This window comes from Balaenoptera musculus, chromosome 4 (assembly GCF_009873245.2).
Source record: "Balaenoptera musculus isolate JJ_BM4_2016_0621 chromosome 4, mBalMus1.pri.v3, whole genome shotgun sequence".
Lineage (NCBI taxonomy): Eukaryota > Metazoa > Chordata > Mammalia > Artiodactyla > Balaenopteridae > Balaenoptera > Balaenoptera musculus.
The window spans coordinates 115,705,758-115,849,936 of record NC_045788.1 but is presented as its reverse complement, the minus strand read 5'-3'; the positions used below and the strand labels follow the sequence as shown (position 1 = coordinate 115,849,936).

The 144,179-nt window shown below is 35.6% G+C and overlaps 2 protein-coding genes across 3 annotated transcripts; one reads left to right on the top strand and one right to left on the bottom strand.

The window, feature by feature from the left end:
• The first annotated feature begins 27,890 nt into the window (after positions 1–27,890).
• HSPA13 (heat shock protein family A (Hsp70) member 13) lies at positions 27,891–38,629 on the top strand. The gene is made up of 5 exons (XM_036850902.1): positions 27,891–28,087; positions 29,654–29,994; positions 32,408–32,621; positions 34,353–34,520; positions 35,470–38,629. The coding sequence occupies exons 1-5, from the start codon at positions 28,063–28,065 to the stop codon at positions 36,135–36,137; spliced, it is 1,416 nt and encodes a 471-aa protein (XP_036706797.1). The 5' UTR covers positions 27,891–28,062; the 3' UTR covers positions 36,138–38,629.
• Positions 38,630–45,831: 7,202 nt separating this feature from the next.
• LOC118893927 (multidrug resistance-associated protein 1-like) lies at positions 45,832–130,185 on the bottom strand. Of its 2 annotated transcripts, XM_036849587.1 has the most exons (29): positions 129,984–130,185; positions 124,834–124,895; positions 116,298–116,445; positions 115,405–115,547; positions 109,929–110,106; positions 98,257–98,511; positions 96,051–96,116; positions 92,687–92,775; positions 92,561–92,588; positions 91,086–91,232; positions 89,287–89,371; positions 89,126–89,192; positions 88,610–88,736; positions 84,617–84,793; positions 81,321–81,488; positions 79,983–80,145; positions 76,116–76,191; positions 69,354–69,414; positions 68,682–68,901; positions 62,252–62,406; positions 60,203–60,358; positions 56,954–57,153; positions 56,080–56,206; positions 54,593–54,694; positions 52,199–52,342; positions 49,479–49,637; positions 48,026–48,192; positions 46,853–47,047; positions 45,832–46,515 (listed from the first exon to the last, which is right to left on the bottom strand). In XM_036849587.1, the coding sequence occupies exons 1-29, from the start codon at positions 130,053–130,055 to the stop codon at positions 46,377–46,379; spliced, it is 3,876 nt and encodes a 1,291-aa protein (XP_036705482.1). In that variant the 5' UTR covers positions 130,056–130,185; the 3' UTR covers positions 45,832–46,376. The 2 variants fall into 2 exon arrangements, with proteins under 2 accessions (XP_036705482.1, XP_036705481.1); XM_036849586.1 differs by lacking the exon at positions 92,561–92,588 and having other exon boundaries at positions 92,638–92,775.
• Positions 130,186–144,179: the final 13,994 nt, after the last annotated feature.

Below are 144,179 nucleotides of genomic sequence, written 5' to 3'. Positions count from 1 at the left end.
TTACTATCTAATGCTTTTGTAGTAAAATTTACCTAAAATACTTAACACATTTTACAAATGTTCTTATTCATTTTCTCAGTGCTCCTATAAATTCAATAAATAGTATGATTACTTCTCCCTCATAGAGAAAATGAGGTAAATTCATGAAATAAGCAAAGAAATTAGAACCACCCAGATTTTCCAATTATTTCAAATCAGATAACGCTCATTCTTATTCAGTGATTCTCAAACGATTTCCTGGCACAGTCCACATGGCTTAAATCAGCCTCTGCACCTATTTACACAGGCACATAAACACACAAAACAAATGACAAGGGGGAGGGAAAAGTTATAATTCTAGAAGATATCACACACACACACACTCACACACACACACACACACACACATACACACACAGCACTCTTCTCTCCACTAAAGATTAACTGGAACTGATAAGTGATGGGAGACCTAGTAAAGAAGTCATGAGAAAAGGAAGTACAAACTGTTAAGAAGAAGAAAAAGCTGCCGGGCAATTTTAGGAAAGTACTTAGTTCCACTAACTAAGAATTAGTGTTTCCGAATTCCACATAAAGGAATGCATATTTGAGACTCTGTATGTGTTTTTACAAGAAAGGATTAATACATTACATATTGTTTTAATTTTAATTTAACTTTATCAGTATATCATGATTATTGTCCAATGTCAAGAAATAGTCTTGCACAACTTCATTTTTAATTGTTCATTTGTATTCTATTAGATTGATATAATTAATCCATTAATCCTCCATTGCTGGATATTTCCATTTTAAAGTAGTCTATGTTCATTGGTTTCTTTCTTATTTTTAGTCTTCCCAGCTTCATTCTCTCTTCCCAGTAGCACCCTAATTTCCAACTAGTAAAGTAACTGTTTTCCATTGTTTTAAGTCTTCGGGGAGAAAAATTCTAGGAGACTGTCTTCTATTCCAGATGCCAAAAGAGAGAAATTATCTCTCCTGGTCCAATAGCCAGGCGTTGGTATGTGACCTAAATCTGGTCAGTTGGAGGTCCTCTCCTGGGACGTAGAACCTGGAACTTTGAATTAAGTACAGAAAGAAAATGCTAGAGTTTGTTCATCCCAACAGTGGTAATGTCTGCTAGAGTTGTGATGGCATCTGGACCAGATCTGCTAGCTACAGGACAGTAACTGCTTCCTTCCCCTTCCTTCTTGATAACTTGATCCTCATCAAATCAGCTTCCCATTCTTCTGGAGATGCCCAAGAAGCCTCAGAGGAAACAAACTTTTGTGGAAACCTGATTCTATAACATTAAGAATTTCAATATTATAAAAGTCCCTAATAAAAACCTTGTAGATATATTTTGCACTTATCCATTTTTATGACTTTGTATCTTAGAAGTGCTAAGCCAAGGGGATGCAAAATTTTAAATAAAAAAATACATAGTGTCAAACTACCTTCTAAAAATACAGCATAGAGGTTAAGAATGCTAGCCAACCTCTTACTGCAGAAACTTTTGAAACTTATCTCTAAGCCTGAGCTTATTCACTTTAGTATGAGATTCACCATAGCACTGACTACAGCTACAGTAAGGAAAAAATGAGGGAATACATACAAAGTTTAGCACATAATAAATTATTGATAAATGTTAGATTTTTATTTGAAAGAATGTACAAAGTACACTCCCTCTGGCAATGTCTAGGTGCAGACATTCACTCCTCCTCTGCTTTCATTTGGCTCTCCCTTGACACCCTTTATCCAGTCCTGTTTGTCTGATCCATGAAAACTCCTGGCTGAGGCCTTTTGCATAATCTACAAAGCAATCTACAGATTCAATGCAATCCCTATCAAACTACCACTGGGGGGGCTTCCCTGGTGGCTCAGTAGTTGAGAGTCTGCCTGCCAATGCAGGGGACACGGGTTCGAGCCCTGGTCTGGGAGGATCCCACATGCCACAGAGCAACTAAGCCCATGAGCCACAGCTACTGAGGCTGTGCATCTGGAGCCTGTGCTCTGCAACGGGAGAGGCCGTGACAGTGAGAAGCCCGCGCACCGCAATGAAGAGTGGCCCCCGCTCGCCGCAACTGGAGAAAGCCTTCGCACAGAAATGGAGACCCAACACAGCCAAAAATAAATTAATTAATTAATTTTAAAAAAAATTCTATGAGAACAAAGTTTAAAAAAAAAAAAACTACCACTGGCATTTTTCACAGAACTAAAACAAAAAATTTCACAATTTGTATGGAAACACAAAAGACCCCGAATAGCCAAAGTACTCTTGAGAAAGAAAAACAGCTTCAGGAATCAGGCTCCCTGACTTCAGACTATACTACAAAGCTACAGTAATAAAGACAGTATGGTACTGGCACAAAAACAGAAATATAGATCAATGGAACAGGATAGAAAGCCCAGAGATATACCCACACACATATGGTCACCTTATTTTTGATAAAGGAGGCAAGAATATACAATGGAGAAAAGACAGCCTCTTCAATACGTGGTGCTGGGAAAACTGGACAGGTACATGTAAAAGAATGAAATTAGAACACTCCCTAACACCATACACAAAAATAAACTCAGAATGGATTAAAGACCTAAACGTAAGGCCAGACACTATAAAACTCTTAGAGGAAAACATAGGCAGAACACTCTATGACATAAAACACAGCAAGATCCTTTTTGACCCACCTCCTAGAGAAATGGAAATAAAAACAAAAATAAACAAATGGGACCTAATGAAACTTAAAAGCTTTTGCACAGCAAAGGAAACCATAAACAAGACAAAAAGACAATCCTCAGAATGGGAGAAAATATTTGCAAATGAAGCAACTGACAAAGGATTAATCTCCAAAATTTACAAGCAGCTCATGCAGCTCAATATCCAAACAACAAACAACCCAATCCAACAATGGGCACAAGACCTAAATAGACATTTCTCCAAAGAATATATAAAGGTTGCCACATGAAAGGATGCTCAACATCACTAATCATTAGAGAAATGCAAATCAAAACTACAATGAGGTATTGCCTCACACCTGTCAGAATGGCCATCATCAAAAAATCTACAAACAATACATGCTGGAGAGGGTGTGGAGAAAAGGGAACTCTCTTGCACTGTTGGTGGGAATGTAAATTGATACAGCCACTATGGAGAACAGTATGGAGGTTCCTTAAAAAACTAAAAATAGAACTACCATATGACCCAGCAATCCTACTACTGGGCATATACCCTGAGAAAACCATAATTCAAAAAGAGTCATGTACCACAATGTTCATTGCAACTCTATTTACAATAGCCAGGACATGGAAGCAACCTAAGTGTCCATCAACAGATGAATGGATAAAGAAGATGTGGCACATATATACAATGGAATATTACTCAGCCATAAAAAGAAACAAAATTGAATTATTTGTAGTGAGGTGGATGGACCTAGAGTCTGTCATACAGAGTGAAGTAAGTCAGAAAGAGAAAAACAAATACTGTATGCTAACACATATATATGGAATCTAAAAAAAAAAAAGAAAATGGTTATGAAGAACCTAGAGGCAGAATGGGAATAAAGACGCAGACCTACTAGAGAATGCCCTTGAGGACACGGGGAGGGGGAAGGGTAAGCTGGGATGAAGTGAGAGAGTGGCATGGACTTATATATACTACCAAATGTAAAATAGATAGCTAGTGGGAAGCAGCCTCGTACGTAGCACAGCGAGATCAGCTCCGTGCTCTGTGACCACCTAGAGGGGTGGGATAGGGAGGGTGGGAGGGAGGGAGATGCAAGAGGGAAGAGATATGAGGATATATGTATATGTATAGCTGATTCACTTTGTTATAAAGCAGAAACTAACACATCATTGTAAAGCAATTACACTCCAATAAATATGTTAAAATATTAAAATAAATAAAAATGAAAAGAGCAACTTTGTCAAACTTCCTTAACATTACTTTGCAGTTTACTATATTTTGATTTCTTTACATATGTGAAGATGTGATATAACAATCTTTTCAGTGCTGAGGGCTTCTAAAGATCTTAATCCAATCCTCATTCTAAAAGATGGTACAAGATAAACTTAAAGAAAGAAGGCAGAAGTTGGGCACTAAAAAATGAATTTTGTATACAGCATCTTAAGGAAAATAAAAAGCAGAGCCATGATGAACGATATAAGGAGTAAGGGTTTCTTTAAGTGGTGTGGAAGAAGAGAGGAAATTTAAATGTAAAAACTGAAGAGAATTTAGTTAGATGTAAAATAGGGTCAATGTTAGAAAAGCCTCCAGAATCTCAACTACATTGTGTAACAGAGACACCTGCTGGTCACTATATATTTCACTGTTCAAACCTTCAAAATACCATTTGTTCTTTTACTCTGTAACTTGTTCTCCAGATCATCTCTAAACCATTAAAATTCCACAGCATGAACACGGTGAGAGATTCATATTAAAAAGATAATAATTAAATAAATGGAGTGCATTTTTCCTCGAATCTGGGAACAAAATCTGGGCTAGCAAGACACCTTTAATTACATTAAGCCTGCCTTATGTAATGTATAATAATATCCTACTGAAAGTTAAAGTATACCATACAACTCTAGTAAAATAACTAGTTTTGCTTTTTGAAAGTACATAATAATAGTATGGTTAATGACAAAGATAAAAAAAGTATAAAACAAATATATCTAAGACATTAAATTAGGATTCTGTGTTAGAAAATGAATGTAAGCCATGATTATGTAAAAATATTAAAAGTTTATCTTATAGTATTATAAACCAGTAAAAGAAACTGGTTTATTTTCTCTCACTGCTATAAAATTCTCAAGATAGATGTACCCATATCAACTACAGCAGTACCTAAAAGTCATCAGACATAAGCATTAATCAGCTGATTGTGACTGATAAATTGGGACTCCTATCCCTAAGAGCACTTTGACTCAGTGGAAATATATCCCTTTTCCTTAAATAATTCAGGTTAATTAAGATACTATAAATATACCTTTGGCTAACAAAATATAATTTGCATATTCTTTAGCACCCTCAAATGTCATGCTTTGAACCCTGAGATTTAAAAAATATTTCAAAAACCGAGAATTGCAATCAGAATCTTAATTTGCTTGTACCATAAATTAACTCAGTATGTTAGATATTATCCATGGCTAAAGTCACAATGTGGGCAAATATAAAAATGCTAATTATAATCAAATAGTTCATCAGTTAACATGTATCACCCCTCTGTGTTCAATACTATACTTAGGATTGTAAGAGATGCAGAACTATAAGACAATCTATTTTCAAGGACCCCATATTCTGATTGGATAGACCACTTTATTTCACATGAAATAATATTGTCAACAAAAGTCAGCATTAAATTATGAGCTAAATTAAGTCATGTAAAAGTTCCTGCATGAGTTTTGGGATTGTTAGAGACTAGTTTGGGAAATGCTCATAGTGGAAAGGCACTGAAAGGGTATATGAATACTGGTCTGGATCTGAGAAGGCAGAAGTCTTAGTGAACGTTGCATCAGGCAAAGAGAACAACATGAGCAATGGGAAGGGAGCAAAGCCTGGTAAGAATCTGTTTGTGGGCAGGGAGTAGGTCACCCTAAAGCAGAGAGTGGAGTAAGGGAATAGCAAGGAATACTTGGCTTGAGAGTGAGGGGCCAGTATAGGGAGATTCAAGCTTTCAAGCTTGGCAGAAAGTTTAGATCTGGTGAATCAGGACGTAAGAAAGATGAGTTGTGATAAATTCAAAGAGAGTGACTTGATAAATTCACTGTTTAGGGAAGATTAGTTTGGCAGCAACCTTCACCATAAGTGGTCTAAAATAGATTGGCTCTGCTTGAGTTACTTTGCTAATAATATTTGGATTTGAACTTCAGCTACAGGGAAAGCAGTTCATATATAACTTCATACATTCCATATGATGATTAAATTATTTACTTGATGTCTATGCCAATAATAAATGAGGAAGACAGTTAAGCAATAAATTTGATTCCTATTGATGACCAACCTAGTAAATGAGATCTCCATGCTCACCCTCTTCTACCTCCTTTGCTCCACTCCTTGATTAAAGGATAAATATTGCTTAAGAGGAAAGAATAATTATCATTCTCCTCTTATTATCTAATCCTCATTAGGAAAATGTAGATTTGTCCAAGACTAGTAAGTACATAATAATTATAATAGGGAATACAGTCTATGCTACTATTAATGAATGCCTATTATTTGTCAAGTATAATATACATATTATTTCACTTCATTTTCACCACAGCCCTGCAAAGAAGGAACTGTGATCATTTTTCCAGCTGGGTTGTCTGAGGCTAACAGGGTCTAGAACTTCCCTCGGATTGTGTGTTGGGATGTGAAGTCAGGTCTGTCTGGCTCCAAAGCTTGTGCTCTCAGCATGCTTTTTCCCAGTCTCTCTGGTGAGGAAACTGCTTGAAACATTGAAATGACTCCTTTCCCCCTTCATCCTCATAGAACTAAGTGTCAAAGTTAAAGGTCACTTCAAACTACATCCAAATTATAGCATGCCAAAATGTTAGTGAACTGCTACAGCCATGATCGTGGAAAGCACGAGTATTGATAGTAAGGTCTGGCTAAGAACTCAAGTGGCAGACTTTCAATTCATAGTTGTAAAATTAATTTGAAGTATCTGAGAGTCATAATGAAGCCTGACATTGAATAAGAGGTTAACAAAACAATCTTCTGGTTTTGTTTCTTTGTTTCAGATACTTAGTTTTGGGAATACCATCCAGGCATATCTACATTCTGGACTGTTTTTTAAAGTTCTTAAACTATTGATATTGAGATTTTCTTGACTATCCCTCTCATTTTGGCATGGCTTTTCACTATTATTGATTCATATAACCCCCATCTGGAGAGCAAATAATCTCTGGTTTATAGTTTTTAAATAAGAGAGAAAGAAGGTTAAGAGTTCTCAGCTATCTAGGTACACAGTTCTTTCCAACTTCGGTAATAATGTACAATAGAGAAAGAGGATATGGGTCCAGGTCAATTGATTTTAATAGCAGAAGTTAAGGTGTGTGGTCACTTTCACTGGCCCTAACTCACAAGTAAAAATTGCCATTTCAGAGGTCATCAGTCAATTTAAATTATGCCATTTTTAGCTCAGAGTTTTTAAGGTTGCAACATAAGAAATCTGGAGGACTTGCACTTCTGGAAGAATTGTATATTAGACACATTAGAGTCCTCTCACTAGGGGAAAAAAAAAGAGCTTCAATAAGACATTATTTTTATTGCATGCCACTGAAAATTTGAGAAAAATCTCTAAGTGACTAAAATATATATATTTTTAAAAGCTTGCTGAAATTCAAAAGGAAAGCCAAAAAAGAATCCTCAGGAGGCAGAGATGCCCTAAGGGCAAACGCAAAAATCATCACTCCAAATCCTTGCTAGTAGCAAGACAGAGAAAATGAATCTGAGACTCGTGGATTTAGCTAAGGTCCTTGGACAGGACTAAAATGGTTCCAGATCCACTGTTCTGATCAAAGTGGATCACCCAAGTGCTTTTTTTTAAAAAAAAAAAAAAGACAAGTTTTTTAGAGCAGTTTTGGGCTCACAGCAAAACTGGGGGGAAGGTACAGAAATTTCCCATATACCTCCTGCCTTGCACATGTATAGCCTCCTCCATTATCAACATCTCCCACGAGAGTGGCTACAACTGATAAACCTACATTAACAGATCATAATCACCCAAAGTCCACAGTTTACCATAGGGCTCACTCTTGGTTTTGCACATTCTACAAGTTTGGATAAAGGTATAAGGACATGTATACATCATTATTGTATCATACGGAATAGTTCCACTGCCCTAAAAGTCCTCTGTTCTTTGCCTTTTCATCCCTTGACTTGACTCCACTTTAACCCCTAGAAACCACTGATCTTTTTACTATCCTTTTACTATCCTCATAGTTTTGTCTTTTTTAGAATGTCATATAGTTGGAACCATATAGTATGTAGCCTTTTCAGATTGACTGCTTTCACTTAGTAATATGCATTTAAGGTTCCTCCATGTCTATTCATGGCCTGATAGCTCCTTTCTTTTTAGCACTAAATAATATTCCATTGTCTGGCTGTACCATAGTTTATTTATACATTCACCTACCTAAGGATATCTTGGTTGCTTCCAAATTTTGTTAATTATGAATGAAGCTGCTATAAACAATCACATGCAGGTTTCTGTGTGGACCTAAGTTTTCAACTCCTTTAGGTAAATATCAGTGAGCACGACTGCTCAATCATATGGGTATGTTTAATTTTGTAAGAAACTGCAGAACTATTGTGCAAAGTGACTGTACCATTTCGCATTCCCACTAGCAATTAATTTGAGTTCCTGTTATCCACATCCTCACCAGGATTTGGTGTTGTCAGTGTTCTGGTTTTGGGCCATTTTAATAAATGTGTAGTGGTATCTCATGGTTGTTTAATGTGCATTTCCCTGATGACACATGATGTAAAGCATCTTTTCACATGAACATTTGGCATCTGTATATCTTCTTGTTCAGGTGTCAAGGCCTTTGGCCCATTTATTAATGTGGTTGTTTGTTTTCTTATTGTTAAGTTTTACTAAGTCTTTGTATATTTTGGATAATAGTCATTTATCAGATGTCTTTTGCAAATATTTTCTCCTAGCCCATGGCTTGTCTTCTCCGACGTTGTCTTTTGCAGAACAGAAGTTCTTAATTTTAATGAAGTCCAGCTTAACAATTATTTCTTTCATGGATCATGTCTTTGGTGTTGTATCTAAAAAGTCATCATCATAACCAAGGTCATCTAGGTTTTCTCCCATGTTATCTTCTAGTTCTACAGTTTTGTGTTTTACACTTAGGTCTATGATCCATTTGGAGTTAATTTTGTGAAAGATGTCAAATCTGTGTCTATATTCAATTTTTCACATGTGGATGTCCAGTTGTTCCAGCACAATTTGCTGAAAAGACCACCTTTACTCCATTGTATTGACTTTGCTCCTTTGACAAGGATCAGCTGATTATATTTACTTGGACCTATTTCTGAGCTCTCTATTCTGTTCCATTAATCTATTTGTCTATTCTTTTACCAATAACACACTGTCTTCAGTACTACAGCTTTATAGTAAGTCTTGAAATCAGGCAGTGTCAGTTAACCAAACTTGTTCTTCTCCTTTAATATTGTTTTGGCTATTCTGGGTCTTTTATCTCTCCATTTAAACTTTAGAATCAGTTTGTTGATATTCACAAAATAACTTTCTGGGATTTTGATTGGGATTTCATTGAGTCTATAGATCAAGTTGGGAAGAACTGATATCTTTACAATATCGAGTCTTCCTATCCATGTATAGAGTATCTATTTATTTAGTTCTTTGATTTCATTCATCTGGATTTTGTAGTTTTCTTTATACAGATCTTGTGCACACTTTGTTAGATTTATACCTAAAAATTTCATATTCTGAGTGCTAAGGCAAATGTTATTGTTTTTAATTTCAAATTCCACTTGTTCATTGCTGATATATAAAAAAGTAATTGACTTTTGTGTATTAACCTTGAATCCTGAAAACTTGTGAATCACTTATTAGTTCTAGGAGTTTTTGATGTTATTGTTAATTCTTTTGGATTTTATACATAGACAATTATGTCAACCACAAAGAAAGAGAGTTTTGTTTTTTCCTTCCCAACCTGTATAACTTCATTTCTTTTTCTTTTCTTATTGGCTAGGACTTCCAATACAATGTCAAAATGAGTGATGAGAGGGGACATCCTTGCCTTGTACTTGATCTTAGTAGGAAAGATTCGAGTTTCTCACTATTAAGTATGTTGTTAGCTAAAGGTTTTTTACAGATTTTTTTTATCAAGTTGAGCAAGTTTCCTTCCATTCCTAGTTTACTGAGAGTTTTTATCATGAATGGTTTTTGGCTTCTGTCAAATGCTTTTTCTGTATCTATTGATATGATCATGTGTTTTTGTTTTTGCTTTTAGCCTGTTGATATGATGAATTATACTAATTGATTTTTGAATGTTGAATTAGTCTTGCATATCTGGGATAAATCCCAGTTGGCCATGGTGTATAATTCTTTTTATACATTATTGGATTTGATTTGCTAATATTTTACTGAGAATTTTTGCATCTATGTTCATGAGAGATATTGGTTTGTAGTTTTCTTTTCTTGTAATGTCTTTATCTGGTTTTGGTATTACAGTAATGTTGGCCTCATAGAATGGGTTAGAAGTATTTCCTCTGTGTATACTCTGAAAGAGATTGTAGAGAACTGGCATAATTTCTTCCTTAAATGTTTGACAGAATTCACCAGTGAACCCATCTGGGCTTGTTGTTTCCAGTTTTGGAAAGTTATTAGTTATTGATTCAATTTCTTCAATAAATATACATCTGTCCAGACTATTTCTTCTTGTGTGAGTTTTGGCAGATTGTATCTTTCAATAAATTGGCCTATTTCATGTAGGTTATAAAATTTATGGGCATAGAACTGTTCATACTATTCCTTTATTATCCTTTTAATGTTCATTGGGTGTACAGTAATGTCTCCTTTTTGATTTCTGATATTAGTAATCTGTATCCTCTCTCTCACTTTTTTTTCTTAATTAGCCTGGCTAGAGACTTATTGATTTTGTTGATTTTCAAAGAATCAGCTTTTGGTTTCATTTTTTCTCACTGTTGATTTCTTGTTTTCAATTTCATTGATTTCTGCTCTAATTCTTGTTATTTCTTTTATTTGCATACTTTGAATTTAATTTGACCTTTTTCTAGTTTCTTATGGTAAAAACTTAGACTTTTTATTTTCCATCTTTCTTCTTTTCTAATGTATGCATTCAGTGCTACAAATTTCATTCAAAGCACTACTTTTGTTGCATCTCACAAATTTTGATAAATTGTGTTTTTATTTTCATCTAGTTCAAAATATTTTAAATTTCTCTTGAGATTTCTTCTCTGATCCATGTGTTATTTAAAAGTGCCTTGTTTGATTCTGTATATATTTTGGAATTTTCCAGTCATCTTTCTATTATTATGACTTCCATTGTGGTCTGAGAGCAGATATTGTATGATTTCTATTCTTTTAAATTTGTTAAGGTGTGTTAACAAATATAGCCCAGAATGTGGTCTGTCTCAGTGAATGTTCCATATGTGCTTGCAAAGAATGTGTAATCTACTACTGTTTGATGAAATGGTCTGTAGATGTCAGTTATATCCAATGGATTGATGAATTATTGAGTTCAACTATGTCCCTACTGATTTTTCTACCTACTGGATCTATTTCTGATAAAGGCAGTTTTTGCCTCACGTATTTTGACACTCTGTTGTTAGGAACATATATGTTAAGGATTGTTATTTCTTCTACAAGGATTGACTCCTTTATCAATAGGCAATGCCCTCTAAAGAGGGCATCCCTAACGTTCCTTACTTTAAAGTTTTCTCTGCATGAAATTAATATAGCTAGTCTTGCTTTCTTTTGACTAGTGTTAGCGTGGTATATTTTTCTCCAACCATTTACCCACCTCTCTTATGGATCCTAAAAGAGTTGATTTTCCAGTCTGTTCAGCTTTTTACTTGTTGTAGGACAGAATGGAGGCTTCTAAGTTCCTTGAATACAGAAATGGAAACTAGACTTTTTTTTCTAATATTTGTATAAAAAATAAATGGAAGAAAAATAGCCAACACACTCTTGAAGAAAAGGAATAAAGCAAAGGTATTTGCCCTGATAAATAGCATGATCTATTATAAAACTATAATAATAAAAATGATATTAGATCAATTGACTGGTAAAATAACATAGCTCAGAAACAGACCTATAAATATTTAAATCTGATGTATAATAGAGATGGCCATGCAAAACATAGAAATTATGGACTCTTCAATAAATAATATTCAGCTAATAGTTATAAATCTGAAAAAAAAATAGTATGGGATCCTTACCACAAACCACACACAAATCAATTCCAATTTGATTAAAGACCCAATCTCAAAGCTAACAGAGTATAGGAGGATATATTAATGACCTCAGAGTAGGTTAGGTGTTTTAAAACAAGATATAAAAGGTATTAATCATAAAAGATTGATAAAATTGACCACATTATATAGTTAAAGTTTATGTCACTAAAAAACATTATAAACGTAAGCTAAAGGTAAAGATAAGCCATAGAAATATTTGCAACATATATTAGTACTAAAAACTGCAAAATATAATATTAAAAACATGTAAAGAACTCAATCTCATTAACAATCAGGAAAATGCAAATAAATGTCACAAAGAGATATCACTCTACTTTTATCAGAGCAGAAAATATTAACCAGTATGATAAAGCCAAGTGTTGGCAACCATGTGGTTCAATTAAAACTCTGTATGGCATGGCTATGAGTATAAATTTGGTAAAACCACTCTAACAAACAATTTGGATTTATTTTATAAAGCCAAATATTCATGTATTCTACATTCTCCTATTTCTAAGCCATTGAGAAATGCTTTTATAATTATATCAGGAGAATGTCTACAGCAGCATTCTTCATAACGACAATTATAACTGGAAACAAATGAAATGTCCATAAAACAGTAGAATGGATAAGTTGTGAGGTTTTTTCACATAATGAGCTATTATATACCAATAAAATTAAGGATATATAACTACAAAAAATAACTCAGAAAGTAAATATTGAGAGAAAAAAGTCACAGAAATCTATAAAGAGTGGATAATTTTTCATTAGGTCGATTCAACTAATTTGAAACTACGTGCCCTAGAGTCCCCCTGTCTCTGTGCTTTTTAGTTAAGGTTGCTACAAGAGAAATTTATCTGAGATTTGGAAGGTGAAGTTTTTAACTCCCAGAATATCAGTATCATTCATGTGCAGTTGCAGTTCACAAACACTGTGACTGATCTTGGCAAAGGACAGCAGCCAGGCCAACAGCTCCCCCCCAGATACCTCCAGGTCTTGTTCAGCTTCTCTGATTCTGGCTGTGGTTCAGCTCCAGGGTCAAGAGAGTCATCTTATCCTGCAGGTCATCTGCCTCATCAAGACTGGAGGTCATGGGAGGCAAATATGTTTCCAGTTTGTCCTTGGTCTCTCCCACTTCATGTACAGCTTCACTTACAGACCCAGGCCTAGCTGACTTCTAACTGAGGGGAGCAAAAAAAAAAAAAAAAAAAGACCTACGGAGACTCCATATTTGGTTCTACAATTGCCTAAATTCTAACTTCTATGATAAATACCTAATTCTATATCACTCATATGGGTTCTGCTTCCCCGAGCAAACCCTAACTGATGCCAACATGTGGCCAAATGTTTTACACAGCTCAAAACTAAAACTAAATAATGTATTGTTTTGGTATGCATCATACTGATAATTTTTTAAAGAAAGGAAATGGCTAACACAAAATTTACTTCTAAGAGGAAGGCAGGAATAGGAAAGGATAGGAAAGAAACACATTGGTAGATTCAGTGGTATTTGGAATGGCATGGGTAAAGTTCTTAGGGTAGGAGGGGGGATTCATCAGTGTACATTTTATTATTTTGCTTCACAATTTACACATAGATTATATACATAATTTTGTGTACCAAATATTATACAAGAATCATAAAAAATAAAGCACTGAGATAAGAAGGGCATGAAAAGAAAGAAAAAAAAAAATCAAAAGTTCAACAGGAAAAGAATGTAGTATCCAGAGCAAAGGTGCACCAATTTTCTGAATCAGTGCTAGGAAGAAACCCATCAGCAGAGGTTGGAAACAAGAGCAGGCCTGGGAGTAAGCAACAGGGTAATTGGAAAAATTTAGGAGAAAAGCATGCCTTTATAATACTCTGGAGGTACTAGCTTGTCTGTCTAATGAACGAAGGCTGCAACCGGTGAGGACTCCATTTTGGACAAAGTTAAAGCAGGTTCCTAACACGGTTCTCAAAGCCAAAGAAAAAGTGGAGTAGTATCCCCATATAGCACTGCTCCATACAGTATAAATAAAAAGAAAAATGCTTCCACACATTTGCAGGGAACTCCTTCACTATTTCCTCACTCCACAACAGAAGTGAATTACCATTATTTAAAGATGATAGCTACTCAGAAAATCAGAAATAAATCAAATGAGAATTAAACTGATTAAATGTATCAAAAAATCAGTAGTCTAAGAGTTTTAATTGACAATGTAATTCTAACAAAGACTGCATAATAATACCAACAAAGGCTACAGATTACCTTTGAATAAACTTAACAGGGAATGCGTAAAACCTATTTGAGGAAATTAAAACTGTACCACTGGACATAGAAGTCCTCATTAAATACAGAAATACATCTTATTCCTAGATAGAAAATCTCATTGCTGGAAAGATGTCAATTCTCCTCAAACCAATACAAAAAATTAAAGTTTTAATCAAAATCCTAATAGAATTTTTTAGAGAAAAAAGAACTAAGTTGATTCTTCAATCCATGTGGAAAAGTAAGTCAATGAAAAGGGGCAAGAAATTGTCAAAAGTGAGTAATAAATATACACTTATCCAATCAGATACAAATATTTATGATAAAGCTTCAGTGATTAAAACAGTATGTTACTGACTCCGATAATTGGATTAATGAAACACAATAGTCAAGCAAAGACCCATGAGCATATGGAAGTTTTGAACATTATAAATGAATCATTTCAAACCAGTGAGGAACAGAACAGCCTACTTGGTAACTATTATTTAACAACTGCCTGTATATTTAGGAATAGAATTGGAAATCAATCTCACAAAATATGTTATAATAAATTTCTATTAACTTTAAGATTTGAATATAAAATATTCTTTTAAGATAAGAATAAAATGTGGGAACATTATTCAAATCTTAATTTGGGGAGTTCTTTCAATGAATGACACCAACCTTAGAAGCCATAAAAGAAAACACTTGACTATATAAAAATTTAAAACTTCAACATGACAAAAGATGGCATAAACAGAATAAAAAACAAACAACATACTGGGAAAAACTACTACAGCATATAAATGAGAATTTTGATATGAATATTAATAAGAAGTATCCACAAAATAATAAATAAAAATGACCAACTAATGAATGAAGGATATGAACAAAATAAAATATAAATGAACTATAAACATTAACAAAGATTTTTTAACATCACTAATAAACATATAAATGCAAAAATAAAGTAACTGTAATGTAATCATCTCCTATGAGATTAGCAAATATTGATAATATGCAGCACTGGCCAGAAGGAAGGGAGGGGCAACTACACATACACATTTATATACAGGAGTATAAATTGGTACAGATTTTTGGAGGACAAATTAGCAATACTTATCAAAATACCTATTCAAAATTAAAGTTTTTAACTCCTAATAAGTGATACGCAGAAATAATTACAGAAGAAGGAAAGACAGATGCAGAAAGATTTCAGTGCAGAATTATAAGAGCAAAGAGCTAGATATGACACAAGTGTCCAATAGTACCCAAGTACATATCTGATTGCTTAAATAAATTACAGTACATTAGTGTAGTGGAGAATTACATAGCTATTAGATTGGAACAGAATTTTTCATAACAACATGGAAAGATATTTACTATATATTATTAAGGAAAATATGCAAAATTACATAATAATATATATCATATGAGCATATTTCTGTTAAAAAAAAGTATAGTTACGTTATGTATGTCTGCAGAAAAAAAAATTCAAGAAAACACACCATATGGGGAAGTTGGATTTTTCAAAGGGGAAAAGTTTTCTAATTTTACATACTACTGCATTGTTTAAATTTTTTACAACAAGCTATATAAAGAAAATGTTTTCAGCTGGCCTAAAATTTGCAGAAAAAAATTTCACATAAAAAATGAGAAATCTAGAGCAACAGTATATTTCACCTAATCCTCTGAGCTCATCATCTTCATGAATAAAACAACTCATTGCCAACATTTGAAATTCTTAAAGTATATGGCACTGAAATAAGTTTAAACCTATTTCCTAGAATACTGCAAAAGAAAAATTATAGGAAAGTACAGCTAATTTTGTTTAAAAATATATTTAAAAGAGTCCTAAAGTTAGTCTAAAAGAGACCTAAGTAGACTGCATTATCAGTATTATCTTCTTTATAGAAATTTTGGCCCATTAGCAATTAAATCTCTCTCTTTCATTACAGTAAAAAAAAAAAAAAAAAAAAAAAAAAAGGCTGAATGCTTCCCTTTAATACTTGGAAATAACTGTTGGGAAATAAAGACATAAAATATTATCCAAAAAGTCCCCTCTCCATTAAGGTAAATCTTTCTCTGAAGCAGTTATCACACTTAAAATTGTATGACTATTTTAGCAAGTAGTTGTTAAATGTCTGGGATTCTCCAACCAAGTTATAAGCTCCTTGAGCTCAAAAGTTATTTCATTCTGGTTCCTTACTGTAAGAAATGGTAGGTGTAAAATAAATATTTGTGGAAGGAAGGAAGGAAGAAAGGAAGGAAAGAAGGGAGGGAAGAAAGGTGGGAAAAGGGAGGGAGAGAAATCAGTTACAACATTTTAGAACAAAAATGAATCTCCAAGGCCATGTCTGTTGAAGAGATGTAATCAGTGTCACAGAGCTGGCCCTGGAACTCTCTTCTAATAGTTGGCCCAGAATTATTCCTGTTCTACCAGGCAACATATGCTATTCTGTTTCAAGTTTATAGATTTCATCCCAATCTCAACCAAAAGAGTATCTTGATATACTTAGTACAGACAATCTGGTAAAAATTAGCCAAACCTTTCAACACTTATCACTAAAATCTCAGATAGGTTGTTGTTAAGATATTTAAGTCAGACCATTTGAATAGGACCTAAAGATTCTGAACATTTTACATCCCTCCCCTTCTCTCCTCTATCTTCAGCCTGTATGTAGTTAAGGCTAGAAAGCTATTTTATTTTGCACTTCTCTTGAACTTCTTCTTTATGTCAGATAAAAATTTAAGGCCAAAACTTTTTGTTATGGAAAACAAATAAATACTTTGGAAAAGACCATGTTTCTTAAGGCTTTCTTTGTTGAAAAAGAGAAAACCACCTGAAAATTGATACACACTGCCATATTCTAGAATCCATATTAACTCCCCACGGAATGTTCCAGCTATATAAAATAATTTTTAACCATTGGGACAGTTTTATTCATGTGCTCCAAAACCATATCTAAAATATAATGATCTTGCTGTGGCTACATACTCTTTTGATGGGCTGAGGAACAATGACGGTGGCAAAGAGGATTAGATTGTTGAAGTGCCATATCGTAAGGCATAATTAAATTTAGGAAACCAAAGATAGTTTAGGTTTAAAACCATTCTCTAAATTCTAGAGCTACTAGGAAGAATAATTAAAGAGTGTCATTTGCATTAAAAATAATGTATAACTTATACTTTGGAGAGAAAAAATTGAAAATCATACAAGAACACAAATGTATGACCATAAACTTGTTCTTAGGAGATAGAATTCATTCATTAATTCAACAAATATTACTATGTGCCACAGAGTTATTCATGGAGTTATTAATTGTAGGTCACAAAGCAAATTACACCCAGAAGACGAATAAAATAACTGAAAAAAACTCAAGATATTAAATCATTTCATCCTTATTTAAAAATTATAAATAGTACTAATTACAAAATTGTCTATTATAGTGTTGAAGAACTGCCATGGATTGAACATGTTCCACTAAAATCATATGTTGAAGCCCTAACCCCCAATGTGACTGTATCTAGAGATAGGGTACTTAGGAAGTAAGTAAGATTAAATGAGGTTAGAAGGATGGGGCCCTCATCTGAAAGGACTGTGGTCTTAAAAGGAAGAGAAAGAGATCTTTCCCTCTCTCTCTCTCTCTCTCTCTCCCTTTCTCCCTCTCAACCATGTGAGGATACAATGAGAAGGCAACCATCTGTAAGCCAGGAAGAGAACTCTCATCAGGAACTGAACTGGCTGGCATCTTGATCATGGATATTACAGCCTCCAGAACCACTATGGGAAAATAAATTTCTGTTGTTTAAGCCACCCAAGCTGACTAAGACAAGAAGATAGTTTCTTTGTTTGCTTTTAATAAGACAGACTTGGTTTCAAATTCTGCCTTAGCTAACTCTCTAAATCTTAGTTTCCTGTCTGTAAAAAATTATTAACCTATCCCAAAATCCATTTTTAGAAATACAGCTTATAATACATATAAAGCAGTTATTATAGAATTTAAAAAATGATAAATATTATTATTTTGTTTTATTCATCATTTAAATAAATTGTTTAGCAAATCATAGACTGTTGTAACTTAAAGAGAACTTAAATAATACATATTTATATACAAATTCATCATTAATAAATGGCTTTTCAGAAAGAAGTGATTTATCTCTCATGAGTAGAGTCATTTGTTTTGATCTTCAAGTTCAAGGTAGTATAATCTTTGAATGACTAGCTTCGTGGCAGAAGACACTAATGCTCATTAAACACGATAAAAGACTACAATTATTTTAACAGGTTGTTGAATACACTGTTTATGTAGCATTTAGTGAAAAAAATTTTAAGATATTATCTTATTGTTTGTATAAATTTTCATATTTTTATTACTTCAAGTAAAAATTGTCCCAGTATATGTAGAATTTGACAACAGATAGGCAATCAGTAAAAGTTCATGTAATGAATGGATAAATCCAATTATTTTAGCAACACTAAAAATATATATGATGACCTGCTCCAATACACATTCAATCACTCATTCAAAAGCATCTAATCACCATGTATGTCATGCTGTGGAAATACTAAGATGAGCCAGACATGATCATAGTCTGCAAGCAGCTGGGTCCCCAAAATTCAGGAAAGGGTCTCACGTACATCCAATTATATCCACTCCATATTTACTTCTCTTACTTATTCATTCAGTTAATATATTTTAAGCAGCCACAGTGTATTTAGCACTCACTGTTTCAGAAACTGGGAATACAATGGAGAACAAGACAACAAAGCCCCTTCTCCCATGGAGGCTCCATTCATAGTCTATAACGTACATGCCTCTTTCCGTCTTTATCTTTCTTTGTCTTAGGCACATCCACCACCTACCAAAGTTTGTAGCACACAGTAATAAATAGTGCAGTTAGACATAGGACTAGCATATGTGCCACACTCCCATATCCAAACCCATGGTAGAAATTGTTAATTAATTATGGCCCTCATTCCCCAAGAGTCCGAAGTTGATGTCAAAATCCTTTTCATCACAGTATTCATATCAGCCATGACTAATCAATTAGACTTAACAAAAAAGCTAAAATATCTATTTAAACTGCTGAGTAGAATGCAGAATACAGGTGCAAGCTATAACTCCCCCCAACCATGTTAACAAACAGGAAAAAAATGCATGCATCCATAAGTCAAATTTATAAAACCAGAGCAGTGAGGAAGCAAAGAGGAATGGACAAACTATTTCTAGAGATGGAATATCTCTTCTTAGGCAAGATGAGATCAGCAGCGATTAGCTTCATTAGGAGCATTTGTCAAATCTGTGATTTGAAGATCTAGTTAAGACTTAAGTAGAGGAACTCTACTAGGAGAAAGAGAAACTAGCAGAGCTTTGGGGAGTCACTGGAAATGGAATACGAGTGCTGGGGTGGTGCAAAAAACTCTTGCTTTCTTGCAATGCTTAGGAGACAAAGCCCTTCTAGAGGGAGGGGCCTGTGAAAACAAAAGAAATGTCTCTACTTGAAATATATGAAACCCGAGAATTACTAAATTTATCTTAACCTACAATTCAGCACCCATCACGCTAAATTTCCAACTGAACTGAAGTAATTTGCCCTCAGTCTATGTGTGTAACAGAGAAGAGCAAATACTGACTGAGGGAAAATAAGATCAACCTCTCTCTCTATGGTTTTTGGCATGCTAAAATAAATATGAGATATCTGAAGAAGCAGGAGAATGTAACTGAAAATAAAAAGAAAAAAAACAAGATGATATAAGGAGATTATCCACCCTCCATCATGTCATTGGAATAAACAGATGAGAGCTTTAAAATAAATAACAAGAATAATTGTAAATAAAGTAAATAATGGAAAGAATAAAAGATTTTCAGTATACAATTAGAATCAACATAAAAATTAAATGAGACATTCTAAAACTGAAAAAAATACATATATGAGTTTAAGAACTCATGGAATGTGTTTAACAGCAGACTAGACACAGTAAATAGCAGACTGACACAATAAAGACATTATTAGTGAGCATAAAAATAGAATATTCAAATGGAAGTACACAGAGAAACAACTTGGAAAAAACAGAACTGCATATTAGACTATAGGGCAAAAAATAATACAGGACATGAATATATGTGTAATTGGAATCTCAGAAGAAGAGAAAAGGGATGGAGACAATATTTGAAAAGATATGGATGATAATTTTTCCAAACCTGATGGCAGGCATCAACCAGAGATCCAAGAATCTCTGCCAACCGCAAGAAGGATAAATACAAAGAAACTATATATGGAAAAACACAGTTAAAATGCTCAAATTATAGAGAAAAATAACATTTTTAATCAGGCCGAGAAAAAAAGACACATCACCTTCAAAAAGTAAGAATGAGATTTATGACTGACTTTCCAAAATAAATAATAAAAGACAAAAAGTAATGGAATGACATCTTTAAAGCACTGAAAGAAAAAATTAAAACTGCCAACTAAATCCTATATCCAATGAAAATATTCTTCAAAAATGAAGGTGAATTAAAGATGTTTTCAGCCCCTCCTTGAAAAACCTGAAAGAATGTGTTACTAGTGAACCAGCACTATAAGAAACATGAAAGGAATATTTTCAGGTTGAAAGAAAATAGTCAAAGATGAAAGAAATGAACACTATAAAAGTTAAAGTTAAATCAAATGCATATTTATGATTTAAAAGTAATAATAAGTAATAAGTATGCTTTGTGGGGTTAATAACATACTCTATGTACAAAATATGACATAGCAATAGCTCAAGGATAGGAGTGGTAAATGGAAAGAAACTCTAATCACATTTAAATAATGTAAATCAAAAGAGTAACATGACTTTTTGCTATCTGTTATAAGTTGAATTGTGTCCCCCTCCCCAAAAAAGATATGCTGAAGTCCTAACCTTCAGTACCTCAGAGTGTGACCTTATTTGAAAATTAGGATTGTTGCACATGTAATTAGGTAAAATGAGGTCACAATGGAGTAGAGTGGTTTCTCAATCCAATATTACTGATGTCCTTATAAGAAAATGGCCATCTAAAGATACACTGAGACACACAGAGAAATGTCATATGATGATAAAGTCATGTTCTGTTACTGAGAGTGGTATGCTAATATGTCCATCTATGGTTCTGGGTTTTACTGTTTTTCCTGTATGTGTTTTTAAAGCTATGTCAATTTTAGCTTTATATATTTCAAAGCTTTTTTTTTGGCATATGCAAATTTAAGATTGCTGTTATCTTTTATTATCATGAAATATTCCTTTTTACATCTAATAATCTTTCTTGCTTCGGAGTCTACTTTGTCACAGAGCCAGAACCAGAGTGCAAAATTTAAGGAGACACTGTTTCTCTGGTGTGGACTCTGCACTTGCATTTTTATTTTCTTTCTATTAATTGGTTATTAATAACTTTTATGATATTTTAATTAGGTTGTAAATATTTATATTTAGAGGAGCTCTCTGTAAAGTAAGGAAGTTAATCTCTCTTGTATCTCATGTATGTTTAATATTTCCTCAGTTTGTCATTTGTCTTTTGACTTCATATATATTTATATATGAATAATTTAAAATTCTATATAATGAAATTTCTCTTTTTTTGTACAGTTTTGCTTTACAATTTCTGGGTTTTAAGTTTTAATTTGAAATACCTCTTCAAATCCCAATTAATGAATAAAACCACGTATACTTTTTGAATTAAATCTTTCATCCATCTGGAATTTATTTTGATGTTGAAGTAAAATATCTCTATGGTTAACGACATAACCAATTGTTCCAATAAAACTTATTGGATAACCCATCTCTCCCTTTCTCCTAATTTTAAAGGAAATGCCACTTTCTTCTTTGGTCTATTTTCTATTTCCTCTATAGTATAAAGTTGTTTTGATTTTTGTAGCTTTGTCATTGATTTTAACATGTGAAAGGGCTTTCTCATTAGAGTCTTATTCCTAAATATTCCAAATGAGTTTTATTGTCATTTTGTCGAGTTATAAAATATCCTTCTGGCATTGTATTTGATATTTCATTGAAATTAAAAATATAAGGAGAACTGGCATCTTTAAAATAGTAACTCCCTATCTCACAGATTATGGTCTCTAAATACCAAATCCAAGCAAAAGGTGCAGGGATCCTTGGAGGTATGGCTAATAATAAATATGAGGCAAAAAAAAAAGAATAAGGGGATCCTGAGGCATCTTTTCAGAGCAAGTAGCAAGGAAATAAGTAAAGCCTACTAGGGTTGTGGTAAAAGCACTCAACAGTGAATTTTGAAGAGGCTGCCACTGGCCAACGTTAAGAAAATCTAAGTATTAAAAGGGTAATAATTAAAATAGGTTGGAACATATACCACCACACAACAACAATAACTATAACAACAAATTAACTGGTCACCATTGGAGGATGCAAGTAAGCTAACTGATTATTTTTAAAAGTAGAAAGTAAAGAGAACAAATCAAGGGTTAATCTTGCCTTTTTACATAAACTATGCCACTAGGTAATCAAATAGTAAATGAGAGAAGTTCTTCTTTATAAATATATTCCACCTAGCAAAGAAGGAAAAATAGAATATCATTGTTTTGCAATGCTTAATAAATTAATGAGCTTGGGCATTAATCATCAACTAAAAGGGAGACAACCAAGTATTATTTGCCTTCTAATAGAAAAACACATGACCAAAGACAAAATAGTCTTGCAAGAACAAAACAAAAAAGAGCCTAAATTAGATCAAACCTCCATATCCAACTAACAATCTTTACTAAATACACAAAAGGAACAAACATGTTTATACCATAGAGATGCAATCAGCAAAATTCAGACTATACAAAACCTTGGAGGACAATTTTTTTAAAACTGCAAGTTCTAGACTTTATTTGAATTCTAAGTCAATGGACCAAACTGGAAAACGATAAAATATTTATGAAGTAATTGGAAATTTGAGTACTAACTAGATTCTTAATAGTAGAGAATTATTTTTAATATTTGGGTTTGACAACATTGTGTGTGTATTTGCAAATTATTAATTTTTAAAGATATTTATTGAAATATTTAAAGATAAAAAATATATCTATTTTCTATTAGCTTCAAACTAATATGGAAAGAGGGAATGGGTGGAAATAGATATGAAACATGATTAGTCACTAGTTGATAATTATTGAATCTGGATAAAGTATATGTAATTAATTTATTTTATGTATGTTTAAAATTTTCTATAATAAATTTATTGAGTTTTCCTATCCAAGAAGGTTTTTCTTTCATTTACTTAAATATATTGTTCTAGTCTTAGGGGAGTTTGAAAGTTTCTCCTTTTATTTTTAAATTTAATTCTATGGGTTTTACCTTTTTGTCTCTACATTAAACAGGATCTTTCCTGCCATATTTTTCTAACTGGTTATTGTTTGCATATAGGAAAATTATTTGTGCACAGTATTATTAAAGGAGCCCCTTATTCAATTCTTATTGTTTCTCAGATATTTTTGGTGTGCTAATTTTTCCATGTATATAATTGCTATAGACTGAATGTTTGTGTTTGTGCCCCTACCATACATATATTAAAACTTAATCCCCAATGTGATGGTATTATGAGGTGGGACCTTAGGAGGTGACTGGATCTTGAGGGTGGAACACTCCTGAGTGGGGTTAGTACCCTTATCAAAGAGACTCCAGAGAGTTCCCTTGTCCCTTCCACTCTGTGAAGACACAAAGATAAGACAGCTGTCTATGAACCAGAAAGCAGGTTCTTCCCGGACATCAAATCTGCCAGTGCCTTGATCTTGGACTTCACAGTCTCCAGAACTGTGAGAAGTAAATTTCTGTTGTTTATGAGCTACCCAGTCTATGGCATTTTGTTACAGTTGTCTGAATTAAGACAATAATTATATAATTAGAAAAGAATCATAAATTTTCTTCTTTATTCTTTCTCCAAATTTATACTTCTATTTTATTCTCTTGCACTGGCTGTTAACTCCAGAGCAATGCTCTATAATAGTTGTAAATGGGTATATTTATTTCATTCTCAGTTTTACTGGTAATAATTCTAAGTTTTGTCTGGTTTATTGTTTGGGATATATATTTTTGATCATGTAAGAAGTATTAATGCATTCTTATTCCTTTAAGTTTTTATTATGTTTTGCTTTGATCAGAAAGAAGTTGTGGCACATATATACAATGGAATATTACTCAGCCATAAAAAGAAACGAAATGGAGGTATTTGTAGTGAGGTGGATGGAGTTAGAGTCTGTCATACAGAGTGAAGTAAGTCAGAAAGAGAAAAACAAATACAGTATGCTAACACATATATATGGAATCTAAGGGGAAAAAAAAAAAAAGGTCATGAAGAACCTAGTGGCAAGACGGGAATAAAGACACAGACCTACTAGAGAATGGACTTGAGGATATGGGGAGGGGGAGGGGTGAGATGTGACAAAGTGAGAGAGTAGCATGGACATATATACACTACCAAATGTAAAATAGATAGCTAGTGGGAAGCAACCGCATAGCACAGGGAGATCAGCTCTGTGCTTTGTGACCACCTAGAGGGGTGGGATAGGGAGGGTGGGAGGGAGGGAGATGCAAGCGGGAACAGATATGGGAACATATGTATATGTATAACTGATTGACTTTGTTATAAAGCAGAAACTAACACACCATTGTAAAGCAATTATACTCCAATAAAGATGTTAAAAAAATAAAAATAAAAAAAATAAAAATAAATATATTTTTAAAAGACAACATGTTACTTATTGGGGACATATGTAATATATATTTCCATTTAAATTCATTTGAAACATATAGGCAATATCCAAAATAAAAGATATTTTCAAACTAAATAGCAAATACATTTATCAAAGGTTCTGAAGTGTAATAGATTCTTTGAAAAAACAACATTGGTATCAGCTTTTTAGTTACAAACCAAATTTATTACTTACCTATACCTTTACATGAAAAATCTTCATGTAATAAATGTTCAGTCCCCAGAAGATAGAAATATATGAAACCATACTAGTAAAAGAAAAAAAAGTACACATACTCTGGTTCATTAAATGAAATTTGTCCTGTTATGGCATAATTTTAACAAAGGAGTAATTTTTTATGTTCAAATATTATAGTGTTTCATACAGTCTAACAATGTAATGCACAGTAAGTTGTAATTTCAATACACTTACTCTTTTAATGAATGTGCAGAGAACTGGATCAATTTTCCATTGAATGAATTTTTCTTAAACAACAACAAGGGCAATTTGTCCTCTGAATTATATTGATATGTTGTAAGATTTTAATTATTTGGCAATGAGTTTCCTAATGAAGCACATTTCTGAAATAATGTGAATTACTGGGATATATAGTTAGACAATTTTCACTCTACCTACTATTTTTAAAAATTACCTACCTCTAATCACTAAATTGAAGGTGAGGTTTAATTTATTAAGAGAATGAATGCTAATTGAGAGCATAATTTTCTTGACTTCTCTTGGCCTTTTATTTTTCTCTCTGTAAATAAGGGGTAGGTGCACCTTGCCCTCTAGGATATTTTCAAGCTATGAACTTCATTTACTTATCCACTCAAAAGTCTCTCATAAATAGCTACAACTGCATTAAAAAAAAAGAAAATCTGACAATGTGGCAGTTTTTAGTCTATCCCATTTATATTTATAAATATAATAAAAATTGATCTTAAATCTGTCATCTGATATATTTTTTGGTTTTACTGCTTCCTTTGTTGATATATTTTGCTATATAGATTTTAAAAGTTTAACTTTGAATTATGTATACCGACACTCCTCCATGAAAAACTGAAAAAATGTACATTTTAATTTTATCCCACTTATTCTTAATAACCTATTCCTTTTTCTATACGTTTTATCATTTTTTGGTCCTTCAGGAAGTTGCCTTCATAAACTTAAATGACCTACTTATGTTTCTATTTCTTAAATTCGCCATTCTACATAATACCTATTAACTCCCTGCTAGGAAAAATGAAGAAATCAGTATATCCACATTTCTTACCATATCCCTGCCCTCATCCTTATTTCCCAACTCTGGTGTTTTCTGTTCTTAATAACATTACTATACCCCTGAGAAATAACTGGGATAGTCTTACCAGCAATCTTTGCTCCTATTAGCAAGGGAGGAAGGGGTGGGTGGCAAGGAGAATGGCAATGACCAGTGCCTGCCACACATGGCTAATCCTCCTGATTTGGTTTACACATCTAGTTCTATCTCTGAAACTTCCACCTCACGCTTTATGATCCAGCAGCCTTCTATGAGACTGCCTTCTGCTTCCACACTCTTGGTAATTCAGTTTCCTCTTCCTGGAACACCTCCAGCCAACTGCTTATTATCCCATCAACCCATCTCGAGTCTCCCTTTTAGTCGTCAAAGTACTGCTTAGACGTATTATCTTCCACTAAGTCTTCTCCTCAAGATAAAATTATACAGCCTTTATCCAATCCTGTTTCTGCCCTATGGCCATACTGCAATTATGTTGCACACCATAATAAATTACATTTATGTGTTTATCTTCTGTCTCTCCTTCTGGTTGTTACTAGTGGCTAACACTGTGCTCAATAAATGTTCACATGATCATTATACCCAGTAATATTAAGGAACTGAGTGTTTGAATTACGCATTCTTCATAAGGAAATGGTAGTGAACACTACTCACTATAGGCACACACGCTTTTTATTCTTTACATTATGAAACATTTAAAATATACACGAAAGTGGAGAGCACATTATAAAGAATCCGCATTAACCATTACAGCTTCAATAACCATCAACATTTTCATACACATTTTTATAACGGCTAGAAAGCCACTGGCAGGTTATTCTCCTAGCAGGTTGACCTGTTGTCAACAGGAATTGTTTGACTTATATCTAAGGCAAGGAAATAGATTTCAAGTCTCCGGGATCATTGTTCTAATGAACTTTAACAGCAGTAACGGACGAAACACTTTCAGAAGGAGCCATGAAGTACACTAGGGACCAAGAAGCGAGAAAACTCGGGTCTATTTAAGACTAGAACCAGAAAAACAGTTCACAAGTGTCCTAAATGGCCATTGCATGTTAAGGGATTTGTGCATGAAAACAATTCCTGCCACTTATAACTTAATTCAAGAGAAAGTTAAGGTATTTCGTTTACGTTTTTCTTTTCAACGGCCCTCTTCAGTGTTAGCAATAGAGGAAAATGTGTCCCTGTTCCTTTGGATAAATCTCATTGGCTGAGGATTCCTCGAATTCATTTTTTCCAAAACGAAAGCACAGGAGTGAGGATCGTATCCAAGTTCCAGGGTCGCCAGCCCCTGCCTCCCTCTACGCCCGCACTGTGGCAGGGGCTCTTCTAGGGATGCTGGGGCGAGAGGCGGGGGGGGGGGGGATGTTTGGGACCGCCCCCCCCCCCAATCTGGAATCTAGATCCCCGGCAAACGAGCACGCTTTAAAAGGTAGAAAGAACGAAATAACAAACGCTGGAACCTGGGCCTGGTTAGGCACATCACCCCAAAACGCAATAACCTAATGGTGCTCACTGCCCCTCAGGCGAATGGGGGCAGGCCGGAACTACACTTCCCAGAAAGCAAAGCGGCGGGGCGGTGCTAAAAATACTGTGTTTTTACCTCAAGTTCGCTCCAGGTGCTTCAGGTTTGCTTAGAAACTCCAGTCCCTCTTGCTAGCGCTCCTCCGCCCCAGCCTAATTGGCTCTGTAGTCCGTTGCGTGGGAGGCGGCTCGGGCGCCCCTGGCAGCGGTTGAATGGGGGCCCTCATGCCCTCGGCCTCACGGTAAATGAAGTCCTTTCTCTGGTCCGAAATGTAGCTTCTCGGGCCGCGTCAGAGCAACAGGACTACATTTCCCAGAGGAGCGCGGGGCTGCCGGGCGGCGTGGGGGCGGTGCCTCACGTCTGGTACAGTCATCCTAAGCTTCTTCGGCTGGACTGTGATGGCCGGAGAGATGACGATCTTAGGTCAGTGACCAGGAGGGTCCTTTGCGCTGTTGCGGGCACCGGAGCGGTTGAGGGAGGCCGGGGTGTTGGGGTCGTTGCATCTGCTGGATCCCGCTGGCGCAGCGGGTAGGGCGCCAGAAAGGTGACTTAGAGGCGGTTTTGGGCTGTTCGCGACGCCGGGTTGGGGGTCGCCTCTAGGAAGGCCCGGGCCGCAGTAGGCCCGGGTAAGGCCGGCGGCGACCTCTGCATACCTCCCAGGGACGTTGGGCCTCGGGAAGGGTTCTTTCCTACGCAACGTCGATTTTTGAATCGTTGGTTGAATTGGGGCCTTTGAGAGGCCGCCAGAATGTGCATCTCCTAGACCCCTAGCCCCTTTGTGGAGGAAGGGGAAGGAACAGCAGCAGCATCCCGAGCTGTAGACTCAGGGGACGCTGGATTTTGAGAGAGCCAGATACCTCTTTGATGTACAGTCCAGTGTTCTTTCCACCAATCCGGGTAGGAACTACCCTCTCCGGCGGAGAAGGTGATGAAATGCTTCTGAAAATGTGTACGTAGGAGCAAGAGGAAGCTGGGATTGGCACCGGATGTCATTTCATTATGTGTTGATGAGGATGACCTAATGATTAGTAAAGCCGACTCCTACAAATTGGTGTTTTGAGTTGTATGTAACATGGATGGACACAGGTGTATAGCACAGCCTCCTGAAACCAAATAACAGATTAGCTGTAAATTCGAATTGACTTCTTTCTCCATCACTTATGTTTACAGTTTGCGTGGCATTTGTTCGTATTTGGCTTTTTCAGCAATTGGTATTTATTGAACAGTTTTCTAGTGGCTAGGAACCATTGGTGCAGGGGACACAGCGTGACTAAAACCTGACTTCAAAGAGCTTCCATTTATGTTATCATCAGGGTTACACACTTTTAATTCTTCTCCGAAATATCACCTCTGCAAGATGTCCTTAATTCGTATTTAATACAGAAAAAGTTAACTATGTTCTGTAATGAAGGGATCGTTTAAAAATATCTAAGCAATTTCCAAAATTATTTTAATCCAGTTTATCCATTTCATCCGTTTGAAAGGAAAAAAGAGAGAGGGGATAAAGAGTTTTACCCTTACAATAACAGAGCTTTTGCTGTGGAAATTTTAATGTTAGTTTCTTTTTAATAATGACATCTAAAGCTAATTATAAAACTATAAAATCTAAATATCATTTGATCAAGAATTGGATTATATTCTGGCTTTTGCTCCAGATGAATGACTTCTCCTGTCAGCATTAGCACAATTATTATCGAAATGTTTTTATTTTTTATCCCTTTACTCACCCATAAGTGAAGCACACAAACATACAGGGGGTTTTTTGTTTGTTTGTTTTTGTTGTTACTTCATTTTAATTGTATTATAGTCAGTTTGCATTATGAAAAACTTGATGTTTGAGAAACGTTATCGTGAGTACTGTAAAAGAAAATATTTGGAGACTATTTTTAGTCTAGCACGGAAGCGTGATAGTAAAGGGATTTTACTGTTGTAATTTCGCGCATTGTACTAGTTTGATAAGACGCAACTTGTAATTTGCCTGTATTTCAGGATCAGCTGTTCTGACTCTCCTGTTGGCTGGCTATTTCGCGCAACAGTATTTACCACTGCCTACTCCTAAGGTGATTGGAATTGACCTTGGCACTACCTACTGTTCAGTTGGGGTGTTTTTTCCTGGAACAGGAAAAGTAAAGGTCATTCCAGATGAAAATGGGCACGTCAGCCTACCCAGCATGGTGTCCTTTACTGACAACGATGTTTATGTGGGGTATGAAAGCTTAGAGCTGGCGGACTCAAATCCTCAGAACACAATATATGACGCTAAAAGATTCATAGGCAAGATTTTTACCCCAGAAGAGCTAGAAGCTGAAATTGGCAGATACCCATTTAAGGTAAGTGAAGCCAAAATCTATTTTAACTCTAGTTCAGCATACTGTTTCAATTAATGCTTTGGCTTCAAGTTACAAAACATTCTATTTCAACAGACTCAGTTTGCCTGGAAGTTATATTATCTCATATAACAAAGAATCCCACAGCAGCTCCAGGGTTAGCTAATTCAGTGGTTCCGCAATATTACTGAGGACTTAGGATATTACCATCTCCTCACTCTGCTATCCTCAGAATGTCTGCACAGCTCTTTCATTGTAGCCGGAGGCTAATGAAGCCCCATGTACCTATAGATGGGTGGATGGATAAATACATACTCTTCCTGTGTTTGTGTGTATACATATTTATATACATAAAAAGAGATCACAGGCATGCTGTGTAATGACTTGTTTGAAACTCATCAGTATATCATGGACAATTAGTCAGTGGGCTCACATCATTCATTATCTTTCATGGTTGTGTGAAACGACTGTTCCGCCAATTAATTGTCCAGTCTCAGTGTAAGTTTTATTTTTTCCCTGGTTTTCCACTATTATTGGAGCTTCAGTGAATATCCTTGTACATGTATGTTTTTACACTTCTCTGATAATTTCCTAAATTTGAATTCAAGAACTGGAATTGATAGGCCAAATGATTGCATGTTTTTAAGGTTTTTGATTTGTATTGCCAAATTGTGCATCGAAAAGTTTACGTGCCTTTATCTATTTTTTAGAATGCCTATATCTTCACTAGTTATTGTTTTTCAATCTTTGCCAATAGATAAATAAAAAATGGTATCTTGCATTAATTTGCATTCCTGTGATTTCTGTTGAGGTCAGACTTTTAAAAACGTGTTTATTGGCATTTTAATTTTCTTTAGTGATCCACTTCTTACCCTTTGTCCTGTTTTCTTTTGGGGTGTTTGTCTTTCCCTTGATGACTATGAAATACCTTTGTGATGTGTTTTCAGTATTTTTTCCTTTTTTTAAAAAAACTGACGTATAATTTTATTTTTGAACTGTCAAGACTTAAATTTTTATGTGGTAAAATCATCTCTTAATAATTTTTTTTAAATGTTTTTGGACTCTTACCATGCTTACGGTGGCCTTTCCCATCCTATCCACTTGTATTTTTTTTCTAATGCTTTTATATAAGTATTTGTAGGTTTAGGTTTTGCTGGGGTTTTTTTTTTTCTTTTAAGCATTTAAATGTTTATTCCATGTAGGGTTCCCCCCCCCCCTTTTGGTTAATTATGAAGTGAGATTCTAAATAAGTAGATTTTAAAATGGTATCAGTGCTGCTTATTGATTAACCCATCATAAAAATTCTCAAATTTTTATTCATTTTCAAAGGAGCAAAAAAAGAATCTCTCCAGGCATTTCTTAGGTTTACATCTTTGTTCTTTTTTAGCTTCTTTCTTAAGACCCTTTACTAATTTGTAATTTTTCTTATGTAATGATAAAATCATATAAAGCTATACAGTTTCCTCTAAGTTACAGCTTTGGGTACATTACTTATTGATCCAAGAGTTATTTTAAAGGTTTTTTTGGTTTGTTTTAAGTTTCTAAGTGATCTGATTTTTTTGTTGTTTCTGTTTCATGATCACTCTGAAGGTACTGGTACATTTGGGTCTTATTTTAAGGACCTTATTTTAAGTGTCCATAGCTTGTTTTTGTTTTCCCCAGACAGGTAAAATACTTTTTGGAAGGTCAGATTTTCTTAATTGAAAACTAATTATGTAGTCTTGAATGATTGGGGTAAACTTCTTATAATTTCTTAGAACAGACTAATTCCCTTTTACTGTTGATGTTAATACAAACTATTGGTGAAACTAGTATGTTTTAGAATTAGTCTGATTTTTTAAATGTACAAATGTACAACTACATTAGCAGGAAAAAGATGCTAATACATGTTTTCATGGAAACAAGAATGTGAGTGATATTTGATTCTTAGATAAGAACATAACAAAGCACTAAAATTATTCTTGTTAATATGTACCAGGACATTCTTTCAATTATCTGTTACTTTTGGAAATAAGTTAATTTTTTAAAAAAGAAGATCTTGGGTCACAAACATGACTTAGCCACTGTTATTCCTTCTACTTCATCATTCATCTTTTCTTTCATTTAACATATATATATTGAGAATCTTCTATGTTTCAATTATATGCTTAGTGATGAATTTTATTTTTCTGCTCTTATTGAGAGCTATGGAGTGGATTCATTTTATAGCTTTTAAAGTATGACTTTTAATAACCTCTAATCTTAGTAAATGCACTTGCTAGATAACAAATGAATTTTATGACCCTTTAAAGGTAAGTTTTGATTGAATACATTCCATATGTATGTGTGTTAGCGTATGTGTATGTACGTATATGTAGGTATATACACACACAGTTTTATATATATATTTTTTTATCTTTGCAAATCTTATTCACAGGTTTTAAGCAAAAATGGAATGGTTGAGTTTTCTGTGACAAGTAATGAGACCATCACCGTTTCCCCAGAATATGTTGGCTCTAGACTGTTGTTGAAATTAAAGGAAATGGCAGAGGAATATCTTGGAATGCCAGTTGCCAATGCTGTTATTTCTGTACCAGCAGAATTTGATCTAAAACAGAGAAATTCAACAATTCAAGCTGCTAACCTTGCAGGTAATATCACTTGCCTGAGTTACATTTTGCTCAAAATTTTGTTAGGCTGAAAATCTGTAGTAATGTGTATCATTTTGCAAACCACCTAACTAGGCACCTAGACAAACTATATGGTAGATAAATCAGATGGATTTTTATATAGGTTTACAAACAATTTAGAAAGCTCCATGGTACAATGTAAAATGTGTATATTATGACAGCAACCTATCAGGCATATGAGAAAGGCTGAGAAAGAACATGGACACATGTTAGCAATGAGGAATTTTTTCTTCTAAAATTCTTTTAATGTTAAGATGAATGTAATATAATGTTTTTTAAAAATCTGAGGTGGGAGAAAATTAATTCAACACCATTCAGCAAATATTAAGTGCCTAGGTAAACAAAACAGATAAATCCATTTTCTCATGGAGCTTATATTCTGTTGGAGGGAACAGAAAATCAGCATTGAAGATAAGTATATTATGGCATTTCTTACTTAGCATTATTAACATTTGGGGCTGGATTATTCTTTGCTGTGGGGAACTGTCCTGTGTATTATAGGGTATTTTGCAGCACCCCTAGCCTGTACACACTAGAAGGTAGTGGCACTCTCCCCACCAAGTAGTGATAATTTTATGTCTCCAGACAATGCCAAATGTCCCCAGAGGAACGAAATGACCTCTGGTTGAGAGCCTTGATACAATGTATGTCAGAAAGTAACGTGCTGTAGAAAAAAAGACAGGATAAGGGGACAGGTGGGTGATCAGAGAATAGGGGGATTTGCAGGTTTTAAAGAGAGCGGTCAGGTAGACCTCATTGAGAAAGTGACGTTTAAGTAGATTTGAAGGAAGCAAGGTAGTGACCCAAGCAGATATATGGAGGAACTGTGTTGCAGGAGAGAGAGTGCCAGTGTAGCAGCCATAAAGGGAGAATTTGCTGGTACGTAAGAAGATAGGAAGTTGGCCAGTGTGGCCAGAGCAGAGTTAGTGATGAAGTCAGAGAGCTAAGGGGAAGGGTATTAAGGTCTTTGAATAAATTCTTCAGAGTTTGACTAGTTTTTATGGCTTGTGATACATAAAGCCATACTACTTTCACGGCCGTTCATTATATGTGGCAGTTAGTTTAAAGCAGGAGTTTTGCTCAAGGAAATCTGATCTTTTGCTTGCACATTTACTGTTTAACTTTACCTTGAAGTCAGATTTTGCTATGTATTTCAGATTTGCAAGGGTCTTGCATTTTAAGTACTTTTTTGAAGTGTCATTGTAGCTATTGTAGCTACTGGATTTTTCATTTTATTATCATTTCTTCTCTGTTTATTCATGTGTTCTTTTTATCAAAAATTCATTTTTCAAAGAAGAGCACACTAAACTTACCTCATTTCTATAGCAATTTGTTACAGTGCATAATGACTAAAGTTTATTTGCTCATATATTCCCAAGTAAAATAGGAAAATTAGAAGAGGCTGAGAGATTTTTTAAAATTAAGTATTAATAAAGAATAGAATGATGTATTCTGCTGAATCTGGGCCTTTATTTCTTTATATTATAATCTTCTTTTAGAATAATTTTAATGACACCCATTTGGAAGAACCTATATTTATCCTTCCCATTTCATTATTTTTACTGGGTTTGTGACTGTGTACTCAGTGGAGTTCACTTCAGAGAAGATACTTATGTGTTGTAAGATTAAGTGAGAAGAAATTTCTTAATAGTGTCCTCTCATGATTGTTCTTCCCTCCAACCAATTTTATAGGACTGAAGATCTTAAGAGTAATAAATGAACCCACAGCAGCAGCTATGGCCTATGGTCTCCACAAAGCTGATGTCTTTCACGTCTTGGTGATAGATTTGGGCGGAGGAACTTTAGATGTGTCATTGCTGAATAAACAAGGAGGAATGTTTTTAACCCGAGCGATGTCTGGTAAGAAAAATAGAGGGAGCGTTAAAGAGATTAAGGCACGTTAACATATCTAATGTGTAAAGTGTTCATTTTTAAATTTTTCCGTATTCTTTGCGTTCATTTTGGTAATCTTCTGTACATGTAATCTTATGCCACCACTTATTATATTTATAGCAAAAAGTTAAGTCTCAAAAAATGACTGGACATCCTGTAAGTCAAATAAATATACTGCCATTTGTAGCTGAGCCAGTAGTTTTCACCTCCATGGTAAAGGGAACAGAAGGAAAGAAATTATTTTAAAATGAAGGATGATCAGTTTATTTCACTTAATAATCTGTTTCACAAAATAGATATCTTTAGGAAATCTAATAATAGTATTTTGCATTCTAAATTTTTTTTTAAGGTTAATTTAGTTTAAGGAATTAAGCCTGTGGAGCTTAAGTTACAGGTGGCCTAACTGGACCCATTTAGAACCAAGTTCAGTGGTGGGCATTTATATTGCATTACTCTTTTCCTAATTAAATTATTTTTTCTACTTTTCAGCTCTTAATCATTTAAACAAAAGGATTTTTTAAAAAAGAGAAAATGCTTACTGGTACTTCTTAATTAAAAGGAGGACTTCCTTCTGTTGAGAATAATGACATTTAGTGTTTTTAAATTGCTACTTAAAAGCCGGTCTGTGTTCTCAATTTCTTAATTTCTGCAAAAGTATTTGATATCACTGAGATACCTCCTATTACATCATTTAAACCCGGATGTGCACTGTATTTTAATAGTACACATTTGAATTAAAATCATTTTAATCCAGTTATTTTTAATCAGTCTTTGTATGAATAAAATCTTAATACATTAAATAAGGATTTATTATTCCCAGAATATCATTTATACATACATACTACACAGACACACGTATATATGTACACACATAAACGTATATTCATAAATATAAACTTTGTAATTTTTAACTTAGGAAACAATAAACTTGGAGGACAAGACTTCAATCAAAGATTGCTTCAGTACTTATATAAACAGATCTATCAAACATATGGCTTCCTACCCTCTAGGAAAGAGGAAATCCACAGATTAAGACAAGCTGTAGAAATGGTCAAATTAAACCTGACTCTTCATCAGACTGCCCAGATGTCAGTATTACTAACGGTGGAGGAAAAGGACAGGAAGGAACCTCAGAGTAGTGACACTGAACCGCCAAAGGACGAACTTTCCCCGGCAGACAGCCCCCATGTGAACAGCATGTTTGGAGCTAGCCTTCCTGAAAAGAAGAATGGAGAAAGTCAGGTTTTATTTGAAACAGAAATATCACGGAAGCTCTTTGACACCCTTAATGAAGATCTTTTCCAGAAAATACTAGTACCCATTCAGCAAGTGTTAAAAGAAGGCCACCTGGAAAAAACTGAGATTGATGAGGTGGTTTTGGTTGGGGGCTCAACTCGTATTCCTCGAATCCGCCAAGTCATTCAAGAGTTCTTTGGAAAGGATCCCAACACATCTGTAGACCCTGACTTGGCAGTGGTGACAGGAGTGGCTATCCAAGCAGGGATTGATGGAGGCTCTTGGCCTCTCCAGGTCAGTGCGTTAGAAATTCCCAATAAGCATTTACAAAAGACCAACTTCAACTGAATTATGGAGGGATGGTCATTTGAGATCTTGTCTGATGATCTCTTCCTGTTTATCAGACCACCTCTGTCCACTAAATAAAGTCTCTAAAATGTCTCACACATTTACCTAAAAGGTAACATTTATATATATGAAATTTTACAGAACATTTTGTTTTAGAATTGAACGTGACCAGATTGATCCTTGATTTTGGAGAGATCCCATTCCAACAAGTACTTCTAAAGTGAAAGAATTGAGGTAAAGCTCTTACAGGAGCATAGGTGACTGTATTTTCTGGATTCTGGAAGTAGATATCCATGTGCACTTAAAACTATATTCTATAAACATTGCCTAGTGCCAATTATAGGATTCCCAGTTCTTACTAAATTATATTAGCAGGAGCTGGTAATTTATTTACTTGGTTATCACATGTAACTCTTAAATTTGAACTATACTTGAAGGACAGTGTTGATGTCAGGTACTTACAGTGGCTGGGAGATAGCAGTATTATTAATATAAGCTGCATATATAATATTCAATAACTGCCATATATAACAAAATTACTTTCACAAATTCCGTATCCCATTTTGTGTCCTATTCCTATAACCTGCATTCTCCGGATTTTCAAAATATATTTATTGGATCAATTTATTTTCTTTCTAAAATAGCTACAGATTTATTCAAGTGTTTCATTACCAATTTATATTTTAGTTCTTCATCTGCTATGTGTCATTCTCTGCTTGGATTTCCATGATTCTGCATGGTTTGAAAACAATAGAGAATTATTAATTACATTTTAAAAATGTGTTAATGTCACAATAAAGCCGTCATTACTATACATTTTTTTTGTTATTTAAGACCTTTGTAGACATTGATAAACAGCAGTAATTAGGTACAGTATTTATTTATTTTATGTTTTTGTTTTTGTTTCATTGTTTATTTTCAGTAAGCCCTGGAGAATTTAGCTTGCATTTGATTCAGTTTTACCAAGATTTTTTCCCCGTATTTAGTTTTAAATGAGGAAAATTGTACTCATTTGTAAAAACCTTGTTATTGTTTCCTACCATCATTTAAAAATAATCAGACTTGGACTGTTTTTAGCCTTAAGGTTAGTGTGTGATGAGAGCAAAAAATTTGTGAATACTGGAAATAATGTGGAAATCTAATGTGGAAGACGATGTGAAAAAAATGTCCACAAATCCGTATTTGTAGTAGTTTTGGTTTGTTTCCTTTTAGAAAAGATGCAGGAACCAAGAAAGAAAATACAGTAGTTTTATTTATGTGATGCCCCTATTATTTGAAGATTTTCTTTTTCCTTAATAGAAGCTACTTCTTATCAATACTCAAAAATTAAACTCTGGTCAGCAGTTTTGCTAATATAAAATATGTCTGCTTTATCCATTGTTGAATTTGAAAGGATGTTGAATTTCCAATCACTGAAAAAGAGAAATAAGCAAACTCATTTCAGCAACATCAAAACATTTCTGCTTCTCATAGTAAAAATCTGAGTGTTTTTTGCAGATCTTAAAAAAAAAAAAGTTTCTTAGCAATGAAATTGCTGTTAAAACAATTTCAATCAAATACTTTTGTGTACAGAAAATGTCTGTAGTAGGTAAATAGAAAAATATAAAACGTTGACATGTTTTATTTTAGAACTAAATGGAGAAATGCCAAAGAGGAATCCTTCACTGCGTTATGAAAATATTCAAGTGTTCTTTTGGACTTTATAAAAATCTTTACTAGATTTTAAAATTGAAAAATATCTTTTTGCAAAGGTCTTTAAGAGAAAAGTGTTCGATTTATCAAAATCTCCATAGATAGTAACCAGCTTTAACCTAAAGCATTATAAGATTTTTTTTAAAAAGCTTGAATTTCTCCAGTATATGAGATAGTTCAGGACAATCTGTTAACAGTTCTTAGAGGAAACAATTTGCAAAACAGGGCAGCTAATCTCATATTCTAAAATTGGAATTTAAATAATTTGATTGTTTCTGAAAAATAGGCAGTGTTGGAATTGGGGGACATTAGCATATTAGAAAAGCATAACTATTCTCTAGTATAGTTATACCTTTAAAAAAAAATTAATGTCTGTCTTCAATCATATTAAGGGGCTATATATAAATAGTTTGAAATCGATGTAGTTTATTTAAAAGGTAAAAATGCATTCTGAAAGGGATCATTTATGCATAATAATCTGAAGACATTTTTCATAAAACAAACAATACATTTTGGTTGTACATCTTGCTAGTGTTTTTTGAAGTACATAACTTTTAAAATATTAACTGTCTTGTATGATTAGAATATGTGAATGAATAATTTATTTTGTGTCAGGAATGTTTTGGTATTTACTGTGTTTTCACTGGAACCACTTACATATCAGCAGATACTATTGTGTATAACATGTTCTGAAGATCATAGTTATTATGCATAACAGATTGTGCCTCTTAGATTTGTGTGTATACAGGTATTTCACATTTTAATGTAAATAAATATCACTTTGCAGTTTGTTTTTTAAATTGTGTCCTTTATTTTCTATTCTGGACTACGCCCAGAGTACATTTTTGAGGTATGTAAATAAGAAAGGAAATGGGAATAGAGCTGATCTGAAGCTCATGGCATGTGACCTCAGCAGCTATTACCTAATTCCCTACATCCTGAATGCCCCTGGAGTTGCTTAGTTTTCTACTTACTTCTTTCTTTTTTTTAAATTAATTTTTATTGGAGTATAGTTGCTTTACAATGTTTTGTTAGTTTCTGCTGTACAGCGAAGTGAATCAGCTATACATATACATATATCCCCTCTTATTTGGATTTCCTTCCCATTTAGGTCACCGCAGAGGATTAAGTAGAGTTCCCTGTGCTGTACAGTAGGTTCTCATTAGTTATCTGTTTTATACATAGTAGTGTATATATGTCAATCCCAATCTCCCAGTTCATCCACCCCTCCTTCCCCCCTTGGTGTCCATATGTTTGTTCTCTACGTCTGTGTCTCTATTTCTGCTTTGCAAATACGTTCATCTGTATCATTTTTCTGGATTCCACGTATAAGCAATACACGATATTTGTTTTTCTAGATTAGTTTTGGCTCCGTTATAGTCAGAAGCCATGAATTGGTATTTAGAATTTTGAGTATACTGTTCATGATACAGGAAATGTCTCTTCTAAATTAAAGAAATATTTCACTCTATGACATATTTCTTTGACATATTTCTTTAATTTAGAAGAGACATTTCCTGTATCATGAACAGTATACTCAAAATTCTGAATACCAATTCATGGCTTCTGACTATAACGGAGCCAAAACTAATCTAGATAGTTAATAATCCTGCATAATAGACTACTGTAATCCTTTGGTTGGTGATTAATACTTTCTAGTTCTCTAATAAAGTTTATTCTTTGGGCAAGAAACTCAATACAATTTTTTTTAAAGTTCATGTGATAAATGTAGTCTTTTCAAATAAGCCCTTAAATGGAAACAGTAGATTTGACTCTCTAATCACTAGTTCCTGTGATTCCTTCATGGTTATTTTAACTACTGCTGCTGGGAGATTCAAAATATATGAGGAAATATAGTGATACATCCATATTTATTTCACTTGACTAACAAATACACAGTGCCCTACTGAGGTAGGCAGCTTCTTATGTGACTTCCAATGCTTCGACCTGGTATTCAAGGCTTCAAGTGATGTAGCCATACTTCAGATTTGAATGTAATCTCATGAGAGACCCTAAGCCCGAATCACTGAGCTAAGCAGTTCCAGAGTCCCGATTCACAGAAACTGAGATAATACATTTTTTGTTGTTTTAAGATTACTAAATTTTTATTAATTTCTTATTCAGCAATAGATAATAGTGCTTACTATGTACAGGAGTGTTCTAAATGTTTTAACAATATTAATTAGTTTTGTTCTAAGAAACTTAAGGGTAGTTACTCTTACCCCATTTTCAGATAGGGAAATTAAGGCACAGATGTGTTAGGTAATTTTCCCAGGATTATACAACTAATACGTAGCAGAGTTATTCAAATCCAGTCCATGTTCAGCCCCAATGCTGTGCTGCCTTATCCATCCCATAATGCAATCCTATAGGACCATTTTTGTTCAGTACTAAACTGGATAGTATCCATGACAGACCTCTTGTTTACCAGATAATGTTACAGATTTAGACAGTGCTATTTAATTCTTTACATTTCTGAGAAACAAATTTGAATTTACAGATTTTTTTAGATACGAAATGAAGATAATAGTACCTAATTCACTGGGGTTTTGTGAGTGCCTGGCACAGAAAGTGCTAAGTATTATGAATGGAGATGATGATAGAAGGAGAATGAACAAAGTTCAGTGACTTGCTAATTTTATGAGGGATTATAAGAAAATGCCACAAGAAAATAGGTTATTTTCCGTAATATCCTCAAGATGCTGACACTATGAGTCAAAAACTTCTGCAGAATTCTGCAGAAATATAAAAGAAAATAAATTTGCTGTGGTAAAGCATTTATTTAGTTTTGGGAAGAATGAATAGCTTGCCTCACATTAAGTTTTTTGGATGTTAAAAAACTAACAAATACAGTCTGTCTTACACCTCATTGAATTAACTATTTTTTGGCTTACCTAAAAGACCTCCTGAAATGTCTTAAATGGCATAACACAACTTTATAACTATAGCTATATATATGTGTGTGTGTGTGTGTATATATATATATATATATATATCTACACATACATACACAACATAAATACATAAATACACACACACAAACACAAAAAATTCTGTTGAGTTCATCCAACCACCTTAAATTGCTTAACATAGCCTATATAGTATTGGAAACTGGAAATTGGATCTTAATGATTAGTTGTAACTACTACCCTTCCTTTGTCTCCCAAGTAACTAAATTAAGAATATTTTGTCATAGTTGAAAAATACTTTGCGACAAAAAGTAGTGGTGGCAGACCTTGCTAAATGCTACTGCAATATCTTTTCTATTCATTCTTACTTTCAGAACCCAGTTTTTTTGGAGTGGCAACATCCCCTACTTTAAAAATTATTTTGCATCTAGGGATGGGTATGTGACATAATTCTGCTCTACCTTCTTGAAATGCAGACATGATGCTGGAGATAAAGCAATGGGTTTGCAACTACCAATCAATGGACATGTAATGGTTGGTTGAGCCAAAGGTAGAAGCGGCCAGTGGTGTTACGGAACTGCTCTGGCCAGCTTTGTCCTTTCTACCTTGGGACTTCTTTCTACCTAGGAAAAACAAGTCCCTTAGTTGTTTACACTACTTTCTTTGCTTTCCTTCTTTCCTTCCTTGTGTTTTTAAACTTTTGACCCTTACTTTGTGGTTAAACATTTGGTCAAATTGCCATTTGTTGGACTTCTGCTTCTGGCCAAGATGGAACAAAAAGGAACTGATTCAACTAAAAAGTGGAAGAAAATACATGAAACAACAGTTTTCAAGACCTTACGCATCATGGCCAACATTAATTCTTGTCTATTACCTCTGTAAAGTCATAGCTATAGCAATAAGGGAAAGCAGAGGCTGTTCTGTAATACCTGGAAATTGTTGCACAAATGCTCAGAACAGAAAGCCAGAAGCAGATGTTCAGACAGAATTAGTGTTGACTGAAGCTGGATTAACATTTATGCCTAGTTCCTGTGGTACTCCACTGTCACATATTCTAAATCATTCATTTAGTCTTATTCTCTGATAACCACATTACATTTTCTATCAAGAGTTGAAAAATAGCAGTAAACCAATAATCATTCACAAGTATATTAATGATAAGCTGAGTTTTATAAACACGAACTCAAAAATCAATCTTGTATCTCTTCCCTTGACACACAAAAATGCACATGTATCATTTTCCTTGTGTTTTGCAAAAATATTTTTCAAATTTTTCACAAATATTTTTCACAACTATCACAAATATTTTTCAGTTTATGATATATTTTTACACTTTACTCGTATGCCTATTCATTTTTATTTTTCTCTTTGTGCCGCCCTCAAGAGATAAAATGTTGCTATCTTTGATCAACTATGATAACTATTGAGCATGTGCAAAATCTGGTCGATCTGTAAATAACCTGGTTACCTAGTCAGCAGTCATCGAGAGAAGCCAGTCAGCCTTTACTGGGTTCACACCCGTTACCTTGGCCCCATTAACCCAATAGCAACCACCATACAAACTACCAAAATAGTATTCATTTTCATAAAAAGATTTAGAGAAATGTGGCTCATAATGTAGCCAGAAGTCCTGATTTCTGTATTCCACAGATGGTCTACTTGCTTGGAAAATGACAGCTAGAAAAGTGGGAACTAGGAGAACTGGAAGGAACTAGGAAGAGATCTGCCCTGTTTCTGCCTTCTCAACTTTGCTTAATCTCACTGAGATCAATCACATTGCACACCACTGAGGACCGTGTCTTATTTTAATCTCCAATTATCCCCAAGTTGCTGTGTATAGAATAGCCTTTCATAAACATTGGCTCAGTTTTGCCCTTTTTGTTTACTTCATACTATGCCCTATGATGTGATTTTGTTTGTAAACACAAAACTGCTAACATGTTACTGAATGTTTTGTATATTCCAGGAAGTATTTTATCTGTCCTAAATGTTGTGTTATCTCATTTAATTTTCAAAAAAAAAAAAAAACCCTTAGGAGGTAGATAAAATTCTTACACCCAAGTAAATCCAGAGAAATAAGTTAACTTGCCCAAGTTTACACAATTAGAAAGTGGTGGAGTTGAGATTTAGCATAAGCACTTTGTCACTAGATCCTGAACTCTTTTAACTACTATAATATTTTCTTATTTTAGTTTTCTTGATTTTTTTTCCTAGAATAAAAGCCCTCTAGATCAGTTAGAACTATTTATTATTTTCACGTGTATTAAAATACTGTATTACATCTTCTTAACACTAACTTTGATATCAAAGCTATATTTAAAAGTATATGAAATTGCCCTTATTCAACAATTTTTTTACCTACAGAAATGACTATTTCATATGGCTCAAACTAATACTATATTTGAAGAAGCACCCTACCCCCAAGGTTGAATTCCATTTGTCTACACAGCTATTGGTTTAAAATTCTTCTCCCCCCCATTCTGGAACTATGGACTGTTTAAGTGGCTCTTCTAGGCATGAGACATCTTATTAGAGAACTGAAAAGAGCATCATCATCGGTTTTGTAGTCATGTGGGCCTGGATTCTACATTTTATTGGCCAAGATCCTCTTGGTATCTTATCATATTTGGTAAAATAGGGCGGGCGGTAATAACTTTCATATATTCTTTATTGAGAATTGAAAGTAATAAATTATTCCAGTGCCTTGCACATTACTTGGCATATAGTGGGCTTTCAGTAATAAATATTCTCATCCTAAAAGAATTCAACTTAATGCTTCTTAGGATTTTCCTTCTGTCAGCTAAGGTAAATATTTCTGCATATCCAAATGATAATAATTATTTTCTTAATATATTTTGAAGTTAAAATTTTGAAATAAGTAAATCATTGAATTAAAAGGTTTTTTAAATTCAAATTTACTACTTCTCTATAGTCCAGTCATTTTAAGTATCCTGCACTTTGTTTCAAAGAGCACTTCAGTGACTGAACAAACTTGATGTACATAATAAAAATGAGAATGAAATATTGATTTTTTTAAACACAATAATATTATATTGAGTAATTTTGGCTTAGTCATTTTAAATGACTATTTTATTTTATTTTTTCTTTCTTTTTACTCTTTATTAAACTATATTATACATGAGATATTTATGTATATATATATATATATATATATATATATATATATATATATATATATATATATAGCTATAACTATCTATCTATATTTTCACAAATCCTAAGTATACAGATTGATGATTTTTACAAATTGAACCAATACTCAGACCCAGATCAAGAAACAGAACATAACCATTTCCCAGAAGCCTACCTTGTTCACCCATTCAATCATTACCCAATACCACCAAGAGTAGCCAGTATCCCAACTTCTAGGAGTATAGTTTCTCCTTTTTTTTAAAAAAAAACCCAAACCTTTTGTATCAATAGAATCATAGAATCATAAAAGAATATGCTTTTGTGGTTGACTTCTCTTATAGTTTTTTAAAAAATTTATTTATTTGGTTGCATGGGGTCTTAGTTGTGTCAGGCAGGCTCTTTGTTGCAGCTCGTGGTCTCCTTAGTTGCAGCACACAGCTCCTTAGTTGTGGCACATGAACTCTTAGTTGCGGCATGCATGTGGGATACAGTTCCCTGACCAGGAACCGAACCCGGGCCCCTGGCATTGGGAGCATGGAGTCTTATCCATTGTGCCACCAGGGAAGTCCCCTGTGTTTTCTTTTACTCCACATTATGTTTGTGAGATTCATCGGTGCTGTTGCCTGTAGCATGTGTTCATTCATTCTCATAGCTGTATAGAATTCCACTGTATGAAGATACCACAATTTATCCAGGTGACTGTTGATTTCCCATTAGATTTCTAAATTATGCGGTGTCTCTGATTGATTTACTACATATGTAAAGAGGCCAAAACATAAATTTTAACTGATATTAATGAAATATCCAGTTCCCTTTCTTAATGGATTTCAACATATTTTCTCAATGCCTACTGAGTACAAAACATAGTGGTAGGTACTACAGGAATTGTAAAGACAGGATAGCACTTTCAGTAGCTTACATTTTAAGGAATGAAGCTTTAGATAATATAGGGTTTTATAATTTATGGTACTTTTCATAAACAGCCTTAGGGGATGAAGCAAGGTTGTACAAAGTTGTGGCATAGGAAGGAGAAAAAGAGGATAAAAGAAATGGCTGATGAGTCTTAACATGTTAAAATATATTATTAAAATCATCTTGAAAGGAAAATACCATTGAAGTTTGAAAACTTCAAATTTGAATGGCAATGCAGAGAAATAATGTTGCTTCTATTACATAAAACTACCAAATGAAAAAGCCCTTCAAAATATAATTAGTACTACAAATCAACAATTACTTGTGAATGTATACCATCTGATATATAACTCACTGAGGTTAATCAAGCCAAAAAATGACATTCCATAGAAAATATAGGTTTTTTACTCAAAGTAAATAGTAAAAATATTATAAAATATTATTTTTAAATAAAGCAAAATTTTATTTTATAAAATTCAGTTAACATATAATTACTCTTTCCAAAAAGCAGCTGAATAACTCAATATGTTTCTCTGTGATTCCTCCATAATTTTATATACTGTAAAATAACTCAAAAGTTATTACAGGGCTTCCCTGGTGGCGCAGTGGTTGAGAATCTGCCTGCTAATGCAGGGGACGCGGGTTCGAGCCCTGGTCTGGGAAGATCCCACGTGCCGCGGAGCGGCTGGGCCCGTGAGCCACAACTGCTGAGCCTGCGCGTCTGGAGCCTGTGCCCCGCAGCGGGAGGGGCCGCGATAGTGAAAGGCCCGCGCACCGCGATGAAGAGCGGTCCCCGCACCGCGATGAAGAGCGGTCCCCGCACCGCGATGAAGAGTGGCCCCCGCTTGCCTCAACTGGAGAAAGCCCTCGCATGAACCGAAGACCCAACACAACCAAAAATAAAATAAAATAAATAAATAAAGTAGCTATAAAAAAAAAAGAAAAGTGCTTTAAAAAAAAAAAAAAAAAAAAAAAAAAAAAACCACTTAAGGATCCAGTGGTTTATAAAAAAAAAAAAAAAAAAGTTATTACATATGTATATAGGTGCCTGTATAATATTACTCTAAAATGCCTAATCATTCTACAAACGTTTGTGGAGTGTCAACAACCTGAAAGGCACTATGCTAGGAACCTAACACACAAAAACGATAAACTGGGCACTTGCCTTCAAGTAGCTTTAAGGAGAGGAAGACTAAAAGAATTTAAATAGAGTATGGTCCCTGCCATGATAAAAGTATGCACATAGGGCTACTCAGAGGACAGAAAAAGGGCATGTGGATCAGACAGGGGAGCGAAGGGAAAAATCAAGAGATGCTTTGTGCAGAAGATGACTCCTGAACAGGGTCAGAGACTTAAGGGATAAATGGCATTTAGCACTTTGGGCAATGAGGAAAAGGCAGATATTCTGGAGGGAATGAATGGAAGAAAGAAGGTTGGGTACAGCCCATTATGGTTAGAGCTATGGTGCTTATCGCTGTTTCTGTTAACATGTAGCTAGGGGCCTGCTTTTTTGCATTTCTCCCCTGTCTTTATTTTTTCAAATACTATTTTATTTGGTACAATCAATATACAACTAAAAGTATTTACTTTTTATCCCTGAGTCTTGTGTTATTCCTGCTTCTGTTAGCATGTCAAAGAAAAGTCCTTTCTGGTGTATCAAATTCTGTGGTGTTTCAAATTCTGTAATCCTTCCAGAGTCTAGAACAAGCACCCTGCAATGTGAAAAGAATCCAGTCAGGTAACCTATAATCAGTGTTTCAGTTCACCCTTCTTGTTCTTGCTACCGTAAAGTTTAAATTACTGTATGAGTTATGTCAGTACAAAATAAAGGTACTATTTAACTCAGGAAATATATCAAGTTTTCTAATATTCTTTGAGCATTAACAAATTCCTCTATTTTGGAAAATATCTTCCATACTATTAGGGGACATTTTGTATCTCTCAGCACAGATAAAATCCTTTATTAGTGGCAAGTAATTAATGTGTTTCGTATGTTCAATAGGTAGCTCTGTAGAAACAGTTTTATTTCTGAAAACAAATAAAGCATACCTGTCTGAATCAATGATAGAATGCAGTCTGTGAGCAATCATCAGGATGGTACAATCAGAAAACTCCTTCCTGATTGTGGTCTGCACCAAGTTATCAGTCTCAAAATCGATGGAAGCTGTTGCCTCATCCAAGATGAGAATTTTTGTTTTTCTCAGCAAAGCGCGAGCAAGACAGACAAGCTGTCTCTGTCCAACGCTGTTATAAAAGATAGTAAAATGATTTCCACAATGGAATTTATGGTCATACACTTCCTGTTCTAAAATTCTAATTATACTGTTACTCTCTTCCTAACCCACACATTCATTCATTCTTTTCTTTAAGAAATATTCACTGAGTGATTACTATATGCCAGACTCTGGTCCAAGTTCTGCAAATAGAACAGTGAATTAAACAGACAAAAGGCTCTGTCTGTGTGTTTACATAGGGAGACAAAAAATAAAGATAAATGAGCAAAATGCATAGCAATGAGAACAATTCGAACGTACAGAAAGGGAGGGTGTAAAATGTGGGTACGGGGTGGGCATTTTAGATGGGCATGCCAAAATAATCCTCACTGAGAAGATGTCTTTAAATTCAAGGCCTGAAGGAAGTGGAAAGTGGGTCCTGAAGATTTCCAATGGGAACTTGTTCCTGGCAAAGTGATTGGCAGATGTAAAATTCCTGAGGCAGGCAGGAACTGGCCTGGCATCTTCATGAAACAGCAAGGAACCAAGGAGGCCAAGGTGGCAGAAACAGAGAGAGGGAGGGGAGAGTAAACAAAGAAGAAGCTGAGTCATACAGGCTGTGTCTCTCCAGTGCAGAGAGGGCCTAACTGATTTCCCTTAGGTCTCTGATCACATGAAGGGACTATCCTAAGACATCAAACATCAAAGTAGCCCTACAACATTTTTTTTAGGAAGAAAGCTATTAGAGTAGGAGTCTTTGCAAAAGAAGATTCAATTAAATAGTGACTTTTCATACTGCATTGTTCCTCTTTTTCCCCTTTGTTTCCCTTCACCAGCAGTTTCCCAGCCAGTGGCTATCATTTTATTTATTCCTTGTCTGTCTTCCCTAGAAGAAATCAACAATGGTGTGTTTTGAACAGGCCAGACAAAATCCATGGTAGCTCAGGAGTGACTTCCTTTTGAGGCCCTGAATGAATAACCTGGGCAAGCTCTGTTCTTAGCAGCTTACCTGAGGTTTTCACCACCCTCTGAAATTTCATGCAGCAGCTTCTTGGGAAGGGACTGCACAAACTCTTTTAAGTGACATAGTTCCAGCACCTCCCATAGCTCGCCATCAGAATACTTGTCTAGGGGGTCCAGATTCATTTGAAGCGTTCCAGAAAATAAAACAGGGTCCTAGAGAATAAAATAGTCACCAGTAATCTTACTGTCACATGAGGCATGCATACATTAAATAAGGAAAAAACAAAATGATCAAAACTAAATAGTTATCAAATTCATTTTATATTGAACCCAAAAGCAGAAGAAAATCAGAATAAGTTGCAAGTTAGATTAAATCATTATAAGCTTCCTGATTCTTTCTCGTCCTCTTATTAATAATGTTGATCACAACCATGATAATAATGACGATGGTAGCTGCCCTTTAGTCAGGGATATAATATAATACAGAAAAGAATTGAATAAATGTAATCTATACTATGTATATAATATTATCTATCAGCTCACCAACCCAGAAAGATAGAAGTAAATATCCTCATTTGACAGATAGTGAACTGGAGGTTTTAAAAAGCTCTCATCCAAGGACACACAGAAGGTAAGTGCTCAAGTAGAATTCAAAGACAACAAGTCCACGCTCTTTCCAATACACTGACATGTCTAGTGAAACTGTATTTTACTACACCGGTTTTGATTTATAAGAGAGGAATGACTGTTTCTTTTCTCCAGTCAATTTTATCCCTGTCAGAATTTCAGATTTTACTCAAATTAGTTTTGAAGTGAATTCATGAATGTAAGTATGTGTTTAAACACTATGACAAAGAGATGATAGTATTTTAAGATATTTTTAAAGAATAATATAAAGGTATTTCATAAATGCTCAGCTTAAATCTCTCAAACACAACTGAATAAAGTCATCTTTGACTGCAGGCATATTATTGAGGCAATTTGCATACTTGTTAATGATCAAGTTCCTTTGATGCCACAGATGGAAAAATCAAAGGACTTGAAAAAAGATCTAACTGCATTATTGTTCTTTTCATTTTTTCAATATTTTTAAACCTCAAGTCAAAAGAATCAAAATCCTACATTCAAATTACCAACTAAGCAAAAGCCTCAGTAATTGTTTTTTTCTTCCAAAAAATACCAATGTGTTGCAGCCTGACCTCTACATTTGAATTTTATTTGTATTTACTATTATGAAGGAAACTTGCAAAGCAACATACCAGTTTTTCAAACAGATAAATGTACGTAGGGAGAACACTTCAGATTTAGAGTGTTTAATGGGATTTAATTACATAGTTATTTTTCATAATACATTTAAAATAATTTGGTTCCCCAAAATGAATGTATATGCTTGAAAGGAATATATTAAAAAAAAAACTAAAACAAAAACAAAATAAAATAGAGCAAAAGAAGTTTCCCTAGAGGGAGTTAAGAAAGACTAACGACAAAACAGTCTTTACCTGTGGAATAATATTAAGTTTGCCACGAAGGTCATGAAGCCCAATTGTAGATATGTCAATTCCATCAATAATAATTCTGCCTCCTGATCTTTCTACAATTCTAAATAGGCAATTTGATAGTGTTGATTTGCCTGCTCCAGTTCGTCCCACAATTCCAATCTATAATGAAATTATCATAAACAGTTTACATTGTATTTTTTGTAAGGGAAGGGGACCTTGGTACTGACAACAAATACATTACTTGTCGGGTCAGTAGAATCTAATTTTGCCAACCAGAATAACATTGACTGTCATGGAAGACTTAACGTGACTTGCAAGGATGAGTCTTTATCCAGACACTCCTTACTCACTGGAAAGGCTTGGGCTAATATGTGTGTTTCCTCCAGTTTTGTTTTTTTTTTAATTTTTATTCATTTATTTCTTTCTTTATTGGCTGCATTGCATCTTCGTTGCTGCGCACAGGCTTTCTCTAGTTGCGGCGAGTGGGGGCTACTCTTCCTTGCGGTGCGCGGGCTTCTCATTGCGGTGGCTTCTCTCGTTGCGGAGCATGTGCTCTAGGCGCACAGGTTTCAGTAGTTGTGGCACGCGGGCTCAGTAGCTGTGGCTTGCAGGCTCTAGAGTGCAGGCTCAGTAGTTGTGGCACACAAGCTTAGTTGCTCTGCGGCATGTGGGATCTTCCCGGACCAGGGCTAGAACCTGTGTCCCCTGCATTGGCAGGCAGATTCCTAACCACTGAGCCACCAGGGAAGTCCCTTTCCTCCAGTTTTGAGTAATTTACTTACCACCTAACTAGAGCACATTAGCAGTCCCAGGAAGAGTAGATCATCCCTGAACCATCCCTAAACTAGCCATTAAGGGTGTGGTTTAAAGAGAGACTGATAATGGGGTTGTTTTCCTGAGACTTTCAAAATGAGGCTTCTCTACCATCCCTCCCTCAAAACAAACAAGCAAACAAACATAGGGGACTGGAACCCTTTGCTTAGCTAGGTTAAAAAATCTAAAGGAATGCCTGCAAATTTCCTTGGTGTATCAAAACAACTACTGCATCAAAACCACTAAGGGTGGTCACAGATAATGTCTGAGTATTTTGGATTCTTGGACAAAATAATCAGCTTGTCATAAACATCCAGTGATTGCGTGTGTTCCTTTGGCCATGAGAACTAAAGCAACCTCTTTTGGGTGCTGATTTGTGTCTTGGTGTTAGTAGAACAATGGGCAGAGAGAAGATTATGGTGGCTGGATAACCCTAATTAAATATCTTAAACCTTAAATCTGACATACTATTATACGTCAGAAAAACCCAGAGTATGTTGAATTAATTAGAATAATTAAAATTCCACAATGATTTCATTGGTCCAAAAATATTTTTGTCCTTGATGTCACTGCAGTGGACCTGGTTTAGAGGGTTAGAAAAGGAGGTGTTTGGAGATACCAAAGGCAGGTTTCTGAAAAAGGGAAAATGGAACATTGTTGTTAATTAAAATGTTTTTTTACTTTTACTGATTTGTAAAATATCAATCTGATTAGGCAGGATAATAATATGTTTTCATAAAACATTTTGAAAAATGTGGGAAAAATATAGAAGCAAAAATCATCTAAAATCCCATCACCTAGAGAGAATCAGTGTTTATGCTTTGTAACTGTTCTTCTAGGATTTCTGCTAATGTGTATATGTTTGCTTGTTTAAAACACAAAAATGATATACTATCAATAGTTTCGTATATAGTTTTTATCAACTAAATTACATCTCAAGCATTTTCCCATGTCACTAATGGTCTTGGAAAACATGATGTCACTGACTATACAAATATTCTTTCCTATGTATTTACTGTATAGGTAACTATATATTATCTTACTGCCTTATTGTTGCACTTCGCTTACTAGAGGACGTAAAAATAAAGTATACTACTACTGGGTATACAGCCAAAGGAAATGAAATTAGTATGATGAAGGGGAATCTGCACTCCCGAGTTCATTGCAACATTATTCACAGTAGCCAAGATATGGAACCAACCTAAGTGTATGCCATGCATGAATGGATAAGGAAAAAGAAAAAAATATGTATGTATATAAACATATATATAATCCTGCCATAAAAATGAAGAAAATCCTGCGATTTGTGGTAACATGGTGAACCTCGAGGACATGATGCTAAGTAAAAGAAGCCAGACAGAGAAAAATATTGTATGATCTCACTTAAATGTGGAATCTAAAAACGTCAAACAAAAGGTTACCAGGGATTGAAGGGTGGGGAAAATGGGAAGACGTTGGTCAAAGGGTACAAACTTCCAGTTATAAGGCAAATAAATTCTAGGTATCTAATGCACAGCATGGTGACTATAATTAACGATACTGAAATTTGCTAAGAGAGTAGATCTTAAGTGTTCTTAAGGTTATGGTAATCATTTCACAATACATGTATATCAAACTATCACACTGTACACCCTAAAAAATACAATTTTTATTTGTTAATTTTACCTCAATAAAGCTAAAAAATAGTAAAATCATGTTTCACAACAGATTATGAACAGCTTAAAATATATATTTTTGTTGATAGAGGAAAAACTTATTCTGTACAAACTAACCACATGTCTTTATTACTTTTATATGAAATTTGAACAAATGACCATCTTATATTCAATATCACAGTATACTTTGGCCTTAACAATAAATATATTCAGATGAAAGGTAAAGTGAGACTTATGAAATATATATGGTACCTTCTCTTCCCCATGAGTCTGGAAAGTGATATCTTGTAATGCTAAACCAAGATCATCTCGGTATCGAGCCTGATAATTAACAAATTCCACTATCCCTTTATTGGGCCATTGTGATGGAGGCCTTTTAGACATTATCCAGGGTGCCTTAAAACAAAGAAATATTTTTTAAACTATAATTACAATAAAAATATCTCCCCCCAATAAAAATAAAACAAAAGTGATAAAACAAAAATGATGAAAGACATTTGTAAAAATTATGATTTTTCTGAAAACACTTTTAAAAAATACCAAAATCTTAGAAATAAATTTTTACACATAAAGAGGCTTTCCATCTTCTATTAAGTTATTAAGAAAAATCTAAAACCTTATAAAGGAGCTGAAGGTAACCTGAAATTTTAGCTGAGAGGAGGACAGTTTGTCATTTATTCATTTCCCAAATACTGAGTGTTTACTGTGCCAGTTAATGCTTTGGTTGTTGGTGATTTAGCAGTGAGAAAAACAAATAATTCTTGCCCTTAGGAAGCACGCATGCTGGTGAGGAGAGACAAAAAGCACCATATAGCCTATGCAGAATGTTAGTTGATGATAAAGCTTTGGAAGTCAGGAAATAGGCAGGGTTGGTGTAATTTTAAGCAGGGTGGTTAGAAAAGGCTTGACTGGACACGGTCAGGAAACAAATCACGTGGATGTCAGAGGAAACCCTTTCCAGGTAAAGGAGACTAACTACATATGCTGAGGACCTGAGACTGAGGCCTGGCTCTGGAACACTGGAGGAATAGCAGGAGGTAGATGAACACGCAGAAGAGTGTGGTGCCCCGCCAGTGAGGTGAAGTGTTTTCATGAGAGGGAGTGATCACAAGTGTCAAATGATAGGCCAGGTAAAGTGAAGACTGAGAGGCTACCATTGGTGATCTTGACTAGGGCAGGCTCAGTGAAGTGGTAGGATTTAAAGCCTGTGTGAAAGAGGGTCCAGAAAAGAATGAGAGAAGAGGAATTAGAGAGAGCAAGTACAGGAACTATTCCCAAGAATTCTGCTGTAAAGAGGAGCAGAGAAATGGGGCTATAGAGGAGTAAATAGGGGTCATTTGGACACATTTACTTCTTTCCACATCAAGAGTTTTTGCAATGGTGTCTGTTACAACTTGCATCAAATTACATAAAGATGATTTTTTTTTTAAATGTGTGTGTGCTTGTGTGTGCACACACACATTTTATTGTCCTTTTTTCAAAATGAAAAAAAACATATATTAATAGCAAAAGATTTAGAAAATATAGAGAATGATACAATTTTTATATTAGTCATTACATGGCAATAAGCTGAACAAACTAAATATTGGTAACTGTGATTGTGATTGTGAAGGTAGACTAATCTTTCGTGAAATGTGTACGAAAAAGGAAGGTAAGACCCAGGGAAGAATCTAGAGGAAGATTCAAAGTTTAGGTAGGAGTTGGAGTATGCAGAATATATTTTAGTATATTTATAGGCTGAAAGGAGTAAAGGGGTTGGGGTGCTGAAATTAGGAATTAGAGAAGGTGGTTAATGGAATAAGGTCTGAGAAAAGATATGAAGAGATGTTTCCAAAATACAACTGGAAATTTGTAGGTTTTTATTTGGAGGAGGAACACTTCTTCCTCAGAGTTATGAGCAAAAGAGGAAAGTTTCACGAAGATTTAGATACCTTTATAAATGGATTGAAGAAGATACAGAAATTCAACATATACCCTTTATCATGTGCCCTGTTAATTCACGGAACTGGGAGACAGAAGTACCCTAGATTAGTAAAATATGTAGATAATGCAAACATTATACTCTGTCTAGAGTCTAATTCTTCTCTCTCCCAAATTATAGCTAATTAAAGGGAACAAAGCAGATTGATTTATTCTCCTTCTCCTTCCCATTCACAGAGATGTTAATGATGAGTAAATGGGACAGAAGGTATAAGCAGTAAAGGCGTAGTTAATTTTAAAATTGGACAATCAGACAGTAAATAATTATGAGGTGACTGCATTAAGACACTTTTCTCAATGTAAAATCTTTACAAAGTTATAATCATAGGCTGCATATTTTACTTTACATTGGTTGGGGACAGATCACTGTGCCTCTTAATACAGGTGCTCATATTTCATTTTTATAACAATACTGAAATGGGATATCTTATAATTTATGAACAGTCCTAATTTAATTAGCAGTGCTTTCTTTCTACTTTAGTGATTATATAAAATAATGGTGTATTTTACAATAGATTGAATTTTAATTTTGTCAAAATGCAAAATATTACAGCATAAATTTGGAAATGCAGGTTTTGTTCAAAATTGATTTTTAAGATGTCAATTCAAGGTGTATTACAATACCTTAATTCTGCATCCATTTATTAGTTATTTAGGAGTGCTTACCTCTTTATCCATATTTTCATATTCACAAACTCTTTCAATGGAAACTGCATTGGTTTCAATTTCACATGCTTTCCTTACCCAAAAATTGAGAGACTGAGTAATCTGGAGGTGAAAAACCAAGAGCTTAATGAATGAGCATCAGTCTTTTACATACTATTAATAATACTTTATAAAGCTTCATTTTTCAGAATTTTCATATATTTTATCTCTTAGAATTATTTAACAACTTTAGAAGTAAGCATATTTATTCTTAGACACACATATATGCTTCTTTAATTTTGTTAAATTCATTAATATCATAAACAATGGTTATTTGTCAGAAGATGGAATGAATATAGTTCAACATATATTAAAGGAGACCATAGTTGGTGTAAGAAATGATGAATACCAAGATTGATGGGATATGCCTTAAGAAATGTACATCCTAAGTGAGGAAAAAATCTGTACACAATGTTACCGTTGGCATTCTTTACCAGCTTCCATTAGAAGGAATTTTCTGACTACTCCTGTCTCCTTTTTTTCCCCAAACTCTACTTTCTTCTCACGCACCTTACCCCTAAATATAAGTTCCCCAAGGTTATAACTTCAAATCTAGTTCTGAAAGTCACAAAACTCTCACGATTCAGATTTTTCTTGAGTTTGGTGCTAAACCATTTGATGGCCGACCTGACTGAACTGATGTGGGTCTCCTTAAAGTGTTGATTTAACCCACTTAGGATGTACATTCACATATTTCACTGCAGAACAAATAGTTTGATTACAGACTTCTGCCCCAGGCCCTGCATATATACATACATACATACATACATATGTATATATTTATCTGTGTGTGTGTGTGTGTGTGTGTTAAATGTATTATATTTCCTTTATAGAAGCCTAAGTTCTGAATTCTGAAATGCAACTGACTTGAGGCTTTTAGATAAGGGACTAAGGGCATGTATCCAAATCATGTAGACCCATCTTTTAAATAATATGGAATTAAATTAAGCAGTTTGATACATTTTCTATTTTACTAAGGGGACTTGCACACAGTCATACCACTAGCACTTTGCAGTATCATATAAAATAGGGCTTAGGAAAATAATTACAAGCAGAGAAGAAGCAGAGCTTGCATTATCTCTCTGCTTAGTTTGCGCAAACTGGATGAACAGGCCACGGTAGAGAGGGGCCCTATTCCTGTTATACTTTATAACTCTATAAGGATAGGAGAACAGGAAACTTCTGGGTAATGATGCAACAGCAGGAGTTTCCGGGATCCTCTAGCACCGAGCCTTGGGTATCAGCCTGTTTTCCCTGTGGGCTAACTTAGAAATACTGAGCTAGCTCTTTTGCTAGTAGCAAAAGAAAGAAATGAGCCTCCAGGGTAATCCAGATTTGTCTCTCATTACTTAGTTAATACAATCTATAATTCAGACAGGAAAAGGAGAAGAGAGCTTAATTAATTGGATTATAAACATATCATATACCACAAAATCACTATTACTTACATTTAGGGCATAGGATATGGACAAACCAACTATTGCTGAATCCATAGAATTGCCAGCCAGCACAGCAAGCAGTGAAGCGAAGAACACCATTAAATTGCCAAGAAATTCAAGTCTAACAGACAGCCACCTGTAATAATGGAAAATATTCCTGAACTGAGATGCAGAAGTTTTGGTGCACTTAGTATGAACTCTCCTCTGAAAAATGAAGAAGTAAACATCAATAGCTGCGTTCTCTTTTTTCACACTTACTCAGAACTCAATCAAACTGGATTTTTGCAGTGATGATAGAGTAAAGGATTTCTCTGCATAAAAATACACTTTACTTTTGCAGAACGTTGCTTTAAAACTTAATCAGAATTAAAAATCAAAAGGAAAGAACATCAGCTGAAATGATGCATTTATCTTAAAATCCCATTGGAAAATCACTTACCTTTCTGATTACATACACGTTTTTTATATGATAAAATTAGTCACTAAAAGTTAACATGTACCCAACTACTATTTAATGTTTTATTTTTTCTCCTCTATGTGAAATGTATAGCTTCAAATTCAAAATATTATAGATTATTGCTTGCAAAGAAAATCCATTCTACAAATATAAAATATAACAAAGAGTCACATCTTTACTAATTCTAATAGCATCCTGTATAACCTTCAAAAAACGTGGGACCTTATTTTCACGTAAAGTAGCATGTACTATTCATACGGACGTAAATAGATACACTTTAATTTAAATGTATATTAAATACTAGAAATATTTAAGGCTTTAATATTTTTGATGAAATATCATTAAAAACACTTTCTGTTTAGAAGTTAGTGAACAAAATATCCAAGAAGAGACTAGTCCTGAACTGGGTATGTGGATATGACTTACCTGTTCGAAATCACATTGTTGTAGAAACAGACCAAATTCTCATTCACCACCTCTTTGTTTTGCTGGATGAACCTCTGTTCATGTCCAAATGCCCTGATAGTGGACACCCCAAGTAGAGTCTCGCTAAAGTGGGAAAGGACAGGAGAGCGAGATGCTCCTGCCAACCGCCGAATCTGCCGAGAGCTTGCCACGTAGTATCTCTAACAGGAAAACAGAAAGAGGCGGTTGGGAAGATGTAGCCAAAATTGCTTCAATAGTTTGAAAATGGCAAGGTACTTGTGTAGTGGATACTGTGTAACTAAAGAGCAGCCCCCAAAAGTTAAGTTCAAGTTCTAACCTCCAGTACCTGTGAATGTGACCTTATTTGGAAATAGGATCTTTGCAGATGTCATTAAGGTTCTTGAGATGAGATCATCCTGGATTTAGGGTGGGCCCTAAATACAATCTGAGTGTCATTATAAAAAATAGAAAAGGAGAAGACACAGACACAGGGAGAAAGCCGTGTGAAGATGAGACTGGAGTGATGGACCTAGGAGTCAAGGAAAATGCCAGGGGTCTCTGACAGCCACCAGAAGCTAGGAGAGAAGCATGCAACAGATGCTCCCTCAGAGCCTCCAGAAGAAGTCAACCCTGCCTACTCCTGGATTTTGGACTTTTGGCCTCCAGAAATGTGAGAGAATAAAGTTTCTGTTGTTTTAAGCCACCAAGTTTGTTACAGGAGCCCCAGGAAACGAATGCACCTTTGTAACAGTAAAAAGCCCAAATTCTGGAGAGCACAACTAGAACATAATTGGGCAAAATTTCACTTTGATAATGCTCTCAAACACCCATTATTGAGTACCTACTGTGGAAAAAGCTCTATGTTACCTGTTGGAAGTGTGGCCAGGTGGTTAACCCATTAAATGAAGGAAGCCAACCAAATGTACAAACAATAATATTTTTGTACCTAAATATAATTATGGAAAAAATTTTCTTTATTTTTTTCTACCAAAAAAACCAACGTGGCCACAGTTAGAATTGACTACTTCCCCTCTAACTTGGACTGAGGACAGCTGCGATGGGTGGAGACTGGAGAGCTGGAGGGAATGTGCCCTGAGTTAACTGGACCATCCTTCATCAGCCCCACGTAATTGCTACTAACTGGAAATGAAAATAAAGAGTTTGCTACATCTTGCAATTTTTTTTTCATGAAAATCTTCAGATCTGGAATTTTATGTAAAATTCCTAATTTTAAAAATGTCTTCATTTTGGTAAAAACATTGAGCAAGCTAAGCTAAAACATATCTGAAGCTACATGTGGCCTGTCAGCTTACAGTTTACAAGCTCTGCTCTATGCTAAGTGCTCTAGAGAATACAAACGATTACGGCATTCTGAGCCTGCAAGGGGACTTAAGAGATTGTCTCAAAGGTAGTTTCATAAAAGTTCAATGAATTGTAGAAGCCCTGGGGTCCTTCCATGAAACTGTCCAGAGCATTGAGCTTAAGAACCTTTGATTTAGATCAGTGCTTCTCATACTTCAGTAAAAATTACCAGAAGGATTTTAAAAACACAGACTTCTGTGAGAAATTCTTTATTTCCCCCTGCTCTATTAGGGTATGATTAACAAATAAAAATTGTATATATTTTGGTTGTAAAATGTGATTTTTTTTAAAAGAGATTCTGATTCTATAGGGCCATGGGTCCAGGGACCACACTTTGAGTAGCACTGACCTAAAGCAAACCTCTTATTTTACAGGGGAAAGAAATGAAGCCTGAAAAAGGAAGTGATATACCAGACACAGGAGTCAGGAAAGTAATTTGAGGCTCCTGAATCTTCATTCAGGGCTCACCCTATAAAGTTCCCCCTAACAAGACATGGTTTCTAGACTCTTTTCCACTCCTAGACACCCTGTTATAGTACACCAACCACAAGACTATCACTTGTGACATGTTTTGTTGTTTTTGTTTTTCTAAGCAGACACAATTGATCCTCAACACCATTCCTCAATTTCTTGATTTTTTTTTTCCTAACTATAAGACATAGTGTCTGCCCCAGAGGACTTACAATCACATTGAGGAGACAATTTTTGGTCTAATAAATAAATAAATTAATTAAATAAGTAAATAAATAAATAAAATGACAACAAGAACCACAAAAAAAACAGCCTATAATACTAGCAGTATAATAAATCCATAATACCTACATGAGTCATATCTCTTTGCCCTACTTTGGTAGAGAATGCTTCACACAGAAAGTAGAATATAACCTAGACATGAAAGGTAAGTAAGATCCAGACAAGCAGAGAGAAGAGGGATGACATAGGAAGTAGGAGGAATATGATAGTACAGGTGTAGAAATGAGCAAATGATTAACATGCTGGTTGGACAAATTAAACTCCAATATGAATTTGAAAACTGAGGTTGAGAAAACATTAAACTACAAGAACTGCATCCTTTTGTATAAAGAGCCTCAAAAAACTTTTATATTTAATTTAAATATGTGTTAAGAAATTTTGTTTTTACACTATAGCCTCACAGTGACATACTTTTGGAATTCAAATTGGTTGACCACATTTTAATTGGAATATAAGGATATATACATATCATGAGAGATCTGTTTAGTTCTTCCAGCAATAGTTTGTTGATAGCAGGGATAACAGGGCAAAAGGCAATATGTGCTTCTCTCTTGGATCTTCAGGCAAATTAACTTTCTGCTAAAATGTAAACAACACCTAGGTTTTATGGTGGCCATAAAAATGCACAACTCAGTTCTCCTGTTGCAGGGCCCATAGCTGACTGACAGCCCAGCCGCTGCCCCTCCAAATCCACTACTATAGTAGAATGAAGGCCATTTTTCCACAGGTGGCTCCCAGGCAAAGACTGAGCATGGCAGGGGTGCTAAAACAGGCCCCTTCAGGGGTCACATGGGAGCATCCAATGAGCAGTGTTGGTTGTGGACTTCCCATTCATTCAACCAAACCTCTTATGGAACCGTTCTGCAGTCCAAGACTCTTCCTATCCAATCCTCTTCCTTCTCCCTCTAAGGGAGCAGACCTGCCTCACTGTCTAAGGGCTCACCCAGCCTTCTCCTGCTCCCTCTCCTTTATCTTTTACAGGCATTTCCCCCAGCAATTCTCTAGTACATCTAATCCTTTCTTGATGTCTGCTCCTTAGAGAACCTTAACTAATAGGCCGTCTAAGTGGGTCTGAAACTATATTTGACTGTGAACTTATAAGTTATTAATACACATAAAAATCCATGTACTTACTTGTATAGTGAAATAGAGGAAAACCAAAGGAATAATTCCCAGAATGAAGAGTGGTAAAGCTCCCACAATGACCAAAACTGTTCCAATAACATCCAGCGTACAATTCATCCAGGTCCGTAAGTAGTAATGGAAACGCATATCAATTATAAACATGTCCTGAAAAATTTGATATCGAGTCACTTTATTTTTAACTTTTCATGGTTTAACATGAGGGGAAGAAGACATATATCATTCAATGTAAAAATAGAAACATTTACCCAGATGTGACAATCTGATTATTAAATATCTAACTATTCAATATATGATCTTTGCCCTCCCCAGCCCACCCCCACGTATTTTTCAGCTGTAACAATTAAGAGGGTGTTCTAGTACCAATATGTCTATGATCAAGCAATTTGTACTTCCCAATGACAACTACATGGCACTTAATTTATATGACTGAAATCAGACTCTTAAAAAAAAAAAGAGTCCAAACCCCGGTAGTTGGGTATTCAGGGGCATTGGTCTACCATTATTCACTACCTAAAAACTGTAAAACACTCCTGGGCCATTCTTATCCACTGAGAACATGTCCAGTGACCTTCTTGGATAGCTGGATCCTGCCAATATCAGAAGAAACAGGAAAACAAAATAATCTTCATTTACAAAATTAAAAACTGAAAGATAAAGGTGGACAATGGGACTGAGAAAACGACATGGGAAGGTCATGCATCAGTTCACATGTAACTTAAAGCTGTTTGTGGTATAAGGTACGACCTAAGAGATCCCAGGGAATAGGAAGGCACTCAACCTTGAAGGGATGGACTATTCAGTTTAGGACAAAACTGATAAAGAATGGAGATAGAATTTTATTTATTCTCAGCCTTGCTTTGGGACTTTCCTGATTATCTCACATACCAAATAGTGTAAGAGCATCATATTCATATGCAACTTCCTGCCTGTCTTTAAAATACACCTTCTCATATTCTCATCTGTTCAAGACCCAATCATTTGTCATGTTACTGTATAATAATCAGAGTTGTTTAGTAGGGTCATAGAGATATGTCCACTGGGAGACAAAGAACACTGGTGATCAAGTTCTTCTATAAACTTTCAAAGAACAGTGTGACATTGGTATGATTAAGCAAGATTTAATACTCCATCAAGAATTGATTATGTTAGGTATTTTCATTTATATTTTGATGTTTTATCTTCATTTTTCCCCATACCACACCAAATGATTTTCATATACACGAAAATATATTGCCATATTTTAAGGTCATGGCTATGCACTGTCTAATACAGAAGCCACTAGCAATATATGGCTATTGAGCACTTGAAACATGGCTGCTGCAAACTGAGATCTAACAGAAGTCTATTACACAAACCGGATTTTGAAGACTTTGTAGGAAAAAAATAAAATATTCAATCAATAATTTTACATTGATTATACTTTAAAGTAATGTTTCAGATATTTTCTGTTAAAATATATTATTATAAATAATTACTTCAACTGCTTCTTTTTACTTTTATATTGTGGCTACTAGAAAATTTTAAATTACCTCTGTGGCTTGCTTTACATTTTATTGGACAGTACAATTATAAGTACTTAGTAGTAAACACAATGGTTAAACCCTATAGGTTAGCAGAGACACTCTGGGAACCTCTACCCATCCCCCATTTGCCATTAGTGAGTTGATAGTTTTTTTAAAGGCAGAATGCTTAAAATCTGGATATGTCAATATAGACTTACATTTCTCCCCCTCCTCAGCCTGAACCACTGATTCTCAAACTAAATATGTATAAGAATTGGAGTTGTAGACACCAGAGCACATGTACTTCTTGGATTCTTTCAGCAATTTTTAAGGGTTATTTTAAGAATGTGTGTAAGATGTGACTCTGCTATACATCAATTATAAATGTCCCAAGAATTAGAAATAAAATAACAATGAAATCTACCCTAAACGTAATCTCATCTTTTTAGAATGATATTTTTTACAAATGAGATAATAAGGTACTAAATGTGGATCATTTATACGTATGCTATTTAATAAGGTATGGCTTACTTACCTTGGTGAACCGATTGATGATCTGGCCTATGGGATTGGTTTCAAAGAACTGGAGTGGGAGATGCAGCACATTATCCAACAGTTGAGCATGCAAAGTTCGAGAGGCAGCCAAGGATCCTCTGGTGAGTACATAAGCTCCAGAGCAAACAAAGAGACCTAAACACAAATTGTTATCAATGACATGTTAACAGCTTAAACTCTAAATTTTAACTCTCAAAAGATTGCTTGTAATAGCATTTATTTTTAATGGAAAACTCAAATATCAAACTTAAAAATGTATCACTGTGGACCAAACTAAGTATAAATGCATATGGTGCATGGAAAATAAATACAGACACTCTGGTGCGTTATCAGAGCAGGGCTCTCCTTATTCATGAACATAGGTTCTAGAGAAATGCTCTAAAGATAAGAGATCAACCGGGTTGACAGAATTTTAGCAACCTATTAACTATATGATGTCCTGAAAAGACAATGTGGTAGTCACTGGTATTGCTAGACAAATAATTTCAGTTCTCCTAGCTTCTAGGTCCATGGTAGAATTGCACTTTCTGACCTCCTTGTGATTGATGGAATCAAATGAATAGTTTTGAACAGTAAGTTGAGATACTGCACATGATACTCCCAGGTTAGAGCATTTTGGTGTCAGACCTGCTAAAGCTCCTATTCCCTTTGCACAGTGCCTGCCAACATTTAAAATAGTGATTGGGGCTTCCCTGGTGGCGCAGTGGTTAAGAATCCGCCTGCCAATGCAGGGGACACCGGTTCGAGCCCTGGTCTGGGAAGATCCCACATGCCACGGAGCAGCTGGGCCCGTGAGCCACAGTCACTGAGCCTGCGCGTCTGGAGCCTGTGCTCCGCGACAAGAGAGGCCGCGATAGTGAGAGGCCTGAGCACTGCGATGAAGAGTGGCCCCCACTTGCCACAAATGGAGAAAGCCCTCGCACAGAAATGAAGACCCAAGACAGCCATAAATAAATAAATAAATAAAATTAAAAAAAAAAAAAATCCCTTTAAAAAAAAAAAAAAATAGTGATTGGATTGCTTCTTCAACTTGGGCCCTAGAATCAGAAGAGTCCCTTTCCTGACCTACAGTGGACAAGTGGTATGGGTCATGAATAAGCTATTTTTGGTCTGTCAAGCTATTACGATTCGGTTGGTGAGAAGGTTCTTGAAAAAACTAAAAAGTTAGAAAATATAAATAATAAACATGTAGCTTTAGTGGAAGAGGTTAAAAAATAGTTAATAGCATCTATTGACTATTGTTAGCTGTGTTTGGCAAAAATATAACAAGAAAGAGACAAGCTCAGAAAAGAACTATCCAGGTGTGTAAGAAGAAATGAAAGGACAAAGAATCCCCAAACTGGGGAACTTGTAGGTGTGGAGGAAGAAATGCTTGGTTACACTGATTGATTGGTTCAAGGGTGGATATGTGACTCAAATTGTTTCAAGGAGAGTAATTTCATGGATTTCTATGGAAAGAAGTTCTTTGAAAGAGAACATTTTCATCACCATGTGAAGCCTGAGAATGGCTCAGGAAAAGAGGAAAACGAGCAGAACTGAGAAAGCATGGTGGACACTTCGTTTGAGCCCCTGGATCAAGTGTGTTTAAAAACTTGTGCCTGGACTTTTCCATTTGAGGCATCAATAAATTTCCATGTTATTTAAGCCATTTGCTCTTGAGTCTTCTGGGATACATAATTGCACCACTGATCTCTACTATACAAAATTGTTAGTAAAAGTGTGTTGCCAACATGATTCTTGTTCCATTGTAGGTAAAATGTCTAAAACAAAACAAAACAAAAATAGTTAACCCTGACCACTTCAAATTCTTTTAGCTAGTTCCTTTATATTTTAAATAACATCACACACTGCCCTTTAATAATTTCTTACTCTTAAATACTTTCTATTATTTTCTTACCTCACTCCCCCATACTTCCTTCTAGCCCTTCCAAAAATAGGTTGTTGCCCTTTTGTTCCCAAATATTCCGTGTTTACATTACTACTAAACATAATATTCATGAAGTTCACTAAATTTATAATGCTTGTACCACTATTTTTCTATGCAACAAGCACTAATCTATTCCCAAACAATTCAATAGTCAGCAAATCTCTTTGGAATATATTTAAACTCAGCAGATAGTCTATTATTTCTTTCATCCTATTTCACCCCCTCGTCCTGCAACATAAACTACTCTCTTGGAACCCTCTGTATTTCTGCTGTAAACTGGAAATTTTTGTGGGAACAGGCTTTAGTATTCTTCAGTTACAGAAAATGTTGTTAAATATTATGCACTTGATAATTTCCATCTGCATTTCTGTGTCTTATTATATGGATGTTGAACATCTTGGATTATTCCTCTAATTTTTCCTTATTTATCATTTGCCATCTATGTTTTTGATGTTGTACATCTGGGACAATTTCTTCTGATTTATCTTCTCACACTTGTACAATCTTTTTAAATTCTTTAAATTTTTTAAGAACTTTCTTGTTCTTAGATTGAACTTATTTAAGCACATTCTGCACTTGCTTTGCTTCTGCTTTTGAATATCTGAAGATACTAATTTTAAGCTTCTCTTATATATCAAATATGACTATTTTACTTCTGGGCTCCACTGCTCTATTTGTTGGCTCTTATCTATACTGCTCACTTGATTAAAATCCATGACCATCCATCATTATCAGTTACAACATGCAAGATTAAGACATGATTAATTAAGAGGTACCTGGTGTGGCTTTCTTCTGCCAGTGTACACATTAATTTCCCCCAATCTCCTCTGAATGGAAATTCCACTTAAGTGGGTGTGACACTGGAAGTCTCATATGGTGATCTAGACATGTAGGCTGGAACTTCTCCAAAAGCCACATAAGGAGGCTTTCTTCTATGTATGTCACACACACTAGTAACCCTAATTTCCTTTTTAAACATCAGCTTCCTAGTTTTCACTGTACTACTTCTGTGCCAGATGGTAACATGTGAACAATGCTCTAGTGAATCACTTTGATTATTTCGACACTACTCAATCCTACTCGCTGTACCTGAGTTCCTCCACAGCTAGACTGAACCGCTCCCTATTCTTTTACAGCTTCTTCTAGTATCTGTTCCTGGTTACAGGTTCTTCTACCCTTGATTATCAGTATAATCGCTTATGCAGACATTTATCACTCTGAAATCCCCTGAACCCTTTACTTTTATATTTATCCACTGTCATTTCAGTGGAATTTTGTGAGGTAAGTAAAGTAAATGATCCACTCACTCATCTTAGACTGGTGTACTCCTTAAGCATTGCACTTTGAAAATAAGGCGCCTATATTTTACACTTTTGGTTGGAAAAGGAAGTTCCTAACAAGGGGGTATAAAACACAATAGATTAGGGATGTTCAGAGTGTCCTAGAGATTCTAAAGGAAATAACTGGGAACCAGGAATAAAATGTTCAGGGCTATTTCTTTTTCAGAACATAAGGTAAGATCTTTATTATTGTTATAAAATATAAATGCAATGTTTTCTGCTTCAGTACTCCAGTTTTCTTTGAATGTTAGCCCTCTATATTATTCATAGCCTCTGGTATTAACATGTGAAAGTGCTATTTATGTTTTAAAGCTCAAAAAATAATGGGAGCTTTGATGATATCATTGAATACAGCCTGCTCTTGATTGAACCAGGTTCCATAGGACACAGCTGTGGACTACTAAAAAAATCAGAAATTATATATTTTCATTTCTTAAGAAATAATTTAAAATTTATAATAATTTATAATTGTATTTAATAATAAGTCAAAAATTTAAATGTTTTTAAATGTAAAAAACAAAAATCCAATCAGGAAAAAATCTTTTTGATTAAACTCTGAATAATCTGTTACCTTTACTACAAAATACTTTCTATACCTACTGATAGTTAATTAAAAGTAAGACTTTACACAAGTAAAATTTTGAACACTAAACTTGCATACCTTGTCTAGTATAGGAAAAACAGTATTTGCTCACTTAAAATATTCTCCGAAGGATACTGAATCTCCCTTAAAACTGTAACATGAGCTCACTGGATTGGTAAGAGTTTAACCCTCCTATATATGTGTGACAGACATAGTTATAGAGATGTATATGGGACATTTCTTTTGCTGCTCAGCATTCTAAATCTCTATATCTACTTTTTCCTCGAGTTGCAAACCACAAGCCAAAAAACTTGATTCGGTGACTCAAAACCAAACACATTCTAAGTCCTTGTATCTCATTTTAGTTGTTAACGTAACAACTCTTTCCTCAATGAATGTTGTTAACAGAATGACAAAACAAACATAAATTTGCCTCACAAAATTTGCTTACTTTCTGATGGAGATACTTATAAGAAGTACTATGGTCACACAGTAAAAATAAGATAGGAGAGGAGAAAACAGAAGCAAGGCCCTAAATCACAAATTTTTAAATGTTATCTTCATTTTCTGTTACCAAAAGCATGCATCTCTGTTTTCCTTTACGCATATCCCTAGATAGCAAGACTTCCACGTAGATGGCTTTGTTATTTCTTATTTGAATTTATCACTCTCCTTCACTTTGTCTTCCTTTCTTCTTATAAACACATCAAAAATAGTCTATTTAAAAAATCTTCCCTTGGGCTTCCCTGGTGGCGCAGTGGTTAAGAATCCGCCTGCCAATGCAGGAGACACGGATTCGAGCCCTGGTCCGGGAAGATCCCACATGCCGTGGAGCGGCTGAGCCCGTGCGCCACAGCTACTGAGCCCGCACTCTAGAGCCCGCGAACCACGACTGCTGAGCCCGCGTGCCACAGCTACCGAAGCCCTTGTGCCTAAAGGCCGTGCCCCACAATAAGAGAAGCCATCACAATGGGGAGCCCGCGCACCGCAACAAAGAGTAGCCCCCGCTGGCCGCAACTAGAGAAAGCCTGCGCTCAGCAAGGAAGACCCAACGCAGCCAAAAGTTAGTTAGTTAATTAATTAATTAATTAATTAATTAATTTAAAAAATCTTCCCTTTAATTTTTCTACACTTTTGAGTACTATACTTTTGAGTATCTTTCTTCTTACTCTTTCGTATCACCTAACTTCTTGGAAGGACAACGTGTATCTATTCTGCTACTGAGGAGAAAAAAAAAACAGCAGAAAAATATGTATCCACGCTTCCCATTAAACGTGCTCCAAATTGAATTAATCATTTCTCTGCTCTACCAACTGACCTCCCTCGTCCCTGGTTTCTTTATTTTTGTCTTCATTGTTCTCTCAATTACCCAAACTTCAAAATCATGAGTGATGTTCTCTTCTTACCCACAAATCAGCAATTCTTATATATGTTTTCACTGCAGTGTCTTTCCTATCTGCCCCTTTTCTCCAGTCCCACTGCAGCTCTCTGACCCTTCCTCCATTCATACTTTATTCAAATCTTATTCCATTCCCTACCCATTGGTTAGCACTAGTCTAGATGTTTTGTGTGACAAGGAGATGCATCAGATAAGAGATCTTTTTGTACTAGATTATCTCCCATCTAGACTCCTGAAGATCCTTGATTATTTTTTCCCTACTCACCCCAACTTCTCCCTGGTCTCTGACTTTAGTCCCACCAATAAAAATCCATCTTTTTTCATCACTGAAAATTTATTCTTATTCTGAAAAGTAACTCCAAATTCTGTCACTTCTTTTTCCCCAAATTCTCAAAGTTTTCTACTTGCCTTTCCAACTATCATCTCCAAACTACCTTTCCACCTCTAGTTCCCCTACTGCCCTATCAATAACCTAAAGACTACTCAGACTGGCATCCTCACTTATGCCTATATCCCCCTCACCTTCCCCATCCGTCTTTATTCACATCTTTCTCTGCATCTATCAGCTTTTGTCCTCTGTGATCCCTGACAAAATTCCATCCATCTTTTTTGTGTCACCTCAAATGCCAACTATGCCTTGGAAATTACCTTAATCTCTCAACCAAATATGGCTTCCCCCTGCTCTAAATCCTCACAGTGTTTTCTTTTACTACTTTTACATGAATATTGCTTGCAATGTAGTTTTAAGCTTTACTTACAATGCAGTTTTTAAGACTCACTTACTGATCTTCACATCAGTCACAAGCCTCACACATACAGTGGACAGCCATGTATTCAAGACTTCTGAGTCCTGACTGACTTAACATATGAGACTCAGTTTCCTCAGCTGTAAAATGGGGATATTGACACCTTTCTAAATACTTATTGTCAAGATTAAGTGAGACAAATTGATAATATTCAGTGTGGGCCATGTAGTTGACACATACAAGTTTTTGTTTACTCTTGCAAATATGGTGAATTAAAAACTAGGCATTTGAATTATCCCAAAGTATTTGAATATTATGACATAGATTTTTAAAAAGTAAAACTATGCCCTACGTTTGCATCTGAATCAATTAGGTTAGAAAGAGAAAAGAAAAGCAGCTAGGCTTTTTGTTTAACCTTGCATTAATCCCAATAATCCATAGATGTTAAGTTTATTGCTTCTTATTCGTTTCCATTCTGTGAAATCGTTCATGTGCTTTGCTTCTTTTGCCCAGGCACTAAGCCATAGATTCTGTCCAATTCCCACCAAATTCTGACCCAGGTAAGTGGCCACATTCAGCCACACCCAGAGCCAGCCGAAGGCTTGGAGGTACTTCAGAATGATTGAGAACTTCACCTAAAAGCAAAATTGTTTAAAAAAACATAAGTTACTGTACTTAAAAGTCACACAAGCTAGATTTAAATCCTGCTCTGACATATCCTAAGCTTTATGATCTTGGTCCAAGTTACTAACTACTCTAATCCTCAGATTACTCATCTGTAAATTGGAGTAATACTAGTAGCCACCTTATAAGTACAAGCAAAGTGCCTGCACAGTCCTGAGCACTTAAAAATAAAAGTTGAAATAATGTTAGTTACTATCATTAGTAAACCAGAATATACATAGCTAAGTAACATGTAATCCTAATTAAACACCACTATAATGTCCAACTGTTGCATTTAATTCAATTTCTTCAAACTATTATAGAGCAACCTTCCTCAAATTCAATGAAAAATATATGGTATTTATTAATAACGTTTATATTTGAGTGGTTAGTAACAAATAACACTAGTTATTCTGGTGCTTACCCCACCAACAGGGACCTTTTCTTTTCTCACTGAGAACTGTTTTCCTTGATCCAATAAGGGCCTGATAAAGCAAGACGATGTACATTTTTTTTTAGGTTTTTAGATCAACTAAACATTTTTTTAAAAGTTATACATTCTCAACCACTTTGTTGCATATTCTTCTGCTTCATTAACAGAGACCTGACTTGCCTTGATAATAACATTGTTCCTTTAATCTTCTGGAAGGGAGATTGTTTATTCTTTTTTACCCCATATATTTTAGGGCCAGGGCATATTGTATGATTTTCTTCACTGCTTCTTCTAGATAATTACCCTTCAAACTTGAGCCAAATCCCTAGACTGTGTAAGCCAATGCCATCTGGCTGTACCATAATCTGTGCCTCCTCATCTACTTGCCTCTTGCCCTATCAGAAGACTAGCATCAGGCTAATTCATCCCACTTCGTTCTGCCACCATTCTGGGTGATGTCACAGCTGACAAGGACAACTGTATTAAACTCAATCTCTTTTCACCTTCATGACCTTCATACTTCCAGAGTCCTCCATCTGCATTCTACATTGGCCATCAACTTTCATGACCACAAACCATGAATCTTATTACCTGGAACTAATCTACCTTTGAAAACTTGACTCCAATTGTTTTAGTCCCTGGCCATAACATAACCTTTTTCTATTTCTAAATTGTACATTCAGTTACTTTCACTGTATTTGGTTTTTATTCTACCTAGACTCCCAGTTCCCAAAGGTAACTTTCTATCATCCTTGCCCCCTAAGATGATTAACGATCCTGGTTTACCTGGGATATTCCTGGTTTTAGCACTGACTGTCCCACATCCGGGAAACTCTCAGCCCCAGGCAAACCTAGGCCCTGTCTCGATTCCTTTTATTATCCAGCCTGTACTCCATGATTACCATGTCATCCAAACTGTGGTGACATTCTGAACTTTAATAGCTTTCCTTCAATTAAATTTCAACATTAAAACTCACAGGTTAGCCTTTGTCACACTTGCTGCCCATCTGTGGAGTGCTGCTTCAAAAGATCATAGAGCCCAGCAAACTGGCTCCACCATAAATCAATATCTTCCTTCCACCCGGGTTTTTATAGTGCCTAGAAATTCTTGCATCTCTCTCAGAAGGGACCCCCATGTCCTACTTGATGGAGAAAGTCAAAGCAGATAGGGAAGTCAGTCACCACACTTCTACTTTTATCTGCATCTCCACCCAGCCTTTTCTAATCCTCTTCTGTAAAAAACAAAGGTAGTTTTCTCCTCAGATCTAAGGATAACCTTATGAGCTGAATCCCATTCTGCCCCATTTTCTCAAAATACATTTATTAAATATAGCGTTTCCACACTTTCCTGTCGATGACACACTTGACACTGTTTTTTAAAAATGCAGATTATAAGATTTCCCCTCTAGAAATCTGTCTTTTAAACAAATGATGCAAGGGATTCTTAGCTTAAGGCAAATCTAGGAGACCCCAAATTGTTTCCTCTCTTTTCTAATCTTCACCTTCTTCCTTTCTAGCGACTCCTTCCCTTCAGCCCACAGAGAACTCCACATTTTTCTCATCTTATAATTAATACCATCACCACAGAAATGATTCCACCCTCAACTCTATGTTCAGTTACTATCCTACTTCTTGCCTTCTTTCTGTAGCCAAACATTTTTCTGCCAAACCACCTTTTTCTCCTCGAACTTTCTGGCACCTGGCTGAAACGGTTTCCATCAACGGGGCCTTGATAAAATAAGTACAATACTTAATTGCTGTATTCATGGGATACTTTAAAAATTATTTCACTTAAATTCTCCACAGCATTTAACATCATTGACCGTTGCTTTGTTGAAGAGACATTTCCTTTTACTTCCCTACCATCACACATTTGTGTTTTCTCCCGCCTCTCTGGGCCTCCATTAGTTTCCATCTTCCTTTAACGTTTATATTTCCTGAGGCTCAGTTCTAGTCATTATTTCCTTTCTATGCTCCACACTCTTTTCTGAGCGCTCTCATCCATTCCCGGTTTCAACAACCTTCGTCTTTGTGGGTGACTCTCACATGGATTTCTCAAGTCCATACCTCTTCCTTGAGCTCCAGATCCATACGGTAAAAAACCTACTTGCCACCTACTTCGTCTCTGCTTGATTATCTCAAACGCGCCCTACACGAAACCAGTTATTTCCTACCTCCTCAAAAGCTTTCTCTGGCCACGACACTTCCTCTGTCTCAACCTTGACACATTTCCAACCAATCACCAAGTAGCTGTCAATTCCTCTGGAATTGCGTTACTGAAGAAATATTTGGAAAATACAGAATGGCACGAAGAGGAGCAAAGACAACAGAGGAGAGAGAAGAGAGACAACAGACGAGGAAGACAAGCAGAAGCAAAATACTCATAATGCTATATTCCAGAGATAGTTGGTGCTAACACGCTGGAGAGGATTGCTATAGTCTTTTCTCTATATGTGTGGTATCATAATTCAAATGTTGCTCTATAACCAGTCTTAATTTTTTAAAAAATTTACCCATGGTCTTTGTAACTCAGTATATAATGAACCTCAAATATTATTCTATTACAGCTTTATATTTTGTCATATGGCAACATAATATTTTATCATTTTACTATATTAAGACTTATTTAACAAAATCAAATTTTATACTGGTTGCAGATTTTTCCTGCTTTAATTATTGCTGTAATGATAATTCTCTTTACACATCTCTCATGGTCCCTTGTAGGGACATAGGAGCATGAGATATGCTACATTCTAAGTCATTTGATATATCTAATATCAAACTGACCTCTAGAAATTCTAAACTGAGGTACATGCCCCCATTTCTCCACGTTTCCCATTTTGTTTACCAGAATAAGACATGGCTATTTGATCAGTCCAGTAGTTCTTCCCTTTCCGTCTCTGGCACTAGTGTCAAGAAACATTCTGTGGGAGGCTGCAGTACATGCATGCCCTTTGTAGGATCAGCTTTACCATCAGGAAAAGATACACTATTTAACAGACACTTTCATTGGAATAGCTCCTGGTATATGATTTGGGTTAATTACTGTCATCATCCTTCAAGCCCTTGGCATGGCTTCTGTTTGGATAAGCAAATTTAGCATTGGTGTCAAGCCAAAAAATTAATTCTTAATGTAGCTGGATATAAAATGCTATGAACCCAACTGTTAAAAGGGAATTAAAGCATCCTAATTAGACATAACTAACAAAGACCAATAATTTACTGGCCACTACACAGGAGGGTACTGTTTTTCCAAACTACAAAGTTAATTATCCTTTTTCCACAAAAGTACTGCATTTGGTCCTGGGCACTTTGTTGTGAATAACAGGTTTTATTTGAATTTTAAAAGAGCAAATTTTTTTATGCTGGTAGAGAAGTTTTAAAAATGAGTCTTGCTCTGTCCTTCAGAAACCCTTGGGAAAGTTGGCATAATACCCGTCTGCATATTTTTGTATAAAATATATAAAATTAACATACTGAAACCATTATCCCTGAACTGAGCATACAGTTGCAAAGTATAGAGTATGTATGGGAGGATTAAAGTGATTAATAGAGTCTGACATGAAAGCCAGAAGGGGGGGCAGTCTAGATACTAAAATAGCATTTCCAGTTTATTTTGGTCAGGGAAGATAGTAATAAATATTTAAGGAAATGAAATAATATATACCATATAAATTTAATCCAAAAAATGAAAAACAAAATATTGAAACAGTTCAACTTATTTTAGTCCCCATTTGAAAACAAAACTAACATCATAATGTAATTCTAACTCTTAAATTTCAAAGGGAGGGACTCTCAGACATTATTCGGTCCAACTTCCTTTCCACCTCCCTCTTGATGGGTAGTTTCCCTGTGAACCCTTCCATGAGGAAGATTCATTGTTCTATCTCAGTACAGCCCACTGTGGAGAGTCTCCATTGTAAAGTTCTTGTCTGTTTGTATCTTCCAATCTCTAGTCTATCTTAATTCTGCATAAATTGGAAATAATTGGGTAAGGTTAAAAAAAATTAGGTTGAAAGTCAGGAAAATTTTCTCCATGTAATGTTATCTTACCAAATAGTAAAGCAGATAAAAAAAAGATGAAAGCTAGACTAGGAATAGTATAGAAAGTAATAAACTAGGAAATACATGGAAGTAGGCAAAGATGCACATATTTCAGAGAAATGAAAATAGGTCTCTGACCTCTTAAACAAAAGATAAAAATGATATAATTGCCATGCATAAAAACAAGAAAAGATTGGTATGCGGGGATTCACGGACCTCCAGTAACATTTTTATCACAGTCATTAAAAAGTAAGTTTGACGCTGGGTTCTGTTGACATGAATGTGCCATAGTAGAATTGAGGTGATCTTTTTGATGTACTCGACTGAAGAATTAAGTTTCAGCATGCTGGCTTCTGTTTGAGCCACCAGAACTTGAGAAATGTTTAGAAAACAGTTCTGTAAACAAACGTTTATAGGGATTCGGGTTCTTTTTTCAAGGAGAAATTTTGTAAAAGTGGTTCACAAAAACTTTAAGAGGTTCAATTTGGATATGACTAACCGTGACTTATAAATAGAAAAAATGATTTATTACAGAGGAAAGGGTATGATTATGTTTATAACAATACTTATTGATTTTTAAGATTTAAGCCTTAAAGCAAGCTACTTATTGAGTGTATGGTGACACTATACACAGGTGAAAACTCTCTTTATAATTTAGAGATTTGAAGATCCCACAGCCCAGAAATTTCAAAGTCTGTTTCAGTGTTTTTTTTGCTTTTCTTGGACATCCTTAAAAACTGACACTCATTTAAATGAAACTTATTGTTATAATGGTAAGAAAAATAAAATAAAATAAATGATGGATTAAAAGTTCCTTGAGTGTGCTTTCTGTCTCTAGTTATTCATCCATTCAAAATACTTCCTGAACACATGCTATTCAGTGTTTAGTTGAAATGTGTTATGTAGATGGCAATAGAAGAGTGAACAAAAAGACAAAAATTCCTGCTCTTATAAAGCTTATAACCTAGAGGTAAGAGAAAGACAAAATAAAAGTAAGTAAGTATATTTTCCAGTATGCTGATAATTAGTAAAAATTGTGGGGGAAAAAGCATGGAAGGGGTAAGAAGTATTGTGGTATAAAATAGGGTGGCTAACTAAGTCTTCATTGATGAGGTGACATTTGAGCAGAAGACCTGCAGAAGATGGGCGAGCAAGCCATATGGATATCTGGGAGAAATATGCCCTAAGCAGTGGGATCGGAAAGTGCAAAGGCCCCAGGGGAGGCGCATGCCTAGTCTTCCAGGAACAGCAGAGTCAGTCTTGCTGCAGTAGAAGAGTGACATGAGCTTTAGGAGGTTCTGAGAAAGGTAAACAGGTCCAGGTCCTCCAAGGCTTTATATATAGGTCATTGTGAGGACTCAGGATTTTACTCTGAGATGTGAATCCTTTGGAGATTTGGGGGCAGAAGAATGACCTGATCGGACTCATATTTGTAAAACAAACCACTCTGGATGTTATGCTGCAAACAGACTGTACAGGGCAAGGCTGGTGGCAGGAAGACCTGTAAGAAGACAATTATAATAATTCAGGGGAGAAATGATAGTGATGTGGACAAAGGGAAGCTGTGAAAGTGATGAGTAGTGTTTGAATTCTGGATTCTTGGATATATTTTGAAGATAGAGCCAATGGGATTTGATGATGGATTGGATATGGAGTAAGAGAGAGGTCAAGGGTGATCGCAAGATATTTTATCTAAGCAACTGGAAGAACAGTGTTGCCATTAGCTAAGAAGATTAGACATCAAAGAGGAGGGTCCAACTCGGGGGTTCAGAGAACATGTTGGGCTGGGGATATAAACCTGGAGTAAAGGTCATTAAAGTCATGAGACTGGATGACAACACCAAGACAATAAAGAAGAAAAGCAGTCCAAGGTCTTTATGATCCAGAGGAATCATTTAATTTACCTCTTCAGTCAGCTAAACCTGGCATGTACACAAAACTGCAAGCTGCAACATCCACATCGTCACACAACCACAGGAATATCCAACCCTTTCAAAAAAAATAATAAATTCAAGGCCCATTCTTTTACTCAAGGTCAAAACTACAAAATTCTGAGCTATTGGATCCTGAAGTATTTGCTTCTCTCTAATCCATTCCAATTCTCCATTTTAGCAACTTTGACCAGTGGCAGCTCCCTAGAATTCTAGCCACTTACTTTTTAAACCACTTTTTGCTATTATTCCTTTTTTTTTTTTTTTTTTTTTGGCTCCTCTTTGCAACTGTTGGAGTATTAGGGCAAATAACTGATTAGGTTAATTTGCTTCGATCACTGTTCATTTTAGTTACTTACAAAAATGAAAAAGAAGTATAATATAACAATCCAATCAGGGTCAAAGTTTTATTATTTTTATTTCTCTCTTCCTTTCCCTTATCATTCTTTTCCTCCCTCCTTCCCTTCCTTCCTTTTATTTTTCTAAACAGATTCATTTGGGGTATATCTTTAGCTCACACACACACAAATCCCAGTAGATTTTTTCTAGTGCTAGAAATTACTGAGAGTTACTATGTGTCCCAAATTAAGTCACATACATCTCACTTAAAAACTTAGATACAACCATGTAACTTATAGTATAAAATTTGGAAACCACTAAGTACATTTTGTATCCATCATAATGTACAGATCATTTTTATAGCATGCACTTTAAATGCTAAAAAATGTAATTACTTAGTCCATAATCCCTATGAGCCTGGTATTACCCTAATACTCACCTATCATTTTGCTCCAGGATTTGTTCTTTCAGTACAGTTCTGGAGTTGATTACACTGACTCGCTTTAAAGCATGAGCTGCAGAAGAAGATGGTGAGTGCTTTTATATCCATAAAAGCAAACAATGCACAAAATAGAGAGAAATATGATGAAAGATTATACAAGTTAGAGAATTTTTTGTGTTCTGGATCCATAGGTATACTGGGAGCCTTTCATTTTCCCCTTTATTTCCCCTTCACCTAAAATGTTTTGTAATGTCTTGATAAAACTAAGATTCCATAATGAAAAAGCCTACAGAGAAGTTCTTTCTTAGAGATTAGAGAGGAGTGCTAACTTGTTTTGGATCTTCCACAGAAGGTTTAAGTATTTGCCCAAGAGGAACATGACTCCAGTCTTTAAAAAAAAAATGCAATATCATCAAGTCTTACAGACAAATGTTATTATAGTGAAAAGTATTAAGAGCATGCAATGGTAATCCCCGAATCTCTGTCATGTTCTTACTAATGTCACTAATAATAGCTTCCTACATGGCAGGCAATGTTCTAAATACCTTACATATTTTAACTCTTATGTTTCAAAACTACCCCTGTGAGGAAGATGCTACGATTATCCTTATTTTACAGATAAAAAGCACAGAGAAGTAAAGCAGGTAGCATTAATCAAAGTCACACATCTAGAACTACAAGACTGAGGTTCAAGTTACTGTTAGTGAATTCGATGGGAAACATCTCAGAGCTAGGCAGATTTTTGTCTTTTCCCACAGTGTAATACTTAACCTCCTTGAATTTCAGACTTCTTATCTTTAAAAAGAAGGAAGTGGACTTGGAGATTTCTAAGGTCTCTTATATGAGCTCTATGTTTTCTTATTTCTAGAAGTAAACATCTGGTCCTTAAAGGAAGCCTCTGATTTACATCAACTACCTCTAAGAAACATGGGATTCCATGTCTCACAGAATTAAAATTCAATTTGGGGATGTTTCATCCTCTCCTGTCTAAGGCACATTTTCATCTTTATAGCTGATAATAATAATGTTTACATTTATATATTTATAATTTATAGAATGTGTTCACATACATTATACAATTTGAGTGCCAAAATGAGCTGACAAGATAAAGAGAACAGGTAAGTTTACCCATATCTTGCAGGGAAAAGTAAAACTCAGATAGGATAAGTGACTTGCCTGAAACCCAAAGTTGTCAAAGAGACAGAGAGGGAGAGAGAGAGGAAAAGAGGAAGACAGAGAGATGGAGAGAGCAAGAGCGAGCTGAGACCTACACTCAGTTTGATTGGCCTCTGGCATAAAACAGAGGCAGTGATGGATTCAAATTTTGCAACTTACAATCTATCTTAACTTGGGCAAGATGTATATCCTCTTTGCCCTGCGAGTTCCTCTGGGGAATGCGGTAGTCCTGGGTGAGGTGGTCAAGGTCCTTGCTGGGTTTTCTCCCACCCCAGCTCCACTCCTCACCATGTCTGTAGCCACCTCAGCTACATGTCCCTCCTCCAAGAATAAAAACATCCTTTCTCCAAGGAGTAGTGAATGCCAGTAGAGCAGTCGACCCTTAAGAGGATAGAACTAAAGAATGAGAGCCCAGGTCCTTGGAGCAAATTTATGTCATACGGGCAGAGAACTCTGGGACTCCAAGTACCTGGAGTGGTCAAGGAGTGGGGGGATGGAAAGAGGACCCCCGATGGGCACAATCCCTAGGCCTTGGCCAGAGAGCCAGCCAGGGAAGGCAGAGCGGAGACATAGTACAGGACTGGGTCAAACTGGCCCAGGTCTAAGGGCAATACTGCAGAAATGTGACTAAATGTAACCAGGTTTGACGTTGTTATTTGGGGGATGTTTTATATCAATTTTATATCAGTTAATCTATTTTTGTTCTGCTCTGTGTGGCCACTAATAAAATTATAATATATATGGCTGACTTTTTACAAATATCTATCTAGTATTAACATGAGTAATTTTATGCCTGCTTTTAAAAAGACTTTATATATTTTTTACTCAGCATCCAAATAAATCAGAATCCCAGAAATATTCATTGCAAAAAGCATATTCTATTTCTAGTACAAAAATGATTTCTACTCACCACCTTTATGAATTTTAACAGAAAAGACACAATACTGAAGTAATTAGAAGAAAGTTCAGTTTACATTTTCCTAAATCTGTCATATTTCTGTTGCTGAGATAGTAACATCTATTAATGTCAGCTCAACTTCAAGATGTTTTCCACTTGTTACCACAGAGGACTGGTGTACATGAGATATATCAATGGAGGGAGGTATGATATTTGTTTCCAAAACTGGAGACTTAAACAAGAGCAAATTCCACAACTTTCAAAATTGTGTTCCATATTTTATGGTAGATTAAATATTGAACTTAAAACTTACACATTGCCTGCTTTCAGAGCTATATTTTCCAAAGTAATACAACTTATATTTCATGTTGCCTTTAAAATAAATAGCAAAAAATATATACTGGCTCGTAGCATTACAAATCATCCCATTAACTCTGAGGAGACACATTTTTGGTAGAAAAAATGGAGGCAGATTCATCTGTTTAACAAACAGCTACTGAGTACCTGTTATTTGCCTAACATGAGGCTACCTAAGTGCTGGGGATAGAGAAAATGACAGACCACATCCTCATTGCAGCCCTCAGAGACACTCATAGATATATCTTTCCTACACACTAAATATAAATTATTACTTAGCCTGACCAAATAGGCAAGGGCTCATTTCCAAAACTTCTAACCATTAAGAAAAGACAAGGTGCTTCTTTTATTAAGAATGATCACAGCCACCTGACAATGGATCAGGTATTTCTGAATGCATCTACATATAGAATGTTTAGATTTGAGAAAGGAGTATAAACAAGGAATAAAAAAAATAGTAGTGCATACCTAATGTGTATTAGCTTAGAGAAACACATCAGCAAAATGGCTCTGCTTTTTGATTTCATGGCATTAAAATATTAAATTGCACTGATCATGTTATAAACTGGTTTCATATCTTTCTGACTTTTATATCCAGGTAAAGTGTAAAGTGAATGAATAGATACCAGTTCATGTAGGAAATACTAAAAATAACTCTATATGTCTTCTTTTAGCCTGCAATTATGAAATAGTTCACTGGTTATACAGCCGTCTCTCAGTGGTGTTCTGGAAAGGTATAGAACAAGGATCATGATGGTGGTACACATGAGAAAACATCTACAGCTGGAAAAAGATAATGGTACATCCAACTTTCAGAGTTGGAAAATGACTGATCTCTGGAAAATTAAACTAATACTAGATTTCAAACATCCTTATGTCCTAATTAGATAAAGATCAAACCACTTCATTTACACAAATATCTATGAATCTTAATTTAAAATACTAGGACTATAGTAACAAAAATTAGTAGTAAATAAACTCAGTTATTATTTTGTAAAAGTTAGACAAATATCATTCTCCTTTGTCATTCTTCAGATTTTCTTTTCTTTTGTTTCTCTCCCACAACATGCAGTAGTATGTTTTAAATATTTATTATTTATTTGACATGGATTTAATTTCAAAGAAAGTAGAATGTTTAGACCCATTATATTCTAAACCTGCAACAGAGCTTATAAATCATCTAATCTCTTATTTCATAAATGAACAAACTGACCCTGGGGCATAACATTTTGCTTAAAAATCATAAACAAGGTTGATTTTTAGCTGATGTGTCCCAACGTATTCGTTTCTTTTCTAGAGAAAGGAAGACACCCAGTTCCTGACTTAAGTAGCATGAATGAAGAAAAATGCATAGTAAGAAATCAGGCAATTAATGGGCTTTCAAAATGGGTAAGCACACTGTATCTTAGGTTTATTTTTCACTGTGTCCTCACCTTTTCCTTGTTCACTGAAGGCCTGAAGCAAATTCGTGAGATTTTTGGTTTTAGACAGAAGTTCCTGGTATGTTCCCATTTGTGCTACTCTGCCACTTTCCATTACAACAATAAGATCCATCAGGGGTAGAAGTGTGAGGTTGTGTGTCACTAAAATTCGAGTCTGCAAAAGAGTATTTTATTCCCTGGGTTACAAAAGATGGCAAAAATAAGCCATTTTAAAGAGAGCTGCAATCATTATTTTTTGTCTTTACTATTTTAGAGTATAATTCTTGGTAGGTGCCAGTTTAAGGCAGCATATATGAATATATTTCACAATGAATGATGATGCACTGCTAGACACAAAAAAAAAAAGAAAAAAAAAGTCAGCAAATGTTTTTAACCCATTAGTTCAGGTATTCTTCATTCATTAAAAATGAATCAAATTTACAGCAAATTAAAAACAATCTTATAACTGTCATTCTTGCTTCCTTTTTCTGAGGTCCTATAGCATTACAAAAACATGTTTGATTCAAGTCTTTATTTTTAAATCTTTCCATATTATTGTATACATATACATAAAATTGAATGAGAAGATTTATCTTGGTTTCATTTCAATAAGTAAAGACACCTGTCTATTCTTTACTTAAATATCTATTTTATTATTTTATACATTTATTTAATTTTTCCAGAATTCTCTATATTAATAAATCTGTAAACACATATTGTGAATGGATGAGTGTGATTTTGTGGTCAGTCTTTTAAAAATCTCTGTGGCTCTTAAATTAAGCAAGCTACATCGAGTCATTATAAGCCCTGAGTTTCTTCATGTATAAAATAGGAATAACGATAATGCCTATCTCAGAGACTTGCTATAAGAACTAAATGAACTAATTTAGTGTCAAACATAGTATGCACTTGGTAAATATTAATTCCTTTCTTCTTGGTTCCTTCACAAAACAACTGAATTGTTATGAATGCTAGATTAATAATACCAAATTTTAAGTAATAAATAATAAAGTAATACTATTTTTTATAAAAGTACTATGCATCAAAATACCACTTTTCAAAAAAGTCACCTAAGCTAAAAACAACTCATTTTGGCATGTAAACCACCTTCGAATATGGTATTAGTCAATGAGGTAATAATCACGTAAGTTGTGGTCAGAGTAAACTTGTAAAAAATTTTAAAACATTCATTAAAGTGTGTCTGTAAAAGAGCAATATAACATCTCATTCTTTATGTGAAATTTCACTACTCTGCTTCAACAAATAAACAAAATATTAGAATTTTGGGCACAATGCTACATAGATTATCCTCTCCTTCCCTCACTAAAGCAAAAGTGAGGCTATGGCTACCTTGTTTTTCAACATGCCGGACGACCCAATCACCTTTTCAAAAAGTTGCTTTCCAACATGAACATCAACTGCAGACAAGGGATCATCCAGGAGGTAGATGTCTGCCCCACTATAGACAGCTCTGGCCAGACTGACTCGATGCCTCTGACCCCCACTTATATTCACACCCTGAAAATGAAGCAGGAGAAAAAAGAACAAAACAAAACCAGAGGAAAAATGTGTAAATCTCAAAGCACATAGAGTTATGTCCAAATTCTCTTCTGTAGCAGGGATAGGTAATAATTCAGGGTTAACACTCCAACCTTTCTTTATCCTAAAATTCCAAAAGCCTCTATTTCCTAGTACCACTAATTTGTGCAAATTAACAGATATATCTGCTTTCTCTTAATTGCTTGCTTTCAAAAGTAGATACTAACAGTTATGGAGAAAAGAATTTCCAGTTCCCTAACTCTGAAAAGTTGTGTCTGTGGAACGTTAAAGAAAACTTTTGGCTGCCAGCCGTGTACTGACACTGGTGATCATTTTTAAATTGACACATAGGAGACTGAGAATAATAGCTAAATTACCAAAGCAGCAATCAACATGTCCTATTTTCTTCTGTAGAAAGATTAGTACAAGTCTTGTTGGCAAAAGTACAACTCTAAGAAGCAAGAATAAGGAATATACATCACTCTGTGTGAGAATTAAAGTCGACATGTACAGCCATGTATGGAGAATTATGGGGCCAGGCCCAATTTACTTGATTTATTTTATATTTAGTGTTTACAGATCTGGTTTAAAAGCTCTCCATGCAGCACAGAACTTAGCCAGTGCCCTATAATTGTAAAATGTCATTGCTTCTTTGCCTTTCTCATCCTCCTACTATTCACAAATATCTCCTATATTCTGGGTGCTGTGCTAGCACTTGGGATTTAAAGATAAATGAAACTGAGCCTCTGTCATGAGGAGGTCACATTTTAGCAGGGGAGCCAGGAGTGAAAAAAATATATACAAAGTAATACAATACGTATATGTGTGTGTGTGTGTGTGTGTGTGTGTGTGTGTGTGATTATAACAGCCCCCAACTCATGGGCTTGTCATGAGCATTTACTGAGTGTAAAATATTTAGGACAAAGCCAATACCGAATACAGACACAATCAACGTTAGCTATTATCATCCAATCACCCCTCTCTCCAATCCATCCTCTGACTTGTCATCATGTATCTTGTAATTATGTTATCATCTTGCTTAAAAATCTTGTACGCCCATATCTCTCTCTTCCCATCATCCATGAGCATCAGCAAATTCCTTAGTAGAAACCTAAGATACTTATATTCTGGTATTAACTCATCTTTCAACCACTCACCCAATGCTGCCTTCTCAAGTGACTGTGACCCACAAGCAGACTAGCCTGCCTTTTCATATCTGGGCAGAGCCTATACACTCTGCTTGGGTGCCCATATCCTCCCTTTTCAACTCAAAAGATACTCACTCTAAGTCCTCTTTGAAATCAATCTTCTACCCAGAGTTCCAAGTAAAGTGATTCATTCCTTCCCTTCTTGTCTTGCAGTGTCCTGTTTACTCACCCATTGCTAGAAATGACAATACCCATGTCCGGGTCTCACTCTCCTGTGAGCTCCTGCCTAGTTTATCCTTGCATTCCCAGCACATAGTGTCCAAATAAATACTGGTAAAGACAATTGATAATATCACTGGCAGATATCCAGTTGATTGCAGTCCCTTGAAGACTGGGTGATTGATAGCTCTTTTGCTCACCCTTATATACCCCATTGCAGAATAAGGGCATATAATAGATTAATAATTATTTGTGTTCAGTGGAAGAATGCCAAAGAAAAAGATGAATAAAAGTGAGGAAAATTCTACATTCATTATCTTGGTTGTCTCATAAACAGCTGTAAACAGATTTCTTTTTGAAATATTCAATTATATGTTTATTTTAAAGTACATCATCAGATTGGGAGAAATTTAATTTAAAAATATAAAAAGCAGAAATTATAAGTAGCAATAACATTTAATGACTATATTAAATCTATACTTCACATTTTGAATTTTTCCCCCTTTAATTTTTTAGTTACATACTTAGCTATTTCATTTTATTAGAGATTGGCTTTATCAGCATAATGTTTGATATGTATTAACAAGTTTGAAGAAGTCACATTTCTGCATAATTCTAGCTATGGTGCCATTTTGCCGAGGGATAGTGAAGATTCCAGAAAAAACACAGAGGTTGCAAAAAAATTAAATCAATTTAACACTTTGAGAAAATACATCTGCAAAGTAACAGGCTATGAATGAAACCAATGTAAGTCTAGTTAAAGGTAAAATTTGCCTCATCCTAGGTTTTATTTTTTTAATTTTTATTGAAATATAGTTGATTTACAATGTTGTGTTAGTTTCAGATGTACAGAAAAATGTACACCCTCGATTTTAAATATTTCCCCTTTCTATAGTTTTGTTCTATAGTTTTCAATTTATATAACAAGACAATTAAATAACTTGAAGCCGGGGTAAAAACACCTAACAATGTTATGCTAACTCTCTTCTCAGAAATTCAAAGCACTAAGGATTATTTACTTATCTTCATAGTACACATGAATCGTAGGCAGAGGCTGCTTTTGCAGTCATGTTTAATTAGTGGAGATTTTAGTCATGGGTTGGGGATCATCTCTCAGGCTTCATACTTTGGCTCATGACATCTTGTCTTGTTTTGCTTTATTTTTAACTCCAAACCACTGGGCAGCATAATGACTATTCATTAATGCGATGAAAATAAAATAGAACAAAGAATACGATGCCTGGGAAACAAGTTCCTCTTAAGCAGGCAGGTGTAAGTATGGAACAGGTACATTCAAACAGCATCATCTCAGAGCCTCGCTGGAACCTGGCCTTGGTGCCACCACTGGAGACTGGGGCTCTGTTGTTACTGTCCTAGGCTTGACTTTGTGCACAAGAGCTTCAGCAAGAAACAAAACTATTATTCCCTCATTAGATAGTGAACAGCATTATGCCAGCAACTAAGGCAAAGCATTGATGATCCACTTGGTGGGCTTTCATTCCCCCATTTGGATACTAACAACAGAATTTCCTGCTGATTTTTAATCTGTTTTCCAAATAGTCAATAATAAATAATTATTCATCCTTAATATGGCTATCTCTTTCATAGGAATTCTACAATGACTTTTTAAAATTATAGTTGTATAGCTCTTCAAGACCTCAGTAAGAAGGCTATAAATATTTTATTAGCACAGCTGAATGGAATGTTATTCCTGCATAAGATAAAATATATTTTCCTTACTCTTTCTCCAATCTCAGTTTGATCTCCATTTGGTAACTGCTCCAAATCGGGAAGGAGAGCACAGGCTTCCAAAACTCGCTCATAAAGCTGCTTCTGCATGACAGAGCCAAAGAGAATGTTTTCTTGCAGAATGCAATTCTGAATCCAAGCCTGCTGGGAAACATAAGCCACAGAGCCCTAAAAAAGAAATAAATAAAAGAAATACTCTTAACAAGGGAAAAGGAGAACTTGCATGCACCACGTTAAAGGAACATATTTAGTCCATGGTTTTGCCTTCTTTAAATTGAATTTTAAAATATTTAGATTATTTCTTAAATGTAAATATATTCTATTTATATTTTAATCTTATATCCTGTTTTAATCTTATGTATTTTTATTAGAGGCCCCTTCAAATGAGTTACTTTGTGCCTTTTATTTACTTTCACTCTAGTGTCTATCAAAGTTACCTGTCTGGTGGGATTTTCTGGAAGCAGACACTGAGTTTATTAGTCAGCTCTACCGACCCTAACAAGGTACCATGAACTGGGTTGCTTAAACAACAGAAATTTCTTTTCTCACAAGTGTGAGATCAAGGTGTTGGCAGGGTTGGCTTCTCCTGAGGCCTGTCTCCTTAGCTTGTAGATGGCTTTCTTCTCCTGAGTCTTCACATGGCCTTCCCTTTGTGTGTGTGTCCTAATTTCTTCTTCTCATAGAGATATCAGCCATATTGGATTAGAGCCCACCCTACTGACCTCATTTTAACTTATTACCTCCTTAAAGACCTTATCTCCAAATACAGTCACATTTTCAGGTACTGTGGGTTAGTACTTCAACATATGAATTTGGGGGGAACACAGTTCAGCCCATAACATTGAATTTGGGGTGCAAGTTGTTTATTTGGGATCAATTCTTAGGAAAGAAAAGGAAGAAGGAGGATTGGGTAGAGCAGGGAGTCACACAGCAATCCAGATCCAACAAAGATTTGGTCAATCCTCCAGAGAGCTGTGGAGGTGCATCACCCATCAGAGTCATTCTCTGTTAGGCTGAACTGGCCTGGCCTTTCAGAGTGGGACCCCAGGAGGCCAGCATGAAGGTGCTGATGTGCTATATGTACTCCCAAGGCTGGGTGGCAAGCCCTTCCTAGAAGGGGGGGTCTGGGCAGCACATCTCTCTCTTCCACATACTCCCTGCTCTTAAATTCATTTTTTGATAATTTTATGTCTTGACATTATTCTTGAATATGACTCTGCTACATAAAATATCCTTTTAAGTAGCCCTTGTCTTCTAAAGGACTCCCAGTATTTGAACTAGACTCCCATTTCGTCTGCCCCACGGACTCTATCCAAACACTGATTTGAGTATTTTGAATATTATGCACTCTGTAACAATACCACACATTTAAAGTACTTTCTGACGTAGACCTGTGTGTAACTACCACTCTTTTGATTTCTACCAACTATTTTGAAGATCAAAGATTAACTTTTAATTCCTCCTTGTTGAGCATGTAAGACATAGAATGGCTTTTGAGCCAAAACAATATAATTCTGATCTGACTTGATCTTGAACACAAAAGTAATTGCTCTTGAATTGCCTCACTTAGTGAATAACCTTTGATTAGAATAGCATATTAAATCTGTCCTCGGGTGATAGAAGTTCTGAATGCTTGATATACATTAGTCAAGATTAGGGGAACAGAGGGTGAAGAACACAAGAGAAAAGATTGCAGAACAGGGAAAAGTGGTATATAATATAAAACAGGAACTAAATACTACATTGAGAGGTGTGGACTTGATGTTCTGGTATGACAGCAGCTGAAAAAAAGTTGATCAATTTTCACAGAGATGTAAATTTTTCCTTTTATTATCATTATAATTATCAATTGCATCTCACAAACAAATGAAAATGTTTTTGTTTCATTTCATTCTTAATAATAAAACTACAATAGAAGTTTTGCTAATTCAAAAATAGACTCTAAATCTCTGATGTTTTATCAAAGAACACTGAATACTGGATACTCTGCATGAATGATGTCTGATGTAAGCCTTAGAACCTGAGAATAGGGGATCTTAGAATTTGAACGTTGGAATGATATGCCTCAAAAAAGTGCTCATGTGAAACCTTGAGAAACAGAAAGATGTAAACAAGATCACCTTATAAATACTAAATGTTAAGTTGGCCATGCCATCATTATGATTATTACTACTAAATTAGATATAATCAGGATGACACATATATTTAGGATTAAAAATGTTTTCAGAAATAATTCAGGGTGTGGTACCTCAAATCCTCCACTGATCCAGACCAACAAGCTTCCTAAAGAACAATGTGGCCAATTACACAGACAGATAATATTGTTTCTCTTTGACAACCCTAGCTTAACATAAACAAAGTATGTCCTCTCTGCTTTATGATTAGTAATAGCAATGTTATGGTTTCTATTATCACCATGAACACTTTCTTAATTACGAATTCTCAAAGGTATCAGAAATAATCTTTAAATCTTACCATGAGTACCCCAACAATCATAATGAAGATAACAATAACCATAAAAATTCATAGGGAGCCAGCTGACTCTATGCCAAGAACTAGTCTAGGTCTTTGCACATTATCTTATTCAATCTACTCCTTAACCTGTCAAGCTTATTATTATCATTTATGCATCAGGTGAAACCTAGAATTGATACTGTTTTTATCTTGATAAACTCCTAATTATTTTTCAAGATTAAATAAAAGGCTACCAACTTTCTGATTATTTTTCTCTTTAAAGCAGAATTTGTTGTTTTTATACTGTTTCATTTTAAAAATCTAATTTAAATACTTGTTGTAATTGACCTTAATATCTCCCTCACTAGACTATGAACTCTGTAAGAAGAGTAGCATATCCTGTTCATGTTTATTTCCCTGGTACTAAGTGCTAGGCACATAGTATGTGGTCAATAATTGCTTTGTGAAATTAGCCAAAGAAACTGAACGATAATAAAATCAACATGACAAGCATTATATTTTTAAAGGATACTTACTGGCCTAGGAAAAGTTATAGTCATCTTGATCGACAGACAAATGGCTGATTGTAATCATTAGGAAGAGCATAAGGAGACAAAGATAGGGTACTTAAAGTTAAAAAGTAGCGATATTCATTAAGTGTAATCTTATCAGAAAAAGTCCTAAAAATCATACTTGATTCCAAACTAAGAAATAGCAATGCTGAGAGAGAAATAAATAATCACTAAAGAACTGGAGTCAGGAAAGATATAAAGACATGAAGAAAGATATATTATGAACAAAAAATAAAAAGATTTGGAGTTGATTTTTCCTCGAGAGAAAAACTGTGAAGACACTGGTTTCAGATCCATAGAGCTTCTCCATCTTGTCGGATGTGAGAGGAGCGAATAGGTAGTATTTTACCTAAGAGTTAGTTAGGTCTAAGGAAAAACTCATTAGATAGTCTAGTATTTCAAAGAAGAAAAAGCTGATGAAGAACTTCTTGAATTCTTATTCCTACTGACCTTTAAGAATAAAACAAATGGCTCGGAGTAGACCTCTCCTTAGTCCAAAGGCTTAAATTTAAATGTAAGCTATTAATATTATTATTTTCCTGAGGTTTTTCTAGGTCAAAGGTCCTTCTCATGAGCAACTACAAGATTTCTTAGAAATGGAACTGCCGTAATTACTTAGGAAACATTGCAGTGAATGATAATTAGAAACCTAATCAAATTACATTATAAATCACATTCGTTTCTCTATAATTGGTTGCAATTTAGTTAATATCATCAAACAATTACCATAAGCATTCCTAAATGATTTGCTGAAGTACTTGGAGGACAGAATGCTCTTACTAAGCCATCCATAGTTAATCAATTTCTGTGGAAATTTAAATGTTTGTTACAACCTAGAAATGCTCATTAAATACTTGCATCTTCAATTCAATTTGATAAATTCTTATTGACACTAATGATGTGCTGGCTGTAGCCTATTACACTAGGAGATGTGAAAAGAATGCATTGTTGACTTTACCTTTCTTTGGACTACTCCTTTAAGTTTCTCCATTTCCCCTAGAACGGCAGAAAGCAGAGATGATTTTCCAGACCCAACTTGCCCTATAACAGCCACTAAAGCTCCTTCTGGAATCTTTATGTTTAAGCTGCATGACAAGAAAAGGAGAGAGATGACATAAGAAGTTCTTGTTATAATTGTTTTTAATGTATATTCCTAGACAAGTCACTGTATCACTGCACTGGGTATCATCCCTGAAATTGCTGCTATTCACATTGTCCTACATTATTCTACAAACACCCAAACTTCCAAAATGCAACAACAAATGCTGCAGAGGAAATAGAGGAAATGAAAAGGGAAAAAAGAGAGTAAAACAACCATAAAAATGAAATGTGCACTGAGAGGTTTAAAAAAAATCTTGTAAATTCCAATAGATTCATCTTCTGCTTAAAAACTCTAAAAAATAAAAACATGGAACATTATAGAATTCAATGCTAAAATTTTTTTGTTTTTAATTTTCCCCAAACCATGACTTACTCTTTTAATATTGGAATCCCTGTTTTATCCCAGGAAAAGGAAGCATTTGTAAAACCAATGGCATGATCTAGGAAGAAAAAATAAATACAAATATATCTTAGAATCAATTGTCTTCAGCCTAGAAGTCAAATAAATATTGAATACAAACAGGAACTGCTGACCTCCTATGTACTTTGTTTCTATACTTTGAGGATGAAAGTCCTCAGTGTTGAGAAAGTCTTCCAAACGAACCAACGATATCCTTGTCTATCAAAATAAATGCAAATGAAATTTTTTGGGTTTCAAGCACAAGTTAAACTGAAAAGCATTTATTGTGATTTACAGTATGATTAAAATTTTTTGATGCAAATATATTGATACAAACATTCAGCAAGCATAGTTTGCATTGTTTTAATGCTTATAAACAAGTCCATCCATAAAGAAAAAGAACAGTTTCAAGGATCAAAGATCAAAACAAATATCATATATGCAGGAAAGCATGAGAAGAAGAAACCAAAATTCCTCCTTAACATTCTAGTAAAGACATAATAACTGATTAATAATTATAGAAAAATTAGTTTTTAAAAGCAACTTCAGGATGGTTGAATGAATTCTGCTTCTGAGAATAAATAAAGTGATTGTTTTGGCAATAGTAACATTTAGTTATAGTAAAATACCTGTAAAATGTTTAGCTACAGTTATGATAAATAATCATTTTTCCCCCTGAAACTGACTTGCATGAAACCTCTAGTATATTTTTATTCACTTTATGCTAGGAAATGTCTATTGTTAATGGATAAGATGTAATTGGGCTGTGGTTTTGTTTACCAAGTGTGTCATATCAGTATGCAGAGCTGGTTCTTTTTCTTTTTCTTCTCTTTTCTTTTCTTTTTTTTTTTTTTTTTGACAATTGTTCTCCTTATTTGTTTAATGACAGTAGTAGCACACCACTAGGAGTTGGAAAACACTTTGCCATACCAGACCTTTAGCTAGATTCTAATTTCAAAAGCAAAACAAAACTGTTACTCTAAGAATGACATTTTCTTTAAGAGAAGTGTGCTGTGAAACAAGTGTTAAAAGCATCACAATAGTACTTCTACGCCCTCTGTTGGTTATTATTAGTAAAATAACATAAAAATGGTATTATGTAACAAAAATAGCTTAATTGGTATTTACTATAGAAGTATGTTACTCTTCATTTAAATAATTAAAAAATTAAAAGGCAAAGTTCTTAGATCAAAGAGCTGGTTCCAATAAGCAAAGATTCCCTTTGTTTATGAACCCAGACTTGGAAAGGATTTGATGGGGGAATGCCCAAACCTGATATCAAAAAAATTTAACTGAGAAAATCTCAGGGCAAAGGGATGAAGGAACTCAGTTCTTTGGATTCCCTGTCGTTTTAGCCTCCTTCTACTCATTATAGCATCTAAAGAGCCTCTAGCAATTGGAGATTACAATAAAAGCAGGCTGAACCAGATACCTCATACAAGGTTTGTTGGCAGACTGATATTATCAATGCACTTTTCTCCCTGGTTTATTCATTCAGTACAAATGAAATGCTGCTGAACCCTGGGAAAATTCAGATCCAGCTCTGTGCAAAGCACCTAGTTAAAAATTTTTCAACTGAAAACAGAAAGTGAACCCTTTAATGACATAGTGTCAAACACCAAATTAGCAAAGAAAACAGTATCACATATTGAAAAGTCATTTTCAATTGACTTGAAAAGAAAGTCAATTGACTTTCTATTGAAAAGATGCTTAAAAGTCATTTTTATAGAAGAGAAGCACAGGCAAAGAAGACATGATTCCTTCCATTCTATAATGTTCTCTATTGCTCATTAATTCAGGGAGGTTAATTTTGAAAGCAGTGTAAAGCAACTACAAAAAGTGAAATTTAAAAAAAAGACAAAGAAATGAAATATGCAAAACCATAAATTTCAGTAGAGAAATGATTCTCAGTTTAAGGATACTTTGGATGTACCTGGACCACAGCTGAGATCACCATTGGTAAATCAAACAGAGGAAGCCTCAAAATATTAAACAAAGACATAGATGTGAACACTTTAGTGGCTGTTAAAATGTTGCCTTCGTCCAGTAAGAAATAGACGCCAAATGTTGCCAGGGACACCTTAAAAATAGAGATATGTTATTATCTTCAATTATTCAATTATGAGTTAGAGACTCAAAATTAGGAAAGAAAATTTTAATAACCTATATTGTTGTTGTTTACCAAAATTCAGTACTATTCAGTACTAATGCAGAAGGATATGAAATCAATGTTTAGTACAGATCTTACAATTGTGTATCTTAGATAATGACACCCTATGAACATGTGGTCTAGTTCCCTTCTTTGACACATCGTATTTTCACTAGAGTAATTATTCCTATTTAAAACATATAGTAGTTCATCTTTTTTCAAAGTGGAGAAGTTTCATGTAAATTTTTTCCAGTGATGTGTGCATACCTTCTGTCTCATATTCAATAATTATACTTTCTCTGTGTCTTAGTATTAACTGAGGAAGGCATAAATAAATCACGACTGATAAGACTTATATTTACTCATGTTTCATTTAGAAAAGGCAGAAAAGTTCATTTATGCGTGAGAATGTATTGACTATTTATCATGTACATAGGACTGTCTTAAACAAATGTTTCTTGGACATTTCTACTAAAGTATTCCAAATGTAAATATTGCTTTTACTTTCATAATACCCACATGCTTGTTTGAATAAAAAATAATAATATTTTAAATTAACAACAGGGGAGACATATAGAATGTTCCCTGACCCCATCACCACTGAGAGTGGTAACTTTGGTTAAAATTGATGCTTCAGGTATATGTAGTTTTCTTATCCTTTGGCTTTCAGCTGCTGCTTCATATTTCAAGGCAATTTATACTCTTTAAACAGCATGAGATTCCCAATATCTGTATGAAGTGACAGAAGGAGAATGACCTCAGTTCATATCAGTTCACCTACAAATACTAATTCTATAACTTTGAGGATGTTTCCAAACTATCAATATTTCCATTTCCTTTTGTGAAATGAGAAAAGTAATGCCTTATTATTTCAAGAATGAAATAAAGCAATGCATATAACTTGTCTGGTAAACAGTAGAAACACTCAATAAATGTTTAGATAACTTCCCTTCCCAACTCTATGTAGTGTGACTTTGGGTCTTGCTTAAAAGGGATTAATCATGAAAATAAAAATATTTTAGAGCTGAAATGGAACTCTGAAATACAGGTTATATTTTTTAAGAATGAGGATGGCATATGCTCAATCTGTAAGAAATTTACAAAGATGTAAAATCTTATTATATATAAAAAATACAGACCAATGAGAATGCACCAAAAAAATTTTCCCCTTCTTTAAAACTTTCATTCTCTTATCTCCATAGGTTAATGACTGCATATTTTTTTAATTTAAATTCAGATAAAGATTTCACTTTGGACACCTTAATTCCAGGTAATTTGAAGGTGAATCTGCAAATCAAATTTGAAAATCAAAACAAGAAATAATACACACACTCACAAAGAATGGAATGCAAGTTAAAGTCAGCATAGAAAATACAGCAAGATACCCAGCTGATTTTTGAACTTCCAATTCCTGTTCTCGAATTTCAATAATCTTCTTTTTATAGGAGGGTTCCCATGCATAAAGTTTAAGGATCTGTAAAGAAGTCAGACAATGACTATTTGACAATCAATATCATAGAAGGAATAAAAACATGCACATATACAAATACACACACTATAACATATACACACACTCACATCATTGTGTAGGTGAAAAAAAAAGATGTTACCTATAAAGTAAAGACAATTTCTCCTGTTTTCAACTGAGTCAAAACACTTCCTTGAATTGTGCTTTTTTGGGGTGGGTCGGGGGAGGAAATCACCATTTCCCCAGGCTTATGTCTCTCTTACCCACCAGTAGCTTATTCTTGAACCAGACTTAGGCAACATCCCAGTTGCTGGCATGAGCTCCATAGCAGTTTCTATGTAGCTTAATCCTGTCAATTTTCCTGCTGGTCCAACTCTCAGTTCTGTTCTCTTCCCATTTCTAAATATCTAAGCTTCTCTCCTTGGTCTCCCAATTTCTTGAAAACTGATGTCTTGGGACTTCAAGCCATTTTCTGAAAGGTTACTGGTGTTCTGAGACTGTAAACTATTTTCTGAGATGGAAAACATGCAGAAGCAGAATCATACAATGGCTCACCACATATGGTTTAGAGTGAGATAGACCTACATTCAAATTCCAGCTCTGTCTCTTTGTGATGATTAATTTTCTGTGTTAATTTGGCTACGTTATGTTGCCCAGTTCTTTGATTAAACACCAGTCTAGATGTTGCTGTGAAGGTAATTTTTAGATCTGATTAACATTTAAATCATCAGACTTTAAATAAAGCAGATTACCCTCCATTAAATGGGTTGGCCTCATCCAATCAGTTGAAGATCTTAAGAGAAAAAACTGAGGTTCCCTGAGAAGGAAGGAATTCTGCCTCCAGACTCAAGGTGGCAACATCAACTCCTGCTGGAGTTTCCAGGCTGCTCAACATATTTCACACTTGCCAGCTCCCATAATCATAAGCCAATTCCTTAAAATAAATCTTTATCTATCTATCTATCTATCTATCTATCTATCTATCTATCTATCGTATTAGTCCTGCTTCTCTGGAGATCCCTAATAATCTCTCACCAGCTCTGTGAACTTAGACATGACCCTTACCTGCTCAGATACTTTGTTTCCTTATTTGTAAAATGAAGATGAGAAATCTTTTTCTTGAGGTTTATAAGAATTATATGAGGAAACAGATATAAAGTGATAGGCACAGTGCATGACACATAGAAAATGTTCATTAAATGCTAATATATTATCATTATCAAATAGAGGCTCTATGACACCTGTTTTCAGACTCCAAGGATGCAAACTGCTCACACCTTTAAACTATCCTAATTGATTGCCACTTGGACCTCTACCAATATTCTAGTGTATTTACTACTGGGACTGCTATTTTAAATCTTGAACTTAACTTAGATCTTGAGGAAATTTTCTTTTATTTTATCTACACTGTCCTAGTCCTACTGATAATACAAATTTCCTTTTATGAATATCAATACTTAAAACCTATAAACATACATCACTCTACTTTCTAATGGATGCAGGGGCTCTCAATTAACCCACCAAGAGGTGCAAGATGCATCTGGATCATATACTTTGGGGATGTGTGACCTTATTGAATAATCTGAGTTAAATTTCAGAGTTACTTATTGCTATTCTAAAGTTCAGATGATTAAATGGATATTAGCCTCCTTTCAAGGTATCTTCAATCTAACAATGTCTTTCACTTCAGTAATTTATATTTTTGTAAAAATTCTACACAGCACAATACAGTATATCATTTATTGATTCTAAGGTGAATCAATGGGTACATATAATGGGTTTATTCTGTGTATATAATGATAGATGCACCAGACAGAGGGAATGTCCTATGCAGTTTTAAATGTCAGAAGGAAATTCCATGTGAACTCTGCAAATTTTGTGCTTTAGAAAAATCTGGTAAGCTACAATCCAAGTGCAATAGGATTTGAAATTATATACAGAAGGTCTCCAATTTACAATGATTCAATTAAGGATTTTTCCGCTTTAGGATGGTGCAAAAGCAATGCTCATTCAATGGAAACTGCACCTCCAATTCCGGATTTTGATCTTTTCCCGGGTTTGTGATACGTGGTATAATACTCTGTCGTGATGCTGGGCAGTCACACAGCCCAGAGGGTAAACAACCGATACACTTGCAACCATTCTGCAACCATACTACCATTCTGTTTCTCACTTTCAGTACAGTATTCAATACATTAATGAACTTTTCAACACTTTATTATAAAACAGGCTCTGTGTTAGATGATTTTGCCCAACTGTAGTCTAATGTAAGTGATCTGAGTAGGTTTAGGCTAGGCTAAGCTATGATATTCGGTATGTTAGGTGTATTAAATGCATTTTCGACTTAAGGATATTTTCAGCTTATGATGGGTTTATCAGGATATAGCCCCATTGTAAATTGAGGAAGATCTCTACACAGAAGTTCACAAGGTTTCACTCATTTTATCACAGAGAAAATGTTAGTGGTGTGGAGTGGGGGTAGCTTTTCTAGGGAACAAATAACCTGTAACACACCTTTCATAGACTAGCGTTTGTATGATCATTTCTATTCTGAGTAAAAGAACCCCGTATATTGGGCTTCCCTGGTGGCGCAGTGGTTGAGAGTCTGCCTGCCAATGCAGGGGATGCGGGTTCGAGCCCTGGTCTGGGAAGATCCCACATGCCGCGGAGCAACTGGGCCCGTGAGCCACAATTACTGAGCCTGCGCGTCTGGAGCCTGTGCTCCGCAACAAGAGAGGCCGCGATGGTGAGAGGCCCGCGCACCGCGATGAAGAGTGGTCCCCACTTGCCACAACTGGAGAAAGCCCTCGCACGGAAACAAAGACTCAACACAGTCATAAATAAATTAAATAAATAAATAAATAAATAAAAACGTGAATTTCTTTAAAAAAAAAAAAAAAAAGAACCCCGTATAAACCTGCCTTCTCATCACTTACCCTGTATAAATCTGCCTTCACACTGATGACAATGGTATTGTCACTCTGCCCTGCTTCATCCCATCTCTTCTACCCTTGAAACAAGTAATAGTTTGTATCTTTTGGGATATTTGTGTTTAGTTGTTGGCTGAGAATCAAAAAAAAAAAACCCTGCATTTTATTCGGCTTTATTTAAATGTTATTTCAACAATAAGAATTCCTATACACCTGAAATCTAAAATACTCCCTCAAAAATTATACTTATATCATTACTTTGATATTGAGAATGCTAAAAAATTCATTTATTGTTTAACTCATTGTTATATTCTAAATAGTTAAATTAAAGGCATGCTTTTTTTATATTACCTTAATTCCATGTAAAATTTCATTGAGCAGTTTTATCTGTTTGTCTTTGTTCTTCGTTTGGCTTTTCTATGTAAGGGAAAGGAAATGAAAGTATATTTGACGAGAGTTGGTAATACTTTAATTGACATGACCATAGCTATTTTTAAAAATACAATGTATTTCCTCTATTTTATATAATATTTTATATAAAAACATCTTATAATGTTCATCCAATATTATTCTGTTGATAATGTTAGAAAATTGTTATAAATAGACATTATAAACTTAGAAGTAGCCAGCAGTAGGATAAAAACAAGGTGGACATTTTCCAAAAGAGTAGAAAATATAATAGTTATTTAGAATGGAATGATAAAATAATATCCATATTCTATTAAAATGGGATAAAATTCCCCAAACTCTATCAATTATATATATATATAAATAAAAGTTTCTATATTTTAAGTATACTATCTTGAATGTTATTAGTACTTTGGAAATTAGAGTGATTAAAATGTATATTTTCAAATACTGATTTTTTTGCAAACATTATATAAGTATTATACATTTATTCAAATGCTTAATATTTATATTATTTTATACTTATTATTGTTTAGGTATTGCTTCTTAAGGATTTCCTCCAATAATACTGCCACAATTATTTTATATATAATAATAAGTATTTGTATATCTAACAAAGTACACATTTACAAGTTAATATCCTTAATATTGTTTGTATGATTAAAGCATATTTTCTGTTTGGAATATTTGTATATAATATTGGAGTCTCTTTGGATGTTTTAGGGCTCTAGATTAAGGTCCTGAAAATGTAATTCCGTTCCTAAAAATTTGACTTACAATTATTTAAAATCCAGAATATTTTTTAAAAATTAGTTTAAAAGTATTCACTGAAAAACCTGTTATTCTAAATACTAGCGTGTTTAGTAATTTGTAATTATTTTATAATCATATGTTATTTTCTATTTCTCATCTTTAAAGCCTAATCTTTTTGGTAATTATTTGAAAAATTCAGAAAAATATAAAAGAAGGTATAAATTTTCAGCACCTAAATGTATTAAAGTAATAAGTAAAAAAATCTCCCCTTCTTCCATCCAATTTCTCTTTAGAGGCAACTATTCTTAAAAGACTGGTGCTTTATCTCTAAGTTATTTTTATACTTATACAAATACATTTAAATCTATATTTATTTACCTCTGTCATATCCATGTGCATAGGTATAGTCACATTTTAAAAACTGGATCTTATACACACACACACCCATGCATGACCTACACATATATATATACATATAACATATTCATATGTGTTTCTTAACTTACTTTTCCTCTAATAATGACTGATGCATTTCCATGTCAGTACATAGATACTGTTAATCTTTTATCCATTTAAAATAATAAAATGTCATAAACAATACATCTGCATCTGTTTGTTACTTTAACATGTGAAACCATCTGTCTCTCCCATTATAGTGTGGTCTCCTTCAGAGCACTGAACTAGTCTTGTTCTTCCATTCCTAGAGTAGAGCATAGTGTACACTCTATTGCAAAAGGCAGATGTCAAAAATATATTGATAGTAAGATGAATGACTGACTGAATGTAGAGGAAGAATATTAAAATTAATTCAGTTAAGCATTTACTGCCCACTTGCTGCATGCAGTCACTCCTTGCTCACTTTAGCCCACTAGCCTCCTTGCCACTTCTTCAGACAGACCAAGCATACCTCTGTCTCTAGGCTGTGCACACACTATTCCCTTTGCTTGATATATCTTTTTCTCAGACATCCACATGGATTTCTACCCTACCCTTCAGATATATCATAGCCTTCCTGAGGATGTCCTGGCCCCTGCATGTGGAATGACACCCTTTGTTACTCTGTCACCTTATACTAATTTAGCTCTCTTCATACACAAATTAGCACCAGGCATTATCCTATATACCTATTTATTTACTTGCTTGATGCCTGTCTCCCCCAATAGCATAATGAGAGCTGAAACTTGTCAGTTCTCCTCACTGCTGTACTTTCTTTGCCTGGCACAGGATAGATGCCCAATCAATATTGGTTGAATAAATGAATGATAAATTTGGATTATTTCCATTTATAACCTCTATTTTCCATATTTAGAGAGTTAGCTCGATGATTATTATCAACTCAAGTCAGGAAACTCAACTTCTGTTGGACACATGTAACTTGAGGCAATCACATTCTTACCTTCAGCTTTTTCATTCTATTTGCAACTAAAGCATTCATTGGGATAACAAACACAAGGACTGCCACCCCTGCTAACACCGCTGGACCCAGTTCTTGCCAAAGGAATGATATGGCCATCAGGATCTGAAAAGGAGCTGACCAAAGGAGATTGATGTTTGCGGTCAAGTCCATGAGCTGCTGGGCATCTGCTGACATCAAGTTAATAATTTCCCCAGTGGAAAACTTTTTTCTAGAAACATTAGATAAAAGCAGGGCCTGGAAAAAGAGAAGCAAAATACTCAGAGTTCTGTAGATCATGAGGGATCTTTACAGTCAAACAATGGTAACTCTTAACTAAAAATAAAAATTTGTAATGTATTTAGACAAATATGCATGATTACTTATGCATTGGATCATATAATATCAAGAGCTATGTTTTTAGATGAAGAAAAAACAATTATTGATCAACTTACATAGTTTTAAAATTTACTATGTATTGGTAGAGAGTAACAGTTGGATTCCCAAGCAAATACATTCACCAAGCACCCTTTACGATTTGTGGAATTGAAAAACTGCAAAAGAAATCAATTCTAGATTTCTAGCACTGAGCTTCCTCTCTATTTACTGGCGTATAATGCTAAACCATCTAACTTTTATCAATACAAAGTACACAAGTGAATCAATGAATATCTAATGAATGCTAATTTTTAAATGATACAGTCCTAATTCTTAAAGAGATTATAATCTAATTGTTCAGTCCACTCCCCTCCTACACAAACGTCCTACACACAGGCTGATTATAAGTATAACAATAGGTAAGAGGGCCATGGGGATTTAGAGAGATAAGAGTATTGAAAAGGCTTCATGAACCAGTTGGAAATACATCTTTTCTTTTCTTCCAAAGCCGAATTCTCACTTTCCCTCTGTGTATGTTATTTAATATTATATTGAATTCAATATCCTTAAGGTTAATTACTGGTATCTTCTTACTAAGGCTGATATTAGAAATTCATTTATTTAATTTCCCACTCTTTTAAAATTCCCAGTGAAAAGCATAAATAACTGTAAAAATAGTGGAAGTTTATATTTAAACTGGAAAAGAGGCAAAAGTCCATTCATATGACAAAAGTTCTAAAGAATTTCCACCACATTGATTTAAAGAGAGACAGGATTGAGAGCTGGATCTAACAAAAGTAAATGGTATACAGGAGGCACTCAAGATCTATTATTCAATAAATGACTAATACAAAGCCAGAGGAAAAGCCCATCTGGAAAAAAAAGTAGGCAGGGCCTTCAGTGGAACACTTCTAACATTCCCTAGCTTAAAGCCGAGGGGCTCAGTGCATGTGGGAGGTCATGGGGCCCCTGGAGTAGATGCACAGACCTGGGAGGTTCACAAGGCGTCAGGATCCCCCTAAGCTCTATGGCTACTGCAGTGTTGAATCCTTTACATTTCTGCTACTGCCTTCTAAGGGGCACAGTGGTGCTGATGATAAAACAGAATAAATACTGCTCCCATAAGAGGAACAAAAGGAAAAAATACTAATCACAACAATAGTTAGGCTTCTATCCACGCCTCCTCCAAATGTAGCTTTGTAAACTCCCATAATAAGTTACTGACCATTTAAAGTGGCCAAGTAAAACAATGGAAATCCAAGAACAGTTATTCTCATTTCATTAAGAGTATAGCATTTTTTAAGAGAGATCCATTGATCTCTAATAGCACCCACCCCCAACTTGCTATTATAAACAAATATAAACTCTTTTCTCCCACTTTTCTAGAAGGAAAAGATAAACCACACTTAGTATTTATGAAAATACTAAAAGACTGAGTAATTCAAAATCATCAAATTATCCAAGGAATCAAATAAATACCCTCCTTTTGGAAAACACACAAAGCACAACTGTCACCGGCAAAACCCATTAACAATTCTAAGGGGACTGGGTAATACAATAAAGTCTAACCTTTTTTTTTTCCCCTTTTCCTGGGTGCTTAGTCTAGTCTCACGTGCTCCCAGGGGGCAGTGTGCAGAGGCCTCGCACCCGGCCCTTCAGACCAGAGTCCCTCCTGAGAAAGGAAACGGCTGAGCCTGCACCGAAGCTCGGTGTCAGGGTGCAGTGGCCAGGCATGACGCTTAATCCAAGAGGGCAGCCGCGGGCCGCAAGCAGAGATGTTGCGCCCGGCACCTTCATCAGGAGCCTGAGGGGGCGCTGGGCAAGATGGCGGAAGAGTAAGACGCGGAGATCACCTTCCTCCCCACAGATACATTAGAAATACATCTACACGTGGAACTGCTCCTACAGAACACCCACTGAACGCTGGCAGAAGACGTCAGACCTCCCAAAAGGCAAGAAACTCCCCACGTACCTGGGTAGGGCAAAAGAAAAAAGAAATAACAGAGACGAAGAATAGGGACGGGGCCTGCACCAGTGGGAGGGAGCCGTGAAGGAGGAAAGGTTTCCACACACTAGGAAGCCCCTTCGCGGGCGGAGACTGTGGGTGGCGGAGGGGGGAAGCTTCGGAGCCGCGGAGGAGAGCGCAGCCACAGGGGTGCGGAGGGCAAAGCGGAGAGATTCCCGCACAGAGGATCAGTGCCGACCAGCACTCACCAGCCCGAGAGGCTTGTCTGCTCACCCGCCGGGGCGGGCGGGGCTGGGAGCTGAGGCTCCGGCTTCGGAGGTCGGATCGCAGGGAGAGGACTGGGGCTGGCGGCGTGAACACAGCCTGAAGGGGCTAGTGCGCCACAGCTGGCCATGAGGGAGTCCGGGAAAAGGTCTGGATCTGCCGAAGAGGCAAGAGACTTTTTCTTGCCTCTTTGTTTCGCGGGGCGCAAGGAGAGGGGATTCAGAGCGCCGCCTAAAAGAACTCCAGGGACAGGCGTGAGCCGCGGCTATCAGCGCAAACCCCAGAGACGGGCATGAGACGCTAAGGCTGCTGCTGCTGCCACCAAGAAGCCTGTGTGCAAGCACAGGTCACTCTCCACACCGCCCCTCCCGGGAGGCTGTGCAGCCCGCCACTGCCAGGGTCCCGTGATCCAGGGACAACTTCCCCGGGAGAACGCACTGCGAGCCTCAGGCTGCTGCAACTTCCCGCCGGCCTCTGCCGCTGCAGGCTCGCCCTGCATCCATACCCCCTCCCTCCCCCCGGCCTGAGTGAGCCAGAGCCCCCGAAGTAGCTGCTCCTTTAACCCCGTCCTGTGTGAGCGAAGAACAGACGCCCTCAGGCGACCTACACGCAGAGGCGGGTCCAAATCCAACGCTGAACCCCGGGAGCTGTACGAACAAAGAAGAGAAAGGGAAATCTCTCCCAGCAGCCTCAAGAGCAGTGGATTAAAGCTCCACAAACAACTTGATGTACCCTGCATCTCTGGAATACCTAAATAGACAACGAATCATCCCAAATTCAGGAGGTGGACTTTGGGAGCAGGATATATTAATTTTTCCCCTTTTCCTTTTTTGTGAGTGTATGTGTGTATGCTTCTGGGTGAGATTTTCTCTGTATAGCTTTGCTTTCACCATTTGTCCTAGGGTTCGGTCCGTCCGCATTTTTTTTTTACTTAAAAATTTTTTTCTTAATAAATTTTTTCTTAATAATTTTTTTCTTATTTTTTATTATAATAGCTTTATTTTATTTTATTTTATCCTCTTGCTTTCTTTCTTTCTATTTTTTCTCCCTTTTATTCTGAGCCATGTGGATGAAAGGCTCTTGGTGCTCCAGCCAGGCATCAGGGCTGTGCCTCTGAGGTGGGAGAGCCAACTTCAGGACACTGGTCCACAAGAGACCTCCCAGCTCCACGTGATACCAAATGGCGAAAATCTCTCAGAGATCTCCATCTCAACATCAAGACCCAGCTTCACTCAACGACCAGCAAGCTACAGTGCTGGACACCCTATGCCAAACAACTAGCAAGACAGGAACACAGCCCCATCCATTAGCAGAGAGGCTGCCTAAACTCATAATAAGGCCACAGACACCCCAAAACACACCATCAGACGTGGACGTGCCCACCAGAAAGACAAGATCCAGCCTCATCCACCAAAACACAGGCACTAGTCCCCTCCACCAGGAAGCCTACACAACCCACTGAACCAACCTTACCCACTGGGGACAGATACCAAAAACAACGGGAACTACAAACCTGCAGCCTGTGAAAAGGAGACCCCAAACACAGTAAGATAAGCAAAATGAGAAGACAGAAAAACACACAGCAGATGAAGGAGCAGGGTCAAAACATGCCAGACCTAACAAATGAAGAGGAAATAGGCAGTCTACCTGAAAAAGAATTCAGAATAATGATAGTAAAGATGATCCAAAATCTTGGAAATAGAATAGACAAAATGCAAGAAACATTTAACAAGGACGTAGAAGAACTAAAGAGGAACCAAGCAATGATGAAAAACACAATAAATGAAATTAAAAATACTCTAAAAGGGATCAATAGCAGAATAACTGAGGCAGAAGAATGGATAAGTGACCTGGAAGATAAAATAGTGGAAATAACTACTGCAGAGCAGAATAAAGAAAAAAGAATGAAAAGAACTGAGGACAGTCTCAGAGACCTCTGGGACAACATTAAACGCACCAACATTCGAATTATAGGGGTCCCAGAAGAAGAAGAGAAAAAGAAAGGGACTGAGAAAATATTTGAAGAGATTATAGTTGAAAACTTCCCTAATATGGGAAAGGAAATAGTTAATCAAGGCCTGGAAGCACAGAGAGTCCCATACAGGATAAATCCAAGGAGAAACACGCCAAGACACATATTAATCAAACTATCAAAAATTAAATATACAGAAAACATATTAAAAGCAGCAAGGGAAAAACAACAAATAACACACAAGGGAATCCCCATAAGATTAACAGCTGATCTTTCAGCAGAAACTCTGCAAGCCAGAAGGGAGTGGCAGGATATACTTAAAGTGATGAAGGAGAAAAACCTACCACCAATATTACTCTACCCAGCAAGGATCTCATTCAGATTTGATGGAGAAATTAAAACCTTTACAGACAAGCAAAAGCTGAGAGAGTTCAGCACCACCAAACCAGCTTTACAACAAATGCTAAAGGAACTTCTCTAGGCAAGAAACACAAGAGAAGGAAAACACCTACAATAACAAACCCAAAACATTTAAGAAAATGGGAATAGGAACATACATATCGATAATTACCTTAAATGTAAATAGATTAAATGCTCCCACCAAAAGACACAGACTGGCTGAATGGATACAAAAACAAGACCCATATATATGCTGTCTACAAGAGACCCACTTCAGACCTAGGGACACATACAGACTGAAAGTGAGGGGATGGAAAAAGATATTCCATACAAATGGAAATCAAAAGAAAGCTGGAGTAGCAATTCTCATATCAGACAAAATAGACTTTAAAATAAAGACTATTACAAGAGACAAATAAGGACACTATATAATGATCAAGGGATCGATCCAAGAAGAAGGTATAACAATTGTAAATATTTATGCACCCAACATAGGAGCACCTCAATACATAAGGCAAATGCTAACAGCCATAAAAGGGGAAATTGACAGTAACACAGTCATAGTAGGGGACTTTAACACCCCACTGTCACCAATGGACAGATCATCCAAAATGAAAATAAATAAGGAAACACAAGCTTTAAATGATACATTAAACAAGATGGACTTAATTGATATTTATAGGACATTCCACCCAAAAACAACAGAATACACATTTTTCTCAAGTGCTCATGGAACATTCTCCAGGATAGATCATATCTTGGGTCACAAATCAAGCCTTGGTAAATTTAAGAAAATTGAAATCGTATCAAGTATCTTTTCCGACCACCACGCTATGAGACTAGATATCAATTACAGGAAAAGATCTGTAAAAAATACAAACACATGGAGGCTACACAATACACTACTTAATAACGAAGTGATCACTGAAGAAATCAAAGGGGAAATCAAAAAATACCTAGAAACAAATGACAATGGAGACACGACAACCCAAAACCTATGGGATGCAGCAAAAGCAGTTCTAAGAGGGAAGTTTATAGCAATACAAGCCTACCTCAAGAAACAGGAAACATCTCGAATAAACAACCTAACCTTGCACCTAAACAATTAGAGAAAGAAGAGCAAAAGAACCCCAAAGCTAGCAGAAGGAAAGAAATCATAAAGATCAGATCAGAAATAAATGAAAAAGAAATGAAGGAGACAATAGCAAAGATCAATGAAACTAAAAGCTGGTTCTTTGAGAAGTTAAACAAAATTGATAAACCATTAGCCAGACTCATCAAGAGAAAAAGGTAGAAGACTCAATTCAATAGAATTAGAAGTGAAAAAGGAGAAGTAACCACTGACACTGCAGAAATACAAAGGATCATGAGAGATTACTACAAGCAACTCTATGCCAATAAAATGGACAACCTGGAAGAAATGGACAGATTCTTAGAAATGCACAACCTGCTGAGACTGAACCAGGAAGAAATAGAAAATATGAACAGACCAATCACAAGCACTGAAATTGAAACTGTGATTAAAAATCTTCCAACAAACAAAAGCCCAGGACAAGATGCCTTCACAGGCGAATTCTATCAAACATTTAGAGAAGAGCTAACACCTATCCTTCTCAAACTCTTCTAAAATATTGCAGAGGGAGGAATATTCCCCAACTCATTCTACGAGGCCACCATCACCCTGATACCAAAACCAGACAAAGATGTCACAAAGAAAGAAAACTACAGGCCAATATCACTGAGGAACATAGATGCAAAAATCCTCAACAAAATACTAGCAAACAGAATCCAACAGCACATTAAAAGGTTCATACACCATGATCAAGTGGGGTTTATTCCAGGAATGCAAGGATTCTTCAATATACGCAAATCAATCAACGTGATACATCATATTAACAAATTGAAGGAGAAAAACCATATGATCATCTCAATAGATGCAGAGAAAGCTTTTGACAAAATTCAACACCCATTTATGATAAAAGCCCTGCAGAAAGTAGGCATAGAGGGAACTTTCCTCAACATAATAAAGGCCATATATGACAAACCCACAGCCAACATTGTCCTCAATGGTGAAAAACTGAAACCATTTCCACTAAGATCAGGAACAAGACAAGGTTGCCCACTCTCACCACTATTATTCAACATAGTTTTGGACGTGTTAGCCACAGCAATCAGAGAAGAAAAAGAAATAAAAGGAATCCAAATCGGAAAAGAAGAAGTAAAGCTGTCACTGTTTGCAGATGACATGATACTATACATAGAGAATCCTAAAGATGCTACCAGAAAACTCCTAGAGCTAATCAATGAATTTGGTAAAGTAGCAGGATACAAAATTAATGCACAGAAATCTCTTGCATTCCTATACACTAATGATGAAAAATCTGAAAGTGAAATTAAGAAAACACTCCCGTTTACCATTGCAACAAAAAGAATAAAATATCTAGGAATAAACCTGCCTAAGGAGACAAAAGACCTGTATGCAGAAAATTATAAGACATTGATGAAAGAAATTAAAGATGATACAAATAGATGGAGAGATATACCATGTTCTTGGATTGGAAGAATCAACATTGTGAAAATGACTCTACTACCCAAAGCAATCTACAGATTCAATGCAATCCCTATCAAACTACCACTGGCATTTTTCACAGAACTAGAACAAAAAATTTCACAATTTGTATGGAAACACAAAAGACCCCGAATAGCCAAAGCAATCTTGAGAATGAAAAATGGAGCTGGAGGAATCAGGCTCCCTGACTTCAGACTACATTACAAAGCTTCAGTAATCAAGACAGTTTGGTACTGGCACAAAAACAGAAACATAGATCAACGGAACAGGATAGAAAGCCCAGAGATAAACCCACGCACATATGGTCACCTTATCTTTGATAAAGGAGGCAGGCATATACAGTGGAGAAGAGACAGCCTCTTCAATAAGTGGTGCTGGGAAAACTGGACAGGTACATATAAAAGTATGAAATTAGAACACTCCCTAACACCACACACAAAAATAAACTCAAATGGATTAAAGACCTAAGTGTAAGGCCAGACACTATCAAACTCTTAGAGGAAAACATAGGCAGAACATTCTATGACATAAATCACAGCAAGATCCTTTTTGACCCAACTCCTAGAGAAATGGAAATAAAAACACAAATAAACAAATGGGACCTAATGAAACTTAAAAGCTTTTGCACAGCAAAGGAAACCATCAGGAGCCAGAGCAGCACAGCTGCAACCACCCAGCAAGAATCCCACCCCCTCCCCTCCTTGCCAGCCTGTCAGGAGAGCCCTGTGCTGTAGAGCATCAGTCCCCAAGGGCTGGTTTCCTGGAAGAAAATTTTTCCACGGACTGGGGGTCCGGGATAGGGGGGGGAATGATTCAGGCCTGATGCTAGCAATGGGGAGGGGGGGATTGTGGACCCCTGCTCTAGAGCGAGCTCCCACCTCTCCGTTATCTGATCAGAGAATAAAGCTTTCCTTTGCTCCTAACCCAAACTTGTTTGGCTCGAAGGACACTGGACAGAAGGACCCTTGTTGGGAACCCACTCAGGAGGATCTGTAACACAACTATGTGACTCATCACCTTTTGAAACTTCATTCATTTCATTGATTGAATTATGCTCTAAGAAAACCCAGATAAACCAGATATGGCTTCCAACCTCAAAAACCCTTTTTATGGGCTGGAAATATCTTTTTTATCACTGAGCTCAATTCACTAATGGTTCATTTCATCTTATGATGATGAAATTTGTTTTACAATTTCACATTCTCCCTCATGTATTTGTTCCTTTCTGGACTCATTGCCACAGCCCTGGTTCATATCTTTATTTCCTGAACTATTTTTCCTGACCATCCTAGCCGTAAGTCATAGACATCATATGATTTAGAACTTGCTGGGCCCTAAACATTTCTATCCCAGTGATTCTCAAACAGTGGTTGCCATACTTCTAATGAGTCATGGTGTTCGTAAAGGTGGATCCTCATAAATCTGTGAGAATTCCTTTTTCTTCAGTTCTTTTGGATGCAAAAAAAGTATGCCAGGATTTTCTTTCTCTCTCCTCCTTCTGACCACACTTAAGTATATCTATTTTAAAGAATGGAAACAGAATTTTATCAGTTTTCTTTATATTATATACGTCCCAAAATTAAGGAAAGAATAAACCTTTAAGCCACAAATGTAGACAGTCTAGACACGGTTATTAAACTTAAATTTAATTGAAATTAAAAATCTACTTCCTTACTCTTGCTAGCCACGTTTCAGTTTCAAGGGTTCAACAGCCATATATGACTAGTGGCTACCATACTGGGCAATGTGGATATAGAATATTTTAAAAATCACAGAAACTCCTATTGGATGGTATTTGATGGAAGAATGCCCTCGGACTGCCCACATTAAGCCCAGGACTAACTGATGCTGCTTTTGAACCATATCTTGTTCCTTAGTCCTCAAGAATTCCCATGGAGCCTGCAACTGAGAGCTAAGGGGTAACAAAATCTGAGTTCTAAGACCCAAAGACTCGTGAAGTGATCAAGTGGAAGGAGGCCTGTGTTTTTCCCCACAAACCTTAAAAAATGATGTTCCCTGAACTCTACTCCAAAGTAGCAGCAGTCATGTGGATGGATACAGAACAAGAGCTTTCAAACACCTCCCTTCCTCACCAAGAAAAAGGTGTGAGACCAGCTTTACCCCAGAGTGACGACAAATCCCTGATGAAGGAGGGCCAGTGTCAGATGAACATGGGTCATCTGGTGTCACTATGAGAGCCATTTAGGATCTTGAAGTTATCTAAATATGACAAAAATCAGAATCCTAAAATCTGTATAGGAGAAGGGAAATTTAGCAGCCCCAGTTAGTCCCTCTGGAAAGCGGATGTAGGATAAGAGACTCAGAAGAAAGACTGCCTTATATTTGTGCCACCTGCATGGGCTGTCCCAGAGCATCCTAGCACTACAGGTCACTACTAATGTCTTCTGCTGTTTGTCTGATGGAGTTAGAATTAAATCTTAATCCCTACTGCAGGATCCACTGAACCAGCTTGATTGCTGTATTCCTTTGATCCTTGAGTGCCCTTTGTTATTAAACATTCTCTAAGGACCCATACAGTCTCACTCCTGTAGACTCTGTTCCCTCTTACATTATCTCCAGGGTCTTTTTGCCCTTGTAATGGACTCACCCCTAGCACTTGATTTTCCTTTTTATTTCAGACAGTTTGCTCCAATTTCTACCGCAATCTACTCTTTTATGCTTGTAAATGCATCCAAATCCTATACCTAAACTCCAATGCTTTAATCAATGAATGAAGTCCTGTTCCATATAGACCATATATCGAAAACAAATGTTAGCATTTAAACTGATTCCTAGACTCTTTGATCAATCTTTTCTCCATATTTGGATTCTGTAAATTCTCAGAATTTACAGCCGTTAAAATTACAACTGGGGCAGCCTCTCTGACCCTGTATCTGGGCTACGTTATACAGAGCTAGCTCTACTTCAAGTTAGTACTTCCTGGCTCAGTTGAACTTGGGTCATTCCAGAGTCTCTAAAATCACTCTATGCCTCCATTTTGGCCTAATATGGCCAAATGGTCTGTAACACTTCATGCCCAGATCAACCCAAATTACATTTCCTTCCACTTACACAAATCCTACAGCTTTCCCAAAGACTATTTCAAGTCTCCTTTCTATGTGAAACCTTCCTTAACTGCCTACACACATTGTAGATTTCCTGCTTATCTGATCTCTTACAATATCTGCATTTAGTTCCACACATTTATTATGTATGCTAATAGCTCTCCCTAATTTCTTGAAGGCAATGGCTCATTTATTCATTTACTCAGTCTTCCAACTTTTATAAAAATGTGTAAAAGCCACTCTCTTAGATGATAAAGGTACAACAGGTTAAAAAGTTCCTATTCCAAATCTGAAGAACCCACAATTTATAGAGGAGTACAGACTAAGAAGGCAAAATACACCTGTTGATTTAATAACTCAGTGATAACTACGGGAGGGAGGAAACTCTTTAATTTAGAGTTATAAAATACATGATACATTACATGATAATTACATGAAATTACATGATAATTACATGATAGTTTATAACTATCATGTAAATAAAAGGCTCTGAATGGTAAAGAGGTGGTATTTAAAATTGTATTTTCAAGAAAGGACAAATTAAACTTTAGGGTCATGCTAGGTATAAGGATCAGCTAGGTTTTGGGGTGGGTGGGAAAGGGCTTAGACTCAAAGAGAAATAGGTAACGACTGTATAGAGAAGGATGGCTTTGTTGCATGAAAAGACAGAGTGAGCCGAGGAAGAAGTAAAAGGTACTATGTAGATGGAAAATGATCATGGAAAGAAATTTTATTGATACATAAATATAGACAACCATAAAACATTCAATTCCATTCATTTTCTGAGGAGGAGTTAAGTGATGTAACAGTGGACAGAGAACATCATTTAATTTCATGGATTAGAGTTGACTAGAAGTTTCAGGGACTATAGAAAGAGGACCCTATAAAGAAATTAATGCAACCAATATTGATGAGTCAAAGTTCTTTCATAGCAAAATAAATGTATATTCAAAGGACACACTAGAACTTTTTAATATACACTTCTATTTTTCCAGATCCCTTATTTTAAAGCACATAAGGATACAGTTCATTTAGAAATTGGGAATTTCTTCAATCTTTTACCTTCTTGTAGATCAGTCCAATTACAGCTGTCTTAATTTTTGCTGAAGTGAGCATGTTAAAACGTTGGTACTGCTGAAGGATCAGGGTTTGCAAGAAGACAACGACAAAAAGTGCCAAAGCATAACCATAGCCACTCCAGCCAAAATCTGGGCGGTGTTCACAGAAAATGATCATTTGCCTGAATGTCACATGCAAATTGAGAAAAGGGAAGAAATGTTAAACATCTGAAGTAATAAAATGCTTATATGAATTAAGTACTGTCAAAATGTTACACATACACACACACACACACACACACACACACACACTTGCCTGTTTTTTTACTTGCCCAATTTGGCATCCTTTCCCCCTTTATTTTTACTCAAGTATATATAATAAATAGAATCAACAATAATTATCGCAGGCTTGTGGGTAGAAGGATATTTTCTAGTTTTCATATGGCAATCTCATCAAATAATTAAATGCTCTGGCCTAACTTCATCATGAAAATTGAGACACAGAGATATTTAAAAGTTCTTTTTTTTTTTTGCTGAAATCATGCATTTTGTTAAATATAGGGAAACATGACAATTAGAACTTAAGTAGAGAATCTCTTAGCATGGCAAAAAGACACTGTTTCTTTAAAGGCCTGAATTATAGCTCACCTTTTATTACTTTTATGCATATCCAATTTCCCTCTCCTCTACCGTTACTTATTTCCTCTTAAGTTTGGTGACAACACGGTCATCGTGATTAAGGTCAATGCTGGGTACACCTAGACAATGGGGATGGTTCTAATTATCTAAGCTTCGATCTACTTTATTGACAGCTTGGACAGTTAATGGATGTACACTTAAAAGCAATTCATGTTGCCCGAATTGCTTTATAAACCAAGTACTTCAAAAATTATCTTTATTAAAATTGTACCTTAGAATCAAATATAATACCAGTGCCTCTAAAAATCCTACTATAAACCTCTAGTCACTGAAAATCACTATTTGAAGTGACCACAACCCACATAAACATTATACAACAGCAGGTCCTGTATTTTTAGTTGATGTCTATCAGATGCCATCCATTGGGACTCCGAATTATTTTTACAAAAGCAACTTACTAAATAACTTCTTGGTCTCAGAATTAAATTTCCTGAACGAGAAGCACTATTCTTCTTACTGTAGATACATCTATCAATTAGACTATTTCCTGTTTCATAAAATCAAACAACTAAATGACTATCACCAGGTACTATATTAATATGGAACTACTAAAAATATTTCCAGGAAATACTGTAAATAATCTGTGATCAAGGCATGGTAAAGATCGTAAACCTATATTCATGATATCAGATATAAATACTCATTTTTTTGTTTGACTGACATTAGAATAAAATCCCAATAAATGGGAAAAAAGAGTAAGCACCATGATCAACAAGAAACAAATTTCTTCTACTAGTAAATTAATGAAAGTATTATTTTGATATATTTATTATACATGAGACATGATCATATAAATTCATAAAATTCTTTCTGATGACTCAATTCTTCCCCAATGCAGGAATTGTAAGTTTATTCAGCTACTCTAGAATGAGTGTTTCTTGGAAAAGCATAGCTTTGGATAAGTCCATTTACTCAGTAATCCATTCAGGAAATGTATTTCGTTCTATGTGCCAGGCTCTGTGCTAGGAGCTAAGGACACAAAAATTGAATAAGTTCCTGGAGGAACTTATAGTCTACTCAGGGAGAAAGACATGTCAACTGACTCATTTCAATGCAATGTTGAAATTTCTGTTTTGCAGGTGTGATCAAGCTAGTATGTTATAGAAAGTGTGTGACAAAATTAGGAAGACAATTCTCTACCCCACAGCCAAGGACTTAACAATTCTTTAGTACCCAACAGACTGCACATTTGGGAAGAACACAGAGACACTGAATTGCCATCGTCTATAACTATTTTCAGAAAGAGTGACCACAGTGAGATTCTCTAATGAGTTTCTTGAGCAGTAGTCAGTCATTGGCAAATGGAAATCAGAACATGACTAAGAATGGCTGGAGATCACTTGCTACTCCTCTCATTTTGAATTTGAACCTAATTCCCCTCCCTTTGGATCTGAGCTGAATTAAGGGATTGCTTGACCAAAATAATATGGCTCAAGTGACATTCTGGGATTTCCAAGTCTAGGTCGTAAAACGACTTGCCTAAACTTCTTGGAATGTTTACTCTGGGAACATCCAGCTGCTATGTAAGAAGATCAACTAACCAGAGACCTCAGTGCTTAAGCTAACCATTCAGAGAAGCTGTGGAGAGAGAGAAAAAGAGGGAAAGAGAGATGACCATTTCCAGCCATCTTAGCCCAGGCATCAGGCATATAAATTTAGAAGCCATCTTCACATTCTGGTACCAGCAGATGCAGAAAAGAATCAAGGTATCACTCAGCCAGCAGCCAGGTCCAAGTTCCCAGATGCATGTCTCTATTGGAGCTGCTACAACTATCTCAACCCTTCAAGCTACTCAGTGAATGCCCCAGTCATTGTGGAGCAGAGAAAAGCAATCTCTCTCTGAAGTCCTGGTCCACAAAATCATGAACATAATAAAATCATGGTTGTTTTATACCACTTAGTTTTGAAGTGGCTAATTTTGCAGCAATAGATCACCAGAACAGGGCAGGAGAGTAGATGCTGGCCAATGCATCTCTCATAGATGGACTTCTGGTCATAGATGAATGGTAATTACTCAGTGGTAACTACTTAAAAATAACTGGGATATTCAGAGGTGAGGGGCAGAGGCAGGGGGAATGAGACATCTGTTATCTTGTCTGTGGGAGGAGGGGACGGTTAATCCAGGAGACATTTGGCTTATATGTCTATAGACAAGGGAATCAAATAGAGACTCTGGGGTAAAAACAACAGAAACAGTTTTCTGACAGCAATAAAACAGCTTCTACCCTTGGATTCCTTAACACCATTCTCTTTCGGTTCTCCTCTCTCTGTTCCAGCCACTCCTTCTCACTATCTTTTGATGGATTTCCCTGTCTTCACCACCTCTACACACTGAAAAAGCTTATGATTTTTTGTGTGGACATCTTTACTTCCCTTCACTGTAACTAAGGTGACCTCATCCAAAACAGTAGCTTGATATACCCAGTCTAATTTGGAACAGTTCCCAAATTTATCACTCTAGCCTATATCTTTCCTAACTCCAAACTTATGTAGACAATTGCTCATTCAAACTTTTTACCTAAATGTCTGTCAGGGATCCCCAAGACCACTCCCTCGTTAAATGATTCATTAGAACAACTTTTAGGACTCAGCATATAGTCATATCCACGACTATTAATTATTATGGTGAAAGGATGCAAAACAAAATTAACAAAGAGAAAAGGTGAGTGGGGTGAAGTCTAGGGGAAAACAGGTACAAGCTTCAAAAAGTCCTCTCTCAGTAGAGTCACAGAGAACACTCTTAATTCTCCCAGCAGCTAGTTGTGGCAAATATATGAAACGTTGTCCACCAGGGAAGCCCTTTAAAGACTCAGCACCCAGGGCACCCTCTTCCTAACACACGCCCAAATTCCAGACTCCCAGAAGGAAAGCAGGTATTCAGCATGGACCATGTTGACTGTATAAACAGTCTGGACATACTGAACTACTCCTATCAGTTAAGGTAGTGGGAACCCTCCTGAAATTCAAGTTCCAACCGCCAGCCAAAGGCCAGCCCTATAAACAGACCTTCCAAAGGACAGCAGTCAGGTCTGCTATTTTAATTCTTTTCTGCAGAATGGCTAATACATATTTCAAATTTAGCAAATTCCACTCCCTCCTTGACTCTTTCCTGAGCCTTCCATACCTCAGTAAATGGTAACTCATTTACCTTGTGATTTAACGGAAACTCGGAAGCCACCCTTGACTCCTTTCATCCTCTCTCAACCTACGTTCAATCTATCAGTGCATTATGTTGACTCTACCTTTAAAATAAAGCCAGGAGCTAACCACTTATCACCTTCATTGCTACAACCTAGTTGAAGCCCTCACTGACTTTTGCCTGGATTATCTTAGCTGTTCCTTCTTCCACTCTTGCTCTATTTTATTCTCTGTGCAGCAGCTAGAGTGATTCATGTAAAACTGAAGTCTAATCATATCATTCTACGCTCAAAATCATTCAAAGGTTTCCCTTCTAATATATCACGTTCCATAAGGCCCTTCAAAATCTTTTCCAGCCCCCAAATCTTTCTGACCCCAGTCTTATCACTTTGCTTTTCTGACCTCTCAGCTTCCCTGCTCCAGCCTCACTAGCTTTCTAAGGGTCTTCAAAGACACCAAGCACGCTGCTGCCTCATGGCTTTAGCCCTACTTGTGCTTCCTATTTGCAACAGATATGGTCTCGGCTTCCTCCCTAACTTCCTTCAGAACTTTGTTCAAATTTCACCTTATAACAAATGTCTTCCCTAATCACCTCACAGAAAAAAACAACTTCCAGTTCCCCAGACTGGTATTCCCTACCCTATTGCCTTGCTGCACTTTGCTTTCCTTAGCACTGATTATTTCTTAATACAATTTATACTTATTCATTTGTTTATTATTTATCTCTCCCTTCTAAGTGTCATCAGGGCAGAGACTTTTTGATTTTTGCTCTATCCCCATGGTCTACTTAGAACAGTTTGGCATGTAGTAGGTGCTTAATAAATATTGGATAAATATGTGCCCGAATATTATTTGGGATCCAGGCAACTCAGGATTAATTCTATTTTCAAGAATTAAATTGTTCTTAAAAACTCCAACTTGAAAACTTACTCAAAACAAAGAATATAATTATTAGTTCACAAAAAAAGGTTTCCTTGTGTTTCCTTCATATGACAGGCAGAGGTAAGGAAATGTCCCCTTGAAAAAGGTAGCATATAGTCAAGGACTCAATTTTAATGTCTGCCCATGAATTCTTGCATATAGATACTATAGAGATATTATAGAAATTCTTTAATTTTTTTCTCTCTATATGTACACATAAATATATACACATACATATATATTTATATATATTTATATATTATTACCTTAGCTGATAAATTTCAATTCCCAAAAGTCCACAGCTAAGGAAAATAGTAGAGGTATGTGTCCTTTCATTTTCTAAACATACACTCAAGCCAGATTTCCTAGATTTGAATTGTAACTCTGGCATTTTCTAACTGTATGGTCTTAGGCAAAGTACTAGAATTTCTTTGTTTCTGCATTGTGATAGTGGATACAATATTACTTCCTACACCATAGGATTGTTGTAAAGATTAAATAAGATAATTAATATAAAGATTTTAGAACAGTGCTTAGTACATGGTAGGTTTCAGTAATTACTCACTATAGTATCATAATTCACATTCATATCACAGGCAAACGTAATAGACTGCCTGTATTCTAAATAAAATTTGTAATTGGGACCTATCTCACTCTTTTTTAGTGAATGATTTGCTTATCATTTTCCTGTGGGAAGAAGAAAAAACAAGACTTCAACTTACTTCATTATGAGTGGGCTAGTGAAGGACAAAACATCAGCAAACACTTTGAATAAAGCAACTTGAATCAGGACAAACTTAAAGGTGTTCCACAATGCACGGAGTAGAGACGGTTTCCTGGTATGTGCCTCTTTATGAAAAGATGACTACATAATTAAAGAAAATAAAAACAATGTGAAAAGGGAACAGAACTAATACATAAAATATATATAAACTAACCATAAAATTAGTATTGTACTCCAAAGATAGTAAAGCAACAAAAAAAGAATAAATTCAGCTAAACTTGAAAATATGGCCCATATCATTGGTATGGTATGTCTCCAAACCACATGGTATTATTTATACCATGTGGCATAAGTGGAAAAATATTTTATTTTATCACTTTTGTGAGTTTTGAAACTGTTTAAATAATACAGGTTTTATCTTCAAATTATGTTTTCTTTTTGAGAAGTCTAAAGACTATATATATATTCATGTGTGTGTGTGTGTGTGTGTGTGTGTGTGTGTGTGTGTGTATCATGCTACATGTGGAGAACCTATCCCTGCCCCACAAGCTTTGGCCTTGGCCACTATATGACTCACTTTGACCAATAGACATGATTCTCTGAGATATGCAGACCATCTTTGCCATGATGGATGAGGAAAGATATTGGTGAGAGGCCAAAAATTATATACATATCAACACATTTGCTCCTGAGTTTTGAAGGGAAGAGATGCTTAATAATTTGATGACAGAAATTAGCTGCAATAACAACCAATTATACGTATAGAAATGGCTTGTTATTTCACATATTTAAGGGATTTTCTATATTGATAATAATAATAATAATACCTCATATTTGGAACAAGCTTTATTAGTTTTTTAATTAAGTACTAAGAATTTAATAATTAATTACCTTTACTTTTTGCCTCTCTTGATTCTTTAAAACTTCCTTCCTCCATTGTTTTTCGAAGATGGGACACACAATATAGGAGGAATCACTTTCATTTAGTTCGAAAAGATCCTCTCTTTCCAAAGGTTTTTTATAGCCTAAAATAATTATTCTAAAAATGAAAGAGCAAGGTAAACAATTCAGTAAAACCAACAATGAAGTTAAAGCTAATTTTGCACACATTTGCTTGACTTCTTGATTTATAAATTATTTTATTGATCAGGTTGGAATGACTAGAGAGTGTGTTTGAAAACTCATACAACTCTATCCTGGAGTTCAATAATGTATAATAATCCTTTGTAGCTTTTAACAGGGCTGCTTAGATATCCAGTTATTCAGTGAAACACTAACTTCATTTACTCATCTCATACTGGAGACGCCCACCTACCCTACCTCCCTTACTGAAATTTAAATAGCTAACTTTCACAGCAAGGTATTCACGCCAAAACCCATATTTGCTTTTTAGCCTTGTATCAGAAGAGAAACGGATTCATCCTCTGCTGGGACTATATATACCCTTTGACACTTGACTTTACAGAATGTCCAAGTGGAGTACCTGTATCTGCCCCACAAACTTAGGCCTTGGCCATGTGACTTACTTTGATCCATAGCATATGAGCCAATGTCACAGAGCCATTTTGGAGCTGATACCTTAAGAAGTACAGCAAGATACTGCCAGCCTCTTAGTACTTCCACGTTCCTCCATTCAAAAAGCTTGCCGCAGAGTACATGGTGAGTAATTATGCAAAAACAATGGGTCTAAACTGAGATTTTCCCAGGCAAACAAAGGTGCATGGTCTAGTTATACCACAAACGTTATTGTGGCAGACAATGATTTATATTTTTACCTTACACCCATCCCTTTTGCCTCATCTCTTCCTACTAACTGGAATTTGATATTTATTCATTTGAAAATTTCTTGAACTCAGAGTAAGTCCTTATTCCAGCCACAGAGTGATGATCTGTGATTGGCCTAAATCAGTCCTGGTAATCTCATTACTTTTTTGCTTAGCATTAAATAATATAACTCAGTTATGGCTAAGGAAATCTAAACAGAAGTCTGCTGAGGAGGACTTTCTTTTTCAAAAGAAGACACAAACCAGGAAGTTCCCTGGTTGCCTAGTGGTTAGGAGTCCACGCTCTCACTGCCGTGACCTGGGTTCAATCCCTGGTGGGGGAACTGAGATCCCGCAAGCCGGGCCGCGCGGCCAAAAAAAAAAAAAAAAGACACAAAACTTCAAAAGGAGAAAATGCTTGCCTTCCTTTTCCTGCACCTTCCTCCTTCCTCCCTGTACTGAAGACATAATGGTCTGAGATGGAGAAGCCACCTTTGCCACCATGGGTGAAAAGCCAAATACTAGAAATGGAGGGTGGAAAGATAGAAAAAGCCTGGGTCCTTGATAACATTGCTGAGGTAGTTCACCAGCCTATTCCCTGCTGGTGAACTACCCAACAACATAAGAAAATATATACATATCTATTTAAGCTATTATTATTTGGCTATTCTGTTACCTGAAGCCAAACACACTGCTAAGTAATACAGTTCAGATATAGTCAGTTTTGAGCTTGATGACATGACTCGTTCAATAAGAAATTAAACTACCATTTAAACCCAGGCCTTCTGACTCTATAGCTTCAGTTTTTTCCATTACAAAGTATATTAGTCCAAGAGACCATAACAAAGTATTACACTACTCCAAATTGGAACTGCTTTCATTGTCATTGTTACTGAACAATCTGAATTGATTGACCCTCGGATGGATTTAAACCCTGTGGTAACCAGTCTCCACTGGATTCAATTTTACTTTTATTACACTATCTAATATCATATTACAATTCATATTTAACAAAAAGGCTTAAATGTACTAAGAAGACCTTCCGTAATCATGTTTCTGTTGGCTCAATATGCTGGACAATTTCCTTCAGTGCACTTTTTAAAACATATTAAGCAATAAACTACTTCTGTGTCATATTAAGTCCTTCTATTCTGTTCCACAAAATAAATATTCATTTTCAAAATAAGATTGCATTGATTTTCACAGAAGCATTTTTAATAACATTTACTGCCTCAGCATTTTGAGTTAGAACTGTGCAAAACTCAGCGGTTTTGGTTCACGGGGATAAGTGACCCCTGGCTTTCATGCTGAGTCTCCAAATAATGCAGCATCTAAAAGTGACACTTAAGCTGAATTGATTGTGGTGTATTTGGGCTCGGCTGTGACTTCACTTTTGCCAGGTGTGTGCTTCTTCCACCTCTTTTGCTCTCTTCTGGTCTAACTTTTACACATAAGCACCTAGGAAAAGAGGAAGTGGTGTTTCTTTAAATCAATTGATGAAGCAGCTTTGGGGAAGCAACTAGGACCAGTAGTTGACCCTCCCAATGAGTGAAATGTAGCATGCACCAGGTCCCACAAACTTGTGGACTTTAGTCCTAAAGCAATAATAAAGGTACATACATGAATCTTGTGTTTTTTAGATTGATATTTCTTTTCAAAGGACATTCACTTAAACTACTTTGATACTCACAACACTCTAAAGCATGCAGAGCAATATTAATTTCCCATTTTTACAGGTGGTTAAACAGCAGGAACTCTAGGGACTGGCCACAGGTTTGTTTTTTTTTTTAATTTTTATGTATTTATTTATTTATTTACTTATGGCTGTTTTGGGTCTTGGTTTCTGTGCGAGGGCTTTCTCCAGTTGCGGCAAGCGGGGGCCACTCTTCATGGCGGTGCGCAGGCCTCTCACTATCGGCCACAGGTTTTTAAATGTGATATACACCAGTGCTAACTTAACCAAAGGCAGACAGTGTCATTAAGTGTAATATTTCTACTCTGCATTCAATTTTGTTACATTAGAGAGAATTTTGAGTGTATTTAACATTAACAAGGGTGCATAAGTATCTCATCCAGCTGATGTTAAAGGTAGTAAACCAGTGGCAGTTGGGCAGGAGGATGAGATGAAAAGTAAATTTTGTAGATGAGTAATAATTGAATACTTGGAAAGTATAGATATACAGTAGCATCATCATTTTCATTATTGCTAATTACGTTTTTAAACATTTCTGGAAAGGGGTGATTGTGTAATGGGAAAAGGCAAGACAGTCTGTACAAAAATCGTAGGATAGGACAAAGTTAGGAAATGTACAAGTTTTATCAATATGTGAGCAAAAGGTAGGACAGATTGAATAGTGTATCCCTGGTTAAAATAATAATTCAACTGTGACCTATAAGAACTTTAACTAGATTTTTCCATGTATGTCAAGGGGATTATTCTGTGACCATGATTATTATACACTGATGACAGATTATATTTGCTAATAAAGCCTTCATAATTACTTGATCATCAACATGATCTAGACAGCTACTGCCTTAGAGATTAAGGCTCATAAGCATATAATTGGCTAATTGTTTGTATCATCTGAGTACATTTTAATTGAATTATTCATATAATTATGGGAGCTTGAATTTGGCCTAGGAAATAATTTCTGACTTCATTCTGTAACTCAAAGAACAGATCTGAGAACACAATTAACCACTGTCTTCAAAGAGACATTCTCTTAAACAATAGCTATGTTTCAGCTGCAATTGTTTGATCACCAGATAAGAAACCACATTAGATTAACGCCAATGATAGTTTCAGATAATGGCATGCGATGAAAATATCTCCTATCTAGTGCTGAGATGTTAAATTTAAACAGAAAATAAATGCGATATTAAAAAATTATAGCTTATTGCCTATTTGATCTAAGATATGGACTTCAAGCTATTGGGTTGCCATATTTTAAAATTTGCTATGTTTTATCTTGCTTATTACATTTAATTTCAGCTTCTTCCTTTAGGCCTCCTAAAATGGTGTTTGTAATATTTAATATAAATGCATATAGTTTTTATAACTTGATAATAAAAGTTTTAAAGTACATTTACTTAAAATTATTTGCATCATTTACATTCTGTGATAGTCTGTGACTTAAAAATGACACTCTGATAACTATGTATAAAATAGGTAACTAATGAGAGCCAACTGTATAGCACAGGGAACTCGACTCAGTGCTCTGTGGTGACCTAAATGGGAAGGAAATCCAAAAAAGAGGGGATCTATGTAAATGTATAGCTGATTCACTTTGCTATACATTAGAAATTAACACAACATTGCAAAGCAACTATACTCTAATAAAAATTAATTTAAAAAAGAAAGAAAAAACTTATTATAATGGTATATTTGAAAAGCAGGATACAAAATTGTGTATGGAATCTGACAAGGGCAATGTCAGTGATTTTTTTAAAAGGCAAAGCATGAAAATAAAATGGAAAGGAAAATCTGCGCTCCCCCCACCAAAACAATGAGAGTCTGAATTTTTAAAGCCAGTGTAGACATCACTCTTTCTCTCAATTCATGGATGAGACAGAACTCAGGTTTGGAAAACATATCTACATATACACAAATTTGAAAAATCAAAATTGTTAACTGTAAATAGCCCACATTTACATTTACATTTCTATTTAACCTTTATTTTTTTCTAGTGCGTAACAATGTAGCATATTGGCGTAAAATTTTTGTCATCCTCTTTAAGTGATTCCTAGATTTGTATAACTTGGAATTCTTATCATAATTCAACCTCTTCTGCCCAATTATTTGCTCATCAAGTATATCAGTTTTCTACTTCAACAGCTTTCATAAAAATCACCAATCATCTTTACAATGGAGAATATACTCAGCTCTTATTTCAATTTACCCCTTTTCAGTATTTAGCCCTATTGGTCACTTTGTATTTCTCCTTTTTTGACAGTTTCCCTAGCTTACAATCACATGCTTTCTTTGGTTTGTCTCTCATATTCTGAGTACTTAGCTTCCTTTGTAGACTCCCCCTCCTCTCACTGTTTAAATACTAAATGTACTGTTTGTTCATCCTATTCAATAGGATCTCCTTCTGGATGATCTCAGTCAGGCTCATGGCTTCAACTACTGATCTACGGTCAGTGACCCTCAAATCCACATCCACAGGTCTGAGAGCTACTTTTCCATAGATATTTTTTATGGGAATGAGTCAGGCACCGGAAATTGAAACTTCCCCAAACCGAAGTCACAAAATTTTTAACAACACCTAATCCTCTCAGTTATCTGAGCCAGAGATTGAGATTTATTCAACACTTTTCCCAGTTCCTCAATTTCCTCAACCAACCAACTCTCTCTCTTAAATAGCTCTTGAATCTGTTCCTTCCTCTTCATCATCTTTATCATTACCACAGTTCAGATGGTAACCATAAATCTACCAGGATACCCAAAGAGCCTTTTAACCTCTCTCTCTGTCTCCATTTTCATCTCCTACATATCATATCCACAGAATTGCAAAGGTGATTTTTCTGAAGTGCAAATAGTATGTCACTCTCTATTTAAAATCCTTCCCTGGCTTCTCACTATCTTCAGGATGTCCTAGAGAACTCTTTCTGATCTGTCCTTCCAGCTTGATCGCTTGCCACACCAACACTCTGCAATGTGGAAGGGTCAGTTCTCCTCTGCCTCTGTGGTTTGCATATGGTATTTGCTCAACTTGGAATGCCACGTGGCTCACCCCTACACCTTTTAAATGTTGGGTTAAACCATTAATCACTTGTGAAACATTCCCAAACTGTGCAAACTTGGTTAGATGACACTCCTGAAAATTGTTTCTCCATCATGTTTATACTGTCTTTTGCCTTTTTGGGTAATTGATAGTGTACTTCTTTTTTTTTTTTTTTTTTTTTTTTTTTTAAACATCTTTATTGAAGTATAATTGCCTTACAATGGTGTGTTAGCTTCTGCTTTATAACAAAGTGAATCAGTTATACATATACAATATGTTCCCATTTCTCTTCCCTCTTGCATCTCCCTCCCTCCCACCCTCCCCATCCCACCCCTCTAGGTGGTCACAAAGCACCGAGCTGATCTCCCTGTGCTATGCGGCTGCTTCCCACTAGCTATCTATTTTACATTTGGTAGTGTATATATGTCCATGACACTCTCTTACCCTGTCACATCTCACCCCACCCCCTCCCCATATCCTCAAGTCCATTCTCTAGTAGGTCTGTGTCTTTATTCCCATCTTGCCACTAGGTTCTTCATGGCCCTTTTTTTTTTTCCTTAGATTCCGTATATATGTGTTAGCATACTGTATTTGTTTTTCTCTTTCTGACTTACTTCACTCTGTATGACAGACTCTAACTCCATCCACCTCATTACAAATACCTCCATTTCATTTCTTTTTATGGCTGAGTAATATTCCATTGTATATATGTGCCACATCTTCTTTATCCATTCATCTGTCGATGGACATTTAGGTTGCTTCCATGTCCTGGCTATTGTAAATAGAGCTGCAATGAACATTGTGGTACATGACTCTTTTTGACCTATGGTTTTCTCAGGGTATATGCCCAGTAGTGGGATTGCTGGGTCGTATGGTAGTTCAATTTGTAGTTTTTTAAGGAACCTCCATACTGTTCTCCATAGTGGCTGTATCAATTTACATTCCCACCAACAGTGCAAGAGTGTTCCCTTTCCTCCACACCCTCTCCAGCATTTATTGTTTCTAGATTTTTTGATGATGGCCATTCTGACCGGTGTGAGATGATATCTCATTGTAGTTTTGATTTGCATTTCTCTAATGATTAATGATGTTGAGCATTCTTTCATGTGTCTGTAGGCCATCTGTATATCTTCTTTGGAGAAATGTCTGTTTAGGTCTTCTACCCATTTTTGGATTGGGTTGTTCGTTTTTTTGTTATTGAGCTGCATGAGCTGCTTGTAAATCTTGGAGATTAATCCTTTGTCAGTTGCTTCATTTGCAAATATTTTCTCCCATTCTGAGGGTTGTCTTTTGGTCTTGTTTATGGTTTCCTTTGCTGTGCAAAAGCTTTTAAGTTTCATTAGGTCCCATTTGTTTATTTGTGTTCTTATTTCCATTTCTCTGGGAGCTGGGTCAAAAAGAATCTTGCTGTGATGTATGTCATAGAGTGTTCTGCCTATGTTTTCCTCTAAGAGTTTGATAGTGTCTGCCCTTACACTTAGGTCTTTAATCCATTTTGAGTTTATTTTTGTGCATGGTGTCAGGGAGTGTTCTAATTTCATACTTTTACATGTACCTGTCCAATTTTCCCAGCACCACTTATTGAAGAGGCTGTCTTTTCTCCACTGTATATGCTTGCCTCCTTTATCAAAGATAAGGTGACCATATGTGTGTGGGTTTATCTCTGGGCTTTCTATCCTGTTCCATTGATCTATATTTCTGTTTTTGTGCCAGTACCAAACTGTCTTGATTACTGAAGCTTTGTAATATAGTCTGAAGTCAGGGAGCCTGATTCCCCCAGTTCCATTTTTTGTTCTCAAGATTGCTTTGGCTATTCGGGGTCTTTTGTGTTTCCATACAAATTGTGAAATTTTTTGTTCTAGTTCTGTGAAAAATGCCAGTGGTAGTTTGATAGGGATTGCATTGAATCTGGATAGTGTACTTCTTAATCTTTTTACTTCTACTATGAATTCCTGGAAGACAGGATCTAGGTCATTTATGTCTGCATTTTTAAAGGTTAGCATAATGTAGGGCATCTAGTATACAACCAAACTTTTCTTTTTTTTTACACCATTCGGCTACTCTTGAGAACATATTTGTAGATCAAATTGGGCAATTTTGTTTCTACCAACTAAAGATCAAGGAGCATTAAGATGATAAACTTAGTTTCATATTATCATAAAATTTCTGTGGGGAAAATAAATACATTTCTAAAGAAAGCTTCTGAATTTATAAAATTAGAAAAAAATCAACTCTTCTCATTAAATATGATGTAATTCTTGTGTTAAAGCCTTCATCACACATTATAGATGAATTACTCTATGAGAAGAATCACATTATGTGTCTTACAAAAATGATTGTGTGTGTGTTTTAATAGTAGTATACATAAGTATATATGAGAGCATTTCCAGGAAAGAGTAGAATAATGAAACGAACAAACAAACAAAAATGTGAAACATGAACTCAAAAAAACTGACTTCTAACATCAGGTCAGTGTGCTCCTACATGGGTATCAATGGACAAGTTACTTCCTCTTCCTGAGCCTCAGATTTTCTCATCTGTTAAAGCCTATCTCATAGGACATAGGGGAGAATTAAATGAAATAAAATGTATAAAGTGGGTAACATATTTGATGTTTATATATTATACATATATATATATATATATATATATATATAATTATTATTTTTTTTTTTTGCCCTTCCCTAGTGCTAACAGGGGTACAAATCCTATAAAGGGGCAGCCTTATTACAGGAGTATTAGTAGTCTTATCTGTGGAACTATTTAGTATGTTACTATATGTGATTTTTTTGTAATAGATAATATGAGAAGAAAACCTATACAAAGTTATTTTGTAAAAATATTCATGCTTAGATTAAAGGAATAACATGTAGGTGTCATTTCTCTTGGAATCTTCCTCAGTGTGGTATACTACAGATAAATTAGTAAAATTCCTACCTGCTAAACCAGGAATAGGTCATCTTACTGAAGAATGAAGCACTTTTCTCTGGACTGCATTTCTAAAAAAAAAAGAATATATATAAAACAACTATTGTATGAAGAAAATGTCTTTATTTTACATTTGAAATATCTTTGTCAGCAAGTGGAAGAGTAGACATGAAATCATTTATGTTTCAGCTACATTGATATCATAATCTTTAAGGAATACAATTAAGATATTCTTGGACAGGGGTTGCACTAGAAGAATTTTAAGATTTCTCCCAAAATTACAACTGCTTACATAGCAAGAAACCATGTAGAATAGGAAAATTATTTCTAAAATTCCTATTACTTCCTCTCTCTTTCTCTCTCTCTCTCTATACACACACACATGTATATACATAGCTCCTTGAATTTATATGACTGTGTATATATGTATGCATATGCTTATGTATATGAATACATATATACACACATAATTTAGCTTACATATATGTATAAGCTAAATTTAAAACATTTTAATTGCTAAATTAAAAACAGTTTTGGCTTTCTTCTGAAAAATAGAAAAATAATAGACTATAACAGGCATTTGGTTTACTAACTTCTGTGTGTTTAATTACATAATTTGTATAAATGTATAAATATACACACAATTATATATTTATCACTATTGCATATTATTTGGGGAGCTTATAATATTTCCATAAAATTCTTCCCATTGACCTGGTGAGTTCAACCAAAAGAGGAGGGGTTTACAAGGGAAGTTCTCAAAAGTCATAATTTTACATTTTTAAGGTCAGCATCAATCTGTGCCTTTTAAAAAGTTAAACTAATCACAATATTAAATTTCATTCTTAGAAATTGTCCCATATTTAACGATTTTTGCATTGATCCTCTCTAATCCAGTTCTGATTTCATATTCAAAAAGTGTTTACCACATTTTTAAAAATTCTGATTCTAGAAGTAATGAGTGAAACAATGTTTCATCCTATACAGCAAAATGTCCCGACTATAGAGGAGAAAACGTAATACTCACTCCAAATCTGTTCTCTTAGTTATACCAAACGGTATACTCTAAATCTTTGAAGAAATGTATATGTGTGTGTGTATATACACACACACAAACACACACATAGAGTTGACCCTTGAACAACATGAGTTTGAACTGCATGGATTTGAACATTTGGATTGCTTTCAATAGTAAGTACTACACAATCAGGGGTTGTTTGAATCTGTGGATGAGGAACTTTGGATGTGGAGGAACAGCACACATGGAAAGCCGACTATAAGTTACATGTGAATTTTCGACGTCAATGAGGCTCGGCACCCTTAACCTCTGTGTTGTTCCAGGGTAAACTGTAATTTAGCAAATTGGTATTTATCCTTACATGATTATTTCAAGAAGTAAATGCTGTGACAAACGTAAAACATTTATCACATGGTGGCCCCAAATAACCACTCAAACACGTGAACTATAGAACTGTCATAACTCTTGTTACCAAACATATTATTTGGAAAATAAGTATCAATGCATATATCAGTGGGGAAAATGTTCTGAAAACTCTCTGATTAACCTGGAAGTCACATTTTATTTTACAGGGAGTTGCCAATTTGATAACTGGCCACCAGTGTGAAGATTGTATTCTCATCCAAAATACATATATTTCTGTGGCTGATTACAAACGGCTACAAATTCTTTGCAGCTTTTCCCATCAAGAGACAGACTCTATTTCCCACTCCTTGAATCTGGGCTGGCACTGCTTCTTGTTTTGATTATGAGAATGCAACAGGAGTGACATTAAGAGAACTCCAACTCTAAGCTTCAAGAGGCTTGCTATGCTTGGAACCCTGAGTGAACCACATGACTGAGACCCAGCTAACCTCCTGGAGGATGAGAGACCACATGGAGGAGAACCAAGGTTCTCATCTGGTCATCCTGGCCAACAGCTTGAAAACTGCCAGACGTATGAGGAAATTGGTCCTACATAATCCAGCCACCAGCCAACTCTCCAGCTTATAGCACATGCCTGAGAGAGCTCAGCAGAGCTCAGCCAAGCTAACCCAAACCAGGACACCATCTAGCTGGTCCAGAGAATCATTAGCTAAATAAAAAAGGTTGTTGTTTTCAGGGCCAACGTCTTGCAAAGCTACTAGACAAGGTTACTTTCGCAGGTCAAGAACTGGGTATTTGATTTAATATTTGCTCTAGGCCCATTTTGCATGTGAAAGCATCTTATACGAGGCTCTTTGAGTCCTCTGGTAAACAGCCTCCTTAAATGTGGGCCAGGCATCTTATACTGAATTTATTACAGTGAATTCCAAGCATATTTACCTCCCAGAAGAAATGGCAGGCAGGTAAAATATCTGGTAAATGTAATTAAGCCTTACTAAGCACCAAGAATGTGTAAATGACTTCTCAATAAATAATTACTGAATACATAACATGGGTCTCACTGAGTTTCTTATGGATATATTGCTGCAAAGCAACATCTATGTTAAAAAACCAGGATATGACAATTCTGACAGTATCTTCCAATGTTCTAATTCACTCCCATCTTCTCCACTGGCCATTTTGCAATCCTTCTAACTCACCTATTCTCACTCTGACAGCACTTCCTCTGCAGATGTAACTGACACCAAATGATTTCTCATTTTTTTCATCTCCCCAGGCCCACTACAGGCCTTTGTTTTCTAAGCTATTTTATTATCTTTGTACTTATCTACCACTGGGCATATAGTAGGCATCCCATAAACACACCTTAATATTAATGACTTATGGGCAATTTTCATTTGAATGGTGGTCCTGTTATTTCTGAATTATGATGGAGGAGCAGAAAGTTTAGCCCACAGCATAGCTTGGGTCCAGGATTTAGTGAAATGTGCTGCTCTCAATCTTCTTTGGGTTCACCCTTGAGATGTGGCCTCCTGAGGATGTGGTGTGATTGCTACAGTTAACAATACCTCATAACCCCTAACTTCAGGTGCTTTCCTTGTGGGTATTAAAGGAGGGTCCTGGGAATCGTGAAGGAAGTTATGGGAAAGTGTCTGTACAGGCTCACGGAGAAGGGAAAACATCTAGAAAGCAAAAAGAACTTATGTTTCTTAATCACTTATTATGTGCCAGATTCTGTACTAAGTATATTATTAAATATAACATGTCTTTGTGGTGGGACTATTTTTGTCATCCTCATTTTATAGAAGAGGAAACTAAGGCCTAGAGTTTAAAAAAAACTTGCCCAAAGTCCTCCAACTGAGAAGTATAAGACACTGGATTGGATCCAGTAAATTCATTGTATTTTCCAGCTCTACCTGTTACACACTGTTGCTGTTTGCTGCTGCTTAGAAACACCTTTCTTCTCGTCCACGTCCTTGTACTTCACGTCTCCTGGCTACATCTTACTTGTGCTTCAATCCTCTGTAGGATGTATTGCCTTTGGTGATTCCTCTTCTCCATCCCAACCTCCAATGCTCAGATTCTTGTTCTGTGTTACCATAGTTTAAAGGCTCTTCAGATCTGCCCTCTCTGAATTTACCCTCACTCTTACCTGACTATCCAATCATTTCCCTACAGGTGCTTCTCTCCTGCTAGACTTAGTTTCTCTGGAGGACAGAAACTATGTTTGATCTACCTTTATATTTCCAGGGCCCAGCTCATAACATGTTTTCCATGAATGAATATATGAATGAATGACTGTTAATCACTGCCAATAAAAATTTTTAGAGGTTTTCTATTCATGGGTCACTATGCCAGCCCTAGAAATTCAATCAGAAGGTCAAGTTCTTGGCTTATAGGTCAAGTTGGGATTTTTATCTGAGATCTATTATGTCAAAAATATAAAGTCTCAGCAATGAAATGTAATCATACAAGGTTTTCAACATGCTTTGAAGCCATCAATTTTTTTTTTTAACTTGGCATCATAGAAGTAACAAATAGAAAATGAGTATTTTCAATCTCGCCTAAATGGATTCTTGGTCCATAAAGCTATTGAGGTTGAGTAATAGTCAAGGAAATAAACATTGTTGGAATCTTAGAGGAAGAATCCACTAGAATTTGGAGTGAGGGAATTGTTTGAGTTTTATAATTTCCCACCCCACCTATTTGTAATTCACTGCCTTTGGCCACCTCTGTGGTTAGACTAATGATGTTAAACCAGTTTGCCTGATTAAGCCTGCCATGTCTAAAATAAAAAAAGGTATATTGTCCTGGTGGAGCTCTTGCACATTTTTAAGGGACTTATTCAATACCTATATTTTATAGATTTAAATATAATTTGCTTTACTTTTAAAGAAATTTATAGTTTCATATGTAATCAGAAGAATAGCTGTCATATTCATTTGACACTTGGAGTTACTATCAAAAGCCAGGATTAGAACAAGGTCATCTGAAATCTGAATCTGAAATCTTTTTTTTTTTTTCCTTTTTAGTACTACAGAACTACATGTGTTAAGGGCTAGTTCTAAGATCCGGTCTTGTGTAGTGATGAGAAGTAAAACAAAGAGAAGTTTTATTAGGGAAATTGCTCCTGATACACAACTGCAGGGTTCATTTCCCTGTACTACTGCCTTAGCACATGACTTCTATTGTGGAAGGAGCACGTGTTATGGGGGCCAAGGGGGAGGGTAGCAAGGCACAGTCAAATGTCTGCAGTTTTTGGATTTGCCCCAGGCCTCAGTGTCCCAATACCACGTCAGCTGACACACAGAGTTTATTTATCCCAGATCTCTCCTGTGGTTTTAATGGGCTCTATCACTGGTTTTAGAGTCCCATCCCAACCTCTACTCCTTCAGCCGAAGTCAGGTCCATTCATTCCTTTCTCAACTGTTTGTTTCTGTTTGCAAACAAGGGAGTCACTTAGACTTTCAAAGATGCTCCTTTCTCTCCTCCAGCAACCACCTTGACTGAGATCGCGCTGGCTTAAGTTTCACACCATCCTGGGGTCTGATCTCAGCTCTCCCGACTGTGTGTGTGTCTGTGTTGTGTGTGTCTGTGTGTGTGCGTGCGCGTCTGTCTGAGTCTGTGCTGTCCCTGTGTATTTACGACAAAAACAGGGATCTAAGACACCAGTTCGCGTTTCAGGGTCTGGACAATCAGCTCTCCCCGCTTCCCCTCGCCGCCAGATGGGCCAGAAAACCGTCCCGCCTCCCGCACCTCCACCGAGAAGATTTACCTGCGCCTCGGGGCCCCGGGGAAGCCGCTGGTAGGAGCCGCTGGCCCTCCACCTCCCCAAGCTGGAAAACATGGTCCGCGCGGGCTCCCGGCGACGGGAAGAGGATGGAGGTCCGCGGCTGTCACCTCTCTTGGCTGGGGATGGTCAATTCGGCGCCTGGAAGGTGGGAGGACGCGAGCACTCGGCCCGGGAGTCAGCTGTCGCCCTGCCCTCCACCAGCCCTTCCTGCGAGCGCCCTGGGCGGCGGCGGGGAACGGAGGGAGGAAAGGGAGGGGCGGAGTGGGAAGAAGTGGGACCTTCTGCAGAGGCCAAAGATCTCCTCTGCCTTTGGGGGAATTTGCACTTGACTCGGTAATTCTCACTCCTCAATTTCCAGGGTTGCTCTGTTAGAAAATGTGTCCCTTTATAATAGAAGCAGAAAGCTCTTTCTTCCTTGGGATGACATTTAGGTGTTTGCAAACCGTGTTAACAGCTGTCCCCTACAGAAAACTGTTAAGGACAATAGGTGTCAGTAGAATTTTACAGAGTGAACTAAACTGCAAGGGCCTTAAAATTAGAAACTAATGAAATGCTTCCCTTAGTATTACAAAACAATAACAGTATAGGGAATCTAAATTTTACTTTTCAAATTAATCATAAAGCTATGTAATAAATGCGAAAACTTCGTAGTATAGGATTAGCAAAGAACTAACTGAAATACATGACTTATAAAGGGGGATATGAAAATTAAGAATAGCATTTTGACTTTTAATAAATATTGATGGGTCATGAACCTTGTATAAATAAGTATTGGTGTATGCAACAAATCACTTTCCATGATATGTGTCTAATGGTCTAATGAAATACTTTGTTTCAGTTCAGTAAGAAGGTGAAATAACAGAAGAGGGAGTAATTTTAAGAATTCTGTATAATGAGGATAAGGCCATGTGATAATTTTACAAGGATGGGTATTGTGTTTGTATTATGTTTCAGGACCAAGGAACATTCTGTCTGCTTCTTGAAATTAATGTTAGAGGTAAATGGAAAGAATTGAGTATATAGGAAAAGAAAAGGCCAGCACCCTCGAGAAAGGCGTTCAAAAGTTGTTACTTACGGGGAGTTTTAGCCTGCCCACAGAATGGGTCAAACTGAGGTACCAAAAATGTCTACATGAGGATTAGACCAAATGATACCTCATGGAATTAAAGTACTGGGGAATATTTAGAACATTTATTTGGCTTTCTTCCTCCCTTCAGAGGGTATTTGTCTGGCCCCATGCAAAGAGGAAGTTGTAGATTTCACTTTAAAATAAATGTGTCTGTGAAGAATTGAGGTCGAAGTTCAGGACTTAGAAATTTTGTTTCATGTCTCCCAGAACTTTTCACAAATTCACATACCAATTTGGGGACATCTTTTACGCAGCAGCCTCAGCCTGAGGGGCCCTTTCCCCATCTGCACTTTTAAACTATTCACTCTGTGGATTCTTTGTGGAAAAAGCAAGGTGTTATAGAGATAGTTCCTGCTTTTTTTCAGCTAGAAGGAAAGAAGAAACTTGAACCTGAACCAGAGGGGGAAGCCAGGAAGAAGAAAAGGCCTAGAAATAGCTCAGGCTCCAAACTCAACATATGTCTACCTTCCTCCTGTTGGAATTAATCCCCTCAGGAAAGGGCAGTTATAGCAACTGGAAACAGACAGATTTTCATGAATACTCAGCTCTTTAAAGAGACCCAGCTCCTTGCCTGGTGGGGAAAGAGGAATCCCTAAGGTAATGGAATAGATGAAGTTACAAAGGCCTATAGGTGTGTTGGGGAACTGGAGTGCTGGAACCCCTACCCAAAGGGACTGAGGGAAACATCTCTGGGAGCCCCACAAAATTACATTTTAATCTCAAGCTTCCGCAGAAGGAGATACAAGATAAGACTATGCTAATGAAAAGGAAGGCATGAGTTTTGGGGTGTTTGTTTTTAAGAAAGAAATTACAGTTTTTATTGCTTCAATGCTTAGTTAAGGAAAACTCAGTGAAGTATTCAGATTTATCTAAGGAACAGAAAATATTAAATAAAATGACCCTGGCATAAACAAACCTTACCACAAAATTAGCATTCTGATTCACTGAATTCTCATGCTAGCTCAATTGTGAAATAAATATTTCCTTTTGCAGCAAAAAAAAAAAAAAAAAAATCATAGACAGGTAAGGAGTGGAACGTATTTTATGTCACAATATTTAATATTTTAGGTCGCTGGAAAGAGTCCTTAGTAGGGTTCTTAACTTTCCAGGGATTCTGCTCTACTTTACACATTTTGCAGGCACTGCACCTCACCCTTTCTTGTTGAGGAGAGCCTCCTAGATCAGGGTCAGAATCCCTGAGACTGATTAAAAGTAAAACTGAAAGAAAGAACTGCCTGTTTCCTATAGTTATCTGGGCATATGGTTGTCACCGTGGCAGAAAGGGGACAATTCTTTTCTTCAAGGTGATTGCAGGTTATATCTTCATGGGAGGTGAGGGATGGAATAGATGTTATTTTCTTTGTTCTTGTTAACCTTGGTATTAAAATTGAATTCACAGCTCTTCGGTTCTTGGCATACTATCATCATTTTGTTAAGGACCATTTTTATTTTGTTTTGTTTTATTTATATTTCCCCACCTTCCTATCCATTTTCCCCACCATAAGTCAATTTATCTGGAGTAACATATAAGTATCTTTTAAATTCAACTTCTACACATTTATTGAGACACTTCTTTATATTTAAAAACTCTATGGTGCTGTTTCACCTGTTTCAAATATATATACAAATGGTATTTTCCTATAAAGTTATTGCAATACACCTCCCTCCCTCCCCACACATTTTTTCACTTGACGTTATTTGTAGAACATCTACCCATGTGAGGCTACACACACATTGTTCCTGACTGCTGCGTGACGTTTTGTTCTATACAAATACTGCAATTTCCAGGAACTCAGAATGTGATTGAGCACACAGGCTCCAAGGTAAGACTGCAGATGCAAGTCTGACACCACCATTTACCAGCAAATCATTAACACCTCAGGGCTCACTTTCCCATTTATAAAATGGAATAGTACTGCCTTCCTCATAGGTTTGTTGTAAGCACTATGTGATTTATTCATGTAATAAGTAAAGCATTTAGAACAGCAAGGGCACATGGTAAATATTGCATAAATTATTATGATGATAATTACTTAGCTAGTCACCTAGTGAACAATATGTAGGCTAACTCCAACTGTTTGCCCTCATGGTTAGTGCTGTAAGGACTCTCTTCAAGACTGATATTACATTTTTCTTAGATCAAGGGTTCTCAATTTTTGGACTCAGGACTTCTTTACATTCTTGAAAATTATTGACTACCCAAGTAACTTTTTTGTGTGTGGAGCAGCTCTATTGATATCTGCTATGTTAGAAATTAAAATTTTAAGTGCAAAAATATTTATTAATTATTTAAAGATAACAATAATACACCCATTACATGTTTTCGTAAATGCTAAAAATTAAAAACAAAGATTACAGGGTTCTCAGGATATATTCCAAATCCACCACATCACAGAGGAGGTGACCAAGTCAGGAGAAAGTTTGATGACTTTCCCAACATTACAGTCATAAGGAAAACTGGGGAAAAACATCAGATTTCCTTGAATCCAGGATTCTTTGTGTTTCTTTTTTCCCCTTTACTGATCTGATACCCTTTCATTTTGCCTCAAGTAGCTACTAATATGCAAACATAAGAGAGAAGATGCAAAGTCTGCTCATTTTTACACTAACAAAGGGTAACACGGTTTATTTGTGATTATTTTTGTTGTGATCCTAAAGTTGTATCCACATGACTTGGCAAAAAAAGGAATTTCCAAATATTTCCCAAAAAATTTCTTCGGATCTCCACTGCATTTTGCTGAATGCTGTTCTTTACTTAATTAATATATTTAACAAGCATTAATTTAGCACCTCTGTATGCTAGGCATTCTGGAAGGTGCTAGAAATGTAATGAATCATTCCTGTCCTCGTTAAATTATGCACTAGTGGGAGAGACCAAGAAGAAATAAAAATAAATAACTAAATAATAATAAAATAAATAAATAATAAAATAACAATAAAATTAACAATAAAATAATAAATAAATAAATAATAAATAAATAACACCAAAAATAAATAAATAACTACAAAATGTACAGTGCAATGAAGAAAATGAACAGGATGCAATATTAGAGAATAATCAACCAAGACAGGCACCTTCCTCCAGACTAGTTTGGTGAAGGCTCACAGGTTATGACATGATGAATACACTGTAGGGAGCCATGAAAATAGCTGGAGGCAAAAACTATTTCAGGTAAAGGAATACTATGGACGGAAGCCTGAGTTCTTCTTTGTGTTTGTTTTTTCATACATTTTATGATGTAAGTTACTTGAAAAATATAATCTTCCCATGACTAGGTGTTGCTATACCTGCAGCAGGACTGTATTCTTTATTTCTCCACCTTCCTTCCCCATCATCATCTGAAGCATTATTTGATTTCTAAGGAGGTAAATATGGGATACAGTCCACATTTACTGTATTTAAATGAACATTTATTGAGCCTTATCCCACATATCTGTATGGGATTCTTTCCGGACATTCTGTACATAACGCATTTCAAATAGATTTGAATATTTTTGCTCAAACTCATGTAGGATGCTAGAACAGAGCCCGGGAGGACTTTAAAAACTTAATAATAGCTAATATTTATAGTGCATTTATTACATGTCAAGTATATACTAAGATATTTACATTCAATATCTAATGAAGTCTACAAAACCAAACCCATGCATTTTTGAGAAAACAAATAACTTGTAAAGAGTCATATGGCTGATAAGCCAAGAGTTGACCGGAAGCAGTTTTACCATCAAGGTAGTCAGAAGGAAGGGAAACAGTGCACTCAAAACTCAAGAGCTGTGGTGGTTTGTATGCACATTCATATTAACACAGCTAGGGAGGATGGTGTCAAAAGGGGTGGGGTTGTTACCATAGAGGAGGGTTCGAGGAGAAATACATTTTCTCACTGTGTAAACCCTGTCTTTCAAAGGCAGGGCGATGCCTGTGAATTAGGAATACTTTTCTGAATTTCCCATAGTTCAGGTGAATAGTCATGGAGTCATTCATCAGTTATTCATTGAGTATCTATTATGGGATAGGCACTGTGCTAGGTGCTCGGTAAAAAAAAGGGTGGGGAAGTAAAATCCTGTCTCATAACACTTACAGTCTAGTGTGTTTGGGGGAAGACAATAAATAGATAAATGAGGAAATGTTTTGATGTCCGATGGGAATAAATGCTACTGGGAAGAAAAATGAGGGGAAGAGGAAAAGGAATATGGATGGTGTTGTTGCATACTATGTTGTTGTATGGTAATCAGCAAAAGACTCCCTGAAAAAGGGTCTTTCAGCGAACACCTGAGGAGAAAGAGGAACAAGGAATGTGGTATTTGGTAATATTCAAGGAAACCTTGACATGAAAACTTGCAAAGCAAATGTCAACAGTTTGGAGAAAAGCTGGGACAACTGTGGGGCACTTTTCAGAATATCCACCTCACTATGGTTCTTGATGGCACAGTGGACGATATAGTGCGGACAGAGAGGACCAAACAACCCTGATCCAAAGAAAGATTTATTAAAGTTGGATTTGAGTGTGAAGATGTTTTAGAAACATATCAATTGACTTGGTTTGCTTCTATTTATCTTTTTTATGTAGGCACAACAGTGATACAATAAAACCACTGTCTAAAGTCTAAAGAAGCTCTCTAAAGAAGTATAAAATAACACATCTAATAGTTAAGAGGACATTGTTTCATAGTTTCATTGGTAGTTTTTTTGTTTGTTGGTTTTGTTTGTTAAAAAAGTATCATTTCAAAATATGGTTAATATCGTTTAAGTACCTAGAAGTAGAAACAATAGAAACGCAGATGCAGAAAACGGACTTGTGGACACGGGCGGTGGGGGGATGGTGAATTGGGAGATTAGGTTTGACATAAATACACTACCATGTATAAAATAGCTAGCTAGTGGGAACCTGCTGTATAGCACAGGGAGCTCAGCTCGGTGTTCTGTGATGACCTAGGTGGGTGAGATGGGGGGCGTGGGAGGGAGGTCCAAGAGGGAGGGGATATATGTATACATATAGCCGATTCACTTCATTGTACAGCAGAAACTAACACAACATTGTAAAACAATTATACTCCAATTAAAAAAAAATTGTGTGTATTTGAAAGCTTGAAAAAGAAGTCACAACAGGTTGTGTACAATTTCTGCCTCTTTCCCTATCCCCTCCTGGGCCAACATTCTCCTACTTAGAATCACTATCAATCTTTATCTGTTAAAGAAGAGGTGGTGGTTATGACACAAGAATGTAATCATTATCTTCCCATTAACATTAACAAGATGAATTTATGGGACAAGGATGAGCTATAGAAGAAAGTTTTATTAATTAGGCTGTAAAAATGGCATATTAATGAACAGAGAGAAATCAGAAAAGCTTTAGATTCTTCAGACTATGGAAGTGATTATCCTTAATCATAGTAAATTCTTACTAAAATTTAGACATGGTTTCTCCCCCCCTCCAGTGATTACTTGGGAATTAATTTAAGGATTAATGAGAAAATTTTATTTTTATTCAAATTTGTAAAAAATGGAGGAGAGGGCTTCCCTGGTGGCGCAGTGGTTGAGAATCTGCCTGCTAATGCAGGGGACACGGGTTCGAGCCCTGGTCTGGGAAGATCCCACATGCCACGGAGCAGCTGGGCCCGTGAGCCACAACTACTGAGCCTGCGCGTCTGGATGTTAAATTTATCCCTTTTTAATGAGCTGAAACAATCTAATTAAATCTCACATTAATTTGAATTTAAATGTCAATATACTTATGTATATTTGGAAATAATAATTATATTTATGAATATATTAAGCAAATTACCTAAATGTATTATCTCCCAATTTTATGAATTGAACAAACATAAAAAATATTTTTTGAAAAAGCGAAGAAAAAAAATCACCAAAACTCCATATCCCCATGATGGTCACTCTATGTGCGATTTTCTGTGTAAGCACCATTATTGTAGTTAAGTGCATTTTACCAGGATTACATTTATGTTCTTCCTTTTGCTACAATGATTTACATTTGCTACATTATCTACATAATTATCACTTAAAAAAAATCAACCTACTATTCTATTGTGCTAATGCAGCAAATTTAATTAATGAAGTAATGTTGATTCTTCAAATTTTAGATTATTTTCAAATTTTTACTGTCACAGAGGACCTAGTCATAAACCTCTTTGTGCAGAAAGTGTTTTTATCCACTTCTTTTTATTTCTTCCTTGAAACAAATTACCAAGAATCATTAGTTCAGAAGGTTTAAAATTTTTATTGGCTCTTGGTAACTTTTGGCAACATTATGTAAAAGTATACTACTAACATTGTTTCCAGGTCATACTTATTTCTAAATTGATTTCTTTATTTCATCAGTTCTGCAACTCTCCTCTAGTTCTGTGGATACTAATGATTGTAATGGTGTAAACACCACTAACAATGATAAATTTATCTAGTTCAAAACATGCCAGGCACTATTCTAAGCACTTAATATAGAATTGTAATGGAAAATTATAGAATTTATATTTAAATATACTTGCATTTGATTACTTACTCTTTCACTAATTAGCACAGTGACCTTGGGTAAGTTACTTAACCTCTTTAAGATAAGCTTTCCCAGTCATACTATGCAAATAGTATTAAAAATCTTGCAGGATTTTTGAGAGGATTGGTTTTCTTAAGACTTGAATTTTTTTTTTATTTATTTAACCCTTTAACCTGACTGGAATTTATTTCTGAACATGTTAAAATTTGTGTAACTTTTTTTTCTAAATTGTTAATTTTTCATAACATTGCTTATTAAATATTATCCCTTTGCCAATATTTAGTGATATGTACTTCCTTATATTTAAATTGTCATATACAGTTGTGTGTTTATGAACTTTCTATTCTTTTTCACTGATATATTTTCATGCCAACACAATAATACTTCAGTGATTATTGCATCCAAATATGTTTCATTCTTTAGCAGGCTATACTTTGCTTGCTAAACTCATGGTTTTTATTGTTCTGTTTGTTTCAAAGCACTATTTCATAGTTTTGAAAATTTATTTTTACCAGAAAATTTTAGAATTATTTTCTTGAGTTGCAAAACAAGTGTATGGGGTGGGGTTTTGTTAAATGCATTCATTAACTTCAGGAGTACCGGTATCTTTTCAATATAATCAAAGTCAAATTGTTAAGGCTTTGTGGATAGTTGCTCAATGTAAACAGGTGCAGCAGTCTCTGTAAATGAGACCGTTGGGGAGAGAGGGGCCCTCCAGTGCTCCTATTAAAATCAGTCGGCTTTAATAAATGTTTTCACTAGAACAAAACCCATGTGTGATTGTATCTACAGAATTAACTGAAATATATTAAATCAGGTACCTTTTTTGAAATATACAGGATACGCATTCTAAACTATTCCAGTTAAGTATAAAATTTGCAATCATATTTTAATTATCAAGAGTATAAATATTGGTATATTGAACCAGAATGTGGCATTCGTAAAAAAGCATGAGGAAATTAATTCTGACTAATGAATTAAATCCTGATTTAATTGAAATCCATTTCAATTTAATTACATATGCCCTCAGTGTCATGCTATTTATATGGAAGATAATAACATGGCATTTTATAAAGTTGATTTGCATGAAATATTTAAATAAGAAAAAGGACAAACTTACCTTAAATGAATGGCCCAAATTATACAGTACAATTTTAATATTTTAGACATCTGTTCACAAAATTTAAATTTGTTAAATAATAGTAATGATAATTAATATTATTAGCATTCATTTAGTGCTTCCTACATGGCAGGCATGTTCTAAGTGCTTTCTTTGTATTCATGTTATCTCAGAGTAAACTTACGAGGAAGAAATTATATGATCCTCATTTTATAATTGAGGAAACTGAGGCACAGAAAAATCTAAGAACCTTGTTCCAAATTATACAGAGTGAGTGTTTGAACCTGGGTTGTTCTCCAGAGACTGTGCTTTCAACCATTTTGCCCAGAACAATCAAATCCTTTATATAGTCTATCTTTCTTCAACTTTGCTTAGCAATTGCTTTTGATTATCTATAGATTTGTAAATTTTAGCTGAAATCCTTTACAATATTTTGACTATTTATTTCAGCTGATCAGGGATTCCTAGAAAAGATCAAACAAGGCTTAATAAGTGTTCTAGTTCAGGATTAAAGGCTAATCATAGAACAAAACAGTGAGCATATAGTATGGATTAAAAATAGAGAACAACTTTCAAATATGACTTTTCAATTAAAAGTATGACATATGATTATAGAGTATTGCCCTTTTGCCCATATAACACTTTCTGATTTAATTTCAAGACTATTTTATGATTCCATAAAAAATTGTATCAGTAGAGGTCTATAAAAGATGTAAGATATTGGTTTGAACTTTATTCTTTCTACACCAAAAGTAAAATAAGCAATTACATTCAGCTCCTATATAGAAGCAGGGGGCTGTCCAGCTCTAGCATTAACAACTGCAAATTCAGACTTTACCTTTCTCTGGCAAAGGATGGCTGGTCGGGAGCAAATCATCAGCCAATAGGAGCCCCCAAAATCAACTATATATGTTGCTTGAGCACCATCTTCTGGACACTTTAAATAGCAACCAATTTGGGAACACTAAGATACCAGAGCAACGTTTGAATTCCAAATATACTCCCCTTTATGCCCCTGTGTAGTAGCAATCCATTTCCACTAGCTCTTTGGAATTAATTGCCCAGGCAGGACATTCACCTCCTTCTTTGCCTATTGATTTGCTGGCATGAGGAGCTGCAAGTGGCCAGGTGGTAGGCTAAACTTCCTAGATTAATGGAACCATATTACTGGGTCTCCTGGTGGAAGAATTCCTCCCTTGGGAACCAAGACCACTAAACTAGCAGAACCACAAATCCTGAGGTCCCTAAGGGCTCTGACACAGCTACTTAACTCTGCCATTGTAGTGTGAAAGCAACCATAGACAATGGTGTGGCTGTATTATTACAATAAAAGTTTATTTAACAAATAAACAGCAAGCTGAATGTGGCCTGTGGTTCACAGTTTACCAACCCCTGATATATATATGATACATCTCATATATATATATATCTCCCCGATTTTTTGGCAGATAGATGCAGATACATTTAGAGATAGAGATAAACATGATAGATATAGAAATAAATTTCTAGTAATAAGGAGCGTCTACTTGGCTGCTGAGACTGTTTTACCTGCCACCATGAACCAAAAACCGTAAAAGCCCTGTGCTAATCTTTTTCTTAATAACTCTGGTGTGTGTACACGTCTGTGTGTGTGTATGCATGTTAATCTAAAATCTTCTGTGATAACTAAACTTATCCTGCTACTTAAGATTGTAAGATTGATTCAGATCCCAAATCCACATCTTATGAAATATTCAAGGGGCTCCCCAAGACTTCTGGGAATACCCAGCATAGTCTTAGTCAGTGTCATCTTTACTTTCAAACTCCTACTTTAACTAAATTAGAACAAATAATTTATTGCCACTTATCCACGACTTGTTAACTCAAACAGTGAACTCAGAGTTTTCCTTATTTTCTACACACACACACACACACACACACACACACACACACACATACACACACTTTACTGAAGGCCTCTTCTAGCATATCTGACTTTACTGATGTTCTGGACAGATGACCTAGGTTGACCTAGACTGCAAAGTAATAATTTGAAATTGAACATTAAACATTATCTCATGGTGCTTTCCACCAACAAAGGGTCCAGTCTCACAGCATTTTAATCAGCTCTCTCCCACACCATCCTATTCTAACACATTTTATTTTGTATTTTATATTTTATTTTACATTAACACAGTTCTGACACATTTTATTTTCCCAACTTCCTGCTAACTATTGCCCTCTAGTGGCTTCTCAAGGTGTTTTCCTAAACACAGACTTCCGGCACCTAAAAAGAACTCAGGGGTCAGCTGTTCAGATCAACTCATCTTTAAACATTTCCCTTGCAATAGACTAAACCAGTATTCAGCATAGTCTTTATATAACTTTACTTTGTAACTCATTTAAGTTATTGAGTAATAATTAAGAAGATATTAAGTATTTCTCCACATAATTTGCCAAAACATGGCATCTCTGATAATAAATGATCTGTCAATGAACAATATCAAAAAAAGATATCATCCAATAGGGTGATTCACTTGGCCACATTTCATAGTAGTTCATCTTATTTTGTGTAACAGAAGAAATAATGAAAATTAGAAGGCTTAAAGAAACCATATTGACGTGTTTGTTGTTTTTGTTTTGTTTAATGGTACTGGCAACTGGATTTACTACCCATCTATAAAATTCTGTGGGCCAGAATAATATGTTTTAGTCTCAATGATCAGATCTCAGCCAAATACCTTTATAGACACTTGTGTGACTAAAAATATCTTTTGAAGGAAAGCTGTTCATTGTCACATTGTTCATTGTCCTTTGATACAACTCAGGAGGGCTCCCTGCCTGAGAGGGAATGTAGAGAGGACTCCTTATTTCTTGGAGCAGAGCTGTAACCTTGGCTTTTCTCCTGCTGGTCTTCAAAACAATCAAATATGTCAAGTATCTGTAGTTAAGACACATTATAGGCACTTGTGCACAAGAGATCAGTATTCAGGAGTAAGCTCAGAGATGGAATATGAACTCAGGTATGATTCACAGAGGTCATGATGAGATATTTTTGACAAAGAGCACAGTGAGAGAAGAGCAAAGGGTCAAGGAGATTTATTGATCAGTCCTAAGATATACTGAGTGCCCTTGACTCTGGACCTTTTACTAGAAGCTCAATGTCTAAAACTTCTTGAGTTAAGACTCTCAGAGTGAAGTTTGATTTTGCTTAATATTTAGTTGACTACTTATTACGCTTTACTGGATTTGATAATTCAGACCAAAAAAAAAAAAATCCTCCACACAGGATTAGTGGGATTAATAGCCAAACTCTGTCTTTAATGATACTTACAGAACCCCAAGGAAGTGCCAGTCGTTGGAACTCAAGATGAGGAGTCCTATTCTCTGAAAGTAGTTTTCAGTTTGCCCTTATCGTTCTTGGGACTGGAATGATTTTCTTAACCTTCCTTTGACATCTGCTGGGAAGGATCAGTGATCCTGTATAATGATTCTATATTCATGACTGCCATCTATCTTTTCAGAAAACTCTATGATTATAATATTACAACTCTTAGACACATGTAAGACGTAATTTTTCTCTTTTCTATTTCTCATTACAAAAATGAATTTTGTAAGTGATTTTAGATATTGCTATATCCATGGTAGCAAAGGGGGTGATGAATCAAAACATTCATGTTTTCTTTGCATAGAGAAAACTGGAGAATAAAGTAAGGTGTCCCTACATCATCACTGCACTCTGAGATATCCAGATAGTTACCTTAGATTATGTTAAGAAGAATTTTAATTTACTGTTTGTGCTGTGTCACATTGTAACAATCTGACTATGCTAGTTGGATAATGGATAAACAATTTAAGGGAATGAGATACATTTCTCTTCTCCTGATTATGTTTTCTAGGGTGAAAAATATTAAAATTCATCCTTGCACTTGAATTGGAGAATTGCATCAATTATCTGTCTCAATAGATAAACATAGGCATAGAAATATGGAAAACTGAACATAGTTATAGTATATCCTTGTACATATTAATATTGAAAGCTATTAAATTGTGCCGCTGTGTTGAGTGTTTTCTCATTTTTGTGCAACAGAACTTTGCTTTTGCTTTTAAGAACTGAGAAAACATCAGTCCTTTTCCACACCCTCTCATGATTACATGTCAAATTCTTAAATTTAATATGGCATGTTAGTTTTTTTGTGGTCCAGAGGGTAAATAATATGTACTAAATATTTGTAAGATATCTAGGACATTCTTAGTTGCTTTATCCTTAACATGTGGAAAAGATTATTGTTTCCCACTTTGTGTATGAATAAACTAAGAAGAGAAATTGTACAAAGTTTTATTGCTGCATGTTTCTATATGTGATTTGAATTGGACATAGATTTCAGATATTCAGTTTCTTGAAGAAATATTAAGGATCTGTTCTATAGGGAATTTAAGATGACTAGTACATGGTAATTTATGAAAATGTCCTAAGTAACGATATGTCAATTTAATTGCATATGTTCCTACAGTAAAATTATTTTTCATTGCATCCTGACTTAAGTACCTAAGTATTAGTAAACAATGATATCTTGAGATGAATGGTAAGAACAATCAATACACAGTCCATTTGATTCAAAGTTACTATTTATCTCCCTTAGAAGCTATGGTGAAGGAACAGATGAACTTGCTTTCATGATATGACTGCCATTAAGAGAAGTAATCAAGACTAATGTGATTTTTTTTATAAGATGTTTACTCTTTCTGTTTAAATTAATTGCGCCCCAGCATGTATTTAAATGCTTTTCTTAGTAAAAGATAAAGTAAATGGCAGAAAATACCAGTAGTTTAAATTTTGAAAACAAAACCAATCTTTTATACAGTATTTTTCCCCACCCGATTGCTTTGGTTTCCTTTTTACACCTCATGAATAAAAAGCATCTAGTTAATGATCTCTTGTCTTTTGAGAAAATGGCTATAATTAATTTGCCTCACTCAACTTCTAACTCAGATAACCGATTCTAGAAACAGAAGAAAATAAAAACCCACAATAGCCATGGTAGTAAACCTAACTGAATTTGGGAACATTTTCTACAAACTGCCAGGATGATAGAAATGAGAAACCAATTAGCTCAGTGATGGGAAGCAGTAAGCCATTCTCTCTGCATCCTCTGCCATTTTATTCCTGTTTCAGAACCTGAAGATCTTTATCAAATAGAAAAATTGACAGCTATTCTTCTACTTCCTAGATGCTACTTTGTGATGTCAACATCTACAACCCGACTCAACTTTTTCTACATCTAATTAGAGACCAAAATTTCTGTAATACTAGTGGGATAGAACCAGGGGCCACCCAAAATTGAGACTGGTGGTGCCAGCTTACTATCTTCTGCAAGATGTAATGCACACAAATAAAGTATTAGAAAGAGGGATGGGGTCAGGAAGACCTCCGGTCATGGTACACA

Coding starts and splice junctions, on each gene's coding strand:
- LOC118893927 (XM_036849586.1), bottom strand. CDS start 130,055: ATGTTTTCCAGCTTGGGGAGGTGGAGGGCCAGCGGCTCCTACCAGCGG. Junction 91,233..92,637: donor TAACTTGCATTCCATTCTTT/GTGAGTGTGTGT, acceptor TCTATTTTTAAG/GTGTCCCTGGCAACATTTGG. Junction 88,737..89,125: donor GGGATTCCAATATTAAAAGA/GTAAGTCATGGT, acceptor CTTGTCATGCAG/CTTAAACATAAAGATTCCAG.
- HSPA13 (XM_036850902.1), top strand. CDS start 28,063: ATGGCCGGAGAGATGACGATCTTAG. Junction 28,088..29,653: donor CGGAGAGATGACGATCTTAG/GTCAGTGACCAG, acceptor CCTGTATTTCAG/GATCAGCTGTTCTGACTCTC. Junction 32,622..34,352: donor TCAAGCTGCTAACCTTGCAG/GTAATATCACTT, acceptor CCAATTTTATAG/GACTGAAGATCTTAAGAGTA.